Source organism: Chanodichthys erythropterus, chromosome 5, assembly GCF_024489055.1.
Source record: "Chanodichthys erythropterus isolate Z2021 chromosome 5, ASM2448905v1, whole genome shotgun sequence".
Taxonomy (NCBI): Eukaryota; Metazoa; Chordata; class Actinopteri; order Cypriniformes; family Xenocyprididae; genus Chanodichthys; species Chanodichthys erythropterus.
Window position 1 is genome coordinate 36,240,427 of NC_090225.1, and position 144,179 is coordinate 36,384,605.

The 144,179-nt window shown below is 37.1% G+C and overlaps 2 protein-coding genes across 13 annotated transcripts; one reads left to right on the forward strand and one right to left on the reverse strand.

Moving 5' to 3' along the window:
- The first annotated feature begins 18,783 nt into the window (after positions 1-18,783).
- cyp1b1 (cytochrome P450, family 1, subfamily B, polypeptide 1) lies at positions 18,784-23,075 on the forward strand. Its single transcript, XM_067386986.1, has 2 exons — positions 18,784-19,951; positions 21,005-23,075. The coding sequence occupies exons 1-2, from the start codon at positions 18,960-18,962 to the stop codon at positions 21,600-21,602; spliced, it is 1,590 nt and encodes a 529-aa protein (XP_067243087.1). The 5' UTR covers positions 18,784-18,959; the 3' UTR covers positions 21,603-23,075.
- Positions 23,076-23,417: 342 nt separating this feature from the next.
- LOC137020867 (regulator of microtubule dynamics protein 2) lies at positions 23,418-97,670 on the reverse strand. 12 transcript variants are annotated; one of them, XR_010895249.1, is made up of 15 exons: positions 97,614-97,670; positions 96,907-96,994; positions 95,055-95,482; positions 76,834-77,008; positions 76,167-76,269; positions 74,354-74,414; positions 51,402-51,477; positions 50,562-50,639; positions 49,506-49,604; positions 40,590-40,643; positions 38,468-38,548; positions 37,403-38,375; positions 37,273-37,299; positions 37,025-37,096; positions 23,418-23,591 (listed from the first exon to the last, which is right to left on the reverse strand). XR_010895249.1 is itself a non-coding variant. In XM_067386987.1 (12 exons), the coding sequence occupies exons 3-12, from the start codon at positions 95,474-95,476 to the stop codon at positions 38,328-38,330; spliced, it is 1,197 nt and encodes a 398-aa protein (XP_067243088.1). In that variant the 5' UTR covers positions 95,477-95,482; positions 96,907-96,994; positions 97,614-97,670; the 3' UTR covers positions 33,847-38,327. The 12 variants fall into 12 exon arrangements, 3 of the variants coding, with proteins under 3 accessions (XP_067243088.1, XP_067243091.1, XP_067243090.1); XR_010895247.1 differs by having other exon boundaries at positions 23,418-23,599; positions 37,273-38,375; XR_010895245.1 differs by adding an exon at positions 36,844-36,933 and having other exon boundaries at positions 37,025-38,375.
- Between the last annotated feature and the right edge of the window lie 46,509 nt (positions 97,671-144,179).

Genomic DNA, 144,179 nt, shown 5'->3' on the forward strand with positions numbered 1-144,179 from the left:
ATGTGCTGAACAAACAAGTCCTCTCCATGGATGTCCCACCTCCCAACTTACAGGACTTAAAGGATCTGCAGCTAACATCTTGGTGCCAGATACCACAGCACACCTTCAGGGGTCTAGTGGAGTCCATGCCTCGATGGGTCAGGGCTGTTTTGGCAGCAAAAGTGGGACCAACACCTTGTTTGTCCTGAGTAGTTAAACTGAGCTCTGTTCTTCAGAAAAATCCTCCAGTTTTCAAGGATTTTTTGCATATTTGAACCCTTTCCAGCAGTGACTGTATGATTTTGAGATCCGTCTTTTCACACTGAGGACAATTGAGGGACTCAAACTCAACTATTAAAAAAGGTTCAAACATTCACTGATGCTCCAGAAGAAAACAAGACACATTAAGAGCCGGGGGGTGAAAACTTTTGAAATTAAATATCAAGGTAAATTGTAATTAATGTTTCTTCCAGGAAACATGCAAGTATCTTCTGTTGCTTCCGAAGGGCAGTACTAAATGAAAAACTATATTTAAATATAATAAGAAAAATTGTGACATCTACATCCTGTTCAAAAGTTTTCACCCCCCAGCTCTTAATGCATCGTGTTTTCTTCTGGAGCATCAGTGAATGTTTGAACCTTTTTTAATAGTTGTGTTTGAGTCCCTCAATTGTCCTCAGTGTGAAAAGACGGATCTCAAAATCATTCAGTCACTGCTGGAAAGGGATAAAATATGCAAAAATGCTTTAAAACTGAAATTTCTGAAAGACCTGGAGGATTTTTTTCTGAAGAACAGAGCTCAGTTTAACTGCTCAGAACAAACAAGAGACTCATGAACAACCATCAAAAAAAAAAAAAAAAAAAAAAAAACAGTCATAGATTATCCAGGTTACCACACACAGTATTGAGAATCAATGGTTCACAAACTTTTGAATGGGGTTATTTTAATAAATTCAGCTATTGTTTTGTCTTTTATGTAAAATATCTTACTCAGGACAGTACTAAATAAAAAATAGCATGCATTTTGTATGATCTCACTTATTTTATTATTATTCACATTTTCACAGATTCTGCAAGTGGTTCACATACTTTTTCATGCCACTGTATCTTATACACTAGTCAACATCTGAAGTGGATCAAAACCTTTCATCAAAGTCCTAAAACCAAAATGTGTTTCTTTCACAATTCATGCAACAGTCTGTTATTAGTCAATGATGTCATTAATGAAATGTCATCCTTCATGGCTTTTGATGGTTACCAGACATGATTTTTGTCATTAGGTACCAACTGATCTGTCACATGTGTCCATAATTGGGAACTGGTCATCTTTTAAGGCTCAACAGAGACATTGGGATGCTGCAAGGAGGCATGACTCAACGAGAAGTTGCAGACACAGTGGGGACATCTCAAAGTGTCATTTCTAGAGCCTGGAACAGGTTCAGAAGTTCTGGTAGTGTGAGAAGAAGGCATAGTGGAGGCAGACAATGGGTCACAACACAAAATCAAGAACGATACTTGACCCTGCATGCCCTCAGAAACCATTTCACGCCTGCAGTCAGCCTGTGAAATGATCTTCAGGATGCAACAGGGGTGCGAGTGTTGGCTTGAGAGCCAGAAGACCAGCTGTGAGGGTGTCTCTTTCCAGAGCACACAAACTGACACATCTACAGTTGGCCACAGAACACTGCAGGTTGACACTGAATGAGTGGGGTACAGTGCTCTTCACAGATGAGTCCTGGTTCTGCATGAACTTCCTAGATAGGCATAGGAGGGTCTGGCATCACCATGGGGAGAGAAATTTGCCACAAAATGTTGTACAGCATGACAGTTTTGGCAAAACATTGGTCATGGTTTGGGGAAGCATCTCCATCGGTGGAAGGACAGAGCTTGTTTTTGACGAAAATGGCAGCCTGACAAGCAAAAGGTATAGGGATGAAATCCTGAGACCAGTTGTGTGACCGTATGCTGACGCAATGTTGCCAGATTTCATGCTTATTGATGACAACGCTCGCCCACATCGAGCAAGGCTGGTAAAATAATTCTTGGAGGAGGAGGGCATCTCAAGCATGCACAGGTGATGCAAGGCTGCAACGTCAGAGGTTGTAACACTGACTACTGACTGGTTATCTCAATGCTTAACGTTTGTTATTTCTTGTTCATGACTTGTTTGTCTCATTTGTTAAACCATGCAATTAATGTTTGTTTTACAGTACAAACTCAGATTTTTGACCTGCTGTAACATGCAATATCATCTTGTTTTGTTGAACTGAAAAAGTTTTCCTTCCTGTTTTAGGTCCTGCGTCAAGCTCTGACGCTCTGACACTCCACACAGATTGACTACAATACAGTACAATACAGTATCCAGTGCATCACCATTATGACCATTGTGCTGGATCCTTGAGGCACTCCAAAGGCACTACACTGCAGGCAATAATGTTTAAGAGGCATTTTTAGTCCATTGTGACTTCAGGTGTACCTTTAATTCAGAAATGTATGCACACCAAAGCAGCCATGAAAACAAACAAACAAACAAAAAAAAAAATTAAAAGACAAAACAAACAAAAATACCTAGACCTGACTGCATAGATCCATTCAGAATTAATAAACACAGCAACATACGGATGCCAAATCAAAACATTCTCCAGAATGTGTCTGGAAACAACCTGATGTACTGAAATGTGTCTTTGCATAAAAAGAATGTGTGAGTCGAGAGCACACAGGTTTGTTTGCTCAACAATATAACAGACTCATGCATACTTACTGTATGACTTGTGTAAGTCACCACAATCCTCTTTACCTTAATTGCAGTCCTCATCAATCAAAACTTTACTAGCGAGACGATGGTTTGCTTTTTCCAACCAAGAAACAAAGTTTTTATTTTTTATTCTGGCATGATTTTATAACGTAATATATCAACATAGTGGAAAATGGTATTAAAATTATGTGCAGAAGTCACTTTGTTATGATAAAGAATATAAGAGAGAATTTAATTGATGTCATACGGAGTAATCAATATAAAGGGACCGTTTTGTGGATCAAGTCATGCGTTCAATATCATGTGACAGGATGTGACATCATTCAGACACCTGCAAAGGACCACATGGTCATGAAGCAAAGTTACTAACTCTCTCTTAACTATTTAAAAAAAATCACACATCAGGTCATTCGATACAACCACTATATGGAAAATGTTGTACATTTTTTTAATTTTATACAAAATATAAAATGTTTGATTGTCTTTTTGCTAGCTAACTAGTTAGATCAGCCTGTTAGCGTTGTTTGAAAATATCGTTATTCAGGATAACCAAAAGTGTCATTTGGTAAAATCGAAATTTTGGCTAAACCAAATGACTTTTTTGGTGACAAATTTTGTCCACCTCGTAAAAAATTACAAAAACAGTTTAATTGATTATAAAAACCACAAAATCTCATTGTTAACACTTGATAAAACTTGACAAAACTTTACAAAATTAATTATATATCCATTAGGTTTTTTTTTTTTTTTTTACACTTTTAAAAACCTTATTCCTCAATGATCTATATATACACATACATATATACATACATACATATTATATATATATATATATATATATATATATATATATATATATATATATATATATATATATATAGTATATGATATCTTTGATCTAGTAACGTGCAAATCCACCAGTTACCATCCAAGAACACATCAGTATTTCACCTTTATCCCAATAAGACATCTGGCAGTTTATCACATACCTGCACGTCTGCAGCGGGTTTAGATGAAGGTCACTGTCCTTCTGTACATTTCTGCGAAATCATCTTTGACATCTACTGTAATATTCATATTCACCGATTTCAGCATTAGTGCTCATGACATTCCTGCCATGTTATGGCAACAGTGTGAGATGGTCTTGGTTGAGCAGTCTGGCTCCTGCTGTTAAAGGAGATTCATGTTTCCTTAACAGCTCAGTTGGACATGAGAAAGATTTTACAGCCAGTGAAGCCGAACGCTCATTAGTGCCTGTGTGCAGGTATATCAGTTCAGCTGCGGTGAATCTCATCAACAAACACAGGTCCAGATAGAATCAGTGAACTTTTTTCATATTTTCAGTTGTGATTTTGAAGGAAAACTTGTGGAATGGATAAGCAGAGGTGTAAAGTACCTGAAAACCATAAGTAAAAGTTGAGATACAGTGAAAATGAATCCATTACAAGTTTCAAGTCACCAGTCCTCTTTATTTCTCAGTTCTCTTTATTCTCTCAATCTCTTTATGAACGTTTTGAAGCGTCAAAGTGGTAGTTGCATAGCTGTCAACGGAGGGACAGAAATTACTCAGATTTTATTAAAAATATCTTAATTTGTGTTCCAAAGATGAATTAAAGTCTTACGGTTGTGGAATAACAGGGTGAGTAATTAATGACATAATTCCAGAAGCTGTTCCAAACCTGCATGAATTTCTTTCTCTGCTGAAAACAAAAGAAGATATTTTGGTAAATATGGGTAGCCAAACAGTTGACGGGCCCCACTGACTTCCACTGTATTTTTTTTTTTTTTTTTTCCCTCCATACTATGGAAGTCAGTTTGGCCCATCAACTGATTAGTTAACCATTTTCTTCAAAATATCTTCTTTTGTGTTCAGCAGAAGAAAAAAATTCATACAGGTTTGGAACAATTTGAGGGTGAGTAAATGATTTTCAAAAAAATATATATATATATTAATTTTTGGGTGAACTATCGCTTTACAATAACTAATTTAGTCAAATACTTTACTTTTCATAAAAAAAAAAAAAAAAAAAAAATAGAAAAAATTGACCTCATAATTCTAAATAAAAATTTCATAACTTGACTTTCCGGTGAAACTACAGACTTCTCTCTAATAATGCATGTGTATGTATATATATATATATATATATATATATATATATATATATATATATATATATATATATATATATATATATATATATATATTATATATATTTGCAATACAGAGGAAAAGATCTATTGTTATTTTCATTGTGTCTTTAAATGGAGCTGAAACAGCTGATAACATAATCTTATTTGCCAGAATATTTAATAAATGAATAAGGGACAGAACATCTATAGATTTTAATAGCTAAATAACATCAGTTCAGATTTCAATTCATATTCAATTAGTGAGCATATATTACATGCAAGGACTGTAAAACCTGCCTCGATCTACGTCATCAGATCTAAAAGTCTTTTAATCCACATCTCCTAAAATTTAAGATTCACATCAAAACATTTACACTATCAAAAGTTAAATGCTTCCAAAATGTTTCTTCTGCTCACCAGGGCTGCATTTATTTGATCAAAAATACAGTAAAAACGGTAATATTGTGAAATATTATTACAAATTAAATTAACTGTCTTCTATTTGAATATATCTTAAAATGTAATTTATTCATGTGATAGCAAAGTTGAATTTTCAGCATCATTACTCCAGTCTTCAGTGTCACATGATCCTTCAGAAATCATTCTAATATGCTGATTTGATGCTCAAGAAACATTTCTTATTATTGTTATCAATGTTGAAAATTGATAACAATAATAAGTTGTAATGTTTTTGTGAAAACTGTGATACATTTCCATTCAGTAGTTTGGGGTAAGTAATAATAATTAATAATAATTAGTAATAATAAAAGTAATAATATTACCCTTTTCAACATTGATAATGAAATGCAAGAAATGTTTGTCCTGTAAAATCATGGTTTCCACTAAAATATTAACTGATAATAACCGAGCAATTACATTTGAAATAGAAAATTGTATATATTAAAACAGAACTTTTAAATTATAATTACCTTTCACAATATTACTGTTTTATTACAATCTTGGTAACACTTTACAATAAGGTTCATTATTTAACATTAGTTAACTACATTAGTTACCATGAACTAATAATGAACTGCAGTTCCACAGCATTTATTAATCTTTGTTATTGTTAATTTCAACATTTACTAATACATTATTAAAATCTTGTTAACATTAGTTAATGCATTGTGAACTAACATGAACAAACTATGAACAACATTAACGAAGATTAGTAAATACAGTAACAAATGTATTGCTCATGGTTAGTTCATGTTAGTTAATAATGAACCTTATTGTAAAGTGTTACCAAAATCTTAATTATTCCAAATGTTTGACCAGTATATAGTGTACATAATTACGGAGGCATTTAGGGAATCTGTCACCAGCAGCATCATTTCAACTGAAGTTGGACAGTTTGCAGAATCTAGAAATACCAACAATGTGTTGGTACCTGTATATGGTTTTGTCTCTTCCGATCTCTACGGCTCGGTCCTCCTGCAAAACTCTGCATTCTTTATCTTGGAGCCAGATTTCCCATTGCGGCAAGACTCTGGATTTATCATCCCGGTGAAGGGGGGTATGGGTGGAGAGGAAGTAGCTTGTTTTCACTGGGAACTCTGGACGTTTGGGATGGCGTGGACTCGTGCCAACTGGTTGTAGCATGTGTACGTGCGATTTCAGCACTCACCTAGCATTGTTCTTACAGGCTGTTGGTGGGGTACCACACGCATGATTATACCATAAACCTGGAGATACAAACACAATAAACCCAGATCATCAACAACAACTGTAGCAACTCACAAAGGTCAGTGTAATTCTTAGCATGCATAACAAAGGTGATGAAACCTCTAAATCTTACCACATTATCTGGTGAAAAAAAGGATGATGTATTAATGACAACAAAAAAAGTCCAGAGGAAATGATACGAATTCCTCCCTGAAACAATACTGTGAGGGCAGGCAGAGCCTCAGATATTACTAGCTGCAGGGAAAATTCAGCATGTAGCCGTGTCTTGCCAAAAGGGGATTTTTCTTCCTCCTCCTCACTCTCTACAATCTCACGCAAGTTCCTTGAAACAAAAGCTAGGCAGAAATAACGAGAGAAGAAATGCTAGAAAAACAGAACTCATGCCAGTGCAGAAATAATTACCACGTTGAATAGTTACATCTCTGCCCTCTCTGCACGCAACGAACAATCTTCTCTGCATAATGCTCTGGTACCTTTCGAAGATGTGTTGAATTATTTTCCAAAAAAACAGTGTGGATGTGTGTTCTGTATACTTAATAAATAAAATAAAATAATAAAATAAAATAAAATAAAATAAAATAAAATAAAATAAAATAAAATAAAATAAAATAAAATAAAATAAAATAAAATAAAATAAAATAAAATAAAATAAAATAAAATAAAATAAAATAAAATAAAATAAAATAATAAAATAAAATAAAATAAAATAAAATAAAATAAAATAATAAAATAAAATAAAATAAAATAAAATAAAATAAAATAAAATAATAAAATAAAATAAAATAATCATGGAACATATTTTGTGTTCCATGGAAAGAATATCATAGGTTTGAAATACTGAATGAATAAATGAATAAATAAAAAGTAAATAAATAAAATATTAAAACATAATTAATAACATAAAATAAACTCTGATTATAACAACACTATAAATGGCAACACAGCAACAACAGGAAAATAAACCTGCATATATATATTTTTTAAAAACACAACCGTTTAATTTATTAATGCCACAGAGTGTATGGTGGAAACCTAAGTGCCAACATAGTACTGTGGGCTGTCTGATCTGTAATTTGTCAATTAAAATTAATAAACTCTAAAAAATACTACATTAAAAAAACCTTGTAAAAGTATGGCAATTAGTAGCCAGAAATAAACTTGAATGACAAGAATATGTGGAAGATAATGTTGGTCACTTCCTCATATCATGGCGACTTGATTTCCTAGAATTATGTTTTTAGAAGGTCTGTGCTATTCGTGACAAAAATAAAAAAAACACGTTCATGGTGTGTCTTCCGTCTTAGAGGGCTTGCGTGACTCTGCAGGCTTGTGTCACTCATGCATGACCGTCTATCATCATTAACAGCTAATGAAAACACTGCCGTCATGTCTCGTAGTGGGGAGACAGAACTTCTCTTTGAGCACTGGGTGAACTTTGACCTCTTCCAAGGGGGCTGGATAAAATAAAGGAGGTAAAGAGTTGAAGTCTACTGACACGTAAAAACCTTGTTCAGGCTGGATCACAATAGGATTAGCATTTGGCAACTCAACACAGCTTCATATGGATGGCAAAACAGGTGTAAGGAATTTTTTGTTAGGAAACAGAATTAAAGGGTAAGTTCACCTAAAAATGAAAATAATGTAATTTATTACTCACCCTCATGTCGTTCTACACACCGTAAGACCCGGAACAAAGATATTGTTGGTGAAATCCAATGGCTCAGTGAGGCCTCCATTGCCAGCAATGTTACTGCACCTCCCAAGATCCATAAAGGTACTAAAAACATACTTGAAACAGTTCATGTGAGTTCAGTGGTTCTATATTAATATTATAAAGCGATAAGAATACTTTTTGTGCGCCAAAAAAACAAAATAACGACTTTTCAACAATATCTATATGAGCCGATTTTATCATGACTCATGAAATCGGAGTGCCAAAGTCACATGATTTCAGTAGTTTGGCTGTTTGATAGGAGATCCAAATCACTGATTCGAAACAAAAGATTCATAAAACTCAGAAGCTTCATGAAGCAGTGTTTTGAAATCAGCCCATATAGAAATTGCTTTATAATATTAAGATAGAACCACTGAACTCACATGGACTGTTTCAAATATGTTTTTAGTACCTTTATGGACCTTTGAGAGGTGCAGTAACATTGCTGGCAATGGAGGCATCACTGAGCCTTCGGATTTCATCAAAAATATCTTAATTTGTGTTCCGAAGATGAACGAAGGTGTAGCTTAGAGGTGTAGAACGACATGAGGGTGAGTAATAAATTACATTATTTAAATTTTTGGGTGAACTAACCCTTTAAAGGGATGTTTCACCCACGAAAATGTTGTCATTACTTCCTCACCCTTATGTCATTCCAAAATTTGCGATTACACAAAACACAAAATGAGTAGTAATTTACACTGTATGGAAAAAGAACAATGAAACTTAATTGTGACTGAGGGGTAATTTACACAATAACGTTTTCAACTAAATCTGAAAACTTTATGCATTTTGGCCATTTATTTACATGACAATGGCATTTTAGGGGCCTGAAAATGCAAACTTTTAAAAATAGGTTTCAAAGTACACATTTTTGAAAATGATACCATTATCGTCTCTGTGTAAACCATAAATATGTGAATTTGTGAAAACAGTGATGCCATGCGCATGCATATTACATGTTCAGTCTATAGGCTTGAAGTGTTTCTTCACAAAAGTGACATCGCCAACTGCTGGCCTGGCAGCATAATACAGCATTTTTAGTCATTTTCATGGATCCATGTGAACAGGGATTGTATGGACAATGTTGACTGTAAATGTAAAAGAAAAAAAAGAAAATAAAATCCTTTGTTGCCGTACCCTGGGATAGCCTGTCTTTGCTACAATCTGCAAATATCTTTTGTGTTCCATGGAAAGAATATGCCAAGATAGTTTGGGCTGTCTGATCTGTAATTTGCAAATTAATAAAAAAACAAATCACTCATGCTGAAAATAAAATAATTAAGTGTTTGGCAAACACAGAAAATGTATTCAGGAACCAACACTGTACAGTCACAGGACCCTAGTTCTCATATTTGGTTTGGGGAACATATGTAGACAACATATAAACAGAGAAAAATACAAATAATTTTCAAAACAATAATAATTTTAAAAATTATTATTTTACATGCACATAAGATTACCACCAAATAATCAATATTGGTGAATACAAAAGATCATATTTTAGTGATCTGCAATTGAAATCTCCATAAAGATCAACCACTAACCTAAATGCTATAAATAGATCTATGGTGTTTACCAGCCCTGTATATAAAGTATTGGGATTTTTGGTCAATCACAACATCACAAACTCACCAGATTTACATGGTAAGTGTTAGTAGTATAGATTCAGACCCACTAAATCACTGTTTAACATAGTAAAAGATATTACACTTACTAATGTTTTCTCAAAAAAAGCAAATCTTGATTACTTTTCACACAACTTACTGTAATAATTTTTCAATGCATGCACTGCTTACTGTATATGCATTCTCAAATTAAAAAACAGCATTAGGCAATCACGCAGTAAGAGCCAGTGTGGGCTGACATTAAAGCGCAGTCATGCGGCTGATCACGTACCACCATGTGGCTTCCTGCATATTCTCCCCAAAGAGCCCATTTTTAGACGTCGGCTGCAAACGTTCCCTCCACAAAATGAGAAAGGAGAGAAAAGAAACAAAAAGAATGTAAATCTGACATGGGTTACGGTTCAAAATTCTGAGGGAAAAATGCCCTCCTAGTGTCAGGAAGAGGGAGACGCCTTCACGGACTAGTGACTCGCTTTGGCAAGGGCCTCCGCAACAGTTGGCTAGACAAAAAAAGCCGCGCAGCCTGATGGAAGCTGTACCTCAATTGGTTGTTAATTGTGGGGTCGTTAGGATACTTCGAAGACTCATTAGCATTGTTTGCCTTTTCAATCGTTTTAGTATGTTTTTGAGCTTTTGTAGGGGGAGGAAAGAAAGGGTTTTATCATTTTCCTGGGAAACTGAAGGTTGAGGAGAGTGTGGCGTCACGAGGGTCATTGTGCTGTAATGAGGGAAACAGGGCCGTAACACAGTGGCAGGGTGATGCTCTGGATTAAACTCTCTGACACCATCACACAGAGTGAAGCTGATAAATACAAATATCCTGCTTGCATGCATTTGCAGATGTGTCTGTGTGAGTGTAACAAGGACAGACAAAGAGGGGAAATCAGACGGTCTCACTACACAACTGTATCACAGGATGCAGAATGGGTAAATTCAGCAAATATTATTATAAAAAGTTGCGGTCACACACAGTTGGGGCTCAAAAGAGCACACTCAAAATGTGAATATTTTCTTTCCTTTAAAATTTGAAGTGGATTTCAAACAAACAGACACAAAAATAAAGCCGGAAAAAGTGACAGACAGAAAGAAAGAAACATTTAAAGGTGCAGAAAGCGCTAAATAGAGTAAGTGGATTGGATCGAGCGCCACAAAACACTTGTAGCCAATCAGCAGTAGGGGGCGTGTACACTCATGATGGGAGAGGAAAGAGAGTGAGCAAGAGCGAGATTCGAAGAAAGACTGTAGAAAGAGAGATGGCTGAGAGACATTACAAAAGAGAAAAGGTCAGAGGAATATCACTGGGGAAAAAAGGAGCTTTAGGACCCGCGTTAATATTAGAAAAGCTTCCAGCGCTTGAGAGAACGAAGCAGGAAGGCCTGAAAATGGGGTTGCGTTGTTTCTGCTTCATACGTGAGTAACATTGGTTTTGCAAAACCAATATATGCTGTTGTTGTAATGTTAGCTAATAACAAAACAGTTTTGAGTACTCTTGCTTGTATATACTGTTTTGTTCTTCCTTGTCGTTCATTTGACATCCACTCTTGCATTGTGTGTTCTTGCATTTTGGGGGCGGAGCAATGAAAGGAAGGGTGTGTTTGTTTGTTTGTTTGTTTGAGTTGATTTCAAATATCAACAGTCTTTCTCAGAAATCGCTTACTGCACCTTTAAGATTTTGCATTATTTTAGGTCATTAATCAAAGTAAAGCAGATTTCATTGCTTGAAGATTTTTGGAATATTCTCAAATCATCAGTGGTTCTGTCAATCAAGCCAAAAATGACATATTAAGTATTGGAAATGAATGCATATTTTTCACTCACACTGTGCAATGAAAATTAATTATGTATTAAGTATTTTCAAAAATGGTCTCAGGCTCATCAAGATCATCGATTGTTATTTTCTCCTGGTGCAAACCCACATGTAGTATTGTTTTTATAGGGGAGGAAGTACAATATTCTTTGCTAAATGAACTTATATGCCCTCCAATTCAACAACACAACTACAATATCACATTTCACACTGTTTACAGTTACACTGACAGCAACAGGGAAAACCCTTTTCACTTGTACAGGTAAAAATAATGAATTAGTATTTTAATATTTGTTTTGTTCTTACTGATTCATGTTAGCTTTATATATTTAGCTTCATTGCTGGATATCTTTTTATATATTGATTTAAGAAGAAATTTAGAAATTCACATGCATTTTTTTCCCTGATAACTTTGCATTTTTATTTATTTATGTATTTAAATTTTATGCACAACTTTTCACTCAGATTGTTTCACTGACAAAATGATTTGAAATAAGAAAGAAAAAAAAAATGGAAAATGTCCTCTTCCATTTCCACATTGCACTTCTCAGTCTCTTCCTGTGAAAAATGCTGGTTTTTTTCTACCCAAATTTTGATCAAATATGGACAAACTCAACCATTGGGTTTTTTTTTTTTTTTTTTTTACCCAAATGGTTGAACTCATCCATATTTGACACAAATTTTGGTTGAAACAACCCAGCATATTTTACAGTGTGTTCATTTACCCTGAAAATAACTCTCTTAAGAATCTACTTAATCAGCTAAGTCATCAGCAACACACAAAAAAAATGTTGTAAGCTTTAAGCAGGCAGCTCCAGTTGTGTCTGATGTCACCTCACATGATAAAGTGCCTGTGCGTGACTGCAGCACTCAACTCAACGCCCCATGGCGATTTCTCCTGTTAGTCTGTTTCCTCCAGAAGCTGACTGTTCTGACTGAGCAAAGAAGATAAGCCAGTCTCAAGCACACACCTTTTTTTCAATGTGCACATAGTCGTGACAAAACTTCTGCAGTCATTGCAATTACTGAGCATTGTATATTTTCCTGAACTTTTACTTTATGGATATTATAGTCAATGGCCTACCCTAGTCACACTACACAGCAGTTATTTAAATTTTTCCATATATCATTGGCCTACTATTTTTATCCAATCAGAAGGGAGCAGGAATTATAAATATTTCAAATAAAAAAAGATGTCAGGTTTTTCCAGTTCATAGTGTTTAGCGGATTAGGTCATCATTACTTCACCTAAACAACCATGAGAATGTATTCAATGACAAGGCACTGTCATGCTTAAATGTCTTAAATGCAAGTCATATCTATGACTTGAAAAATGGTACCACTTTACAATGAGGTAACATAGTTAATGCATTAACTAACATGAACTAACAATGAAAAATAAGTTCTTAGAGCATTTATTAACCTTTCTTATAGTTAATAAAATTGTTCATATTCATGTGAATTCACCATGCATTTACTAATGTTAACAGATGAATCTGTAGAATTTTCATGTATCGCATTTTTATTGCCGATCAGCTTGTCACAAAACGTTACGCGCGCTCCTGAAAGCCTCTCTTCGTTTCTAAGGCACGTGTAATGAACGCAATGTTCAGGATAATGCCGAAAGAGCTATTCTATAGGCTGTAATGTCAATGTCACAACAGACGGTGCAAAAGAATAGGGATTGGAGTCGGGAAGAACTCGTGTTCATGGATGAGATTATTAATGTTACTGTAGTATGAAGCAGAGCAGGACCGAGTGTTGTGGGAGCTGAACGAGGCCGCTGGAGCTATTGCGCAACATACGCCTCACGAGCAGCGGAACTTTTATTATGACACAGTCGCCGGCGCCGCTTCCGCTTTTCCGGTCATGAGTTTGAGGTAACACATTTATTATTAGATACAATTGAGTGTGTTGAAAATGGTATAACGTTACTCTGTGCGTTCACTCGGCGGCTGCTGTGAGACACTGTTACACACTGCAGTAAGATAGATCGATTTTAGAATATCATATTGTGACGTTTTGCACTGTCCCAGAATAATCAGACAGGAGACGAGATTCCAGTTTGAAAGCATCCAATGGGCTGTGTTTTATTTCCTGAACGTTTACAAACTAAAACGCGGGTATCAGGAGGTGTCTTACTTCCCCAAAAATAATAAAACGCAGAAGGAGAGCTTGACTAACGTTTTTTTTTTCCGCTTGACTAACGTTCCACTCCCTTCTTCTTTTTCTCCCCGCACGCTGTTAGCCCCTCCCTCCTAACTCTTTTTCCCCCCTGAACACCTCCTCCCAACAGCAGGTGAATAAAGTAAAACACATTTATTATAAAGAATAAACAGTGTCATCGCCACAATATTAAATGCTGGATGGCTTGTGTTGATAAATGGCATGCAATTAATTTTAAAATGTATTGTATGATGGAGAAAATTGTGTATTACTGTTAATAAAAATAAAGTTGCATCTGATTATGCTATGTTAGCTACTTGACAAAACAGTGTTTTTCTCTGAGGCATGGTAAAACATGGTACTCGCAAAAAATCAAGAACATTTATTTAAACAATAAGACTAAACATGTTGAGCTTAACAACAATTCGTTTTCTGTATATAAATATATCAACACAGTTGTTTCCTTGTCTGTTAAAACGTGTAATATTAAAGCGTCTTTGGTGTTTCCATGATTTCTACAAAATAAAACCGGAAACCGAGAGTAACGCGGGTATGACGCAATTGACAGGCGGCGACTCACACGTCCCGGAGCCTTGGTTAAAATTGCAATTTTCTCACGATTTACAAATAGTTGGAAACATTTGGTATATTGTAAGTGCTCAAGTGAACAAAATATTTAACTCTGGCCAAGTGTTTTTGGATATTTTACTGCAAAAATATTACATATTGCACATTTAACTGCTGCTTTCACACCGCTGTCATTTTTGTTGTGTTTATTTTGTTACTGAGAGGTAAGCGGGAAGCACATAGGCTACACATTCATCTAAACGTCACTCTAAACAGCATGGATGACGTCAGGATTTTTATTAACAGCATATCGCTTCTTTTCACCCCCAAGCAAAGACATTTTATGTGAGAATCACAGTCAGTTTCTTTTACATTACGTGCACAAAGTTGCTGGCTGCAGTTCACTTAGCGGCCACCAGTGGCGCTAATAACAATCTACATATAGCCTACAGTAGCCCCTTTAAAAATTGATAAGTAGCCTAACTGTTGAGATTAACATTAACGGAGAATCATAAATGCTGTAGAAGTATTGCTCATTCTTAATTCATGCTAATTAATATAGTTAAATAAAGTTAGGTTCTACATGGAACCCTATGGTTTTTGACTCAGTTTTAAAGAACCTTTATGCCAAAAAAGGTTCCATACGAGGAGAAATGTCTTAAATGATTGCATAATAATTTCACGTTTAATGGGTTATTTAATTTTCTTCTAGTAATAAAGTATGTTTACAAGCTGTTTCATTTATAAAACTTCATTAAAATGAAAAATGAATTAAAACAAAACGAATTAATTAAAACTAAATCCATAAAATTATCCCATGATGGGAACCCCTAAAAGGTTATGTAGCACCTGACAGAATCCTTTAAGGATTTTTCTTCTAAGAGTTCCACAGGACACAGTCTGTCAAACTTGCACCAGATCTATATAAAACATGCACATAAAATGACAACACACAGCTTTCAAATTAGCCTGGAAACACCTGGACTACAGTAAAGTGTTGTTTGTCAGGGCCTGCCTCAGCATGGTCTGGGCTTTTGATATAGTAAATAGGCCTGGGGGTCCGGAGTTTGTTCAGAGGGTGACCATAAGTGCAAATTTTTCCCCAAAAGGTAGACTGAGTAGAGACTATGATTAAAAGAAACAGAAGCATTGGATGTAATTAATAAAATAAAATTAATTTGCACCTGGAATTATGTTGTTCCATGAGAAAATTAACAGATGTGATACATCTCGATCACAACAATCAAAAACTATGAGTGTTTTCCCCAATTTTTTTTTTTTTTTTTAATAAAAGCAAAAATATTAAAAGTATAATTAAAAAGTGTATAAATATTTTAAATAGTAATAACTATTATAAATTACTAAATCAAATGAAAATCCCCAGAGAGAATTGTTGCTGAAACGGTGTTTTGGCACGAGGAAGTGCGTGTAGGCCTATTTGTTTTGACTCAAAACAAGTACACACTTCCTTGCGCCTAAACACTTTGTTGTGAGGACCAAATGTCCTCATTGTGAAATACTTTCACAACCCACAAGTGAGGACATTTGACTGGTCTTCACTAGTTAAGAAGGCTTATAAATCAACCAAAATAAGTTTTTATTTAAATCTATTGTTTTGCACATGTGATGGGTAGGTTTAGGAGTAGGGGATGGGTTAGGTGATAGAAAATATCATTGACCTGATAAATCAATGGAAGTCTATGCAATGTCCTCACCAAGATAGCAAACAAACCTGTGTGTGTGTGTGTGTGTGTGTGTGTGTGTGTGTGTGTGTGTGTGTGTGTGTGTGTGTGTGTGTGTGTGTGTGTGTGTGTGCTTTTGTTTATATTACATTGTGGGGACCAAATGTCCCCATGATGTAATATAAACCTGAGTTCACCTACATCGTGGGGACCAGCCAGCGGTCCCCACAATGTAAATGGGTTTATAAATCATATAGAATGAGTTTTTGTGAAAAAGTAAAAGTTTGCACAGTTTCCTGTGAGGGTTAGGTTTAGGGGTAGGGGCAGGGTAGGGGGATAGAATGTACAGTTTGTTCAGTGTAAAATGCATTGAAGTCTATGGAAAGTCCCCACAATTCACAAAAACAAACATGTGTGTGTGTGTGTGTGTGTGTGTGTGTGTGTGTGTGTGTGTGTGTGTGTGTGTGTTTGTGTGTGTGTGTGTGTGTGTGTGTGTCCGCGGGTGACTGATTCGAGGTTACAGTCCGAGCTTTGTCCATTAGCAGGGATGGTTTTCGATTCATTATTATTTTTTAATGACAGAGAATTAAGCATCCAAGAAATAACACTAGCCTAAAGTCCAATAAAAATGACCAAATGCAAAATGTTAATGATGACACTGCCGCACTGACAGATATTTGCTCAATATTTTAATAACAAAATAATAATATTTGCGTATCAATATACGGCAGCATATTTTTATCAATAGCATATTTATTTATTTATTTATTTGCTAAATTAAAACTTTTGATTTTACGATAACATTTTACAATAAGGTTCATTAGTTAAACATTAATTAACTAACCATGAGCAATACATTTGTTACTGTACTAATCTTCGTTAACGTTAGTTAATCAAAATACAGTTGTTCATTGTTTGTTCATGTTAGTTCACAGTACGTTAACTAATGTTAACAAGATTTTAATAATGTATTAGTAAATGTTGAAATTGACAATAAAAAAGATTAATAAATGCTGTATAAGTGCAGTTCATTATTAGTTCATGTTAACTAATGTACCTTATTGTAAACTGTTACCGGTTTTAGTGGAAAATAACAGAATGTATGAACGAATCCGTATGTGTGTATAAACGTTGTGCATAATGTCCTAATGTATAGGTCAACTATTTTATCTTATTTTATTCTTTATAATGAACTTGTCAAGTCTTGATTGCTGTAAAGAGTCAGTCAAGAGTAAATCCTGATAAGTGATTTGACGTGACATGATCTGTGCGCGCTGCACGCGCGCTGTCCGTGGTACTGAACGCTCGAGATGCCGCTGGTCTCATTCAACATAACTTTTTGATACAAAATTCACTTTTTATTAATGTATATGTATATGTAATGTGTCTCTATATATTATAATAATATTATTATAATGTATACAATTTTTATAACAATAGCCTATATTATAATAATATTTTATTTTTTATAAAAACCTCCAAATAGTCTAATGCAATTTGAACTGAGTTGAAAAAAAAAAAAAAAAATCGAATTTCAAAGATGATTCACTCGGAACACATTAATCGACCTGCTTACCTGTTTAAGCACACTTTGAAATTGTGTCTCTGCTTTGTGAAAACAGAGTGGATCGTGACCATCGTGATATTTTTTCATATTAAATATTGTGAAATTAGTTTGTCCTCCTAGGAAAAATAAATATGTACTTTATTTGGACAAAAAAAGCATGATTTTAAATTATAAATACATTAATTAAATTTATAATAATACGATTGGCTAAAGTTAGGATACTTGTTGAAGTAATGTTGCGGCATCCAAAAAAGACTTTAAATACAAAATACGAACGACAAAAACTGTACAATTAATACAAATAAATTCAGGTCTATATTTTAATTTCATTACTCAATTTAAGTGTCATATAATTTAGTGCTGTTGGGAATGTGGTCCTCCTAGTGGCAACAGGTGGAAACAGAGAAAGGGGAAAATACTATAAAAAATCTCCAGAATTGCATAATTTTCCATCACTTGTTAGCGTTTTTGTAGTATTTTCCACAGTGATGGAGGAAGTACATTATTGTCCTGTCAAACATAACATTTTTTTTTCGGCACACAGCATCATTCTTTGTACGATCTGGTCTGACATGCACATTTCTAAAGTTTCAAATGCGACAAAAACTAAGAGAAAGAAACACCCCCATTACCATGTTCAAAATATATGTTTTGAATTATTAAGCAAAGATATTAGTACCCTTTGAGTGAATAACTAGATTTAGACTAAAAATATCCTTTATTTTATTCTGTAAGTATAAGTTTTGCCTTGTTAAAAAAAAAAAAAAAAAAAAAATCACCGCTAATTTAGCCTAAAGTCTATTTTTCGATTTTCAGTCATTTAATTATTTTTTAGGTAAATTAAAATGATGATTACCGGGGTTTTACTGCTGCATAGTAACTTTTTAAAACAGCACACTGACATTTTTTCAAGTGAGATAGATACATACAAATATATAGCAGTTAAAGTCATGCATTCAGAGAGAGAGAGAGAGAGAGAGAAAGAAAGAAAGGGTGTGTGCGTGTGTGTGTGTGTGTGTGTGTGTGTGTAAAGGAGGAGACTCTCGTGATGTTATTTAGCAGTGGATCAATTCTTGAATAAACTCATTTCATGTTAGACCGACCATCACAACGCTTCTTTGTAACTTTATAGGCCTACACTCTATAATTTCATGAATCACTCAGACACGCCGCGAGCGCTGCAGATTTCAACAGTGATCTGATGCTCAACAGATAAATTGCGTTTGACCACTTCAGAGTGATTCTGCATTGATTTCAAGGCTTGCAAATATATCGACGATGGATTTCCTGGCAGCCGTGGGTGAATTCATTCAGCTGTCAGCGCGGAGTGCTTTGCTTTCGCTGCTGGTGTGTTTGATGCTCATGTTCTGGCGTCGATCCGGTCGGCGGAAGTTACCGGGTCCGTTCCCGTGGCCGGTCATCGGTAACGCCGCTCAGCTCGGGAACTGTCCTCACTTTTACTTCTCACGGATGGCTAAGAAATACGGCGACGTGTTTCAGATCAAACTAGGCAGCCGAAACGTGGTGGTTCTGAACGGAGACGCGATTAAAGAGGCGCTAATTAAAAAAGCCGTCGATTTTGCCGGCAGACCCGATTTCGCTTCATTTCGGTTCGTGTCCGGTGGGAAAAGTATGGCATTCGGTAACTACAGCCAGTGGTGGAAACTGCATCGAAAGATCGCACAAAGCACCGTGAGAACTTTCTCCACAGCCAACATCCACACCAAACAAACCTTTGAGAAGCACATCGTCTGCGAGATTGGAGAGCTTATCCGTTTGTTTCTGACTAAAACTCGCGAGCAGCAATACTTCGAACCGCATCGGTATTTGGTGGTGTCGGTGGCGAACACCATGAGCGCCGTGTGCTTCGGGAACCGGTACTCGTATGATGATGCTGAGTTTCAGCAGGTGGTGGGCAGAAATGATCAGTTCACCAAGACAGTCGGAGCTGGAAGCATCGTGGATGTGATGCCCTGGCTTCAGTACTTCCCAAACCCAATCAAAACTCTCTTTGGCCAGTTTAAAGAACTCAACGACGAGTTTTACGAGTTTATCCATTCCAAAGTGGTGGAGCACCGCAAGACTATTTTATTGAGCTTCGTCCGTGACATGACTGACGCGTTCATCGTAGCTCTGGATAAAGGAATGTCAGGGGGCCCGGGGGTCTTTCTGGATAAGGAGTTCGTGCCACCGACCATCTCAGATATTTTTGGAGCCAGTCAAGACACTCTGTCTACAGCTCTGCAGTGGATCATTCTGTTACTAGTCAGGTAAATGCTTTTTGTCTACCATAAATGTACATCTTAAAGAAATAAGTCACCCGAGATGAAAATTATGACTTTTTATATAGTAATGTATAAAATTAACACATCATATAATTAATTATTATAACGCAATAATAATAATAATAATAATAATAATAACAATAATAATAAAAACGACTTTTGTAGGAATACAAAATAAGAAATATTGCTGGACGTTCAAGCTGCTCAGTGGACAATGATTTATACTGTGAAGCTACAAAAAAAAAAAAAAAAAGCTTCATCATTTATTCAATATATTCTGAAAAGAAACACGTAAATGCCTCATGAAATCAAAAATGGGAATTTTAGCCAGGTCTATTGGCTTTGAGGAAATCTATACTCCTAAAAGTTAACAAAATTAACTGATTTAGTAGATTTAGGCATTGAAATTTTAAAGTCTTATTGACAGACCAAAATATTGATGACTTTTGGAATAAATATGCTTTTATGCTGTTTTTTGCTTGACACTATAAATCAACATTCATGTTCACTGCATGAAAAAGACTCGCTGCAATTCATCTCCTTTTATTTATTATTATTATTTTATTTATTAATGTTTTTTTGTTGAACAATGCAGCACTTTAAGTGCGCTGTGCGATAACTAACAGATTTACAGGTGTCCACAAGAGACAGACAGATCTCAGTTACACTAAACAGCTCTCATGGGTTATGTAACTCTTCCGTGCAGGTATTGGCAGCAAATAATGAGGGCAGGTTACAGCAACACAAAAATGAAATCTGACCCACTAACACTTTTAAGCATGTAGGCCACTCTGTGAAACTCAGAACACAATGCAGGTTACTAGCACAGATGAGATTGTAGGCAGTACAGATATATTGTTTTATATATAGACGGTTATGGCATACAAATTACATTTAAATCATCAATGAAACGGTTATTCTGTTTCACAATACAAGTGTTTTTAATATCCACATTCAATGACCATGTCCTTGGTGACTTGGTGAACTCAAGCAGTAGGGAGTTGAAAATACTGAAAGACGTCTTCACTTACATTACAGGTATCCAGAAGTCCAGAAACGTCTTCAGGAGGATGTCGACAGAGTGGTGGATCGCAGTCGCTTTCCAACCATTGCAGACCAGCCTCATCTTCCGTACTACATGGCCTTCATCTACGAAGTCATGCGATTCACCTCGTTCGTCCCCGTTACGATCCCCCACAGCACAACCACGGACACGTCCATCAACGGTTATCCCATCCCCAAAAACACTGTTATTTTCGTCAACCAATGGTCTTTGAACCATGACCCAACCAAATGGGATCAACCAGAGGTATTCAACCCGCAGCGCTTCCTGGACGAGGATGGAGCGCTCAACAAAGACTTAACCACCAACGTGCTGATCTTCTCTGTAGGGAAGCGCAGATGCATTGGAGAAGATCTGTCCAAGATACAGCTCTTCCTCTTCACGTCCTTGCTGCTCCATCAGTGTAGCTTTACAGCAGAAAGTATTCCCAGCATGGACTTTCAGTATGGGCTCACGCTTAAACCCAAAGCCTTTAAAGTGTCTGTCACACTCCGAGACAGCACAGAACTGCTGGACAGCTTGGTAGGAACGTCTCAGACTCCTACACAAACGAGACAAAGACCACAAGTTTGAAGTGAAATAAAAGCACACAACCTAAATACTCTGGCAAATGAAGGTGAATAAGAAAACAAACACTGAAGAATATCTCATATCTGCATGTGTGAGAAAAAATGTATGTATTTATAGACGTCATACACTCAGGCAAAACATTTTCCTGCTCAGAACGAGCGACAGGAATAAAAACACACCCATGTATTGCTGTAACTACATGATGCACTGATTTATGGTATATTCAGCAAGAGCAGCAAAGCAAAAGCTACACAACAGGACATTGCATGGTGGCTTCATTTTTATCAGACAAATGAAAGCTTCTATGTATGATTAGAGAATTGAGACATTTACATGCATAGCATTATTCAATCGAGAGATCTGTATGTTACTAATTCTAGTACTTCTGGTCAGTATATAGCATATAGACATACATTTAGTCTCAGGTATAGGAGATGTGCCCTCATCACGCTACAATCTTTTAATGCCAACACTAGGTGGTTTAAAGTCAATGTGAAACACTGTTCGCAACCTATTTTACTTCAATGATGTATTTCAAAGTGAAACACGATATACAATGAGAGAAAAAAAAAAATGGGGCATGAATTGCTTTTATCTATGTGTGTTGACTTAACACTGTCCTGTTAATATTTTACATGACTGCAATGAGCTTAAAGTAATTTTTCCTTGTTTAGTTGTTGCTTGGGATACTTTAGCTCAAACTAGCCCTGTGCTGCATTGTAAATGTCACTATATCATGTTCATAAAATGAGAAATTTGTACAGAATAATCTTATAGCACTTTATTGTTCTTCTTAATCACTGTGCACCTTGATACTATTTCCTGATTCTCACTACAGCATTGTTGAGGTATGTGCCTTGTTATTATTGACTTAGCATTAATCTATAATTACCAAATAAACATAGGTGGGTTTAACGCAGTCCACTTCCATTGTGTTCCCCTGCAGCCTCCTTCCCAGTCTGGAGAATCTGGCAGTGGGTCACAGGAAGTCTTCAATGAAACTATTCTGGATGTCTGTGTCTATAATAAGTTGAATGTGATCTGGCACATCATGTTGTGTGGGCAGAAAGGAAATACATTTTGTGTATTCCTTTGGGTCCCTCCTAGTTAGGGGAATCCTGAAGGGGAATTTCAGGGTTTGTTAACTAACTGTATAGTATATGTATAGTTTTTTTTTTTTTTTTTTCTTCTTCTTTTTTGCTCATTTCTAACTGCAGTGCTGCAATACATTTTTGAACTGTAATAGCGAAGTTTGATCTGCTGTAATACATTTTTGTACTGAATTGCATTAGATGTTAATAGGCTGCTGAACTGTATTATACTATATATTTTTTTGTGTGCAAAATATTGATATGTAAGTTATAACTAAGTTGCTAATATGTAGTTCCCATTATGTGATACCAGCACATAATATTATATTTTTCTACTTCATATAAGCTCTGACATTTGGGTGCTCTGTGAATTCTAAACTACATACAGTTTACAGTTTTTGTAAGTAAAATGTAGTGCAAATATATATATATATATATATATATATATATATATATATATATATATATATATATATATATATATATATATATATATATATATATGAATAAATGTATAAATAAAAATTTGATATCATTACTCAAGCTTTTATGGTAGTATATGCTTTATAAATGCAAATTAGTTAGACCTAGACACAATGCAATTCTGTAAAACAAAACTAGCCGATTTAATGTTGAATAAAAACAAGTGGCTGCCTACTAAAAATAGAAGTAAAAAAAAACAAAAAAACATTCTAACTTTATTATATCATATCTGCATGCAGCCACTCATTTGGGCATTTAAAATATAAGGAAAGTGTGTAGGATATACCCTTCCCTGTGAAGTGCTTTATCTTGCTTTCCCAGCACATCCTGTTCTGATCTGCGGTTTGTAGCCAGCCGAGCTCTGAGTGCGTGACAAGTCCAGATAAAGCCAGCTGATTACTGATACACCAACAGCCGCCTGCTCCCCTTCCAGAACAGAAAAGAAAATATGCTTCACTGTTGTAGAATCAACAGTATGACTGTGGCAGAAGTGCTTTCACCAAGGAGATACAAAACTAAAAAAAAAAAAAAAAAAAAAAAAAAGACGAAATGAAATCATGTATCTTTCTTAAAATGATAGTTCACCCAAAAATGAAAATTCTGTCATTAATTACTCTCCCTCGTTTCGTTCCAAACCCTTAAGACTTTTGTTCATCTTCGGAACACATAATGAAGATTTTCTTAATGAAATCTGTGATTTCTGTCCCTCTGTCGACAGCTACGCAACTACCACTTTGACGCTTCAAAAAGTTCATTAAGAGATCGTAAAACTAATCCATATGAAATGAGCTTTTTATGTCATTTTTAACTTTTTGTTGCTAAAACAAAACTTGTTACTTTAGGTTCTAATTCTTATTTGACTTATTTTAATTATTCTAATATGTTATCTCAGCTTTTTTTTTATTAACAAAAAATATTTTTAATAGTTGTAGTTAACATGCTTATCTTCGGTATGCTCTATTGCTTTCAATATGTCATATAATGATTACTTGAATTCTGAATGGCCATTTTTAAAATACCTCATTTTTAAAACATGCTGTAAATTTAATGCATTTTGTTAACAACCCATACACAATCTAAGTACAAGGAAAGCATCCAAACTGCATTTGAAATACAGCAATTATAGCAATGTAATTTATGCTCTAAATACAAGTGTTGCATCTGCAACAGATTTTGAAATACTTTTGGTAGTTCACAGCAACTAGTTGGCTTTTTTCTCCTCCAATTTGCATAAAGCTCAGCATTTACAGAGTTTTTTACAGCCTCATCATTTGCTCTGCTCTCAGTTCTAAAAGTCAAGTCAAGTCACCTTTATTTATATAGTGCTTTTTACAATGCAGATTGTTTCAAAGCGATAACAGGAAAGTAATACAACAGTTTGTTTTTTTGTATAGCAGCTCTTGAAGAAATCATCTATAAGTGTCATTGTCCAGTTTAAGTAAGTTCAGTGTTGATTAATTTCCATTGTAAAAATCATTAGTTATTAATTTAGTTCATTTATCTATACAGTAGCTCTGGAGAAAACAGTGATGTCATTGTCCAGCTCAGGTCAGTTCTCATATAATGGTGTCAATGCAGGCAGATCAGTAATATTGTTGTAAGTGTCCCCAAGTAAGCAATAAAGAGGCGATAGTGTCAAAGAAACTAAGTGTCATTTAGTGCTTTGTAAGTAACTACCAAGATTTAAAAATGTATACAATGTTTAATAGGGAGCCAATGCAGTGTTGACAGAACCGGGCTAATATGGTCACACTTCCTGGTTCTAGTAAGAACTCTAGTTGCTGAATTTTGGACTATAGCTGGAGTTTGTTTATTAAGCGTGCATGGCAACCACCCAGTAGTAATCTAGCCTTTAGGTCATGAACACATGAACTAACTGTTCTGTATTTGTGATTGAGAACATGTATGTCACAGACACACCAGGCTCTACACTCACCCAATCACAACGCACTCCCTATCCTGAGTATTAACTAGCCACACCTGACATGCATCAGCACTCATCACCACAGCAGCATTAAAGACACTCCAGAGCATTCAGTCACTGTCCAGTCTCGTTAATGCATACCTACCTGTTATGCTTACCTCAAGGACTCTGCTAACTTCTACTTACCGGTATCCAGCATTCCATGTGACTCCTAGTGTCTCCTCGTCTCCTGTGAGCGTCATCGTGCCTCGTCTGCTCCACGCCTGCCTGCTTCCACGATCCCTGGGAAAGATAAATATCAGATCCAATATGATCTTCAGTCACAAACTTAACCTGCTTCCACTCACCTGCACTCTGCCATCGATCTCTGGTTGTTCAATAAACTGTATATAAACTATACCTGTGTCTCCGTCCCCTTCTGTACGTAACAGAAGACCGGACCAACACCGTCAGAACAACCAGGAGTCATCCAGATCCATTTCAAGACCTCATTAATGCGCTTCGCCGCACACTCACCAGCACTTCCACGCCAGCACCTCCAGCACCTTCAGCGACTCCTTCTGCATTCACCGCTGCATCTCCTTCGCCATCGGCGATCACCAGTCCCATGGCCAAACCGGCACCCTTCACTGGCCTGGCGGAGGACTGCAACAGATTCATACTGCAGTGCTCATTGGTCCTGGAGATGCAACCGCACTTGTATCCCGATGACAGCGCAAAGGTGGCTTTCATAATCTCTCAACTGGAAGGAAGAGCTATCTGCTGGGCTGGACCACTTTGGACACAGAAAAATCCGGTCGTTAAATCACTATCAAGTTTCATTTCCCACTTCAAGGAAGTTTTTGGGAAACCAGCCTGGGATTCATCCATCAGTGAGAGATTATGCAAATTGAAACAAGGTCTCATGTCTGTGTCTGATTATGCCATTCAGTTCTGTACCCTGGCTGCAGCAAGTGGTTGGAATGAACAAGCCCTTATCACCACCTATCGTCAAGGCCTCGATCCACATGTGGATAAGATGAAACCACTCACTATTGTTGTAACCCTTACTGCTGCTGATTTCTGTCTTCCAGTCAATGCCCTCCTCGATTCTGGGTCAGCTGGAAACTTCATCTCCAGTGCCCTCTGTCGCCAGCTCCAGCTCAAAACAACTGCTACGCCGAAAGTTTACCAGATCCACGTGGTAACTGGAAAACCACTCCGTCAAGATCGTCACTGTGTTGGACCTCTTCACCTCCAAATCGGTATCCTCCACACGGAAGAGATTTATCTGCTGGTTCTGGAGGAATCAATGGCTGACATGACTCTAGGGTGCCCCTGGCTTGAGCAGCATGATCCCATCATCTCCTGGAGGACAGGAGAGATCCTGAAGTGGGGTAACCAATGCTTTCCTGACTGTTTCCCTGAGTACCCGATTCCAAGTTGTCCAAGTTCCAAATAAATCCAAGTCTCTGCTCCTGAGTTTCCTGCTCCAAGTCATCTAAGTTCCAGGAAGCCCAGAGTTTCTGTTCCTGAGTTTCCTGCTCCAAGTCGTCCAAGTTCCAAAGAAATTCAAGTCTCTGCTTCCGAGTTTCCTGTGTCAAGTCTTCTATGCTCTGAGAAACCAAGTTTACGCTACTTCTGTGGAAGGTCCACACGAGAAAAGTTCTACGGACATCCCTGCATGTTACTCCCACTTCAGCAGTGTCTTCTGTCCAAAAGAAGCCTCCAAGCTGCCTCCCAATCAGCCGTGGGACTGCGCAATCGACCCCATCCCCGGTGAGCCAGTGCCCAGAGGGAAATCTACTCCCTTTCCCTCCCGGGGGAGAAGGCCATGGAGGAGTACATAAATGAAGCTCTGTTACAAGGCTACATACGCCCGTCTACTTCCCCTGCTGCTTCAAGCTTTTTCTCCATGGTGAAGAAGGACAGAGGCTTCCGGCCCTGCATCGACTACAGAGCTTTGAACAAGATCACCATTAAATTCCGCTATCCACTTCCTCTCATCCCATCAGCGCTGGAACATCTAAATGGCGCCTCTGTGTTCACCAAGTTGGACCTCCGCAGCGCGTATAACCTCATCTGGATACGTGAGGGGGACGAGTGGAAGACAGCCTTCGCGACCCCTACCGGCCACTATGAGTACCTGGTAATGCTGTATGGACTTGTCAACTCCCCCTCCGTATTGCAGGACTTCATGTATGAGGTGCTCTGGGAGTTCCTGCACAAATCAGTCCTGGTCTACATAGACAATATTTTTATTTACTCCCGGAGCATGGCCGACCATCGGGAGCTGTTGGCCATCAAGCTCGCCCTGGAAGAGTAGAGGCATTGGCTCGAGGGAGCTAAACATCCATTCACAGTGCTGACAGACCATAAAAATCTGGAGTATTTATGGGACGCGAAACGACTGAACCCACGCCAAGCCAGATGGGCTCTGTTCTTCACCAGATTCCACTTTACCATCTCCTATCGTCCTGGGTCGAAGAATGTAAAGGCCGATGCTCTGTCCCATATTCATAGTCCTGAAGAAAGCACCAATGATCCAGAGCCCATCATCCCTGAGAAACTGTTTGCCAGTCTCATTATCTGGTCCGCTGTAATGCTCCCCGAGCCGAATGCCCCCGCTGGGTTGTCCCCAATGTTTGCAGTATGTTCCACGGACACGGCTCACTCCACTAATTCATTCCACGCACTCTTCACTGGGCACTGGCCACCCAGGGGTCAATAAGACCCTCTCGCTGTTGAAACAGCGCTTCTGGTGGCCCAACATGGCATCCGACGTCAGGAGGTACATACGGGGGTGCCAGGAATGTGCCATCTCCAAGAGTCCACGCCATCTTCCCTCTGGGAAACTCCAACCTCTGCCCGTTCCAAACCGCCCCTGGTCACACCTAGGATTAGATTTCATAACGGATCTCCCAGTCTCCAATGGTTGTACCTGTGTTCTGGTGGTAGTGGACCGATTCTCCAAGTCTTGTCGATTAATTCCCTTACCTGGGCTACCAACGGCAATGGAGACTGCAGAACTCATGTTTAACTATGTATTCCGATACTATGGACTGCCTGAGGATATCATGTCTGACTGTGGATCACAATTCACCTCCAGAGTATGGCGATCCTTCTTCAAGCTCCTAGGTGTGACCATCAGTCTCTCTTCTGGATACCATCCACAGACGAATGGGCAGAAGGAGAGGAATATTCAGGAGATCAGCTGTTTCTTATGTACCTTCTGTCACGGCCACCAGGACTCCTGGAACCAGTTTCTGGGTTGGGCCGAGTACGCCCAGAACTCTCTCTGTCAGTCCACCACCGGTCTCACTCCCTTCCAATGCGTACTCGGCTACCAACCCCCACTGTTCCCCTGGGATGGGGAACCATCGGACATCCCTGCAGTGGATTACTGGTTCCGGGAGAGTGAGATGGTCTGGGACTCAGCTCATCTGCAACTCCAGCGAGCTCTACGCAGGCGCAGAATGACAGCTGACCTTCAGCGCTTCCAAGCACCCAACTTCCAGCCAGGCGAGAAGGCTTGGCTGTCGACCCGGGACATCAGGATGTCCCTGCCCTGTAGGAAGCTGAGTCCCAGATTCATTGGCCCCTTCACCATCAACTGGCACATAAACCTTATCACAATGCCTTCCCTCTCCAGAGTATTAACTAGCCACACCTGACATGCATCAGCACTCATCACCACAGCAGCATAAAAGACACTCCAGAGCATTCAGTCACTGTCCGGTCTCATTAACGCATACCTACCTGTTATGCTTACCTCAAGGACTCTGCTAACTTCTACTTACCCATATCCAGCGTTCCATGTGACTCCTAGTGTCTCCTCGTCTCCTGTGAGTGTCATCGTGTCTCATCTGCTCCACGCCTGCCTGCTTCCACGATCCCTGGGAAAGATAAAGACAAGTATAAGATCCAGTATGATCTTCAGTCACAAACTTAACCTGCTTCCACTCACCTGCACTCAGCCATCAATCTCTGGTTGTTCAATAAACTGTATATTAACTATACCTGTGTCTCCGTCCCCTTCTGTACGTAGCAATGTCATAGTTTAGATATATTTTTAAGATGGAAGAATGCGGTTTTACAGATTCTAGAAATGTGGCTTTCAAATGAAAAATTGGTATCAAAGAGCACAGCCAGGTTCCTAACTGACGACAGAGACTTGACAGAGCAGCCATTAAGTATTAGACAGTATTCTAGGTTATTATGTGAGGAGTTCTTTTGCAGAATTAAGTACAAACCTGATTCCAAAAAAGTTGTGACACTGTACAAATTGTGAATAAAAACAGAATGCAATGATGTGGAAGTTTCAAATTTCAAAATTTTATTCAGAATACAATGTAGATGACATCAAAAAATGACATGTTTAAACTGAGAAAATGTATCATTTTAAGGGGAAAATAAGTTGATTTTAAATTTCATGGCATCAACACATCTCAAAAAAGTTGGGACAAGGCCATATTTACCACTGTGGGGCATCCCCTCTTCTTTTTATAACAGTCTGCAAGCGTCTGGGGACTGAGGAGACAAGTTGCTCAAGTTTAGGAATAGGAATGTTGTCCCATTCTTGTCTAATACAGGCTTCTAGTTGCTCAATTGTCTTAGGTCTTCTTTGTCGCATCTTCCTCTTTATGATGCGCTAAATGTTTTCTATGGGTGAAAAATCTGGACTGCAGGCTGGCCATTTCAGTACCTGGATCCTTCTTCTACGCAGCCGTGATGTTGCAATTGATGCAGTATGTGGTCTGGCATTGTCATGTTGGAAAATGCAAGGTCTTCCCTGAAAGAGACGACGTCTGGATGGGAGCATATGTTGTTCTAGAACATGGATATACCTTTCAGCATTGATGGTGCCTTTCCAGATGTGTAAGCTGCCCATGCCACACGCACTCATGCAACCCCAAACCATCAGAGATGCAGGCTCTGAACTGAGCGCTGATAACAACTTGGGTTGTCCTTGTCCTCTTTAGTCTAGATGACATGGCATCCCAGTTTTCCAAAAAGAACTTTTGATTTGTCTGACCAAAATTTTGATTTGTCTGACCACAGAACAGTTTTCCACTTTGCCACAGTCCATTTTAAACAAGCCTTGGCCCAGAGAAAACACCTGTGCTTCTGGATCATGTTTAGATATGGCTTCTTTTTTGACCTATAGAGCAACGGCGAATGGCACGGTGGATTGTGTTCACCGACAATGTTTTCTGGAAGTATTCCTGAGCCCATGTTGTGATTTCCATTACAGTAGCATTCCTGTATGTGATGCAGTGCCATCTAAGGGCCTGAAGATCACGGGCATCCAGTATGGTTTTCCGGCCTTGACCCTTACGCACAGAGATTGTTCCAGATTTTCTGAATCTTTGGATGATATTATGCACTGTAGATGATGATAACTTCAAACTCTTTGTAATTTTTCTCTGAGAAACTCCTTTCTGATATTGCTCCACTATTTTTCGCTGCAGCATTGGGGGCATTGGTGATCCTCTGCCCATCTTGACTTCTGAGAGACACTGCCACTCTGAGAGGCTCTTTTTATACCCAATCATGTTGCCAATTGACCTTATAAGTTGCAAATTGATCCTCCAGCTGTTCCTTATATTTAAATTTTCCAGCCTCTTATTGCTACCTGTCCCAACTTTTTTGGAATGTGTAGCTCTCATGAAATCCAAAATGAACCAATATTTGGCATGACATTTCAAAATGTCTCACTACAACATTTTATATGTTATCTATATTCTATTGTGAATAAAATATAAGTTTATGAGATTTGTAAATTATTGCATTCCTTTTTATGCACAATTTGTAGTGTCCCAACTTTTCTGGAATCTGGTTTGTAGTAGAAACATACTAGTTATCCAATTTTTTTTTTTTTTTTTATCAGCTATGCATTTAATTAATTTTGTGAATTGCTAAGTTTCATCAGTGCGCAAAAAAACTAAAAGCATGCTTCCGAATGATATCTCCCAAGGGTAGCATACACAGGGTGAAAAGCAACGGTCCTAGTACTGAGCCTTGTGGAACTCTATACTGAACTTGTGATCTGTAAGACATATCTTCTTTTACTGCTACAAACTGATAACGGTCAGATAAGTATGATTTACTTATCCTCACAGAAACCTCGCAGATACCATTTCTTTCTAAAAAGGAGCATAGTTGTGAGGATATCTCTAACTTACGAGTCTAACATACGTTGTTGATTTTGATGATTTAACGAGTTTAGACAATTCGTCCTCTCCTATAGAAATGAATTGATTCATTTGAATGGAATTTTTCCTCAGGGACACTACAGTGCACTGCCTGATTGCATGGTTATAATTTTTTCTCTAATATTATCAATCTTGCAAGTAAATAATTTCATAAAGTCATTACTGCTGTGCTGTTTGGAAAAGTAAAAAAAAAAAGTCTTTAAGGGATACTCCACCATTTTTTCATATTAAACTATGTTATTCCCTTAACTAAGATGAGTTGATACATACCTCTCTCGTCTCAGTGCGTGCACTAAATCGCTAAGTGCTAAACTTTGTTAGCACTTAGCTTAGCCCAGTTCATTCAAAAGGGGCCAAGCAGAGAAGCTACCAAACACCTCCACCACCGGCCCCCGCTCCCTCTCCCTCTCCTGTAAAAGTCACGTTTGACAGAAGGAGGAGAGAGAGCGGGGGCCGGTGAGAGGACTTTTCACGAGTGAAGATATTACTGCGCCAAGTCAAAGTGCTCCCGAGCACTTGCTATGGTATTCCGCCATACAATATAGTTATCGATTTTACACGCTTAGAAAAGCGCAACGTTTTGTTTTGTGTCACCGTCCTAGGTCGAGTTACACTACTCGAGTAACTGTATTTAAATAGGGAAAACGTGGAGGTGTTTGGTAGCTTCTCTGCTTGGCCCCTATTGAATGAACTGGGCTAAGCTAAGTGCTAACAAAGTTTCGCCGCAAGACAGAGTGATTTAGTGCACGCACTGATACGAGAGAGGTATGTATCAACTCATCTTAGTTAAGGGAATAACATAGTTTAATATGAAAAAAACGGTGGAGTATCCCTTTAAGATTTAGATGAGACCTCCAGGAATCCAGGTCATGGCCTTCAGGTATTATTTCTGTGCTGTATGTGAGAGAACAGACTTACAAACATCAGGTAATGAGAGACTACGAGATGGTTTTCAGTTCCTGAAGATGAACAGTTGTTCTGTTATATGATACTTCCACACACAGAGGTGTAAAATGTACAGAGAAATCACAATGAAGTTAAAGGGTTAGTTCACCTAAAAATCAAACTTCTGTCATTCATTACTTACCCTCATGCCGTTTCAGACATGTAAGACCTTCGTTAATCTTCGGAACACAAATTGAGATATTTTTGATGAAATCGGATGGCTCCATGAGGCCTGCATAAGGAGCAATGACATTTCCTTGCTCAAGATCCATAAAGGTACTAAAAACATATCTAAATCAGTTTATGTGAGTACAGTGGTTCAATATTAATATTATAAAGCGATGAGAATATTTTTGGTCGACCAAAAAACCCCCCAAAATAACGACTTATATAGTGATGGCCGATTTCAAAACACTGCTTCAGAGCATAATGAATCAGCGTGTCAAATCAGCTGTTCTTGATTTCAGTAGTATGGCGGTTTGACACGCGATCCGAATCATGATTCAATATGCTGATTCATTATGCTCCGAAGCTTCCTGAAGCAGTGTTTTGAAATTGGCCATCACTAAGTCATTATTTTGGGTTTTTTTTGGCGCACCAAAAACATTTTCGTCGCTTTATAATATTAATATTGAACCACTGTACTCACATGAACTGATTTAAATATGTTTTTAGTACATTAATGGATCTTGAGAGAGGAAATGTCATTGCTGGCTATGGAGGCCTCACTGAGTCATTGGATTTTAACAAAAATATCTTAATTTGTTATCTGAAGATTAACGAAGGACTTACGCGTGTGGAACAGCATGAAGGTGAGTAATAAATGACAGAATTTTCATTTTTGGGTGAATTAACTCTTTAAAGGATCCTATATGAAGGCTTTGCCCTCTTCATCTGTGTTGTGGTGACAAACAAGGCCTCTTCACTTGGATGAATGACCATTTCATTGAACAAGGATTTCATTGGCTGGTTTGGTTTATGTAGTCCACAATTGTCTTATTTAATGCATAGGGAGAGTTTGTTGCCCTGAGTGCAATCTGTTCATCAATTCATCAATGTCTCTGCTAAATATACACTACCATTCAAAAGTTTGGGATCAGTAAAATTTTTTAAAAATGCATGAAATTGATCAAAAGTGACAGAGTAAAGTCATTCTATTTCAAATAAATGCTGTTCTTTTAAACTCTCTATTCATCAAAGAATCCTGAAAAAAAATTCTACAAAAATATTAAGCAGCACAACTGCTTTTAACTTTCAATATAATTAGAAAAGTTTCTTGAGCAACAAATCAGCATATTAGAATGATTTCTGAAGGATCATGTGACTGAAGACTGCAGTAATGGCCATCACATTTATACATTACATTTAAAGATATATTCAAATAGAAAAAGTTATTTTCAATTGTAATGATATTTCACAATATTACTGTTTTTACTGTATTTAGACGCAAGCCTTGGTGAGCATACAATACTTCTTTCGAAAACATTATCAACCCCAAACTTTTGAATGGTAGTGTAGAAAAATACAATAGGCCTATGCAAAAATTAAAAATAAAACAGCTAATAATCAAAAGCATTATTAATAAATGGAGACTGACTCAGTTAGCTTTCATTACCATGATGTCAGTTCACATAAAACATGTCAGTACAGAAGAGTCTCTGATCAGAAGCTGTTTGCTGCTGAAGACATTCATTAACTCAGTGCTTGGTTCAGGTGTCCAGACATGAAAAGGTTTTTTTCTGTTTACAACTGATGGGTGAGTCAGTATGAGTGCCCTGTAATATCACCCTCAACACCTGAAAATCAGCCCTTTTTCTTCATGTCTTCCTGGCATTGGCTATGGATGGCTGCTTTCTGGACAAGAGTGTACAGGCATAATACTGACAGAAAACAACCTTACATAGACTTACATTACTTAAAAGTGAAGTGTAGAATTTCTGTGCCACTAAACAGAATTGTACAAATAAAAATAATGAGAATTATTAAGGTCCAAGCACATTGAGCACAATGTGAGCAACAGTTGTCATCAGAAGACATTTCTGAATTTTTTTATAGACGAAAGTGGAAGAGCACATGATCAATACATCAATACTCCTATTCAACACAATTTGATTCTAGCCCATGTGGTTCCCAAGCAAAAATGTAAATGTCACTGCACTTTCCTAAATAATGGTGAAATTTGTGCATCCCACCAAGTTTGGTGTCTCTGTGCTTTACAGCTTATTCTGTATAATATTAATATCAGCACCAATGTTATTATAGCTAACTAAAACTAAAATGGAAACTAAAATAATAACATTAATAACATTTTATTAATAAACAAAATTAAATTTACAAACCCGATTCCAAAAAAGTTGTGACACTATACAAATTGTGAATAAAAACAGAATGCAATGATGTGGAAGTTTCAAATTTCAATATTGTATTCAGTATACAACGTAGATGACATATCAAATGTTTAAACTGAGAAAATGTATCATTTTAAGGGAAAAATAAGTTGATTTTAAATTTCATGGCATCAACACATCTCAAAAAAGTTGGGACAAGGCCATGTTTACCACTGTGTGGCATCCCCTCTTCTTTTTATAACAGTCTGCAAACGTCTGGGGACTGAGGAGACAAGTTGCTCAAGTTTAGGAATAGGAATGTTGTCCCATTCTTGTCTAATACAGGCTTCTAGTTGCTCAACTGTCTTAGGTCTTCTTTGTCGCATCTTCCTCTTTATGATGCACTGAATGTTTTCTATGGGTGAAAGATCTGGACTGCAGGCTGGCCATTTCAGTACCTGGATCCTTCTTCTACGCAGCCCTGATGTTGTAAATGATGCAGTATGTGGTCTGGCATTGTCATGTTGGAAAATGCAAGGATCCCCGAAACAGACAACGTCTGGATGGGAGCATATGTTGTTCTAGAACTTGGATATACCTTTCAGCATTGATGGTGCCTTTCCAGATGTGTAAGCTGCCCATGCCACACGTACTCATGAAACCCCATACCATCAGAGATGCAGGCTTCTGAACTGAACGCTGATAACAACTTGGGTTGTCCTTGTCCTCTTTAGTCCGGATGACATGGCGTCCCAGTTTTCCAAAAAGAACTTTTGATTTGTCTGACCAAAATTTTGATTTGTCTGACCACAGAACAGTTTCCCACTTTGCCACAGTCCATTTTAAATGAGCCTTGGCCCAGAGAAAACGCCTGCGCTTCTGGATCATGTTTAGATATGGCTTCTTTTTTGACCTATAGAGTTTTAGCCGGCAACAGCACGGTGGATTGTGTTCACCGACAATGTTTTCTGGAAGTATTCCTGAGCCCATGTTGTGATTTCCATTACAGTAGCATTCCTGTATGTGATGCAGTGCCGTCTAAGGTCTAAGATCACAGGCATCCAGTATGGTTTTTTCCGGCCTTGACCCTTATGCACAGAGATTGTTCCAGATTCTCTGAATCTTTGGATGATATTATGCACTGTAGATGATGATAACTTCAAACTCTTTGCAATTTTTCTCTGAGAATCTCCTTTCTTATATTGCTCCACTATTTTTCGCCACAGCATTTTTGGAATCGGGTTTGTAGTTACCAAGGCAATATTTCTCATTTTAATTTAGCTTAACTTGATGCACTAAAATAACTAAATCTAAAACTATACAGACACACACAAAAAAAAAACAAAAAACATAAAAATGGCAAAAACAACAAAATAACTAAAACTTTAAAGTGCCCCTATTATGCTGTTTTAAAGGTTTCTAATTTTGGAGGTCCCCTACAATGCATCCAAGGTCAAAAGCACTAATGTTCTCATAATATCACCTCATTTCTCAGAGTCTGAAAACAATTCGTTCGAAGATTCAGTCTCTCTAAACCCCTCCTTTCTGAGAGCCTACCCTGCTCTGATGGGTCAAATGGCCTAGTCTGTTGTGATTTGTCTACCGTTTACAGTGTGTGTCAGAAACGAAACGCCCATTACCATATCTGAATTTCAGCTCTGGAGGCTTCCTCAGTGCTTGATTTCACAGTGATACGAACAGTAACAATGCCGTTAGTTTTTCCATCTTTTTGAAATGCATGCAAAGTGGATTTGCTGCGCTGAAAACAGAGTCTTCTCGACATAAACAACACAAACCAAACTCTTACAGGCCTCAGCTAGCGGGTCAAGGTAGACGTTGTTCGCGGGCAGCCAATGAAGCCCATAGGCTGTCATCATGCAAATTTGTTGTTATGTAGTAACAGAAAGTGAGACTGGAATTGCTGACAACTCATTTCAACAAGTTCAGAATCAATTCTTTCTTTTAGGAGACAATAACTTTGTCATGCACTTTGATCCTTAAAGCTTTCCAGACTATATTGCACACTACATGAAAGGTAATATTCGAAAAAAACATAATAGGGGCACATTAACTAAAATTTAGATGAAAACGAAAAATATAAAAACAAAAACTGATTCTAAATATTAATAAAAATTATAATAGCATCTTGATGATACTAAAACAACACTTCATCACAATGGAAATTAGTGCTTGAACCCCTAATGCCTGTGTTCAAACAAGTTTCAAACACATTTTATCTCTTATTGCTCAGGAAAACCAGCAGCCCCACCCCAAACTCACATCACTGGGTAATTCAGTGTTGTCTCCAACATAGTTAGCCTCAAGTAGACTGCAATTGTGTTTAGTGTCGCTGCAGAAATGACCAATTCACTTAAAACAGTAAATCAGATAAAACAGTTATCAATCATGCCACACTAATAACATACAAAAACATGATCAACATACAACAGTCTGAATTCACCTTATTGTATATTGTACTGAGAAGCAGCGATGAAGTGATGATCTTCCTATGCCCGGTTACAGTATCAATGTTCTGTACAGATAACCAAACAATGTAAAATGTACCATACAGAGCAAGTGCAATCATGTAAACATACAAACAATTATTACATTCTTAATGCTGGATCATATCAACACTACAAAATTAAATTAAATGGTATTAAAACAATATTAGCAATTACATAAGAGGAAAAATTATCTTCCACTTACATGGTCCCCATAATTTCTCAGATTCATCTTTGGTCAAAAAAAAAAAAAAAAAATGTATATAAATTCAAATGTACACAAGCCATCCAAGTTATCTGCTTACTATATCATACTGAAAAATAAAGAATAATACCAGATTCCACAAAGAGAACTCAGATAAGTGATTAAATCCAGATCAAACCGTTCGGGTATCCGTAACAAAAAAAAAAAAAGGATTGCATTTCTAGAGAGAGAAACATGCTATAAAAGTTTAATATATATAGTATGATGGAATTTCAGTTTTACATGCTCATAGTCTAATATCAGCAGCTTTTTGGACAAATTTTGAATGTGCCAAAATTCTTCGAAAGATATTCAAAGGTTTTGTTTCAGACACTTATTAGGAGGAAAACTGGATTTCCACAAATATAACTTTATAGCCATGCTGTTTTATGAAATAATCTGTAGCTACAATGTAATCATTTTGGATGGACAGAAATTCTGATTACAAAAACATGCCTCTAAAAGGCACATCAAAGCAAAAGTAACTGGACATTTGTAATTCTGGTCAGACAGATCTTTCCTGTGTTTTTTGGTCAGAATATGTTGCAAGCTGTAGCTGTCACTTCACCCAAATAATCCACAAAATACTGTAATTATAAACATTTTTATCTTAGCCTTTCTTTCTATTTTTTTTTTTTTTTTTTTTTTTTTTACAAAATATAAAAGATGACGTATTTCAAGATATCATTAATGTGAAATAACTAACAGCAGCCAATGATAGTCATGGCATTGTCAATAGGTGACATCTATGTTGTGTATTGCTATTATTACTGTTAATGTCTAAAATATTCCTGGGGGGAAAAAAGATAAAAAAAAAAAAAAAAAATTAAAAGAAATTATCCTGTAAAACACAGTATTTTGTGCACTTTAATGGAGGCACAATAAATCACGTGGCCTGGCCAACATTAGTAGTTCATATGTTGGTTTGTGGGTAAACAGCTACAGTCCAGTCACTGTCGAGTCCAAAGAGATGGAACATAAAGATAGAGCCTTTGTTCCCTTTTGTTTGAGACCTATTAAAGTGATGCCACGAGAGAGTCCAATTCCTTCTGTGCCTCCTCGTCCTTTACAGAAAGAGCAAAATTAATTCAGTTACTGACAAAGAAGTCCAATGACAAGAAATTATACACCTGATTCATTCAAATAAGAAAAACACCTCTTTAGTCACAATGCTCATTGCAGAGGCAGCGTCACACATCTGTCGGGCTTGACTCCTCTGACCCAAGTCTTTGTAACACTGACAAGAGAAAAGTGATATAGGTGCAAGTTACAGTAACCATTACAATTTTTTTAAGGCTTTACTGGCTCAGTTTTAAAACCTAGTGAGCTGCCTATGTGTAGACAGTATATGTGTGATGCCTATGTAAAAGCTGTTCTAAAAGAAAAAAAAAGAAAAAAGAAAAAGAAAATCCATCGAAGATGGTGGAAGAAATTGGAGAAATGTCAATTATCAACTATATTGTTCAAATGTTTGGAGTTGGTAAGATTTTTAAAATGTTTCTGACAGAAGTCTCATGCTTTTACTATTGCAGCATTTATTTATCATATATGGGTCAAAGACAAAAAAGGGTTTTCAAGCATCATAACAATAAGTGTAATACAGCTTTGAATTGTTGTTTTTCAATACATCAGAATGGGTCCTGTTTAATTTGATTGTTTGTTTTTCTGAGCAAAAATTAAATATATTACATTTTCGCCATGATTTACAAAAAACACCCACTAAAATGTCATTCAGTGTAACAATCTTGTAAGTGATATTTACAATCAAAAATCTATACTAAAGACTACTTTTACCCCAATAGCTAATTACTTGTAATTTTAAATTTTTAAACTTTGCCACTATCCTAGGTTTTGCCCATTTGTCAGCAAGAATTTTACTCATTTAAAATGCAATAAAATTTAGTTAATTTAGTACAGTATGCTCACTTATTCTTTTATATATATTAATATGTACAGGTCAGATAAGTATGTTGTTTTAATTTCTACATAAATATGTGTTACATTGAATGACAATGGAACATTATTTCACCCAAATTTTGACATTTTATTCTACACAAACTTATTTGAAACCTTAAAAGTATGTTTTACTTGCATTTAATGTGTTTTCTGTTTAAAATCACTTTTGTAAATTTCTGTTGATGTGGACATTTAAATGTCTTTGACCCATAAACAGTAAAAACAATAGGAATGTAAATTATAACTATTTAAATAACTGTATAATATCCATTTAAAGAGTTTTTTTTTAATTATTATTATCAATGTTGGAAAGCTGTGCTGCTTAATATTTTTTGTGTGGTCACATTTGAATAGAAAGTTCAAATGTGCCCTTAATGAGTCTTTTCTAAATAAAAATATCGAAAACCTTTGAACGATATTCATTACCAAATACTGAAGTGAAAATAAAAAATAATAATTAACACACGTTAGCTGAACATGCCTGAAAAATATATTATTTTAGAGTAACTGGGACTGATGAAGCAAAATTTTTGATCCCACTTCTGTCAGATTTAATCGTGGATTTGAGATATTCTTTTAAAATGTAACCATTACAGATAGTTTAGGAGATTTTAGTCTTTCTCTTCCTCTTTTTAAATACATAGCCGTTATATTTGTTTGACAAAAGTTTTTGCCCAAATAGGATATTATAATGTTTGGTTTGTTTCTGATTCATTTTCCTGGACTTTTATTTTGTAGTTTCCTGCATTTCCTTTTTGGTTTCCTTGGTTTCTAAAAAGTTTTCATTTGCTGACTTACAAAACAAAAACTTGCACTTTGAAACCCGCTTTCAAAAGTTTGCATTTTTAGGCCACCAAAACACCATTGTCGTGTAAATGAATGGCAAAAAGATATAAAAAGTTTTCCGTGTTTAGTTAAAAACGGTGTCGTGTAAACAGCCCCTTAGTTTACATCACTGTAGTTAGTTTGCTTACTCCTGCATTTCCTATTATTCAGTGCTCCTGTGAGTTTATTTTGTTTGAATTGTTAATAAACGTGACTGCTGCAAATCCAGCTTCAACTCTTCTTGCTGCAACCAACTGTGACAGATATTCCATACTGGTTAATACTTAATTCAGTGAGGATGAAGGTACACTAGATCTCTATGTAGGTGGTAGACAGCAAGACAGCTCACTAGGTTTGGAATAGAGCCTAATGTCATTAACTTAATATTGATCATAAAAAGACCTTAAAAAATAAATAAATAAATAAATAAATAAATAAATAAATAAATAAATAAATAAATAAATAAATAAATAAATAAAGTTATTAAAAGTCATTACCTTGGCTAAAAACACATAGTTGAATTTTGAGTACTTGGGAGTGATCTCTTCTGCCTGTAGAATCAAACATAGGACAAAGTAAGCAAACACAATCTGTCCTCCACAGTCAGACTGTATATATTTGACTACAGAGTGTTGAAATCTAAACCAGGCTGTTTATGTAACAGATTTTTTTTCTTTTTTTTTAGTTAATTAAATGAGATCATGAAAAACACATCTCTCTTCAAAGAAGGCTTGCACTGCTGCCAGGCATACGTCTAGGGTGAATTCTCCAACATTTTGCGTGTTAAATGAGATATTAAACAATTACCATTGCACGTTGTAAACTTCCACTATAATCCAAGCAATAAATAATAGCGTTGACATTTATGAGACTTACACAATCATGCAAAATATAAACACTGCACTAGCCAAATATATGAGCTTATGTTTTCTACTAAAGTAAACTCCAGGTTTCATACACTCTTTCTTTCTTTCTTTCTTTCTTTCTTTCTTTCTTTCTTTCTTTCTTTCTTTCTTTCTTTCTTTCTTTCTTTCTTTCATGATTATTAAAAAAACAAAAACAATAGTAAAAACAGTAATATAATTATTATTATTTTTTCAATTTAAAATAATCATTTTCTGTTTCAATGTTTTAAAATGTAATTTATTCCTGTGATGGCGAAGCTGAATTTTCATTAAGAAAAATATTATTATTATTATTATTATTATTATTATTATTATCATCATCATCATCATCATCAAATTGTTGAGAAAGACACGCTTAATATTTTGGTGAAAACTGATAAGTTTTATTTTCAGGATTCTTTGATGAATAGAAAGTAAAAAAAAAAAAAAAAAAAAAAAACAGCATTTATTTAAAATGGAAGTCTTTTGTAACATTATCAAAGTCTTTACTGTCACTTTTGATCAATTTAATGCATCCTTGCTGAATAAATGTATTAATTTAATAAAAATATTATAAAATAAAAATAAAGTATCTTACTGACCCAAACTTTTGAATAGTAATGCGTATACTTGCTGATCACTCGCTGGTATGTTACTTTCAACTAAATATATTTGTCTAAGGAAATGCATCGATGCTTGATTGTATTCACACACTGTACAAGTAATAGGGGGTTTCCACATACTTTTGGCATCAGTGATGGATCATTCAGTGTGTGGATGAAGAGACATCATGTTATTTGGACAAACACTGGTGCTTAAATTTTCCCACCCTATAATTATTGGATTATTAATGAGTAATGATGAAGAAAGACTGTATTTCTCTTCTTTAATCAGTCATGCTGTTGTATAACTCTCCAGAATGTTGTTGTCTTGGCAGGGAGCAACAAGTCTAAGCACAGACCCCTTAAATAAGAAGTGATGGGTGAGATACAAAGGACAGGAGAACATCAGAGGAGAGAGCAACTTATGTAAAAATGTAGGAACAAAGGTCACGCTCTTTCATAAATGAACATGGTTTATTTAAACTGGGACCCCTTTGCAGAACATACTAAGGCTATGTTTAGACTGCAGGCAAAAGTAGCCCAAATCTGATTTTTTTTGCTCCTATGTGACAGAATATGTGTCATATTCAGTGTGAACAGCACAAACCAGAATCAGATTTATTTTAGATTCTGATTTGGGCCACTTTCATATATGGTACTAAATATGTGAAAGTGTGTTTTGTCATTTCAAAACCTTTATAATGATCATGTTAGCTGATCTATAAAGCGCTATGGGCAACAGAAGCTTATCCAGCTCACCTCTCTCTTGTGTTGGCGCGAAAGCCGATTTGAATCTGGCAGTATGTGACATCACTGTACATTCTAAAATTCCGTATGTGGGAGCGTACTCCCTGGGGGGAAAAAAAATAACGATCCCACATGTGGGACTGTACCACTTAAGCGGTTATTATGGAAGACAGCCGAGATGGTCAAGTATGTATCACTGCAGCCTGGAGACCTCCAAGTGGGTGGGACTTATGCCGAACAGGTGGAAACCTCCAAGCGGTTCATCATGAAGACGCAGTAATAAAAAAGACATAACAATAGAGTGGTGCAGGTATGACATCACTTTGTAAGCCAAAATGCGAAAACGAGTTAGAATTTTAGCACTTCCAGGGTTTTTTTGAATGGGATTTTGGTTAAATGGCTGAAATAAGTTCAAGACTTTCATGTTTTATTCTACAACATAAAATACATTAGTATTACCCCACTCGTGATTTTTTTAAGCTGTTACGTGTTTTGAAAAAGGCGGTTGCTAACAAGTGATAAAATGGGACTGCAGAGGTTGTTGGGGACATTAAATGTCATCACAGTGAACAGGTAAGCTCAATCCACTTTTAAAGCCTTGTTATGCTTATAATTGTGCACTTATGAACTATTCTAACTCAAACTTTCTAGGAAAATATTTTAGATACAAATAAAAACTGAAAGAGTTGTCGGAAGCTTAGTGATGGTGATGTTGAAGTCGTGGAACCATGGTGTAGTTCGTTTACAGCATGCCTTTAGCGTTTTACTTCTGGCGACTGCATTTAGGCTTCAAAATTTGTGTTTGTGTTTCACAGACTGTGTTCATCTGAATTATCTTGATAGACAAAACGTTTAAGCATCATAAACTTTTGTTGATCACAGAGCTTGTTTTTTGTGATAATCCAACAGCCTGCCAGTTGGCCTACACAGCACACCCTTGAATCTTCCACGCACCCTTGAGTGTCCCTGACATGACTCGTGCGACTGCATTGGCCAGTTTCAGGAAATTCACTGCATGGTCCATAAAAATGGTACAATAAAAATGTTCAGAATTTTTATTTCGTTATACAGTTAGGCTGTGTATTACCTTCCGGTATTAGCGAGCCCTATTTAATTAGATAGGCCTATGTAGTATAGGTGGATGCCATTTGGGTGTGGTCACCTTGACTTGTGGGGTCCCCCAAGGCTCTATTTTAGCCCCTTTATTGTTTTACCTATATATATATATATATATATATATATATATATATATATATATATATATATATATATATATATATATATATATATATATATATATATATATATGAGCAATATCACACGCGTAGCCGTGCGATATGGCTGTATATCAGCAAGCTGTGATTCGTCCATAGGCACGAGGCCGCAGGCCGAGTGCCGTAGGTAATCACAGCGTGCTGATATACAGCCATATCGCAAGGCTACGAGTGTGATATTGCGTTTATACAACAGTTCGACGGCACGAGTGTGTAAATAAATAAGAACAACAACTGAGTTTCTTGAAAACCCTCTTTTGTGCAGCGTCTACTTCCTTCCGCCACGGATTCAAATCTCAATTTGACAGTTGGACCAAGCCTCCGTTACTAATTCTAAATAGTCACTTCAGAACTAGTAACGAAGGAACGTTTCAAAACTCAAGTTGTCAGTTGAACCAAGCCTCCGTTGCTAACTCTAAAATGTCACTTTAGAACTAGTAACGAAGGAACGTTGAGTCGCTTCATTGAAACACATTGAATTTTCTACAGTATTAGAGAGAGAGAGAGAGAGAGAGAGAGAGAGAAGCCTATTACCTGTGTCTGGTATATATCTGGCATTACATTCATTCATCAAGTCGATGTCCATAATATTACATACTTTATACAAGTCCGTTTGAATGTCCGCTGAGGTAAGCGATCTTTGTATTCTTTTTTCAGCTTTGGGAATTTTCCATCCATAACACCACAGCGCTAAAACAACTTCCTTTTGCAAAAGTTCCTTTCAATTTAAAAGTCTCTTGTGACTCACTGACTAATTCTCCTGTAAAGTGTTGCCGCCATCTAATGGCGTATTAATGTAATGTTCACTCAATCCATATTACTTAATGGACATATTTATATAAAATAATATTTACTGAACAACATATAAGCACAATTGTACAGTTCAGTCAAACATGAAGCACTAGTTATTAAAAAAAATATATATAGCTCACCATTTACGCTTGTATGTGGGTTTTACAAATATTTAACGAATGAAAAGGATTTTAAAGAGCTTGTGACAAAACCTCCCAACTCCATTGGATCCTCAAACTGTCAATCAAGCCTCATTAATCCGCCTCACCTCGTGAATGAAGTGCGCACGCAGTCTCCTCTGTGCAATGCAAAGGTCAATAAAGATCTGATGTTTGAAAAAAAAATAAATAAAGTGTTTTGTTTACTCAAAAAAACAAATGTTTATAAAGTTTAATGTTTTACGTATTTGAAGCGGAGAAGAGTCTGATATGTCCCGTCTAGTTGTAGCCAATGTGCTATATAAGGATGTAACGTAACGTTTATGATTATCAAATTTAATATAGCACAATTCGACTTGCTCTTGAACAAATAATAGATCAGTAAGACCAAAGACTGCCCATTCTATGTACTCAAATTGAATTATGTCTCATGTTTAACCACTATAAGAGCCAGCGGCAAATCCACGAGTCACTGGCCGAGATGAAGCTGATCTCGGCGGTTACAGAAGCACTGAACGGCCGCTGATGCACTCGAGCTCGCATCTCCGAAAACGTCAAAACAAATTGTAAAATAGGCGCTGTTATTAAATATGAGTCACATATTTCAGGTCTAAACAACTACATTCTCGCCTAAAAAACTATTAAAACTACAGTTCGTGGTACAAGGAGTAGTATTTGTAAAAATTACGGTTGATTTGATCGGCCGCCATGACGGTCACTTCAAGCGGAGTGATACAAACGGTGAAAAGGCAGTAGGAGTGCTGTTATCACTGAAATATCGCATGGCTATCAGCCAATCAGATTCGAGAACCAGACAGAACTGTTGTATAAATATTATATATGTATATATATATATATATATATATATATATATATATATATATATATATATATATATATATATATATATATATATATATATATATATATGTTTCTTTTAGGCTCTATTTTTGAAAAGCATGGCTTGCACTATCATTGCTATGCAGACGATACTCAACTTTATTTTCCCCTTAAGCACAAAAATGGCTTAGACTCCCTCTTTGCCTGTCTTTCCGATGTCAAAGCCTGGATGTCATTACATTTTTTAAATCTAAATCAGAGTAAAACAAAGATCATGTTTGGCTCTTCTGAAACCCTTTCTTTTTTAAATTTGGGTGTATTATCCTTTTCAATTAAGTCATGTTTAAAAAACGTAGGCGTCTTATTTGATAGGCAAATAAATATAGTTGTAAAATCAAGTTTTTACCAACTAAGAGTGCTAGCTAAAGTGAAGACTTTCCTTTCTTTTAAGCACTTTGAAACTGCAATTAATGCTTTTATTTCTTCTAGAATTGACTACTGTAGCTCCCTGTATCTGGCAATGAACAATTCTTCATTATCTAAATTACAAATGGTCCAAAACGGGGCTGTAAGACTTTTGACTGGTGTTTGTAAACGCAAACATATTACTCCTGTTTTAATATCTTTACATTAGGTCCCAGTGCACTTTAGAACTGATTCTGAAGTGCTTCTGCTTGTTTTTAAATGTTTAAATGACCTTGCCCCCTCATACCTTTCTGACTTGTTGTGTGAACACCATCCTGTGAGAACTCTCTCTCTGGTCTGCCAACCAGAATTTGTTATCTGCTCCAAAGTTCAAAATTTTGGAACAGTTTACTGATCCATATTAGAACGGCACCAACATTACATATTTTATATCTAAGTTAAAAATGTATCGCTTCACTTTAGCCTATGACTTGTGATGTCCTTTGTTGTCTGCTGTTGTTTTTTTTGTTTTTTTTGTATTTACATTTACATTTTTTATTGTTTTTTTTTGTTTGTTTTTTTCATTGGTTTTGGTGCTTCTATAAGTAAGCAATAAGGTACGAGAGGCTATGCTGTATCGTGAATAAGTCACAGCTGAAGGGAGTTGTTAGGCACGACTGTATCGAAGACTTTTACAATGAAAAGACTGAACAAGATGCAACTGACAAATGCTTTGACTGGCGCTGTCAGCCACGGGAAAACCACTTAACTGTTAAAAGGACAAGATATTGCAGCAGACATTTAAACAGATTTTTTATTATGAACATAGGACTGATCTGAAGGAAAATGCTAAATCTGAATGCAGGTAATAAACTCGCTCAATCGATCTCTTTCTCACAACACTCTTCAACATAATACAGTAAGCTTCAATGAACAATATCAATTGAGAACATACAGTTTACATTGCTAAGAGTGGCTACTAAGTGTGTTGTGTAGTGATACACAGAACCGTTGGGTGATGCAAATAAAATGCGAATATCATGAATAAAACACAGCTATTGACCAATCAGAATCAAGGACAGGAACTAACCATTTTATGTCTTTTTAGAACATTGTACAGCACATTGGTCAACTGTGGTTGTTTTTAATTTGTGCTTTATAAATAAATTGAGATTGAGATTAACAAGCCTTTGCACTTTAAATCTCGTTTTATGGGAATGAAGAAAGAAATCACTCACTGCTCTTGACTCAATGACTTTTATACAGTGAATACTATGCGGTGTTATTTTACATTAGACTTTATTCAAATTCTGTACCTGAAAACTACTGTTAGACCTACCTGAAAACATAAAAAACGCTGTTTATTTCATTTGTATCTTAGTTCTATTGATTTTTTTGTGCTATTTGTTATTTTATTACTTATTGTTTACTTGTCTGTAATAATGTTTTAAATGTACATTAATTAGGCTAGTAGTTTTTGCTGTAGTATCAAAATTGTTATAGAGAATTGTGATATTTCACTGGTATCTAAACATTTGAACCACTGACCCAACCAGGACAGTAGACATCCTTAGCATTGAGCCCTGCTGACGCAGCTCTAAATATGCGGTGTGCTATTAAATGAAAGATAAAATATGATGAATGAACAGTGAAAGTGACAGAAGCTTGTACAATACATTTAACAGGCATAATTAAGTATGAAAATAAATGAAGGAAATATATATTTGCTAAACAAATTAAACCAATGAATACGATTCATACATTTTAAAAATATGAATTCAATGAAAATACACTTATCGGAATCGGCAAGAACCAAAAATGGAAGCATCGGTATCAGCCCCATTCTGGAAAAAGTGGTATCGGTTCATCCCTACAATGCTACAATGAAAAGCACAAGTTTGCTGTTTATTCCTTAGAGTTACGCTACATATTGCTCTTGTCATCTCTTTCTATCACTGTAAATTAAGTCAGAGACCTTTAGAGGAATGGACAGCCCAATTGGAGTTTTAGACCCGTCTACTTGATGCTGCCCTGCTCATTTGGATCTGGCTCCGACCTCTGTTTAGACAGTAGTCAGTGGAGGGACAGTAAGGTCTAAGTATCATGGTGACAGCTCTATACAAGCAAAACTTAACTTTGAAAACTAGAAAATCTGTACTCTCTTTCTCCTCATCTTTGTCTTCCTTATTGCCTGCGCATAAATTGCAGACTTCCGCTGAACATTAGCTTGTAAATGATCTCGTAAATGCTGACTTCAGTAACCTCTGTGTTAACTTTTATCTTGTTATTGATCTTTTGTGCGTGCGGGTCAGTTTGAGACCGTGATCAGTTCACACTCAAATTTGACAATGGCCACATTTAAAATAATAATAATAATAATAATAATAATAATAATAATAATAATGCGAACAGCCAAAATACAAAAAACAACAAAAATCAGCAACAAATCAGAATTGAGCACTAAGGCTGCAAAAACTTAGTCTGAGTGAATCTCTGCAAAGTCTATGGTGGGAAAATCTGGAAATTGGAATGTTTGATTTCATTGTAGAGGTTTGCTAGAGCTACATAGGCAAAAGGTGAAAATCTGTCTACCTCAAAAACTTAATGATAAGTTGGTGAAAATATAAGACATAGGGCCCTATCTTGCACCCAGCGCAATTGACTTTGTACACCGACGCATGTGTCATTCCTATTTTGCACCCGCGCAAAGCGCGCTTTTCCCTCCACAGAAGCACGTCGCTAAACTAGTGAATGAACTTGCACTCCCTGGGCGGTTCAGCGCAAAAAAGGAGGCGTGTTCCGGCGCAAACAATCCCTGGTGCTATTTTGCTGTTCCATTAAACAATTGCGCCACTGACCAGAAAAAACCTAGTCTGAAGTCAGTGGCGCGTTGTGCGTTGTTCATTATGCTATTTTAAGGGCGCATGCTTGACCATAATGTATAGCGTGCACAATGCGCATACACTTTGCTCATGTAATCTACACAGATGCAACAGTTATTTTTGCAAATCATATGTTACACTAAAAAAATATTAACACATGAGATGACGGAAATCATTGTGGTGTGCCACGAAGATGTGAAAAAACCTGTTTAACCGACGCTATTTTGGGTGGGTTTCTCCCATCCCCATACAACACAACTTCTCTGTCTTTCACTGCTCTTACAAGAACATCAGTCTCCTCGGCTGCGAACCGCTCCTGGCGTGCGCCTGGTAAATACGCCATAATAATAGCAATCCATAATGGAACTTGCGCACCTGCTTTTAAAGGAAATGTTGGATGACGCTCTGATTGGTTTATTTCACGTTACGCCCAAACCACACCTATGAATAATGAAGCTACTTCAAACCAACCCATTTTAGATTTGCGCCGGGCGCAAGAGCCATTTATCCCGCCGGGAAAATAGCAACAGCGCCGAGACCCGCCCACAAAGTTACTTGCGCTTCGCGCTTTGACACTTGCGTTTCAGATCGTTAAAATAGGGCCAATAAATGGCTACAATGGCTTTAAAAAAATTCTGGCATCCAGAAAATGATAATTTAAGAAAAAACATAAATCTTTCTCTTATTTCTTTGAAGACAGTCCTATCAGCCATCTAAACATTCATGACATACCACTGCAAACATTTAATTGAATGTCTGGCCGCTAAATAGAGAAGCTCATTATACAGTCAATCACCAGTATGGCTAGGTAATCAGAGGTACGTCCCACCTTGAGGAAGTTCTGCAGGGCGTCCTGGACTGTGGCACTGGGTGGCTCTCCAAACAGAGTAGCAGCGATTTTCCTCTCAATCCACGTACATTGCGACACCTGCACACACAGCATGTTAAAACGAGAATAAGATAGAATTACATTAGAAATGTTCTTTGAAGAACAATCAATTTATTTGAAAAGCTAATATATATATATATATATATATATATATATATATATATATATATATATATATATATATATATATATATATATATATATATATATATATATATATATATAGAGAGAGAGAGAGAGAGAGAGAGAGAGAGAGAGAGAGAGAGAGAGAGAGAGAGAGAGAGAGATAGAATTAAAATTAAAATTTAGTCAGAATACAGTAGGGTTCACACATTTTTGATCAATCAACTTCCAAGACTTTTTTTTCTCTGCATACTTTCATTTCACTATAAAATTGTACACTACCACTCAAAAGTTTGAGGTCAGTATGATACTTTTATTCAAAAAAGTATTGCATTAAATTGATCAAAAATGAGCAAAGACATTTAGAATGTAACAAAAGATGTCTTTTTCAAATAAATACTGTTCTTTCTTTCTATTCAAAGAATCCTGACAAAATGTAACTTAATTTCCACAAAAATGCAAAGCAGCACAACTATTTTCAACATTGATGATAATAAGAAATGTTCCTTGAGAATCAAATCAGCATATTAAAATGATTTCTGAAGGATCACGTGACACTGAAGACTTCAGTAATGATGCTGAAAATTACATTTTAAAATATATTAAAATAGAAAAACTATAAAAACTGTTTTTACTGTACTTATGATCAAATAAATGCAGACTTGGTGAGCAAAAGAGACTTCTTTCAACAACATTTAAACAAATCTTGCCAATCCCAAACTTTTGAATTGTAGTGTTATATATTCACTACATTCATAAATTAGTTAAAGTTTTTATTTATTTATTTTTTATACAAGTTTTGGCCTTCCAGGTCTTGAAATGGATGGATGGATACCACAATGTCATGAATATACCAAATGTTCTGTCACTCACAGCATAACACCAGCGGCCCAGCAGGTAATACGACAAAGGATCTTCAGGTTTCAACTCAATCGCTTTATGCAGATGATCCTTGAGAGAGAGAGAGAGAGAGAGAGAGAGAGAGAGAGGTTTCTTTCATTGTGGCATGACTTGTCTTCTTTGCTGATCTCTTCATCTCAGATACCACAAATATTTCTCCTGAACTCTCTCGCACGAACATATAAAAACCCACCACACGCATCTGTCATTCAGCTCCTCTCCCTCTCACTGGTAGCTCACCTGCCAGTGCTCTGCAGGTGTGTGTTGTTTGGAAATCTAGCTGACAGCCAAGATAAAATGCTACGTGTATCAGAGACTGATCTGCTCTTATGAAATCTGTGTGTGTGAGTGTGTGGTACCCTCAGTCCATTTCCTCTCGTCTCAGATAAGATTATGAACACTAACTCTCACAGAATCTGATGTTATGCTGCCATCAACACATACAATCATTGAAATCAACTAAAATGACCTTATGCTGAAATCACTGTTCATCATTCACTGCTTTTTAAACTCTTCTCTACATTAAGCACAAGAATAAATGTGTAAAATTTGTAATTGGAACATCTGGAAGTAACTGAAAGTGGAAGTAACTACTTCCTATGTTGACATGAGCTCAGATGTAAACAGTCCATATGAAATGCTTCTACATTCTGCTGTCTGCGTTTAAGCTTTAAGCAAGCTCGACAGAATATAAACAAAAAATATTTTTAATTATCCATCCAATTACATCCAAATAAAACATAAGAACATCTAGAACACTGCATAAAAGAACAAATATTCACAAACCAGGGTGAAAAGGCTCTTTACACTCACCTTAAAAAGGTAGCCATTTTTAATTTTATTCTGAATAGATTCATATTCTGTCAGGAGTCCACAAAGTATAGCATACCTACACAGAGAAAGAAAAGAGAACAATTACTAAATATAGCTGGAAGCAGCGATGACGGACCCAAGCCCCGGAGCCACCGCCACCCTGGTGGCTTTAGGGAAACTGAGAAAGGTGGGCAATATGCATTTAAAGTGGGTAAATATAAAAGGACAATGTTACAGCAGCATACGGCACATTTACAGCAGCCAGCTGGAGCGGTCATTTTAATCACAATGACCGCAAAGCACAATAGCCACATTCATGAGATTAAATTTAGATGAATTTCATGACATAGGATGTTATAGGTCACTTTCAAATGAGTGTGAAGTTATCATTTGCAGCTCAAAATTAGGTAAGTCCATTAGTATATATCTTAGGGTTTTTTTCTTAAATATTTTAACCTTATTATTAAACTAATTATATAAAACTACTTTGCCAGTGCACTACAAATAAACTGGTTCTACACCTTTATTTTGTCATTAAAACTGATAGAAACAGATCCTAAGTCAGGGATAGGCAGCATCGGTCCTGGAGTGCCGCTGTCCTGCAGAGTTTAGCTCCAGCCCTAATCAAACACACTTGAACATGCAAATTAATGTCTTAAGTTTTTTTTTTTTTTTTCCTCAGGGTTGGAGCTAAACTCTGCAGGACAGCGGCACTCCAGGATGTTGCCTATCCCTGTCCTAAGTCCTAAGAGATTTCTTATCCTGTAATCCAGGCAAAACCACACAACAATAAAAGGGTTATACTCCAAACCATCAAGAGTGTAAAACAGACTGTGAGAAGTGTGCGATTGAAAGAGTGACAGCGTTTCTGAGTGAGTGTCTTAAACTTTTCTTTCCTTTGTATAATTTTGTTAGTAGTTTGTAGTAGGAATATTTACTGCCCAGTCATGTGTTGATTATGGGTCAAACTCAGACAGGTCAATCTTGACTGCCCGACATCATTGCAAATGCATATCAGATGATTTGGTGTCGATGGAAGATTGCTTGATAGCAATCGGAAATGAAATTGGTGCACAAAATATTTTGTCTGCGTCAAGGATGAATAAGGATATTGTTATCTTTCTGAAATAGCTAACTATGGTAGATCATTTAGTTGAGTGTGGTGTGAGAGATAAAAAAAGTTATTCTTTCTAACTGCACTTGAGATCAAGCTGTGGATAGGAATCATGAGGAACCTCATCCTTGTTCAGATGAAGCACTTAGATCTTTAATTAATTATGATAGTTTTACTGATTTATGGAGAAACATCATTGGCAAGACTTGATCGCTTTTATGTTGAAAGCTAATAATCGGTAAACAAACAAAAAATGGCACACTGCTGCTGCTGCTCTCAAAATTTATAAAAAAGACAACGTTTTGACCAAAGAGGTCTTCGTCAGGTCAGGCAAACAGTAAATAGTCAAAAAATGGCAATTTCTTATAATTTTCTCAACATGGTCAGTAACACCTGATACAATTCATTTCATCATCATGATCAGTCACACCTGATACAAGTCATCATACTCATCACCCAATAATCCAAACAACACCGGTAACAAATGGAATCAAATATAAACAAAAAAGGTTTCAAATCAAAATCCAAATTTAAACCCTTACGAGAAAGAGTATTCAATGTGTAAATATAAAAAGCTTCCCTCTGTAATAAGATTTTATTAATATCACCACCCCTTCTAGGTACACATTGTTCAATGCCTAAATAATGAAGAGTCTATAAATTATGTTTGAAAGCATCAAAATGCACAGCAATGGGATTTTTTTGGTCCTTCAATCATATATTACTTATATCGTATATAGTGTTCGGCTATATGCATTTTTAAACAACGTTTTGTTTTACCTATATAGGTCAAACCACAGGGGCATTTGATCACATAAATAACATTTTTGGTATTACACAAAATTATTCCCTTAATCTTAAACTTTTTCCCTGAGTGCGGATGACTAAAAGTGTGACATTTTGTTGTGAAATTACATTGTGCACATTGTCCACATCTATAATTGCCATCAGGGACTGAAAAAGGATTAGTGGATCGTTCCTTGGTCAGCTCTCACCACCATTTGCAGTATATCGGGGGCTCGTTTATGGACAATTCATGGAGGATCTTTATAACACTGACTCAGTGAAGGGTCAGAGCTTAGAATATGCCAGTGTTTACGTACTATGTTTGCAAACTCATTACTTAGAGCGGAATATTGGATAATACAGGACACTGTTCGAGCAAGGCAGTATTGCTGATCAGTATTTTCAAAATGTGCCACAGCCTCCTTTAATCCAAGTATTCTCATAACCTCTCTCGTAAATCCTCTGACATAGATCTTGAGTACCTTTCATTGTACGTACAAATCCTACGAATCCTCTTAAACTGACTAATCAGAAGACTCCTTTAAATTGGTAGGATGAAAACTCTGAACAAGTAGAATCATATTTTTATCTGTAGGTTTTCTATACAAATCTGTCACCAATTTATCATCATCTTTTATTATAAGTAGATCAAGAAAGCTAACCTGAGAAGCATTATAATCAATGGTAAATGTAAGATGTTCACTACTGTGATGTAAAAATTGTAAAAAAATCAAGTAATTCATTTTCCGAGCCACACCATATAAGAAAAATATCATCAATGTATCGACGGCACACAAAAAAAATGTTGGGTAAGAAAGAATTGACCATAGGATTAAATACACATTCATGTTCAAAGTGACCAACATACAAATTCGCATAAGTGGGAGCCATTATGCTACCCATTGCAGTTCCCTTAATTTGTAAAAAGAAATCATCTTTGTAGATAAAGTTTTTAGTCAACACCAATGTTGTCAGTGGCTTTAAACACTCAATGCTAGGACTCTTGTTACTAAAATGATCACATAGAAAAAATTCAATAGCTTGTATGCGGCCATCATGTGGAATATTAGTATATAATGATTCCACATCTAATGTAACAAGTAGTACTTGATTGTGAGGCAATGTAATGGACTGTAATATTTTAATCATATCCATAGAATCCTGTACAAAGGAAGGAATACTTTGAACATAGGGATTTAAAAAATAATCAATAACCACCGATATTTTTTTCTGTTAATGAACCCATACCAGCAATAATAGGTCTCCCTAGTGGATTAACAAGATCTTTATGAATTTTCGGTAAAATGTAAATTACAGGTGTAATTGGATATTCAACTTTTAGAAAATCAAATTACTGAGCACCTAGAAACCCTGATTTTCAAATTGAACCTCCCTTGTCAGCTGGCTTAACAACTACAGATTTATCAATTTTTAACTCTTGTAAAGCATTCCTTTGGGCTTTAGGTAATTTATTAAAATAAATATATTCCCATTTTTTACTTAAAACTTGTCCTACATCTCTTTCAGCTAATCGACAATATGTTTCCAATGAGTGATTTCGATTTTTTGGTGGAATAAATGTAGATTTTGAACGAAAAACTTGAGAATTAATTGATAAGCTTTCACTATTATCAGGAGGTAAGTTTGTATTATGCTGCTCCTGACTCACAGACATAACCTCAGCATTACTAGAGAAGAATTCTTTAAGTCGTAACATTCCGAAGAACTTTTGAAAATCAACAAAGACACCAAATTGATTACAGTATGTTGTAGGTACAAACGATAAAACTTTTTCAAGGGCTTGTATACAATCAGATGATAGAGACTTACCAGAAAGATTTACTACATTTTGACAATTCAATGATGTAGAGACTCGTGACGAGTCCCATATTGATGGTCTCTTCTTACCCCATCTGTAGGCTTTCTTTTTCCTTGTGCTCTTAGATTTTGAACTGGATGAGAGCTCCACCTAGTTAAACCGTCTTCCAAAAAAGATGATGAGGATGAACCGAAGCTGCGCTGTTCAGAGTTCGGAATGTGAGCTAATAACCGGGGCATATTTTTTGGTATCTCTATTTCACTAATCTTTCTGTTTGATCACCACTTTATTTCTATGACTGTTTATGCTCCTTTTATTAAATCTTATTTTTTGTAGTGGCATTTTAATAATAACTTACTACAGGATAATTCTTTTATTCATGCTTTTCGTTGATTTTGGAAAGCTTGTAGAGGAAAGAGATCATCGTTAGGTCATTGGTGGGATATAGGCAAGGTACAGATAAAAAATGTTTTGTCAATAGTATACTGCTCACAGTACTAGAGCCTAGTACTAGATTTCTTTTAAAGAATCTTTTGGAAGAAGGGGAGAAAGGAGCTTTGATTAGAGCAAGATATACTCATTTAAATGAAATGTGGGGGGACTTTTGGTAAGAGATTTGATATATATTGGCAAAAGATATGCTTTGGACATAGGGTTTCTTTCTCTCGACCAAGAAAAAGGTATAGGTATAGGTATGATAGGGTATATGTATGTATCTTTTTAAGACTTTAGAGGCTTTTGGTTTTCTGATAGAATTTTGTGTCTCTTATTAAGCTGCTGTATAATAATATTTACAGTATGCTTAGAATTAATAGTTCCTTGACCTGACCCTTTCCTGTAACTTGAAGTATAAGATAGGAGTGTCCTTTCTGTATTACTGTATGCCATTTCAATCAAACCATTGTTAGTTTCATTAAGGAATAGGTTACATGCTGTGAGCAGTTCTGGTTATCCAGATTTAACCCCTGTAAAACTTACAGCATATGCTGATGATGTCTGTAGTTGTACGTAATGTTGATGATATAGATAACTTGACAACCTGCTTAAATTGCTTCCAAAAAGCGACATCTGCAAGTATAAACTGGGAGAAATGTAAAATACTGATGGGAGAATGGAGGGAAATAGGACCTCCTCAATTACCTCAACAGTGTCAATGGACTCAAGGTGGTTTTAAAATCCTTAGGATTTACTTTGGGACTGATGACTATATGGAGGAAAAAAAAATGTGAAGGAATTTCTGACCTGGTGATAGGGAGAATCCAGAGGTAGTGATGGATTCTTCCACAGCTCTTGTATAGAGGAACAGTTTTGATTATTAACAATCTGGCAGCTTCAAGGCTGTGGCATAAACTCACAGTTTTGAACCCCCCTAAAGATTTCTTCTTGGAGTTCTTTATCTGCCTGTGTCAGAGGGGGGACAGGACTCATTCATGTGGAGTCAAAGATGAAGGCAATGAGATTGCAAACATTGAAAAAGATACTTTACTGGACAGATAGAGTGTCTTGGATACCATTCAGCTTTATTTTGCTTCAAAATATGACCAATGTAAAGCTGGACATGCAGTTGTTTTTAATTGAAAAGTCCTATGATCCAGAAACTCAACTGTCTTATGCTGATTTTTATGCACCAGTGCTGAAAATATGGGGACTGTTTAATACGATAAGAGATGACAATGAACACTGTGGTATTCTTGAACCTCTGTTTTTTAATCCATTGTTTAAAATACAATCAAATATACTGAATTAATTTAGTGCAATGTTTCTAAAGCAGGGATAATAAGAATTATTGATTTGATTGTTTTGCACAATAGTCAATGGAAAAGTGTGCAGACTCTTGCTGACCAAGTTGGTCTTAGATCAGTAAGGACTATGGATGGCTCATATGTGATGCTCATTGTAAACAATTAAACCTCTGGAGTCTGAGGCTGATTTGGGGCCCTGGAGAAGTTTTGACATGCCCTGACATTTGTGCTTTTTTCAGTTGTTCATAAACATATTAATGGAAAAAGTGTCATTACACTGTATTCAGCACAAACTAGGCTACAATAATATGTGAGGAACATGTATGTACATGTTTGTGTTTTTGAAGGAATAACATTTATGTGTGGTTATTGAAAAAACACAAAACTTAAGTCACTGAAATAAAGCCAAAAAATATACATTAAATCTGTGTTCACAAGACTTCTGGGTATTGGAGGTTGTAGACTAGAGTTTTTGCTTCAAAATTATGTAAAAAAAATTATCCTACCTACTGGTTTATATAAAACAATAGAGAGATTTAAATTTTGTAAGACACTTTTTGTCAAGAAACACAGTATGCATGGAGGCATGAATCATCATGAATAATGAATTACACCTGAGAAGACAAAAGAATCGCATAATGAGCTGTAATGACTTGCATAATAATGAGGCCTTTCAGTCAGGTAGGCTTTGAAAAAACCCTCTGTGATCATGTCTCAAGAGGGTTGATAGAAAATAGAGGGTTTATCTTTTTGCCCCTGAGGAAGTTACTCCTTCTGGAGACTTTTATATTAGCCTCCAATACCAAAGAGTCCTTCAGGATCATTCATGGTATTGTGGCCACTAATAATTTTGTTTCCAAGTTTAATCCATTGGTTTCATCAACATGTCCTTTTTGTAATGATACTGATAATGTTTTTCATTTATTTTGTGATTGTTTTTGTTTATTGCCTTTATTTGTGTTGCTTGATGGAATGATGTCTAAACTCGGGTTTTTGTTCAACAAGATATTGTTTATTTTTGGAAATAGGTATAGACATTCTTGGCAAAGGGAGTGTAAACTTGCTAATTTTTGCTGGGACACACTAAATTGGCTATTTTAAAATCCCATTAGTGCAAGAAAGAAAGAAAGAAAAAGAAAGAAAGAAAAAGTAGGTGAAAGGGCTGATGTGTGTGTACATGTGCTGTGTAGTTATAGTGTTTTGAGGGGCCAGTTGAGAGGTGATCAAAGCTTCTCCACCATAGCGATGTAAATCCTGCTGGTACTCACAGTCAGACAATGGAGCCAGGCACAAACACCTTTTATGTGCATGATCAAGGGGTGAAGAGGTCGAATGACTGTCACAGGAGGTGAGAGGGGCTCTGTTTAGGCTGAGTTTGATTGAGGGACAGAGCCTGTCTCTAAAAGGCTATGACCTTGAGCTCACCAAAGAGAAACTCAATACTAGCACAGAGGTAACATGATGGACAGACTTACTGTACTCGGCTGTACTGGGGTGTGTGTGAGTATATGTGTGTTGTGGGAACTGGCTGTTTAGACTGCAATTCCATGACAAAATAAAGGGAAATTAAATGCATGCAGGAAGGGATCCAAATAACAAAAAGACTGCATTAATATGAAGATAAATTCTCTCTCAAGCATTTTTATTCACTGATGAAGTCAAGATTGTGCCGTACTGAATAGTCTCAGCCGCAAGCGGCACGTCCATGGACCACCCACAGTCTGTTAACTGACCATCTGAACATCTCAATCTAGCAAGATTTAATCTGATTGGCTGAGTTTGTGCAACTTTCGAGAGTAAGGCCATGCAGTTTTTTTATGTATAACTAGAAAACAAAATCACATTTAGTAAGGCTGAACCAATGAGAACAGAAATTAAAGTTTGCCAAGTTATTTGTGTAGTTAACAGCAATTAAACTAGATGTGCACAAATAAAACGGCAAATCCTGCTTTGTTCTCCAAGTTATGTCTGTGTGATCAGAAATTGTCATCCAAATATAACAACTATTCATTAAAAAGTCTATTCAGTTTCTGCTAAACAGCATGTAAAAATGTAATAAACTCACTCTATGTGTTTATCTGTTTAGAAGAGAGAATGACTGAGAATGATCATTGCATCACCTTGTTAAGGAGCTGGTTCTTTGAGTTTGGCATCGCTGCAGGACAGACAGTTTAAGAACGTATTTCACCTACTTCCTCCCAAAGCAAACAACCACTTGGGCAAGTTTTGACAATTTCTCTGTCTGGCCAGTGGCTACTGTGACAACATAGTGCAAAGAAGATTGTTAAAGTTAAAGGATTCTAAAAAAATTAGTAGTAAATTTTGAGATTAACATTAACTAAGATTAATAAATGCTGTAGAAGTATTGTGCATTCTTAGTCCATGTTAACTAATGTAGCTCTGCATGTCACACACACACACACACACACACACACACACACACACACACACACACACACACACACACACCGTGAACATGGCATTTTTTTTTTAAGTAAATAGGCCTAGGCTACGCATTTATTTATATTATGATAAGAAAGTTGAACAAAGACTGCGTCATCTTAAACACTGCGTCATCTTAAACACTGATCATGAGTGAACACGATCATCCTTTCCTCTTTATAGAAAGAAATAAAAATGAATGAAAATCAGGAAATATGTTGAAAGACACTGTAACTAAATCGTCAGTTCAGTCAGTGTTGCAAACAATGTCATGTAACATTATACCTCAGAAAAGCCATTCGTTGACCATAAAGTTGATAGTCAGCAAGAGCAATAACAAAACGAACTGGATTAGAAACTTAATTATGTAAGTATAAATATTATAACTTTATTATTACGTTGACTTGGCTTGAGAAAGCCAACATATTGATATTGTACTTAAACATCTTATTATTATTTTTCTGTTCCTGAATTTCTGACTGCCACTGCTCCAACAGCTTTAATGCTACAAGCACCAAAATGGCCACAGACCTTGGCCCTGATGTCTAGTTAGTTGCTATATATTTCTAGACAGATCAGATGTACAGTTTTTTTTAATAATCATTTTTTAAAACTAAACATTTTTCCATAGACTTACATTGACAGAGCAAAAATGCACCCTCTAGAGGAGCAGTACAGTCCACTGGAGGAAGCCGTTTATGGGAAAGTTCATCACTGTTGTAAACTAATTTGATCATACATTGTGCAGACAAGCCCCGCATTATGTTAGACCAGATTACTTTTGATTTAGGCTTACAAGTTTGAACCATTCTAGCAACTGTACAATGTACAAGCACAGGAACATATTAAAGAGTTAAGTTTAGTAAATGGAAGCCGTTTTGATGACAGATAGAGCCGCAAGTGGCCATCTCTAAACACGAGTGCCCACAGCAACGCATCCTCACTATGTTCATCACTTGAATGTGTTTTTTAACGTTGCTAAATAAAACATTCAAGCGATTAGACAAGATTCGATCACAAGAACACATTAAAGGTGCTAAAGAGGATCTTTTCGTCGACTGAGAAACCATAGACTGTTACTGAGTTTTTGAAATGAGCGCATGTGTAAGAACAACCCCCCTCCTTCGAAGGAACGCCTCCCAAAACTCGTAAACACTCGCACTGGAACACGAGTGTTTACCACCGGCATTCGCTGTATCGTGTTAGTGGATTCATTATGTCGGACTCACCGCAGGTAACTCATAATCTGCAGTTGTTACTCCTGTCTCCTGACAAAAACATTACATGCGGCGCCTGTGGAGTGTGGAAAGTTACTGGAGCGCGCAGCCGCGCTCGTCTCTCACAAGGAACATCATGGAAGTGATCGACAAGCCAGAGGGCCAATCCGCGCATGTCTCTCACAAGGAACGTCATGGCAGTGATTGACAAGCCAGAGGACCAACTGTTTACGCGATGATCCCGTAAACGATCTGCTGATGTTTTTAAGGCCCTACCTCGTGCGCAGATGATGTATATTAATATTATTCCTTTCAGTGCACCTAATAAATAGTCTTTTATCAGTTAGTCAAGACAGTTTCAAGTAATATTGCAAAAATGTATAAAACAAAACATCCTCTTTAGCACCTTTAAAGAGTTTCAATATCAAATTTTGTTTACGAACTTTATCTTCTAGTTATAAAATGGACTTGAACAGTGTGCTTGCCTGTGTGTAATCAAACACATCATTTTATTCTGGAGACTGAACTCGTGCTCTGCAGACACACTGGAGCGCACTCACCACCAACTGGACAGGGGTGGGAATTACATTTACAAGCTACATCAGTCTCTGTAATCTGTCAAAATGACGGACGGGCTTTAGATTTTTTCCGTCAATGCTAAAAAATTTTCTGGTTAACGTGACCTCTGATTATATATATATATACACACACACCTCACACTACCGCTGGTGACACTCCGCAGTTATCATGCCGACCGTAACAGCCCTAGTGAACACACACCAGGAGCAAATGGACAGCCATTTTTGCTGCAGCACCCGAGGAGTGATTTGGGGTTAGGTGCCTTGCTCAAGGGCACCTCAGATGTGGGTAATGAGTGGAAGAGAGTGTTCATTCACTGAGACTCAAACCCCGACCTTCAGGTTACAAGTCTCTCTAACCATTAGGCCACAACTGCCCACAATGTTTGCCCCCTAATGTTAACAAATTATTTTGAATCCACTAACACGATACAGCGAATGCCGGTGGTAAACACTCGTGTTCCAATACGAGTGTTTACGAGTTTTGGGAGGCGTTCCTTCGAGGGAGGGGGGTTGTTCTTATTGTAAAGTGGTTTTACACTATTTACATGACACTGTTTTCAACTAAAAACGAAAAACTTTCGTAAACTACAAAAAAGCTAATTTGTGAAAACAATGACAGTGCGTAGTGTTTTTTTTTTTTTTTTCACAAACTGACATCGCCAACTATATGGATTGACAATGTTTTTGTCTGTACAAGAAAAAAGAGAGTGAATCTATATGGATCCATATAGGGTTCAGTGCAGGTCCCTTTGTACTGGACAACTGGCATTCTGCTTGAGACCAGCAGACGCTATGTCGTGACCCCAAAAGGTCATCCAGTACCTAAATCCAGGGTCCCCTCGTCAGCATCGTGACAAAGGAAGATATGCTTCTGACTATCTGTCCATGTGTGGAAGATTACCAAATTTGTCTATCTTTCTTAGCCAATCAGAATCATTCAACCTGAAGTAATGACATAGTTAGTTGACTCTGTTAGAGTATAATTGTTGTGGAAATGTGAATGTATGCGGAGCGGCCTACGAACTCCTTGTGAGACTTGAAGCTGGCTTCTGCTGATGAAACTGCAAACTATTCTTCATTAAATTTTTCTTCAATTTATAAATTTTTTAAAACTTTGACTCCGGGTCTTTATTAAACATGCCTGGTTTCAAGGGTCCTAAACACCTTATTCCTTATTAAATGTACAACCCAGGTGAAAAAATACTATAGTAAATACTATATATAAATATAGTGTTTTTGAACCATACTATAGTAAGTTGTAGAATACTGTATATATTATAGTATTTACAACACTTTGTAATGAATGCCACAGTATACTGCAGTATAGTGAAATAAATACTGTAAGAAATACTGTAGTATACTAAAAGTATACTAGTTTTTTACTACATTGTGATTCTGTTGACTGTCTATTATGTGTCAGCTCAGCTGATTTTTGGATTGATGGGGAAAGGGAAGTTTATAAGTTAATAAGTGAGATTTAAAAAAAAAAAACAACGCTTAAAAGCATGATTACTTATAAAAAAAATAAAAAATAAATAAAATAAATGGCACTGCATGGACAAAGTTACAGATCAACAAAAATAGTTTTTAATGTGTCTAATGTATGATGAACTGCAAATAAATTTGAACTGAAGCAACATGAAGACATACCAGAAGTGATTACTAATAACAACTGAGAGAGTACAGGTGGGTTGAAGGTTGCTCAATGTTCCTGGGGCTAATTCCTTCCTCCTCCTTTCACAGATTGGTTTGTGAAGTGTTTATATTAATTGCTGTCATGTTCTGGCAATGCCCAGAGGCTTGAACATTTATACACAGCTAAGCAATAGAAGCCAGTGGCAGAACTTCTGCCGTCACACACCTGACACATTTCCACAGTCTAGGAATCTGGGATTTCCCTCCACAGAGGCATTATAAAAAAACATCCCCCCCAAAAAAAGAAAAGGTGTTTACCATAAGCAGATACTTTGTGAACAAAAATGTATCAAATTACTCCATGAAAGAAATACCAGTAGAAATAAACCAGCAGCAGATATGCTTTCCAATTATTCAAATTATTTATTCTTCGTCCTGCAACGAATATAATTACATTTTTATAAATTTTATACTTTAAGAAATTCACATTTTACTTTAAATAAATAAATGACATGCTCCACAGCTAATGGAATATTAAATAATTTCCATAAATTTTTACAGCTGTCTGCACAGTATCTAAAAATACTCAAAATGCCACTTGGTAATACTGACCAAAATATGACAAAATTTTGATTTCTATTTTTCTACCTGCAAGTGCAGTCATTGTAATACACTGCAATATGTAATATACACTACCGTACAAAAGTTTGGGTTCAGTAAGATTTTTGTTTTTAAAAGAAATTAATACATCTATTCAGCAAGCATACATTAAATTGATCACAGTAAATACATTTATAATGTTACAAAAGACAAAGTCCTTTTTCAAATGAATGTTCTTTAAAACTTTCTATTTTGATATTTCACAATATTACTGTTTTACTGTATTTTTGATCTAATAAATGCAGCCTTGAGCATAAGAGACTTCAGCTTTTAAGTAGCTTTTATATACACATGGCTTAGAGAAGAAGAAAAAAGAAAAGAAAAAAAAAAAAAAACATTACTGGTGTGCATCTTGAGACAAACCAATGGCACTGACATACTTGCTTTCAGTTAAGACAGCTCAAACATGCATTTGAGTCTGGGACTAGGCTTAAGCCCTGTCTGTGAAACCGGGGTGAAAGTAACAAAATGCAAAACAATGCAGGGACATTTTGAAATGCTACTTTAACTACTAATCATCTTGTAATAAATGTGACTTCAGTTCTACTTTGAGTATAAATGCTATGCAGTAAAAGATAGAACAATATAATACAAGCACTGTAAAAGGTTTTGCCATAAACTCAACTCCGTCATGCTGATATCGCGAGACAACTTTTCACCTCAACGAGAAATATCGCAATGTTTTAATATTGCGAAAACTCGTGGCATAAGATCTTGTCACAACCCTACAATATGAATTTTTGAATGCACTCTTTCTAGCATTTATTTGCATACTAACTTGAGTGGTGCATTCATGCATCTATTTAATCTTCGATAACCTCCTTTAAAGTTCAAAGATGGTGTCACTGCGTTGGCTCTCAAGCACAGTCAACAAAAAACAAGTTGCATGCTCACTGTCAACAATGATGACGATCAAGCATGAGGTGGCTCTGATGCAGCATCTTGTCTAAATCCCAGTACCTACAACTGTATTCTTTTGCTGCCTCACAAGCACTGATATTTTCTTCAGGAAATGCAAATCTAGTTTCAGAATTAAAAAGACAATTTAAAGCAGATGGGGTTGAGTTCATCGAAGGACAAAATGTGTCCACGAAATCGTAGAGTGTTAAAGAAAACAAGCAGTTGTTTGTTACTCTATTAGTGTAGTTCTTCATGCTTAGAACAGGTTGGGGAGGTTTTTTGAGCTTCAGGCAGTTTCCAGTGTTCTGGAGTGAAACTTCTGTAAAGTTTATTCTATCTTGAAATGTGTGTGTTTGGGGGGGATAAAACAAAGAAAGAAAAAAAAAAAAACTAAAAGACTAGAAGAGGGAGAGAAAATATTTGTACAAGAAAAAGTGTGGTTTGGCCATAGGTTTTTTCTGACAGTTTTGAGTACTTTCAGTGAGTTGAAATATTATATAGCCTCATACACATGCATGCATACACAAACACGCACCACACAGAAAGAAAAGGAAAAAAAAGAAAAGAAAAGAAAAATCAGCAGAACACTAAGACTTGTGGCTGCCAGAAGATTATGTAAGTTTAACCAGTACTTTTCCTCATGGGCAGAGAAATCCCCTGAACAACTGGCCACAAACAAAGAGGTCTAAGAGTTAAACTGATTGACAGAAAGAACATATTCCTTTCACCTCTCGGCTCAGAACAGAAAGTTCTCTCTCATCACCTTGGGCTGAGTATTTAGTAAAGTCTCAATGACAAGAGCTGCCTTTGCCATTCAAGGTCAAACCGTCGCTCTGTGTGCAAGGAAAACTAGCTATGATGTGGGATAGAAGGATAAATGTCCAACCATGAGACACTGGCAGAAACGTTCAGCTCAGGGAATCTGACAAAATAAATGTCACACCCCATCAACAAAACTAATTACACAACAAGAAGAGCTGTCTGACATAAACTCATAGTATCTCATAAACTCATTGTCATCAACTGCATAAACTGCAGTTTTACATTTTCTGGCTGGTGCACGACCATTATGCTAAAATGTTGTGTGGGGTTGCCAGGGCATTTCTATGCAGTTGCTAAATCTCTATGATGCCACAAATAGTGTGCTATTACTGTTCAAAGAAATCATACTTATGAATTTCAACTAGTGCTTAATAAAAATTTTAAAAGAGGGACTTAAAGGGATGGTTCACCCCAAAATGAAAATTATCCCATGATTTACTCACCCTTAAGCCATCCTAGGTATATATGACTATTTTCTTTCAGACAAGCACAATCAGAGTTATATTAAAATATATCTTAGCTCTTCCAAGCTTTATAATGGTAGTGAAGGGGGCGTGAGAATTTGAAGCCCCAAAAAGTGCATCCATCCATAATAAAAGTACTCCATAAATTAACCTCCAGCTCCGGGGGGTTAATAAAGGCCTAATAACTTTTCTTTTATTTGCTAATAAAAGCAAAGTGATGGGTGTTTGTAAGAAAAATATCCATATTGAAAACTTTAGAAACTATAATAACTAGACTCCCAGTTCAAACAAATCTGGGAAAACTCAAGCTCCTCTTCTCTTACATCAAAATTTATCTTTAAAAATTCTCATTTTAGACTTCTAATTCATGACCGGTGTTTTGATTTGCTGTATCCTCTGCGCTTCCGTGTTCGTCAATACATCGATTTATAGCAAGAGTTTCCTCTGACCTGATTTGCGTAGGCCGTCTGCCAGAAGTTATTATTATAGTCAATAAAGTTTTTAATATGCTTTACAATACTTTATCATTAAAAGCTCTCTTATTATTATTATTATTATTTGTTATTATCATCGCTATTATAACCACTACTATTATCATTATTACTAATGACTGTATCAATATTACCATTATTATCATTATTGTTGTTATTATTATGATCATTATTACTTTTATTATTAGAGTTACTATTATCATTGCTATTCCAAGTACTATTATTTTTATTTGGTCCTCTTCCTGATCCTTTAACCTCCCCCTCACTCCCGATGAAATTAGTATATTGGTTAATATGTTTGTCATTACTGCTATTGCTATTACAATTTGAATTTATTATTATTATCATTGCTATTAATACTAATGTTTTTGTCACCCTCCTCATCTTCCATTCTCTAGTTTTCTTGTAATATTATTGTTATTATCATCATTATTGTCATTAAAATTATTATAATTATTTTTTTATTATTAATATTATTATTAGTAGTATCATTTTACTGATATTTTCCCTTTTTTTTTCCTTTTTTTTCTCTTCTCATTATAATGTTATGTCTGTTGTACTTCCCTACATGCTCCTTTATATATTTCCATTCCCTCACCCAGTTACAATTACTTATGCACACACACACACACACACACACACACACACACACCTACACACACACACATAAATCTGTCTGTTATGTATTGTTTTATTGTACATGTATTTGTATTTTGCATTTAATGTCTCAACTGTAAATATTGTAATTGTCTGTTGGCATAATAAAAAAAAAAAAAAGAAAAAAAAAGTTTTTAATATGGATATTTTTCTTACAAAAACCCACTGCCACTTCAGAAGGCCTTTATTAACCCCCTGGAGCCATATGGATTGCTTTTATGATGGATGGATGTACTTTTCTTTTGGGCTTCAAAATCTCACGGCCCCTTTACTACCATTATATAGCTGGGAAGAGCGAGAATATTATTTAATATAACTCCGATTGTGTTCGTCTGAAAGAAGACATATACATATACATTCATATACACATAGGATATGGCTTGAGGGTGAGTAAATCAGGGGATAATTTTCATTTTTGGGCGAACTATCCCTTTAAGCTATATCTAGCCACTATTAAAGCCACTATTTTATCATCCATAAATCAAAATAAAAAAAGAGAAGTAATGGCACACCTCTCCTCAAAAGTTGTCAGGATTTGAGGAATTATTTATTTCTGCTGAATAATGCATGAACATTTAATACTTAGTTATTTGTTAAAATGTCTAATATAAAATTGATTTCCTGTATAAATCATTCTAATTTCCAAAAGTTTAGGGTCAGTAAGGTTTTATTCAGCAAGAATACATTAAATTGGTCAAAAAATGACAGAAAAAAAAACATTTATAATAAACTTTCTATTCATTCTTTTAACATTTTTTTAGCAGGAATTCAGCATATTAGAATGATTTTTGAAGGAACATGTGACACTGAAGACTGGAGTAATGATGCGGAAAATTGTAATAATATTTCACAATACTACTGTTTTTACTGTATTTTGATAAATACAGCCTTGGTGAGCAGTGCTGGGGTAACACATTACAAGTAACTTAAGTTACATAATCAGATTACTTTTTTCAAGTAACTAGCAAACTAACAAAATAGCAAATTATTATTATTGTGCTACTTTTATTATTAAAAAAAAAAAAAAAAAAAAAATTCTCACTATGAAATATTAAGAAAATAAATTAGATTCATATCTCATTGTCTCTAAGAGAATTTGCGCCATTATTGCAGCGTCGGATGCCAAAAGCTCAGTCAGTTTTTACTTTCAGTTACTGTAGTGAATTATTGACTGGAGTTTGAGACTTCTTCACCTGCATAACTCTCACGCAAAGTTTGCACATTGTTTGAGTTATATCAACCGGCTCGCCTTCATGGTTTAATATGGAAATATTTTCAATATTGCGACGTGGCATTTTTCTTTATCACCAGTTGCTCACAAAATGATGGACACTGATTCACACATCGTCCACGTCATTTCCCGTCATAATAACTTTAAGTGAATTATTAAATAAATGAGTAAATAAACAACAAGAAAACCTAAACTTGTTTGCTTAAAAATTCAGCAAATAATTTGCTGATGGGAAAAAAGAAAAAAAAAAATCTTGCCCCCCCCACCTCGAGAGTCAAATGTCACCCATGGTTATTGTAGTTGTAGACTAAATGTGAACATGCATTTACTCATCTCACTTGCAAGAAAACATTCCATATTCCTCAAAAAGAATGAAAACAGTGAAATGCAATCTCAGAATTTTATGCAAACCTGCAATAATTAACTATATTAAATTACACAAATATACTTTATGTATTTAATCGCACTTTATTAACCAATGTCTTTGCTGTTTCAATGATCTAATTCAACCATACTAATAAACAAAAATTACTTTAGATTAGATTTAGAAATAAGAGTGTTAAACTTCCTTCTGCTGTATCCTACTCTTCTTTAATCCAGAATGGCAGCACAGCTGAAAGGTTTGTTTGTAGTACAGGCGTAAATATGCATTTCCTTCAGTCTGAAGCTTATTCATTTCACTTCTGGTGTAAAAGGGCCTTTACATTTGCCAAAAATATAACTTTTTTGTTGTTATTAAAAAACAAACAAGCAAGCCCAGCCCGGGTGAGAAAAAGTTTTGTAATGCATTACTTTTCATAAAAAGTAACTAAGTAACGCATTTACTGTAGATGCTTTAGGGAGTAACGCAATATTGAAATGCATTACTTTTAAAACTAACTTTCCACAACACTGTTGATGAGAATAAGAATCTTCAAAAGCATTTAAAAAAATCTTACAGTCTCCAAACCTTTGAACAGTGGTATAAATCTATTTGAATTTAAATTACTAAATGAAAAATGTTTTACATATGTTTTACACTGAAATTTGTTCTGCTCATGTTACTTAAATATGGCCAAAAACATCAACAACAAGCAGAGTCATGGCAGTGCACTTAGGACAGAATTCAAATGAGCTTGAAGGCTAGATCCTCAATGAAAACCAACTGTAATGCCAAGGACAGATAACAGCAGCAGTAATGGAGGTGTATGTGTGTAGGTCACAACGACCCTCCTCAGGCCTCTGTTTGATAATCCTGGCATCTGTGAGGGAACGGAAAGCATTGCACAGGGATTTACACAGGCAAAATACAGACACGGAGATCAGTGAACATACCTTCATTGAGACACCCTGTAACCAAACAAATGCAAACACACAAAAACCACAAAGAATATGACCACAGCAACATTGCATATTACAGTATTGATTGGCCACCATCAAAACAGTCAAACCATTACAGCTCACAAAGAATTAAACTAAAGGAAGCCAAAACTGACCTGATCTGTAGAAAGCTGTCTTATAGTCAGCTTGTTCTTAAATGATAGAAAAAAAAACAGGCAGCTTGCCCTGGACTTGAATAATGACTTCTGAAGATAAGAATATGACATGTTTTGATATATGATATTGATATGTTTTATAATATACACCATGAAAGCATAATTAATACAGACACGTCACATTTTTATGAGAAGTAATGCCTTGGGCTTGCTTGTTTGTTTTTTAATAACAACAACAACAAAAAAAAAAAGTTATATTTTTGGCAAATGAATAAGCCTCAGGCTGAAGGAAATGCATATTTACACCTGTACAGTAGAGGGCACAGCTCAAATAAATCTTTCAGCTGTGCTGCCATTCTGGATTAAAGAAGAATAGGATACAGGAGAAGAGAGTTCAACACCTATTTTTGCTTATTAGTAGAGTAGGTTGAAATGGATCACTGAAGGTCAGCAGCAAAGAGATTGGTTAATAAAGTTAGATTAAATACATAAAGTATATTCGTGTAATGTAATATAGTTAATTATTACTGGTTTTCATAAAATACAGGATTGCATTTCACTGTTTTCATTCATTTTAAGGAATACTGAATGTTTTTTTTGCAAGTGAGATGAGTAAATGCATGTTCACATTTAGTCTAGAACTACATCATGTTTACACAGCGCGTTACACACAACGCCTCTGTACTTTATTTCTTTCAACATGGCGATAGGAGAGCTGTCAGTCAATAAATGTGAAAACAAAGTAACTTGCTTTACTTATTTGAAAAAGTAACTTGTATTGTTGTAAATTGAAAAAGTAATGCTTTACTTTACTAGTTACTTGAAAAAAGTAATCTGATTACGTAACTCAAGTTACTTGTAATGCGTTATCCCCAACACTGGTTATTTGCAATACTGAAAACAGCTGTGCTGTTTAGTATTTTTGTGGAAACCCTGATACATTTTTCTTCAGGATTCTTTGATAAAAAGAAAGTTTGGAAAGAACAGCATTTCTTTGATGTATAACTTTTTTTCGTAGCACTGTAAAAGTCTATACTGTCTCTTTTGATCAACTGAATGGTTTCTAGATTTATAAAAGGAAAAAAACTTACCTCAAACCACTAATAATGCAACAAAAGCACAGAAATTTCATGCAACTGCAATTAATTCGGTGTGTGTGTTCGTATTTACATGTTAGCTTGGGGCTGTCTTTGCATGTGTTTACATTCCTGGGGTATGGTGATGCTATCAAGATTTGACAAATTTTGTAAGATGAGTACATACAGAGGGGCAGGCCTGAAAAACACCTCCGGTGCAGGACACCCACACACACCCACATTTACATTCAGACACACACAGGAGCCCAGGTGCTACAAACAAGTATGTAAATGTGTTTAACTTATGAGGGACAGATTTGCAAAACCTCTTGAAACAAACTCGAGGACACCGAAATTGTTGAATAAAAGTGTCACAGTAAAGTTTACGCTATGCAAAAAGTTGTCAGTAAGAGGTATGGGCAAGACAGAGAATTAAAGGTGCCTTAGAACTTTTTTTAAAAAGATGTAATATAAGTCTAAGGTGTCCCCTGAATGTGTCTGTGAAGTTTCAGCTTAAAATACCCCATAGATTTTTTTTAATTCATTTTTTTAACTGCCTATTTTGGGGCATCAATATAAACGAGCCGATTCAGGGCTACTGACCCTTTAATTCTCCTGCTCCAAACCCATGGAGCTCGCGCTTGCCTTGAACAGTGCATAAACAAAGTTTAGACAGCTAATATAACCCTCAAATTGATCTTTACAAAGCAGGGTTGCCAACTCTCACGCATCTGGCGTGACACTCACGCTTTCAGCATCAATCTCACGCTCTCACGCACACGCAAGAAATGTCACGCCAAAATCCATTCTTCTCCCCTGTCAATCCGTTACTTTCTGTTGATGACTAGACCACAGAGTATTAATGACAGGAGAAGAGTTTAAAGCCCACAGCTGTTACATCTCCCTACAACGTTCTCACTGCAGTATTCTCTGATCGTTGATTGGCTGAAAACCTTGCACCTGATACGTCAGTTGCGTGTGAGAAGTGAGAGAGAGCCCCGGCTGTGCGCGCGCACTCAATATACAGAGCGGCCAAAAGCGTCAAGACCAGAACGTCTTCAAAAGACAGTGATTAAGTATATATACAGTCTGTCTGTGCTGCGTGTTTTAAAGAGAAGTGAGCGCATTTGCGCACGCGATCAGCTGGTGATCAAAATAAAAGCTCAAGGATATATCTTTTAAAAAGAAATGAGTACAAAAGTATTGTAAAAAAATAAAAATGTTTGAACCCTTTTTAATGTCCAGGTACAAGTCAATGCTGTTTCTTTGTTCAATTTGCACACTGTACATGGGTTGAAGCTCTTAATTTTGAGTTTCCAGAGTGCACCAGATTGATGCATTTAACCTTAAAATGTACAAAATTTTCTTGCGGGGGGGCATACCCCCGGACCCCCCTAGCGGAGGTACATACAACAAAGTTTTGCAAATTACAGTGTCAAATAATGTACATTTTCATACGACAAAAAAGCTCCTTTCATGTAATTTAAAGCTATTAATACAAAATTGAAAAGTCTTTGGACAAATATAGATTTGGAATAAGCCCCTAATGTTTACAATGTCTGGCTCCGCCCCTGTCAGGTAACAAAACTGACAAAAAATAAAATTAATTATTTCACCCCAATGATACTAAGTAAACATGGACTGAAATTGATTTTTAAAATTAGGGTTACCAAACATTTTCTCAGCGCACACGCGCAAACTGAATTTTTTTACAAAATCTCACTCCAGCCAAAGTTCCAAATTTGGCAACCCTGACAAAGTGTTCGTCATGCATGCGTTGGATTATGTGAGTATTGTATACTGTCATATTGTTTACATTGATTCTGAATGAATTTGAGGCTGTGCTCCGTGGCTAATGGCTAATGCTACACTGTTGGAGAGATTTATAAAGAATGAAGTTGTGTTTATGCATTATACAGACTGCAAGTGTTTAATAATGAAAATAGCGACAGCTCTTGTCTCCGTGAATACAGTAAGAAACAATGGTAACTTTAACTACATTTAACAGTACATTAACAACATGCTAACGAAACATTTAGAAACAAATATCACTAAAAATATCATGATATCATGGATCATGTCAGTTATTATTGCTCCATCTGCCATTTTTCGCTATTGTTCTTGCTTGCTTACCTAGTCTGTAGATTCACCTGTGCAGATCCAGACGTTAATACTGGCTGCCCTTGTCTAATGCTTTTCATAATGTTGGGAACATGGGCTGGCATATGTAAATATTGGGGCGTACACCCCGACTATTACTTAACAGTCGGTGTTATGTTGAGATTCGCCTGTTCTTCGGAGGTCTTTTAAACAATGAGATTTATATAAGGAGGTGGAAACAATGGAGTTTGAGACTCACTGTATGTCATTTCCATGTACTGAACTCTTGTTATTTGAATATGCCAAGATAAATTAATTTTTTCATTCGAGGGCACCTTTAATTATTTTAAATGGGTTGGGTGAAAGTCAACAAAAAAGCCCCCCCCAAAAAAAAAAAAAAACATATCAAACCACACCACAGGCACAAGCAGATGGAAAAAAAAACTCATTTAAAGTTTAAATTGTTACAGAGTTATGAGGTACTATTCATTATGCAGCCTCTAGAAATGTCCTCAGAAAAATGTTTACCATATGTGCCAAACCTAACAATTTGAATGGTAAATGTACATGCTCAATTTTATGAGAATCAGACAAATAGCCAAAGGCAAAGGTAAGAAAAATCTTGCTTAGAAAAAAACAAAACAAAAGGCTTCTCACTGCAGAGCCAATGGGTGGAGCTGGACATCCAGCTTCCCCTTACTAGATGTAATGGGTGGAGCTAGACAGTCTAACCACACCCTAACCCTACCCATAACCCTATCATTAAATATAACTCCACCCATTAGGTCCACAGAGGTGGAGCTGGACTATGTCAGGCTCCACCCATTACATCTAGAGAGGGGGAGCTGGATGTCATTTGGCTCTGCTGTAAGCACCACTTGAAAAACAATGCAACTGAACAATGATGTCAATCTTGGCATGACATATCTAAAGGCAAACACGAAAGAATTTTGTGTTGAATAAAGATTAACAGTGATTGTTTCTAATACATACAGATAGGGGAGGGCGATATGGCAAAAATGTATCATGATTTTTTTCAGGCAAAATAACAATTCATGATTCATAATCTCCCAATAGCGATCCAAGATTTATTTAATTATTTGATTTCTCTTCACATCCAAACTCTTTACGATCACTAAATACATAACTTGAAGCATTTATGCAACCCTATTTATCTATGTATTTGACCATTAAAGCGCAATAAGACGCGAAAGCGAACTTAGTAGCCATGCAACATTTGAGAGGCTTTTAGTGTGTGTGCGCTTTGGGTGTATGCGCACAGAAAAAGTGCTTGTCAGAACAGTGTGCGAATAAAATGTTTACCTAGCAAGGCTTTAAAAATATACAAATAATAAACTTTAGTGACTGCAAAGAACTGCAATGTGATGTGCACGTAATGTGATGAATGTATGTCGTGCTGTACAGTATCTTTCTTCAAAAGCAGATCATAGAGACATTTTAATAGTTCACAATCTAAAATCATGAACAATTAAAATGTACTATTAAAACATACAATTAAAATGTACTGCTTCATATTGTTCACCTCTCTCATTTGTTCCAAAACTTTTTCCAAAAATTTTCCAGTTTGAGAACTGTAGATAAATTGTTGAAAAGTCTTGATCACTCATAATGCTATGAAACTTTTAAAAAATACTTATTTTAGTAATAAAGTATTAAATAAGTGTTTTTTTTATTTTTACTATTGGACAACAAATTAATTTAATATATACATGAACTCACCACTGATGACCTTCTGCACACAGTGGATTGATGGATATTGCCTCTTCACCAACTTTCTTTCCTAAAATGAAAAATTCAAACAAAATAAACAATACATGACACTCCAACAGCAATCTGTTATCACTCATATAGCCTAAATAAAACAACATTAAAAGGTAAAAAAAAGCTGAGGTGGATACCTTTTTTTTTATCCGATAAGAAGACATGCGTAGAAACTATGTTGGAAGCCGAATAAATCGAATTAACCGAATAAATCCCTCAATGCACAACAACAACAACAACAAAAACTCACGTGACTTTGTATCACTAGTGGATGCAGTGAATTTCATTGCACATCATCTCAAATGTTGGTTTGATCATTCTGAAATTCCTAAACCAAAGTCTGTCATCAGAATGAACATCAGTTGAGAACCACTTTTTTATGCAACCAAGCACAGGCATCCAATCGCAGGATAACATGACAGCGTTTATTGGGTTTCGTCTGCGCGCTCTGAGACGCAAGTTATTTATAATATAGGACAAACAAGCCACAGTGGCTTCCCCGATTACAGCAATTTCCATTTTAATTGCAGGTAGTTTGCGCCCGTTTCCCAGGAAGTGACCATATTGTTCTCTTGAACACATGGGATGCAAACGCTGCAAATGTTTTATGCGGTATTCCAATTTTAAGTTAAATTCCCAACTTTGGATGGAAACAGCTATTGAAGCTTTCATACAGAGAAGTGACTGCAGAACAGCAATTAAAGACAATAGAAAAGAAGGATCAGAAACAGAACTAGTTGATCCTGTCCCTCCATTCAAATATGGACTGAGATGCTATTGCGTTACATTTAATTAGCAGGGAGAGAAGGACAAAAAGGAAGAGAAAATGAAGGCAGAGGTGGAGTGTGCAGCCAAATTAAGAGCAAATACAGGACACACAGGATTCATAACCTAAAGACAGCCAACACTTTTCTTCTTCCTGATTCTAGGTAGGTGGTTGTGTTGTCATGATCAAGTCAAGATGGGTTATAAATTAATTAGTTATTTAACTACTTCAATCAGATTATATAGCAATTAATTACATTTAATAAATCACAATTCATTTAATGAATCAATATTTGTTTCGTTCCTAACACGTTACCGAGTCCATATCAGTATAGATATCCAGCATGTTATTTTATGATGATAATTTAATAATATTCCATGGTAACAAAGTCCCTTTAAGACAAGTCATTTCACTCGGCGGCCATCTTTGAAACGCCTCTCGGGCATCCATGCAGGTCCTATCTCTTTGAATGGGGAAACATCAAATTCTCTAAAGCTGTTTGCCAAGCTTTCGATTAAATTTCATATTTGAAACCACCAATGAAATCTGACAACAACTGTCTCATAATTTCTTTTCCAAACGCTCGAATCCTGACAAAAAAAACCCTGTATTTTTTAGGCTGGATAAAGCTAATGCGCATGCGCAGACCGTAAATGTGCGTCTCTTGTGCCTCATTTCGGAGGCGCGTGTCTGAGTGTTTCTATAGAAACCAGTGCTTCTAACGGCCGCTGCAGTGACACGATGACTTTACCAGTCGCGATTGGCTCTTATTTTAAAGGCGGGACTTATTCCACCATATTGCGCGTTACACTTTCTGCCATTCAAAACAATATGAGTGACATGTCTTGTGTTATTCTATAGTCTTTGATGGCAATCAAAAGCAAGGACTACATTTTTATGCTTACATTTATTTAAACGTTATGTCAAATGATTCAATTCTGGCACAAATATCTACAGTGTATACAAGCAATCATATCAACTCGTACTCATGAATGATGTGCTTACCGTTTTCAGCGTAGCTCTTCTTCTCTGCAAGGTCCATGGCAAAATCATGTGCATCTGCATAGGCTCTGGACAACCGCCAAAGGTACTGCCACTTCTGATCAAACTGTAAGCACATACATGATGTGTGTGTAACTTTTATTAATTAACTAGAAGCCATTGTAGACTACTATTCAAAAGTTTTTTTAATGTTTTTTTGAAAGACGTCTCTTATGGTCACCAAGACTGCATTTTTTAAATCAAAAATAAAGTAAAACAGTAATATTATTTTAATTTAAAATAACTCTTTTCTATTTGAATATATTTTAAAATGTAATTTATTCCTGTGATTGCAAATCTGAATTTTCCACATCATTACTCCAGTCTTTAGTGTCACATGATCCTTCAGAAATTAAACATTTCTTATTATCAGTGTTGGAAACAGTTATGATGCTTCATTTTTGTGGAAACCATGATAGGACTATATGTTTTGTTTTTTTTGTTTTTTCAAGATACTCTGATGAATAGAAAGATTAACATTTATTTGAATTAGAAATCTTTTGTAACATTATAAATGTCCTTACTGTCACTTGTGATCAATTTAATGCACCTTTGCAGAATAAAAGCATTAACTTCTTTCAAAAAAAAAAAAAAACTCTGACCCCAAACTTTTGAAAGGAAGTTTACATACCTCTTCTTTCCTCTCCAGCAAAGCATTCAGGCCTTGTGCTTTCTCTGCACCATTACAGCTGTGTAGTCGGTCTGCTTTCTGCAGCAGAGCCATGAGTTCATCCACTGGTTCCTGCAGTGGCTTTCGTTCATCATCACTTTCCTCTTCCTCAGAATCTGTCAGTGCAGTTATATACCTGTAGAACACAGTGAAGAGGACAGTGAGCATGCATTTGTTGTTGAGATGACATTAGCACTATGTTTTACAGGTATGTCAATTCTTGACAACAAGGATGTTATTCACATGGTATTTTGAAGCTGAAGTGAAACTGAAGTGACTATAAGTTAAAGAGAAATCAAAATTAACCCAAATAACTTGCTTACATTCACAACACAGAGGCAAAGTGGGGTTCGAACAGTTTCAAAAATGCTTTTAAGGTATCTTTAACCTAAAAGATACCCTTCAGGAAGCTCAGGCAAAAAAAGTTTAAGTTAAAGATTTTGCTTTTGACTATGCATTCAATCTGTTTTTTTTTGTTTTTTTTTCCCTCCTTTTCATGTGACAGAAGATGATGGAATTCCCTTTTGGAGGCCGAGCATAAATTTGGTAATAAACGTACAAACTTAAGGGCACTTTCACATGTGGGTCACTGATGCAGTCAGTAATGGATATGCATTCATAAAGTGTTCTGTGCGAAGCAAGGTAATTAACAGTTTATTGGGATTGCCAGTTCCAGTACTGACACCTAAAGGCTTTCATGTAAAAACACTGTGAGAGTTGTTTATTTTTCTTAAAACAAGGCATGCAGTACCTGCCTAACTTTTACAGCTTTCAAAAAATGTCCCTTTTCAGTGACTGTAGGCGTGCACTAACACTCTCAGCAACTAACATGAGTGTGTAAAAACATTAATTACAGGTTAAGGTACAAATGAAAGGCTTGAGAAAAAGTGAAAACATAAAAGGCTTCCATTAAGGGCTGGCACCTATGGCATTTGCGTCATTTGCTGTTCGTGAGAACATTTGAGACTTCGAGCAATAGTTCTGCAGGGATGTGTTGAATCTGGAACCACCTAGGGCACTTCAATGTTACATATACGAAGGTCGCTCATGACAGTCAAAGGAGATCACCTACAGCCCCAGGAATCAAAGAAACACTTAGCAATTGGAATGCCAGTGATTGAGCTTTCTTCTAATCTAGCTCGGTGGTAACTGCCAAGATGTTTTTGATTTCAGGGGCTATAGATAAACATTAACTGCCAGAGATCAGTCATTTTGGTCATTCTCATCTCTCTGTCTGAAGTGATGTCTTTCTCAGACCCTCATTACTGCTAAACGCATACTGGCAACTTTTCTTCTGCAATATCTTCTCTTCTTCTGCAGCGTCATACAGACATAATTGTGAGTGCCAAAACTAACTCAAATTGTGCAGCACAAGCAATAAACACCAAAATACACTGCTCAAAAAAATTAAAGGAACACTTTGAAAACATCCTACGGAAGAGGATTAAGGCCAAGCAATAATAAAAAAATAAAACCATCTTGAAATTAAAGTTGTTAAATTTAGAGAAAAAAGTCAAAATAAAATGTTGAGAATAAAGTCATTAAATTATGAGAAAAAACTCGTTAAATTTCAAGAAAAAAAGTCTAGATAAAATTTAGAGAATAAAGTCATTAAATTACGAGAAGAAACTCGTTAGAGGATAACAAATTCGTTAAATTATGAGAAAAAAAAGTTGTTAAATTTCAAGAAAAAAAGTCAAGATAAAATGCTGAGAATAAAGTCATTAAATTACGAGAAAAAAAAAATTAACAACTTTTTTTTCGTAATTTAATGACTTTATTCTCAACATTTTATCTCAACATTTTTCTCAAAATGTAACAAGTTTTTTTCTCATAATTTAATGAGTTGATTCTCAAAATTTTATTTTGACTTTTTTCTCGAAATTTAACGAGTTTTTTCTCGAAATTTAACAACTTTAATCTCGAGATGGTTTTATTTTTTTTTATTATTGCTTGGCCCTAATCCTCTTCCGTACACATTAGATCTCATTGGGGAAAAATAACATGCTGGATATCTATACTGATATGGACTGGGTAATGCATTAGGAACGAAAGGATGGGCAGAGGACTGAATTCAAAGACACCCGGAAAATCAAAGTGAAAAAATGATGCAGCAGGCTAGTCCATTTTGCTGAAATTTCATTGCAGTAACTCAAAATGGTACTCAGTAGTTTGTATGGCCCCCACGTGCTTGTATGCATGCCTGACAACATCGGGATATGCTCCTAATGAGACAACGAAAGGTGTCCTGGGGTATTTCCTCCCAGATCTGGACCAGGGCATCACTGAGCTCCTGGACAGTCTGAGGTGCAACCTGGAGGCGTCGGATGGACTGAAACATAATGTCCCAGAGGTGTCCTATTGGATTTATGTCAGGCGAGCATGGGGGCCATTCAATGGTATCAATTCCTTCTTCCTCCAGGAACTGCCTGCATACTCTCGCCACATGCTGGCCATTTTCGTGCACCAGCAGGAACCCAGGTCTGACAATGGGTCCAGGGATTTCATCCTGATACCTAATGGCAGTCAGGGTGCCATTGTCTAGCCTGTAGAGATCTGTGCATCCCTCCATGGATATGCCTCCCCAGACCATCACTGACCCACCACCAAATGGGTCATGCTGAACGATGTTACAGGCAGCATAACGTTCTCCACGGCTTCTCCAGGCCCTTTCACATCTGTCACGTGCTCAGGGTGAACTTGTTCCCATCTGTGAAAAGCACAGGTACCTGCCAATTCAACATTGATGATAGATTGATTTCTTAAGGATTGTGTGACACTGAGGACTGGAGTAATGATGCTGAAAATTCAGCTTTGCATCAAAAGACAGTACCAAAGACAGCCTTTGAGACTGCCTCTGTTTCCCACTGTCACAAACATGCAACCAATCCCATCAACGTGCGGGGTGGGGCGGGGCTTCAAAACACAGGAAATGTTTTCTTGCTCTGTAGGCATTTTAATAATCAGTAAAAGAACACTTTTAAAGAAGGGACACGAGAAGTCAGGTACATATAGTAATAGTAATGGGTAAATTATGCATCTGACATATATTACAATGTTATGATGAACTATATGGCATTCTCCACTGACTTTCTATGATGTTCAAAGCACCTGTCTGACTCTGAGATGGTGAACGGGAACATGGTTTGTGTAATATTAGCAATACATTATTAACTGTTTGATAACATATTCAAACCGAAGGCTAATCATATCAATTGCCGTCATTTATTTGACATTTTAGAGAGCGATACATAAAACATTGATACATCGACTTGTAGATGACCCTGCATAACTCACTCTTCCTCTTCTTCTGAATCAGTTTCCAGTTCAAACATATATGGCTGAATTAAACCAATATTTCCACTTGCCATTGTGTAGTGTTTTCCTACGGTTGACTGAGTGGATCATGTAGTTCGAGCTGTTGTGATTGAGTCAAGGTGGGAACTAATTTGCATATTCTTGGATTCACGTATACTAAATGAAGTAAGGGTGTAGAGTTACATTCAAGCTATTTTAAGGCATAAAGAATTTTTTTTCCACAAGAAAAAAAACTTTAAATACATCATTGTGATTGTCAAAGATGAATTTTAAGGGATAAAATTATTGACTGCAGGGCGTATGTCCTACGCCTTCCCTAGGTCATACAGCGTAAGCATTTGAGAATACGTAAAGCGGAAGCACGTGCAAGGAAATAATGTGTGTTTATAAAGCATATACAGTTGTATTTTTTCGAAAAATGACCGATAGTTTCGCTAGATAAGACCCTTATTCCTTGTCTGGTATCGTTTAAACCTGGTATCGGTTCAACCATCTGGAGGCCATTGAAGTCCACATATAATAATACTGGAATGTTTTTATCTAAAACCTTAATTTCTTTCCGACTGAAGAAAGAAAGACATGAACATCTTGGATGTCATGGGGGTGAGTAAATTATCAGTTAAATTTTATTTAAAAGTGGACTAATCCTTTAAGACTTTGATTAGTTCAACCAAAAAAGAAAACAAACTCATAATTTACTCACCCTCAAGCCATCCTAGGTGTATATGACTTTCTTCTTTCAGCTAAACACAATCAGAGTTATATTAAAACTATCCTGGCTTGGCCAAGCGACAATAATGGTAGTGATTGGAGGATGAGATTTTGAAGTCCAAAATCATAAATCATCAATCATAAAATGTACTCCACGTGGCTCTGGGGGGTTAATAAAGGCCTTCTGAAGTGAATCAATGCATTTGTGTAAAACAAATATCCTTATTTAAAACTGTTTACAGTAAAATAATGAGCTTCTGGAGCGATAGCCATATGCATTCAACTTATTTCTGAAAGGGGTTACATTCTTTGACGTAGTACACAACGCCATGACGCACTACGCTGTGTCCCATGTTGTAATGCTTAGTACGACATGTCATTGTACTACGTCATACTTACTACGTCGCAGAAGTTAACACTTCTTAGACGTATAGTCAAATGCCTGCTAGAAGCTTGTTATTTTACTTTATAAAGCTTTAAATAAGGATATTTGTCTTACACAAACATTTTTGGGTGAACTATCCCTTTAAGATCTTTTTAAGGCCTTACTTTGTGGAAGAGTAAATTAAGACTTGTTAAGACTCGCAAAAACATATCACCAAAATGTTGAGTTGAGTTAATTTGTTTGCTATATTGCCCGGCCAGAAGCTGAATGAAGTTGTGTTTCCTCTATCTGGATTGAAGGATGTAGCCACACCCAGGAAAAAAAAAAAAAGAATCTTCAACGAGGATTATTCCGATGCCAATCTCTCTTTGTGTGACAACCAAGAGCAGAACTGTTAGGGTTCAAGAGCACAATGTTTGTTTGAGAGCACATCTCACATCTGTCATTAGTAAAGATCAACAACTCTCAAGGATCTGGCTGTAAAATCAGATCATCAGGACAAACATTAACCAACATCATTAACGCAAAGGTTTGCCTTTGCATTACTTCTGTTTCTGATTTATCTTTGCAAAGCAATGAAAAACACATCCTATCATCACTTCTTTGATGAACAATAGTGTATATATGAATACCAGTAAATAGCGTATGTTTACCCTTTTGATTTGCACAAAAAGTATGAGTAATAAAACTCAAATAGTCCACTTCTCATTCCCATAGCCCTGATGAATATGAAATCAAAATAACCCTCCCAGATGATGACTGGCAAAAAATATATGAATGACTTTTAGTGTCCAACCTGCAGTTGAAGTGGATCCAACAAAGCTTTCAATTCAATTGTGAAAAGGCAACATGGGGGTTCCCTTTCTGTATGTTTTCATTCATTGATCCTCTCATTCATCAGCTAAAGTCTTCCTTTCTGTCTGCTGAGCATGTTCTCTCAGTGGAGGTGTTAATGAACGTTGCTGATCATGAGATAAATCAGCACATTCCAGCACTGAAGCTCATCTCTTGTTTCATTCCAGCATGATCCACACCTGTCCGCAGTCTACAATACTGTAGATCTATCACAATGAACCAGGGACATTTTTATTTTTATTTTTCACTGTCCAGCCATGGTAAAACATTTACATTTTCTTATATTTCTTTTCTTAGTTTGTCTTTTGAACAGTTAAAATATATTAAATATATGATCTTGAATTAATTACTGCTTAAATAACTTTAATTACTTGAATTATTATTATTATTTTTAAAATTGTGTTCCTTTTCCAATTGGCAAATTGTCTATTCTTGCTTTATTCTTGCTTTAGTAAGCATATTATAAGGAGTTATATTTTAGACTGTGCGGGATGGATTTCGCAGGAAATTGCGTACATATGCCACTCGAATGTGCATGCCATAAATAGAGAAAATTTGCTCCGGGCTTGGTAAGTTGTCACAGCGATCGAGAAAGTCTGAGCTTGCTAAATCTTGAACCTGCAGGGAATCACCCATTTAAAAAAAAAAAGAAAAAAAGAAGAAGAACAGAGGAGAGTCTGCTGGCAAAAAGAGAACCCGAAAGAGCACGTAATAAAACAAGAATCAACATTGGCTTGGCCTTTCAGAGATGGCGAGAACTGAGAGATCTGAAATGTTGTAAAAGTGATGCAAAGTTGGTGTTTTTTTTATTCAACAGGTGAGTAATGTATTTTATTGAATACATATTTTTACTGAGTCAGAACTCCACTCTGTAATGACAATTACAATTGTTCTTCCATAGTATAATTTAGATCATGATAACCATAGTCAAAAACCAAGCATAGCACCTCACTTTCATGGCAAAAAGTAACAATATGGTATCTGTAATTGCTTTAGACAGACCAAACAGTGAAAGAGTGAAGGTTTGTGTTGTTGTTATGCAGAACACTTCCACTGAACTGAATAAAACTCCAATCTCAAGCCTTTAAAATGCAAGACAAAGACAAACACTTTCAAAAGAAGAACTGTTCAGGGGGAACACAGTTACCATCCCAACACTCACTGGCTGTGCATATATTTGGATGACTTCATCAGCTGCAGCCCCCTGGAGTCTGAACCCACAAACAATCCTTTATTCCACTGGAATGGTACCAACACCAAAGGTGAAAAAGATTATGGTCGGTAAGATTATTATTTTTTTTTTCTTTGAAAGAAATTAATTATTTCGTTTAGCAAGGACTCATTAATTTGATCAAAAGTGACAGGAAAGAGATTTGTAATGTTACGAAACATTTCTATTTCAAATAAATGCTGTTCTTTTGAATTTTCTATTCATCAAAGAACCCTGAAAAAAAAGGATCACAGTATTAAGCAGCACAAATGCTTTCAACATTGATAAAAAGAAGAAATATTTCTTGAGCACCAAATCAGAATATTAGAATGACACTGAAGAATGGAGTAATGATGCTGACAATCCAGCTTTGCAATTACAGGAATAAATTACATTTTAAAATATATTCAAAAAGTTTTTTTAAATTGCAATCATTTTTCACAATATAATTGATTTTACCGTATTTTTGATTAAACAAATGCAGCCTTGGTGGGCATAAGAGACTTCTTTGATGTACACAATTATGTACTGTCTGCATCTTAAAAAACATTTCCTTTATAGCAATACAGATAAACAACGTCACAGTCCATTTAGCAGAACAGTTCATTAAAGAGCATTCATTCATTTCCATAGGAGCAAGAGTGATCTGACCTGTCTGTCTCTATGTAAACAATAACTTTTTCTAAATCTACAACAATCAAACTTAATAAATGGTATCATTTTAAATGTTCAAGTATTAAGATCCTTTAACAACTAAGGTGAGCTGTGACGTGATAGCACTCTAGCAATTTAGGAACGTTGACAGAATTACAAGTTCCTACATGAGACAGTAAAAATTGGGCTGTGATAACTCAGCAGTCACTCTTTTAGATTGATCGGCCAGTGCTTTAAAGAGAGACAGAAAGGAGGAAACTGTTTTGACAGATGAACAGTCCTTTGAAGCCCAAGTGGCCCTAGGACCAAACTACACACACACGCTCTTGAATCAATTTTCTGGCTGCACTGTGGTGTTAAAACACATCCTGACTGCTCAAAACCATGATAACCGAGCAACACAAAAGCCAGTCATGGTCTAGAAACGCTTAAAACAAACATATAAAAACAACTTATGAAAACAACATAAGTCAAATCAGAGAGAAGTTTCTTTAAACACCTCCAGGGTTTCCTTGCGGCTTAAAATAACAAATCATTTTTTTGGACATTTTAGGTGCTGAAGAACATAATGTGTTAAAAATAACAAGAACTAAAGTTTAATGCTATGATAAACAAAACAGATTATTTCTGAATGGCTTCAGGAGCAGAATTTAGCGAGACTGGAACAGACTTGTAAAGCGCTTAATGCTGAATTTAGTGAACAATCGTTCAAATGAATGACTGGAGGCAGTGAGCTCACCTCGTCTGTACAGACGACACATGATTTGGAACGCTCTCGTTCCTCGCCCTGAATCATGCCCCAGCTATGTGCACACTACTAAACCACCCAAAACTATTTATGTTAAATTTGTCCAGTGTAGGGATGTCAAAAACAAATACGTTATACGTAGTGTCCCGTGCACTGACAATTCTATAAGCATTCACGATGCTATCCAGATAGTCCGCTTGCTAACGATACTGTAATTTCAGTCAAATGCAGGCTATTTCGCTGTGTATAAAACATAATACGCTTCAAATAATTATTCATATATGTAAATATGCATTACATTGATGATAAGATAAGACAATGTAGTTGTTGAGGGGAAAAAACCTAATAAGGCCATGTCCACACTAATATGTTTTCGTTTGAAAACATATATATTTTCCTCTCCGTTTTGGCCTTCCGTCCACACTGAGACAGCGTTTTAAGTCAACGAAAACATAGCTTTTGGAAAACGCTCTCCAAAGCGGATAAATTTGAAAACGGCGTCGTTGCGTCGTAGTGTGGACTGTGAAAAGGCTTTTGAATACGATGATGCATTTTTAGTCATGTGATGCAGTAATATGACCAGTTCAGCCAAGACACGTCTCCCAGTCTACATTCTCGCTTGCTTTGGCCACTTTATACTTCTGTGTTACTCGCAGCAACAACTCCAGCACACTGTTGGTCCATTTAAAAAACTCAGTGCATTTCCTCAACATTGCCTCAAAGTTTCAGCCGGAAAGTAAATAAATGCCTAGCGGGAATGACGCAGGTCAAAGCTTTACTCATGCGCAGTAGGGTGATGTAAGCGTTTTCATACATTTCAGTGTGGATGAGCAACTTTTGGAAAATGTTTGAAAATGATAGTGTGGATGCAGAGCGTTTTTAGACGAAAACTCAGTTTTCAAATATATCCGGATTAGTGTAGACGTAGCCTAAATCATACCCGTCACAGCAGTAGTGGTCCCCTCCACCATGTTTAAAGCTTATGGCATGCCCATCTCGGGATTTTGGGTATATCAAAATTATTTATGAACTTGCCAGTGGAAAACGCAACATCAGAGGGCGTTCATGTGCAATTTTTCCCTATGGAAATGGGTATTTACGATAATTCCAATTGCATGTAAAGGCAGCATAAGTCCATACATTTAATTTAAATGCGGACGAGGCTTTGCTGATTCCTTTCTCTGATGACACAATCTTTATTTGATCAATTTCCTACAGCATGCTGCCAGTGACCCCTGCTGACCTCACCAGAAAAAAACTCAACACCACCATCTAGTGGACTGAAAAAGACACTGATTTTATTATTCGACCAAAAAGTTAAATTCTCATGTGCAATTTCAGCAGTAGAGGGCATATACACTCATGATGGAGGTGGAGAGAGTGAGCAAGTGCGCTGGAGAGACCTAAGCAGGAAGGCCTGAAAATGGATGCCAAGGCTGCTTTGTTTCTGCTCCATATGCAAGTAACATTGTTTTTTTAACAGAACCAAGATATGGTGTTGTTGTAATGTTAGCTATAGTAACAGGACTGTTTTGAGTATCATTTTTTTGTCTGGAGCTGGTGTGCTGCAGGCGACTAACATTGAACTCTTGCTTGTATTTACTTTTGTGTACTGCATGTTGATTTTTTGTTCTTCCTTGACGTTCATTCGTCATTTTCACTTAATTTTTCACTAAGCATTATTTTGCTTTGCTTCAGCTATGATAAAGAGACATCAACTCTTGCATAGAGGTCGACCGATATAACGGTCGGCCGATATATCGGGAAGATATGTCTTTTTTTATATATATCGGCATCGGCCGATATCAGTGTTTAGTAGCGCCGATTTAAAGCCAGGCACGTCCGCGGGCAGCCCTGTGTTATTGGTGCGGTGGAATGTGCTGCTGCCGCATGTGAATTTAAACTTTTGGAAGATACAACAACAGTCCTGGGAGATAGTGAAGGGCAGATCGAGGCTTTGCGAAACACTGAAGCAGTTGAAGCAAATGTGCCATAATGTGTCGAGGCTTTATGTAAATGATTGACAGATTTTTTTATTTTTTTTATTACCCATTTTATATATTTAATACTTGGTCAGTTTATTGATTCGTTTGGTTAACTTTGGATAAATATTTTATTTTAATACAGTGCAGTGCACAAAATTAAGATTCGAGAGATGGTTAAAGTCAGTGTTCAATAAATGATGTTAAGTTTAGAAATGTTGTGCATCCACTTATACATTTTAGCATGCAAATGAAGGGGAAAACTTCAAGATATCGGCCCTAAAAATCTGCAGCACATATCGGCCATCGGCTGACCCTGACCTCTAAACATCGGCATCGGCATCGGCTATAGAATAACCATTTTGGGGCTGGAGCAATGAAGGGAGGGGTGTGTTTGTTTGAGTTGATTTCAGTTATCAATGTTTCAAAAATAAATCGCTTACTGCCCCTATAATAATTAGCTGATAGCTATTAGTTAAAAATAGAATGTCAAAATGATATTTCATCAAAATAAAAATTATTATTTTGAGTTCAAATACTCACATATTAAAATTATGGAGTGCCGCAAGAATGTGTGTAAGGCCCTCTGCTATTTTCAATATACAGTGGGTACAGAAAGTATTCAGACCCCCTTAAATTTTTCACTCATTGTTATATTGCAGCCATTTGCTAAAATCATTTAAGTTAATTTTTTTTCCTCATTAATGTACACACAGCACCCCATATTGACAGAAAAACACAGAATTGTTGACATTTTTGCAGATTTATTAAAAAAGAAAAACAGAAATATCACATGGTCCTAAGTATTCAGACCCTTTGCTGTGACACTCGTATATTTAACTCAGGTGCTGACCATTTCTTCTGATCATCCTTGAGATGGTTCTACACCTTCATTTGAGTCCAGCTGTGTTTGATTATACTGATTGGACTTGATTAGGAAAGCCACACATCTGTCTATATAAGACCTTACAGCTCACAGTGCATGTCAGAGCAAATGAGAATCATGAGGTCAAAGGAACTGCCTGAAGTGCTCAGAGACAGAATTGTGGCAAGGCATAGATCTGGCCAAGGTTACAAAAAGATTTCTGCTGCACTTAAGGTTCCTAAGAGCACAGTGGCCTCCATAATCCTTAAATGGAAGACGTTTGGGACGACCAGAACCCTTCCTAGAGCTGGCCACCCGGCCAAACTGATCTATCGGGGGAGAAGAGCCTTGGTGAGAGAGGTAAAGAAGAACCCAAAGATCACTGTGGCTGAGCTCCAGAGATGCAGTCGGGAGATGGGAGAAAGTTGTAGAAAGTCAACCATCACTGCAGCCCTCCACCAGTTGGGGCTTTATGGCAGAGTGGCCCAACAGAAACCTCTCCTCAGTGCAAGACACATGAAAGCCCGCATGGAGTTTGCCAAGATGGTCAGAAATAAGATTCTCTGGTCTGATGAGCCCAAGATAGAACTTTTTGGCCTTAATTCTAAGTGGTATGTGTGGAGAAATCCAGGCACTGCTCATCACCTGTCCAATACAGTCCCAACAGTGAAGCATGGTGGTGGCAGCATCATGCTGTGGGGGTGTTTTTCAGCTGCAGGGACAAGACGACTGGTTGCAATCGAGGGAAAGATGAATGTGGCCAAGTACAGGAATATCCTGGACGAAAACCTTCTCCAGAGTGCTCAGGACCTTAGACTGGGCCGAAGGTTTACCTTCCAACAAGACAATGACCCTAAGCACACAGCTAAAATAACAAAGGAGTGGCTTTACAAAAACTCCATGACTGTTCTTGAATGGCCCAGCCAGAACCCTGACTTAAACCCAATTGAGCATCTCTGGAGAGACCTAAAAATGGCTATCCACCAACGTTTACCATCCAACCTGACAGAACTGGAGAGGTTCTGCAAGGAGGAATGGCAGAGGATCCCCAAATCCAGGTGTGAAAAACTTGTTGCATCTTTCCCAAAAAGACTCATGGCTGTATTAGATCAAAAAGGTGCTTCTACTAAATACTGAGCAAAGGGTCTGAATACTTAGGACCATGTGATATTTCAGTTTTTCTTTTTTAATAAATCTGCAAAAATGTCAACAATTCTGTGTTTTTCTGTCAATATGGGGTGCTGTGTGTACATTAATGAGGAAAAAATGAACTTAAATGATTTTAGCAAACGGTTGCAATAGAACAATGAGTGAAAAATTTAAGGGGGTCTGAATACTTTCTGTACCCACTGTACATGCTACCACTTGGTAATATCATAAGAAAACATGGGAATAGTTTCCACTACTTTGCTGATGATACTGCAGCTGCTAGAGTTCTTAAGAGGTCAAGAAAATATGATCATATAACACCAATACTAGGGGTGTCGCAATATACCAGTATTGACGATAATCATGATAATCAAAGCATGAAATATGGATATCGTGTTAATTTAGGGTGTGACAATTTACCGGTATTGGCGATAACCACAATATTTAAAATGAATAGGTTGCTTATGACATCATGACATGTAAATACTTTAGCGCCAGTACCTGGTTGACCTCTCAGGTGGCAGTATTGCACCTTAACGGTGACACCTGTCAAACAAGAAGAAGACGCAGCGCGTGCAGCTATAGAAGAAGAAGAACCATGTCATCCGAGCGGGAGAGTGAGAGGCTCTGTCCACACCCGAAAAAAGTAAGCTCGACAGTATGGGAGTTTTTCAGCTTCCAAGAAAACATCCCAAACTGCAGAATTTGCCTAGCTACAGTAGGGTGATAGGGTGGCAACACCACCAGCCTTTTTACCCACCTCTGTGTCCATCACCCTGCGGATTACGCCATTTTACAGAGATTATTTTACTAGTCATGAAATGGGAAATGTTATATTAACCTGTTAACAGCGATTTTCTGTGTTCATATATTTAAATAAAGGGTGCCCCGACGAGTTTTTGACATATCATATGATAAGAAGTAGTTGTATTAAAATATCACATGAGCAAGAGTGCCGTTTTCCCCATATCAGCACAAATGCAATGTTCATTTAACTTATAAATGAATAAAATTAACAATGTGAGTTACATTTTAGACACAGTTATATCGTTTGTTTTTTCTTTATTTCGCCAATGAAAATTTCAAATTATGAACAGCAGAACAGAGCCCCAGAGCAACAGACAGAAATGTTTTTGTTATACTGACTGAATCCGCATTTTGAACGAATCAGCTTAATTAATGATTGAATGACCCAGAATTTGAACAAATCGGTCGAATGAATGAATGAATGAATGAACTCATTAAGACAGTGACTTGTTGCCACCTATTGGCAGTTTAGTTTCATATTTAAAGTACAATGTAATTAAAAAGTTAAAATTAGAAAAAATTCCATGTGTAAATATATCAATGCCACTTCTGTGTCACCTCTGTATTGCAAAGATGGATTTTGTTGATAATGATTCCATTTGATTTGTAACAGCCACAATAACCGTAGTGTGAAAAATCTAAAATTGTGACAGCCCTAATCTCTACACTGGTTAACTATAAAATGTATCAATTATAAAGTGCTGCTACTGAACTATAAGGCCCTAAATAGTTTAGCTCCTGTGTGTTTAACCAATCTTCTACACCTTACAGTCCATCACGCTCTTTAAGATCACAAAACTCTGGACTTTTGGTAGTATCCAGGATATTTAAGTCCACTAAAGGAGGGAGAGCGTTTTCACATTTGGCTCCTAATCTCTGGAATAGCCATCCTGATAATGTTTAGGGCTCAGACTCAATCTCCCAGTTTAAATCTAGATTTAAATCATCTCTTTGGCCAAGCATTCACATAATGAATCTCATTTCCTTGTACTTCAGTTATATCAGATCAAATGCACATGATGAACAGCAGCTCCACTAATTATTCTCCATTTGCTTTTCTGTTTTATCTCGGGATGCCCATCCTGAGGTGACTAGAGAATATCAGCTCCAGTTGCTATATATCCTAATCATTGTTAACATGTATTCATTACTTCAATGAGCTCATTGTTTCTACCTTAAATACATTGCTTACATTAATACATTGTTAGCTAACTGTGTAATTTGTATATGTAAATTTCTGAAATTACATAAATTGTACACAGTCACCTCTGATAACAGATTACTCTGAACTGAAATGCTGACATGCATTTTCTGTAATGCTGCTTTGAAACGATATGTACTGTGAAAAGCTCTATACAAATAAATGTGCACTAAACTGAACATTGAAACTAGGCATAGAAATTATAAGAACTGTAACAATTCTGGCTGATTATGATCCCACCTAATAATTCCATTCATAATCTTATTATTTATACTATATGTGTAGGCTATATTGTAAAGTTGTGTAAAATAGACTAAGTTGTGGCCTAATGGTTAGAGAGTCGGACCGAAGGTCGCTGGTTTAAGGCTCAAAACCCACAGGAAATGTAGGTGTAGAAGTGAATGAACAGCACGCTCTTCCACTCTCATTACCCACAACTGAGGTGCCCTTGAGCAAGGCACGGACCTCCAATCACCACAGCAAAAATGGCTGCCTACTGCTCCGGGTGTGTGTTCAATACTCACTGCTGTGTATGTGCGCACTTGGATGGGTGAAATACAGAGCACAAAATCTGAGTATGGGATACCATACGTGGCTACACGTCATTCATTCAGTTACAAACAACTAAAATGTCTGTTCTCAACTACAGTGGCTTGCGAAAGTTTGGGAACCCCTTGCAGAATCTGTGAAAATGTGAATAATTTTATCAAAATAAGAGAGATCATACAAAATGCATGTTAGTTTTTATTTAGTATTGTCCTGAGTAAGATATTTTACAAAAAAATATGTTTATATATAGTCCACAGGACAAAAAAAATAGCTAAATTTATTAAAATGACCCCGTTCAAAAGTTTGGGAACCATTGGTTCTTAATACTGTGTGTGGTTACCTGATGATCTACGACTGCTTTTTTGTTTTGTGATGGTTGTTCATGAGTCTCTTGTTTGTTTTGAGCAGTTAAACTGAGCTCTGTTCTTCAGAAAAATCCTCCAGGTCCTGCAGATTCTTCAGTTTTCCAGCACCTTTTGCGTATTTGAACCCTTTCCAGCAGTGACTCTATGATTTTGAGAACTCAAACTCAACTATTAAAAAAGGTTTTTTTTTACACCACTATGTCCAACTGCGTTCAGCATTCACTTAGTAAGGTCTGATCGTGCTCTGACAACTGAAGTAATGCCTAGCACTCATTGAAGTATACACGCGAGACATCACTGCCGTTGTCAGAGCGCGATCAGACCTTACTAAGCGAATGCTGAACGTACATAGTGGTGTATTAGAGGTAAAAAATGATATAAATAATGTTCGGTTTCTTGCACAAACCAATCATTTCATGTCTTAGGACACCAATGTGCCGCCGGGTTTAATTTGGATTTGTCTATGCATATTTTTTGACTCTTATAAATTGTGTTACCATTGACACACATTATAAGACTGACAGATGGCAACAGTTGGAGTTAAAAATCATCATTTGTATTCTACTGAAGAAACAAAGTCACCTACTTCTTGGATGCCCTGGGGGTAAGCAGATAAACATCAAATTTTCATTTTTGGGTGAACTATCCATTTAATGCATTGTGTTTCCTTCTGGAGCATCAGTGAATGTTTGAACCTTTTTTAATAGTTGAGTCCCTCAGTTGTCCTCAGTGTGAAAAGATGGATCTCAAAATCACACAGTCACTGCTGGAAAGGTTTCAAATATGCAAAAGGTGCTGGAAATCTGACGAATCTGGTAAACCTGAAGGACGAATCTGGTTAACTCTGTCCTGAGCAGTTAAACTGAGCTCTGTTCTTCAAACAAGAGACTCATGAACAACCATCACAAAAAAAAAAAAAAAAAACAGTCATAGATCATCCAGGTAACCACACACAGTATTGAGAACCAATGGTTCCCAAACTTTTGAACGGGTCATTTTAATAAATTCAGCTATTTTTTTGTCTTGTGGACAATATATAAACATATTTTTTGTAAAATATCTTACTCAGGACAGTACTAAATAAAAAATAACATGCATTTGGAATGACCTCTCTTATTTTGATAAAATTATTCACATTTTCAAAGATTCTGCAAGCAAACTTTCGCATGCCACTGTATACTTTCTACACAATAATTTGCTGGTCAGTGAGTAAATCATAAGGGTCATGAAAGTCATAAGCTCATAGTAATTTCAGAGTCATTTGCCTAGTTCTCAAACTTAAATGTTCGCTGCTCTGGAATTTAGTCACTGAAGTCAACTATTTCTAAAACCCTGTCATACAAAAATATATCAGTAGGAGTATTAATAGAGTACCATCATAGCAGTAGGATGGTTGTGATCAGAGGAGAAAGACAGTACCAAAGTGGCCAAACTAACAACCGACAAACTGCTTATGAATGTGAATGTTTTGAATGACCCACTTAATATGCTCTCAGCTTCCTGCATCCACATTTGGGAAGCCCTGTTAATGAGTAAAATGACTGACAGACAGAAAGTCCATCTGTTAAACACAGAATCTGACTGTGAGTCTAGGGCTGTTACGGAAACAAATGTGATATATCATGACATATAATTAAAAGGTTAGTTCACCCCAAAATGAAAAATTCTGTCATTAATTACTCACCCTCTTGTTGTTCCAAACCCATAAGACTTTTGTTTATCTTTGGAATGCAAATGAAGATATTTTTATAGAAATCTGAGAGATGTCTGTCCCTCCATTTAAAAGTCTATTCACCCAAAACTCTGACGTTCTAAAACAATCATAAAGAAAAAAAAAATCGAGTGGTTTAATCCACATCATCTGAAGAAACATGATCACTTTATATGATCAACAGATTTCATTTAGGCTTCAATTCTCATATAAACATTGATCAGTGAGTGAATGTATTCATGCAAATGTACTCAATTGTACTCAATTCATATGGATTTATTTTACACTCACTTTATGAATGTTTTAAAAGTCAGTGATTTTGAATACCCTCAATGGAGGGCCAGAAATCTCTCAGATTTCATTAACAATGTTTTAATTTGTGTTTCGAAGATGAAAGCCTTATGGGTTTGGAGCGACAAACTGGGGTTTCTGGGGGATCGGGGAGTCGGAGTGCCGAATTTCTCTTTTAGTGTTTGATAGGGAGCAGGCCCCCCTCAGACCCCCTCTCTGACCAGGGCCCTTACAATGGTCTTAATCCTCCCCCCGTTACAGTGACCCTGCATGAGAGCGAGTAATTAAAGGGATAGTTCACCCAAAAATGAAAATTTTATGTTTATCTGCTTACCCCCAGCGCATCCAGGATGTAGGTGACTTTGTTTCTTCAGTAGAACACAAATGATGATTTTTAACTCCAACCGTTGCTGTCTGTCAGTCAAATAATGCGAGTGGATGGGAACTTCTACTATAAGAGTAAATAAAACTTGCATAGACAAATCCAAATTAAACCCTGCGGCTCGTGACGACACATTGATATCCTAAGACACAAAACGATCAGTTTGTGAGATAAACCGAACAGTATTTATATCATTTTTTAACTCTAATACACCACTATGTCCAACTGCATACAGCATACTTCGGTAAAGTTGGTTTTATATTCGCACATTCAGACTTCTGATAAATTCAGACTTTCCAATAAATGTGCAATAAATTAATGTTTGCGAATTTTAAACAGCGACATGATATTGTCAACCAACGATTGTCAACTTACAACATTTTTCACAGTCGATCAAAATAGGCAAGTATTGTTTTAATGGCATATTTACTTGTGAATGTCCACTGAAGGTCCAATGTAGTGTGATTAACAAGGCTATTGAATACTGTTATCTGAATGTGCGAACATAAAACCAACTTTACCCAAGTATTCAGCATTCGCTTAGTGAGGTCTGATCACGCTCTGACAACGGCAGTGATGTCTCGCGCTTATACTTCAATGAGAGCTAGACATCACTGCCGTTGTCAGAGCGCGATCAGACCTCACTAATGAGTCTTAGGACATCAATGTGTCGTCACGAGCCACAGGGTTTAATTTGGATTTGTCTATGCAAGTTTTATTTACTCTTATAGTAGAAGTTCCCATCCACTCGCATTATTTGACTGACAGACGGCTACGGTAGGAGTTAAAAATCATCATTTGTGTTCTACTGAAGAAACAAAGTCACCTACATCTTGGATGCGCTGGGGGTAAGCAGATAAACATCAAATTTTCATTTTTGGGTGAACTATCTCTTTAAGTAATATCTGCCAGGTAGAAGCATTTCCTGCCATTCTACAAAAGAAAAAAATAAAACGCACAATAGAAACACCTGCAAAGTTGGGATCTCAGTAAACTCACCCTCCCTCACTCTCTGCCTCTTCCGAGCTTTGTCCTTCACTTCTAGCTGGGACACCTGCTCTTTTTCTCCTGGCAGGAGTTCGATGAAGTGGACTTGCCTTGCAAGCAGCAATTTCTTCCCTGCTTCGGCCCCTCAGTTGATCTCTGACATTGTCCTGTAGGTGCGGAAGTGCATCCTTCAGTGCTTTTACCTCCTCTTTGAGTTCAGACACACAATGGATCAGAGCACCCAGCCGATCCAGCACTTCTGCCTGGCCCGTCTGCAGACCCAGACTGCCTCCCGTGTGATCTGCATTGCTGCTCAGGTGTAGGACTCTGCCACCACCTGCTCCAACTTTCCGGAAGCAGACGATCGCCAAGCTGATCCCAGCAGCCCCTGCCAGAACTCCCAAAGCCAGAGCCCTGCTGTCAGCTTGAGCCATCCTAAACTGCAGAGACAAGAAAAAAACAAAAAAAAACACACACACACACACACACACACACACACTGATTAAACACTTCAATGCACATTAAGCATTCTGCTAATATTTATGAAAACAAACAAACACAAAATCCTAAGGGACAGCTGATTACACAAGAAGATCCTTTCATGGCTATAGTTAAATAAATAATCAAAACTTTAGGTTAAAAATAATAGGAATCAATAAAGGAAAGTTTATATTTTATTTCAACATTTTATTTCTCCATAATTTAACTTTTTTTTTGCAGTTCAATTAAATAGCCCTGCACTGTCAAATAAAATTTTAACAATGTAAAGAGAGGAACAAAACTGTATTTGTATAGTTTTTTGACTAAATAAATATATATATATACTGGGTAAATTTAAAAAAATAAATACCTAAACAACTACTTAAAATACTTATAATTATATTCATACACACACACACACAGAGAGAGAGAGAGAGAGAGAGAGAGAGAGAGAGAGAGAGAGAGAGAGAGAGAGAGAGAGAGAGAGAGAGAGAGAGAGAGAGAGAGAGAGAAAGAGAAAAAAAATACACTGCCCAGCCAAAAATAAAAAGGCAAATACTTTAGGAGTCTATGACTATATGTCTATGTCTATCATTACTGCTGTGATTATTATATTTCTAGCATGTTAGTCCAGACCTTATATTCAATGAAAGTCTTTGAAAGACTACGAAATGTTGACATCATCCTACCAGAAGTGACAGCGTTTGGAGGGAAAACAACAGCACAAATATCAGTAAGTGGGAATGGATGTATTCTGTGATATTTTGAGGAATTAGAAGGTTTATTTCACTCTAAAACATTCAATCCTGTTTGATGAAATTGCAAAAAAAAAAAAATAATAATAATAAATATTAATATATCAAAATATCAATAGATGGTTAAATATATCAAAATTAACAAGATGAAACCCTTATGAAGCTGTCAGTCTGTCAATGAGCAGTGTCTTTTTTTTTTTTTTTTTTTTTTCTTCCTTTAAGTAACATTGAATAACGTTTAGTTTAGGCTTGACCAGAGCATAAGTTTATTAAACCTTTCCACAGAAAAGTTCCCAGACAAGTGGCACATTATTTTCACATGAGAGCAAAAAACGAGCAGCAATAAAAGCAGCAGTGATAATGAAAGCACATAATTATTCTGATACAGGCTCTTAATCCACCTTAAACATAAGTTTAATAGTTCAGAAAGAAAGGGGGGAAAACATTTTAAACAGCAGCAGTGGTCATATTAGTCAAGCTGTCAAGGTCTTTACGGGCAGTATGCGACCTGTCAAACGTTATATATATAAACACATATGTAGCAGAGGAAAAAAACTTCCTCAGAACAGAGCAAGCCCCATCAGTAAAAGCATACAACAGCTATATTCGAATTCAAATAGCAGCTTTACCTGTTTAACTTCTCCTGAGCTTAGCGGTGCGTCTGCAAAAACAATCCGTATCGCTTCAGTGCTCGATGCTGAAGGTTCCGTCCTGATACTGCAACCAAATACAGTACAGCTTTAGTTCAACCTAAATGTTTAAAAAAATCCTTTGCAATAACAACGATAGATGATACCATTGTATCATATTGTGTTGTTTATTTTTAAAATTACAATCTCAAAAAGTAATTTATGTAATATTTAGTTTTTACATGGGAACCTGACACATGGTAGTAACATGGTCTTGCTGTTATTCCTTTAAATAGCAGCTACTGTATACATCTTTTTACTTTGAATTATATTGCCTTTATAAAGTGGATCATTAATCATTAAGAAACCTGGACAATGTTAATGACCAGCCAAAAACAGATGAAGCAAAGAATCAAAGTTCATTAAAATCACTCATTAACAGTCACACTTGTACTCTGCATGCGCACTGTAAGTATACATACACTACTTTACAACAACAAAAACACTCCAAAACAGACAACTAGAAAATATACAACTAAATTAGCTTACAACTAATCTCAAAAACAAGCTCTTCCTGCCATTAAATAATTTGTACGACATATGTGCATAAAGAATCTCTTGAGCACAATCCTGTATACATATTCCAAAAAATAATACTAAAAAACCCTGACAAAAGCAGTCAAAACAATGTTAGTGATTGAACTTACTGTAATGAAGCAGATCTGTGGCCTTCACTGCTGTGGAGTTCAGTGCTATGGTGTGTTTCTCTAGTCATATAAACACATGTATCTGATCAACCTTGAACTGTGATTCAGCTGTTTCAGCTGCTCTGATTGGCTTTTCGCATCTTTGCACAGACATACTTTAACCCTTAAAAGGGCAAAACCATAAAGAGTCATCAGAAAATTAATTTATTGCTATTTTCCATCTTCTTTGGACACAAATAATACAATTTCATGATTTTTTAAAAAACACAACTTTTATTTTTGATTTTAATGTTTGTATCTCACAGGTCACGTTGCCCGTTTGGGGGTATAAATTAAGTGAAAACAGAATGCTTGTTTGGCCGTGCATATTACAACATTATAGCCACATTTTAAAACCATTAATTTAAAACCTGATGCACACAATCTACTTCATGCCTATTGTCCTCTGATTGATGATTCATACTTTATTTATTAAGTAAAGTCTTTTCTGCTCAGAAATCTTTAATGCTTGTACTGAAGTAAATGTAAGATAAACATTTATTGTACTGATGTAACTTGAGTTTACTTGATTATTCATACAGCATTTGTTAACTGACACCATTTTTGACTTTTTTCATGTTAATGTAAATGTCAAATATGACACAACAGACTTTTGGGGAACATTTATTTGTCCATCTCACAATAATTATTGATTTACAATGAATTGCATATATGAGCCATAAAAGCCTGATTTATAAATATGATACTCAATAGAGAATAAATGTTTAAATTAAAGCTGCAAGCAGCGATGAAAGGGCCCTCGCACCTGGGCTCACTGCCACCCGTTGGCATCAGGAAAACAGTGAATAGTGGGTGACATGCAAGCAAGTGAATACAGGAGAATTATTGGCCAAGTCATTTCAAAGTGCCACACTTCCTGCTGTCAACAGGTGGCACTTTACCTGACTTTAACTGAATATTGCCATATAGATGTCCTCAGGCCAGGACTATTATCAAACATGTGAAGTTTGGAGCAGATCGGACATTGTATGCCTGAGTTACAACAACTTCCTGTTTCGTGGAATTAATAGCATACATTAGCACTTAGCTAAGTGTTGCATGATTTAACATGTTTCTAGTATGTTTGGTACTTCGTGGCATATTGAAATGCGTTTCTGGGAGTGAGTTAAAGTGTAAAGCATGCCATTTCCTGTTGCCAGCAGGTGGCGCTATGACTGACTGAATATTGGCATACAGATGTCTTTATGCCAGGCCTAAATACATCTACATGACAATATTCAGTTACGGTCATAACGCCACCTGCAGGCAACAGGAAATTATGTTTTAAACTGTGATTAACTCCCCATAGACATTTAAACAGAACCACATCATATTAGTTCAGTCTAATCTTAAGGCTTTGGCCATGTTAAATTGCAAAGACCTTGAGTTTTCTTTGAACGGCGTGTCCGTGGTGGCCTGACAAAGTCTGATGTTTCGCCATGAAAGAGAAAGTTGTTGTAACTCAGGCATACAGTGTCTGATCTGCCCCAAACTTCACTTGTGTGATAAGAGTCCAGGGACTCTAATAAAACGCGAAGTTTGGGGCAGATCAGACATTGTTCGCCAGAGTTACAACAACTTCCTGTTTCGCCATGAAACATCGAACTTTGCTAGGCCGCCAAGGACAAGGCCTTCAGCGAAATCTCTAGATCTTCGCAGTTTAACGTCTCAAAGGCCTTTAGATTAGACTGACCAAATACGATGTTGATCTGATTAAAGCTCTGGGAGGAGTTTGTTAAAGTACAATGTCTGGGAATGGCAAAAACTCAAAATAAAAATTCAAAATATCTCACTTCCTGTTGGGTTTACATATTTTGCACACAGGGCTTTTTTGTAGGTATTGGGATGTTACATGTGTCTACCGAATTATATAACCGTACGTGAAACGTAGCATGAAGGGCGCTTAATAGGCCTTTTTCACAAGAATCAGAAATCACGTGACGCAGGGTAAAGTTAGTTCCGCTATGCGTCTACGGCTATTAGATTGATATGCTCTTTTCTCAAATATCGCTTCTTACCTTTTCTGTTTTGTCTGTTTTCCAAGTTGCTTTTGTATAATCTACAAAGAAATTATTTTCTACTTGTTTGTAGCTTATACGGCACTCAGACCGTTTACCGGCAGGTGGATTTATATTACCAGATGTCATACAGTAAAGGCTACGCAGCTACTCATTTAGCAATTTCCCCAATCGTATTACGTACGATGAACATTATTTATATAATTTATTCATAAAAAAAAAAAAAAAATTGCCAATATATACTTTAATGGGGGATATAAAGTCTTGAGATACATAATATTGTCGTGAGTTTAATACGTTTTAAAAAATATATATAGCATGTTAATCTCATATGGCATCACATCCCACATTCAAGCACATGTTATAACTAATCCTGATCGATTAAAATGATTAAACTAAGACAATTTCCAACACCACACTGTACACAACTATCAGTCTTTGCATTTATGTTGCACTAGCACAATAATACTGTGCATAATGCACACTTTAAGATGATGACGACATGAAAATATGAGTGACAGATGACTGAAGTGTTTATATCCAAAAAAAAAATCTGGGTGCGAGCGGTCCTGTTTCATGAATCAGGATCAGACTTGCGTGATGGGATCTGCCAGCCGATCATTTCCCCAGCACGTCGCTAAAACCACTCTATACATCCCAATATGTGCATACTATCCACCCTAAATGGTACTGAATATTACGAATGTCACATAGACTATTATTTAGGATGGATAGTATGCACGTTGAAACGCAGGTACTGTCTTTACAGCACATGGAGCGCGATAATGCACAGCCGCGCCAAACAGACACGAAGAATATAACCAGTTTAACTGCCATCACTTCGAATTATTTATTAAATGTAGCTCTTGAGAGCTCTGTAGTCTCACCAATAATTCACCAAGAACGTTCAAACATTTTCATGACATTTAATTCGTAAAACGACTTTGATTCCAGAACTGGTTCTGATCGAGGCTATCTATCACTGTAACCGGAAAAACCTTTACACTGCGTGGATCATTCCGGAAGCCAAAAACCCGGAAGTGTGAAAAAGGTCTATTGAAATATATATCAATTTTTACCACTTCTGACATGTGTGCAAAGTTTCATGAGATTTCAAGCATGTTTAGGCCCTCAGAAATGCGATTCATTTTGGAGAAGAAGACTAATTGGCCGAGCAATTACAATAGGGTCCTCACACCATCGGTGCTCAGGCCCTAAAAATCTGGCTATAATGTTGTAATACGCATTGCCAAACAAGCATTCGGTTTTCCGTGGATTTATACCCCCAAACAGGTAATGTGACCTGGGAAATACAAACATTTACAGACTAATTATGATAAATGTAAAAATTAAATTAATAAAATTTCAACATAAACGTAAGCTAACACTGAACAACAATGTTTTAAACACAAGTCCCCTCCAAATATTGTAAATATGTGAAATGTATTAACTTTTATCAGAAGGTTAGTATATTTCCCACTACAGGTGGTCATGTTGTTTTTAAATGCTGCCCGTAAGCTAAACAAAAATAATTCTGAACAAAGACAGCAGATCTAAATATTCACAACAAATACCCTTTCAACATGAAGCAACTGAGACCCAAACTTTCCCTGCCTCACCCCACAGCCTCTCAAATGTTTGTATCACCCAGGTCACATCACCCCTTTTAGGGTTAATGACACTTCACTCAGTTACAGCATAATACATATCTGTTAAATTGGGAATAATTATGATTTTTAAAGCTTTAGTAAGAAGTCTCTTGTGCTCACCTCGGCTCCATTTATTTAACTAAAAATACAATGAAAATTGTAATATTGTGAAATATTGTTACAATTTAAAATAACTGTTTCCGATTTGAATATATCATAAAACGAATTTATTCTTTTGATGGTGAAGCTTAATATTTTTGTGGAAATTGTGATTTGGGCTAAGTAAGATTAAAATGAATTTTAATTAATTTATTTAAAATTAATTAATTATATTTTATATATTTATTCAGCAAGGATACATTTAATTGATCAAAAGTAAAATTATTCTAGACTTCTGACTGGTAGAGTATGTTTTTGGCTATGTAAGCAGCCTTGAGTTTTGGAGACTTAAATGGGGAAAGATGCTTTTGGGTCCAGATGGTGTAGTTACAGCATCTACCAGAAGGGGTCTAATACTGTAATGTTAACTGATCAAACTTTTACCCCCTGCACAGATCATGTCATATTTCAATGTTTTCACATTCTTGAACTGTCCAGTTTTGTTACGTATGTGCCCACTATAGCATAGTTCTTTGCTGCAAGGTTTATTGTGTTCAGGGATGCTCTTCCTCATAGATTTGTTGTAATATTGTCAAATTTCAGTTGCTTTGAGACTGAATACTCTTGTCATTCTGACCTTTATGCCCACAGAACTGCAGCCAACTTTTGCACCATTATCTGTAAACTGTAGACACTGGGATACATGAAAATTCCAGGAGATCAGCAGTTTCTGAGATACTTAAACCAGCGCATCTGGCTCAAACACACATTCCATGTTATCCCATCGCTTCGCTTAAACAAGCATTTAATGTTAAATTAACAGGAGGTAACTATAAATACAATAAATGAAAATCATAAAAACAGCATATTAAATCATGTTCATTTAACAAACATATCTTAAACATATTTTAACACATCCTATTTAAAAACAGAGAGTTTCTTTACTCTCATACTGAAACGATCAGTCTATATCCAAAGGCAGCTTATTCCACTCCTTTCCACCTGAATATTTAAACAACCTTTGACCATACAGTTTCTTACAACATGGATTAAGATCTATAATACTCTGTCCAGTAAAAGGCCCATGTCTGACATTAACCCAAGAAAAATAAGTTACAGAGTTACAGGTTTTTTTTTTAATTGCTAACACTTTTGTCCAATCTGTAGTCACATTTTCAAAACACAATTAGCACAACATCCATCTTTTGTTGCAATTCATGTTGTTTACACACAAAATGCAGTCAATTAACACGTTTCTATAATGCTTAAATTTCCTTTTCATACAAGCTTACCCCAGAACAAAATCATGGATCTTTCTCAAGTTATTTACAAATCCTTAAACACACCATGCCATAAATTAAAACCTAATGTTCCAATCTTTAAATACAGTATAAACCTTTACTTCTGCAACAACAGCAGCTCAAAAGTATAGAATATATGTAACGGAGGCCAGCTAGTAGTCGCTGTGCTCGCATATTTTATATATATATATATATAAAACAGATACTGAAACAAGATCACAGAAATATTGAGAAATGGCAGATTCCAATCTCAGTTGGAGGCATTCAGGTGTTGAAGTTCTTTTCATTACATGGACACACAGAAAATAGGACTCTTTGAATGGGTTTTGTTCAGTGTGGATGAGAACAGAACAACTCAGAGAAGCAGAGACAGAGAGAAAAAAAATGTGTGGGTGAGAGAGAGGAATATTTGGATCAGGACAATGGAGAAGAAAAGAGGTATGGGAGAGGAGTAAGAATGTGTGCTGGATTGTGCATCTCTATGGTTTTACCCCTTACACATGTGGAACCTATGAAAGCTTATTTCTGCCAAGGAAAATAAAATAAAAAAGGTAACTGTGACTTTTTATCTCACAATTATGACTTTTTGGTTTTGATCAACATCATAGTGCATAGGGCACTAGCTACCAAGGGGACACCATCCCACCCTCTATGGGGGCAACATCAACACCACACCCCCACCCTCAGAAAGCAATTTCAACCAAGGGGCCAAGTGAAGTTCTGCAAAGAGGACTCATTCGACCAGTGGCTGCCCTGAGCAATTTGGTTACTTTCTTCTTCTTTTTTTTCTACTGTACATTCTATAATGTAATGACTCATTCACTTTTAGATAGTATGTTGCTGTTGCCAAGAATGCACACATTTAACACTCAACCAAAAATGTAGAATCAAATGTAAGCATTCTACTTTTACTGCAGTAAAAGGAAACTGAATTATAAAAACACTGGATTTCATATTCTACAGGTAGAACCGAAACATGACAAGTAATGTAGTTTTCGTAATGCCATCAACTGTTAGTATTTTGACAGTCATTGCGCTAGGATTGACTATGGCCCAGTTTCATAGGCAGGGCTTAGACTAAGCTAGGATTAGGCCTCAGTTCAATTAGGACATTTACAGTTTTTTTCAATCGATTTGAAACATTTCTCCAAACTCAGATCACTTTGTAATTGTCCTAAACAGTTTGTACGTTTTCATTAATTTCACACAAATTGCAAATCACATGAATTTTCTCAAAACACTACGCACAAAGTTCTAAAATGTTTTCATAATAGTTCATACATCCAACCAAAACTTTAATAAATCAGGAAAAAATTATCACAGGCTTTACACAATTCAGAATTGTGTCCAAACACAACAAACAAAACCCTGGAATATGTTATATTATAAAATGCACTTGGTATGTTTTCAGTTAGCCCCAAACTGATATGTGTTTGATTAATAATACACACAACACAGGAAATTCAGTTTTGCCAAATGTTTACACATTTATCACAATAGGGGAAATATAAAAGGAAAAGAACTGAGCAAGAAAATATGCAAGAGAAGAAGGAAACAAAGAAGTGTAAGCGTAAAGGTGGTGGTGTGGTTAGAGGAAGGGGTGTAATGAGAAGGAAAGGAAGAGTGGAACATATAGAAGGAGATCATACTTGAGGAGAGAGGGGGAAGTAAAAAAAGGATTGGAGAAGAGCTGAGTACAGTGGAGGGCAATGGTGTAGTGGAAAGAGCAAGTGGAGAAATTGTAAGAAGACATGGACATGGTGAAAGTGGACAGCAGGGTGGAAGGGGAGGGAGGAGAGGTGGTGTTTAAACATACATATAAACAAATTTTGGACCCACTTTATATTAAGTGGCCTTAAATACTATTAACTTTAATCAAAAAAATAAGTACAATGTACTTGTTGGGTTCATATTGAATTGCAAAACACATTTTCAGCTATTGAGGTGGGATACGGGTAAGGTTAGGGAACGCTTTGGTGGTATGGGTAGGTTTAAGGGTAGTGGTAAGGGTTAAGGGATGAGTCAACAGTGTAATTATGTAATGTAATTACAGAAATTCATTACAGATGTAATTACATGCAGGTGTTTTTAAAATATAAGTACAATGTAAAAACATGTATGTACACAGTGCATTGTGTATAATGATTAATTTAAATGTAAGTACATAGTAGTTAAGGCCACTTAATAGTGGGTCCCAAATTTTATAAATATAGTTGTTGAGATAATTGAAACTTTTGCCCAGCAATTTGTATATTCTCAAATGTCATTGTGGTACAACTGCAAATATTTTATTATCAACTGACAAGGTAATAACCTTAAGCCTGATACTGTAATGCAACATCCAGAGGACCCCAATAGATCATTGTGGCATAGATCATTGAACCCAGTGAAAAGGGTTGTAAATATCTATCAAATACTGATAAAAACAGCTAATTTCATGTATGAGTTGATATATATTTACAAATATTTGGTTGTACCACCTGACAAAAAAAATGTAACACTGAAATGTTATGAAAATTGTTTAAACAAATTGGTTATGACTCAAAAATATGCATTATATCAGTTTTTAAAGATTTTTTAAAAATAGCATTTTGAAGCTTTATTTGCTCAAAGACCCATATAACAAAACCTGTTGGAAAAACATTACAATAAATGTGTATTTTCGTTAGTGTATTTGTACATCTACAGCTGAAAATGTTCTAAAATCAACAGACAATACGCCTATAGTTTTGCTGTTAATATTTACTTTTAATAAATGCATTACTAGAAAAAAAATGCAGTGTTTTATTTTGCAGTAAAGTTGAAGTGTTTGGCAAATGTAAGAGTGTGTTTAGATTACTGTTAACTGTTTTGAGAGCAGGTACATTACAAAGAAATGAGAAATGTGTCAAATCAATGGAGAAAAACTGTAAGTAACTTTCATAAACATGTCCTAGAAAAAAAAATGTGTTCATCTTGAGACAAAACAATGGAAGTGATATAATTTAAGATATTGTCAGTGCAAGTTGCTTTCCATTACAAAAGCTATGATTTTTGTCTAGGAGCTTAAGCCTCGTCTGTGAAATCCGGGGTATATCTGTTCATGTTGGATAGAAAACTATTTGGCTAATAGTGAGATGTAGGTGTGTTGCTGTGTTAAGAGTTTAGAAAAAGTACTTGAAGTATTGCTAAATGCTTGTTAGCAATTGTAAAAAACTGTAAAATATACTGGAGCTCTATTATTAATTATTGTATGTATACCATTTTTATTTCTGGAATAGACTGCTAATCTTCTTTCAGTTGGTAACCAACCAAGCTGCTGAAAATTGACATTTTCCACAGGACTAAAACAATGTAATCCTAACACTAATCTCATCAATTTATTTTGTGATTTTTGTAACTTTGCCATCCACATACTGGATAAACCAGTCATCCATGAACAACACGCATACTCAAAATAACATTGAACTAGGCCTGTGGCGTATACCTTTTAGCTTTCTCTATCGAAAAACTATATATAGCAATAAATTAGAATAAGACAATATAGAACTGCAATTCTGTTGTAAGATATTAATAGGATTTCAGTTCACCTTACTGTCTAATCTAGAGCAGGGTTCCTAAAATCAGGTCCTGGTGGGCCACTGCCCTGCAGAATTCCATCCCTAATCAAACACACCTGAACAAGCTACAGTAATCAAGGTCTTCAGAGTTTCTAGAAACTTGCAGGTAAGTGAGTTTGAGCTAAACTGCACATCCAGGGTTGGATTTGAGGAACCCTGATCTAAAGTGTAATAAAAAATTTAACCATGTCAATAAAAGTTGAGAAATAAAACTGTTACAAACAATGTCACCAACTTTGTAACACCCATCATGTTTTAAGCAGAGGCCGAAGCTGAGGTCAAGGGAAAATGGACATCAGGTATGTTCTCCCTCTGCAACACTGCTGTGTGTCCCATACCCTCCTGAATTTTATATTAGGGACAATTAGATTGTACAAGCTTGCCATTGGAAACTATTCAGCCTTGCTGACTGACCAAATTCAGTTACCACCGGGAGAGCACTAGAAAGCTCAGAGAAAATGCTTTGCTGGGTCGCACGCCTTTAATAGACCTGAATCAACTTTGAACTTACAAACCCAACTGGGTTTGTCCATATTTGACCTAAACATAGGTTGAAACAACTGGGCAACTCAGCGTACCAATATCTCAAATGGACACTTTCTGGCACCTACCTTTGAAATCCTGATGGGCAAAACCTTGACACTGAAAAATGCCTCTCCTTGATTACGGCTGGTCTCCCAGACCAGTTGGAAATTAAATGAATCACTGCACATATAAAAGCTCTCTTATGTACAGTAGAGGCTCTTTCCATGTTCTGTATTGAAAAATCCTCTACTTGATCAGACTTGCTTCAGGTGAAAGGGACCCTTTGAATTTTCATTCAAAGATTGTTTGAATTTTTTGTAATATGAATAATCATCTAATCATTTAACTGGAATCATATTATCATATTCTGTTCTGTTTAGTTTCAGTTTTCATGATCTTCAGTTTGTTTTCATTTGTCATGTGCCTTTGTTCTGATTTCCGCCACTTGTTTGTCTCCTTGGTTACAGTGATTATTAGTTAATTCAGTTCAGCTGTGTTCACCACATCAGTATTTATGTCACTCTGTTTTAGTTCTTGTTTCATGTTATGTGTGTGAACCCTGCCGCCTGTTCTGATCTGTACCTGTTTGGATTATTATATTAAACTGTGTTGGAGCTTTATTCGTCTTCGTCCTCATCTGCCTGCCTATGCACACACCGTTACACATATAATAGAATACCAATTCTATGTTCAATTTAAAAAATATTTATACATGATTATTATTTAAAATCATAAATAATAATTTGTCAAAATAAATTTATATATAGGATTTGCATTATGAAATATTTTGTAATAGGTTTTCAGTTCACCATACCCATAATCTAGAGTGTAACAACAACATTTTAATGAAATTTTAAATTAACTTTTCATGGGTCCTTCTTGTCTGCATATACTGATGATGTTATTATTTAACCCTTGTGCGTGTTAAAAACCCTATCACACTCATAGTGTTCCCGGTCAAAAGTGACCGGCCTGCAAATAATAGCTTATAAATCACTTATGCTATTTTACCAAATATTGGATTCAATCTTTTTGTCAGCTTGTTTTCTTTCAATTAGGACAGGTATTGTGTTTATTTTTGGAATAGATCGATCGTAGGCCTCTTTGATCTGAGCCTCACTGATTTGAGGATAAAGTTCATCTCTGTGCAAAAGAGAGCCTGTAATACTCAAAATAGTTTGTTTGTGTACATGAACGTGTGTGTATGTGCACGAATGCACATATGCACAAATGCACATTTATCCACACATGCAGAGGTCCGAGGCCTTTATTTTTGCTCTCCCACATGTATATATGTGAACATGAACATGATTAACACGCTCCTGAACACTAATTGTTTCTCTGATTTTCGACTCTCCCATTCATTTTCAATACGTGGTCATTTTTTACCAATATAAGCTCAGATCAATGAGGCCTATGATCAATCAGCTTCAAAAATAAATACAAAACCTGTCCTAATTTAAAGGGGTGATGAACTGAGAAATCAAATTTTCCTTGAGCTTTTGACATATAAGAATACTATACTTATATGTCTACTATAAGAATACTATAAGAATATCCTGTAAGTTTCAGAACTGTAAATTTCCTTGTTAGTCCAATAAAAGCTTTAATTGACACCAGACCCAGCAAACGACAGGTTTTTCAAAGTGGGGATCTATGAAATCAAAGGGCAGCAAGCACAGCCTCCTCAGAAGAAGATCAACGCCTACTTCATCACTGCCTGTTTAGCCCCGCCCACTGATTCACGCATGACATGCAATAGAATAGGTAGCCTAAGTAACATAGGCTTATGTGGTGCTAAACCAGATCGAGCTACCAAGCAATAAACATGCTGTTGAGGATTACAAAATATAGTGCAGTGGACTCGACAGTAATGTGACAACATGTAAGTAACTGTATTAAAGGTGCCCTAGAATCAAAAATTGAATTTACCTTGGCATAGTTGAATAACAAGAGTTCAGTACATGGAAAAGACATACATTGAGTTTCAAACTCCATTGCTTCCTCCTTCTTATATAATACTCATTTGTTTAAAAGACCTCCGGAAAACAGGCGAATCTCAACATAACACCGACAATATTTGCATATGCCAGCTCATTTTCAAAGCATTACACAAAGGCAGGACATCTGGATCTGTGCACAGCTGAATCATCAGACTAGGTAAGCAAGCAAGAACAATAGAGAAAAATGGCAGATGGAGCAATAATAACTGACATGATCCATGATATTTTTAGTGATATTTGTGAATTGTCTTTCTAAATGTTTCATTAACATGTTGCTAATATACTGTTAAATGTGGTTAAAGTTACCATCGTTTCTTACTGTATTCACAGAGACAAGACTGTCGTTATTTTCAGAATTGCAGACTTGCAGTCTGTATAATTCATAAACACAACTTCATTCTTTATAAATCTCTCCAACAGTGTAGCATTAGCCGTTAGCCACGGAGCATAGCCTCAAACTCATTCAGAATCAATGTAAACATCCAAATAAATACTATACTTACGCGATTAGACATGCTGCATGACGAACACTTTGTAAAGATTCATTTTGAGGGTTATATTAGCTGTGTGATTTTTTTTTTTATGTTGTTTAAGGCAAGTGCGAGCTCTTGGGGCGTGAAGCACAAGAATTAAAGGGGCCACACACCCTGAATCGGCGCATTTATAATGGTGCCCCAAAATAGGCAGTTAAAAAAATTAATAAAAAAAAAAAAACTATGGGGTATATTGAACTGAAACTTCGCAGACACATTCAGGGGACACCTTAGACTTACAGTATATTACATCTTTTAAGAACATGTTCTTCGGCACCTTTAAAAGACCTCAGAAAAACAGGCGAATCTCAACATAACACTGACTGTTACGTAACAGTCGGGATCATTAATATGTACGCCCCCAATATTTGCATATGCCAGCCCATGTTCAAGGCATTAGACAAGGGCAGCCAGTATTAACGTCTGGATCTGTGCACAGCTGAATCATCAGTCTAGGTAAGCAAGCAAGAACAACAGCTAAAAATGGCAGATGGAGTGATAATAACTGACATGATCCATGATTACATGATATTTTTAGTGATATTTGTAGGGAGCACACGAGCAGCAGGGAGCGCGCGATTTAAAGGGGCTGCAGCCTGAATAGGTGCATAGTTAATGATGCCCCAAAATAGGCGGTTAAAAAATTAATTTAAAAAAATCTATATTTTGAGCTGAAACTTCAGACACATTCATGGGACACTTTAGACTTATATTACATCTTGTAAAAACTGGTTCTAGGGCACCTTTAAATTTCATTCTTCACTTGTTAATTACAGGCAGGTGGGTTGGATCTGAACCTTGCATGTAGGTAGATCTCCAGGAACAGGTTTGGGCACCCCTGCTTTAGTTGATATGATACTTTATGGATCTTCTGCATCCTTTTTTGAGGCTTAAAACTTAAGCTTGTAATTGAATTGAACAGTGAAAAGAAGTGTCTTCATAATTGTGTTGCAGGGACGAAAGGCACACTGTAAAAAATATCCTATAAAATTTACAGTAAAAATCTGGCAACCACAGTTCACTAAAAATTCACTGTAAAAATAGTGAGATAAATGTTCAGTTATTTCACTTTAATGGCAATGAAAATGACCTATTAATTGCCATTAAAGTGAAATTACTGAACCTAAACATACAAGCTTGATAAAAATGCTCATTTTAGAATAAAATTTCAGATGGCACTTAGAGGCTTTTGCATCTGAAGTCTTCATATATATATATATATATATATATATATATATATATATATATATATATATATATATATATATATATATGCCATTTGCTAAAATCATTTAAGTTCATTTCTTTCCTCATTAATGTACACACAGCACCCCATATTGACAGAAAAACACAGAATTGTTGACATTTTTGCAGATTTATTAAAAAAGAAAAACTGAAATATCACATGGTCCTAAGTATTCAGACCCTTTGCTCAGTATTTAGTAGAAGCACCCTTTTGATCTAATACAGCCATGAGTCTTTTTGGGAAAGATGCAACAAGTTTTTCACACCTGGATTTGGGGATCCTCTGACATTCCTCCTTGCAGATCCTCTCCAGTTCTGTCAGGTTGGATGGTAAACGTTGGTGGACAGCCATTTTTAGGTCTCTCCAGAGATGCTCAATTGGGTTTAAGTCAGAGCTCTGGCTGGGCCATTCAAGAACAGTCACGGAGTTGTTGTGAAGCCACTCCTTCGTTATTTTAACTGTGTGCTTAGGGTCATTGTCTTGTTGGAAGGTAAACCTTTGGCCCAGTTTGAGGTCCTGAGCACTCTGGAGAAGGTTTTCGTCCAGGATATCCCTGTACTTGGCCGCATTCATCTTTTCCTCAATTGCAACCAGTCGTCCTGTCCCTGCAGCTGAAAAACACCCCCACAGCATGATGCTGCCACCACCATACTTCACTGTTGGGACTGTATTGGACAGGTGATGAGCAGTGCCTGGTTTTCTCCACATATACCGCTTATAATTAAGGCCAAAAAGTTCTATCTTGGTCTCATCAGACCAGAGAACCTTATTTCTCACCATCTTGGAGTCCTTCAGGTGTTTTTTAGCAAACTCCATGCAGGCTTTCATGTGTCTTTCACTGAGGAGAGGCTTCTGTTGGGCCACTCTGCCATAAAGCCCCGACTGGTGGAGGGCTGCAGTGATGGTTGACTTTCTTCAACTTTCTCACATCTCCCGACTGCATCTCTGGAGCTCAGCCACAGTGATCTTTGGGTTCTTCTTTACCTCTCTCACCAAGCCTCTTCTTCCCCAATAGCTCAGTTTGGCCGGACGGCCAGCTCTAGGAAGGGTTCTGGTTGTCCCAAACGTCTTTCATTTAAGTATTATGGAGGCCACTGTGCTCTTAGGAACCTTAAGTGCAGCAGAATTTTTTTTGTAATCTTGGCCTGATCTGTGCCTTGCCACAATTCTGTCTCTGAGCTCTTTAGGCAGTTCCTTTGACCTCATGATTCTCATTTGCTCTGACATGCACTGTGAGCTTTAAGGTCTTATATAGACAGGTGTGTGGCTTCCTAATCAAGTCCAATCAGTATAATCAAACACAGCTGGACTCAAATGAAGGTATAGAACTATCTCAAGGATGATCAGAAGAAAGTGAGTTAAATATATGAGTGTCACAGCAAAGGGTCTGAATACTTAGGACCATGTGATATTTCAGTTTTTCTTTTTTAATAAATCTGCAAAAATGTCAACAATTCTGTGTTTTTCTGTCAATATGGGGTGCTGTGTGTACATTAATGAGGAAAAAAATGAACTTAAATGATTTTAGCAAATGGCTGCAATATAACAATGAGTGAAAAATTTTTAAGGGGGTCGTAAATACTTTCCGTACCCATATATAATATAATTATTAAGATTATACTGCTTATTTAATACTTCAGTAACTTTACTGTCTAATTTTAGGTTTCCGATATCTATCATAACATCTGCTTATCATTAGTACAATCTTATCTCTATGCTTCATGATCTGAAAGCACTCTCAAAGGCAGTCTTTTTAAAAGCATAATTAAGAACCATTGATGACCGTGTCTAAGCATGATTGATTTTAAACAGCCATTTCTCAGAAAGATTTCTTGCCCTTATCAAGAATGCTCTGTGATTTTCTTTCAGACAAGTAATAGTATCACTTTGAGGGATTGTTCACCCATAAACTAAAATTCAGTCATTTATTTACTCATAATCCAATAAAAATAGCACACAGACATGCATACTGAACATGTGGTGCAGAGGGAAGAATTCAGTCTCTTCCTCACACAAAGCAATCATATTCAATTCAGTTCAATTTACATTTATTTGTATAGCGCCTTTCAATACATATCGTTTCAAAGCAGATTTACAAGAAAATGCATGTCAACATTAAAATTTGGAGTGATCTGTTTTCAGAGGTGCTAGTTATGTAATTTCAGAAATGCAAATGTACAAATCATGCAGTTAGCTAACCATCTATTAATTTAAACAATGTATTAATTTAAGGCAGAAAAATGGGCTCATTGAAGTCATTTTGACAGAAGACGCAATATAGTGCAATAGAAGCTGTGGTCACTGAAGTGCAAACAATCTATTGTGTTTCAAAGAAAATATAGATAGATTAAATAGAGATAAAATCTTTATGGAAAAGCAAGAGCCTCAAATTCAAAAAGCTAAAGGACTTTGTGGTGAAGAACACCACTCTCATCTCACAATTCTAAGAAAAAAGTCAGAATTGTAGGATATAAACTCTCACAATTGCGAGTTTCAATTCTGACTTATAACTATTTTTCAGAATTCTGACTTTATTTTCTGAATTTTCTTAGAATTGTGAGATATAATCTCACAATTGTGAGTTATAAAGTCAGAATTGTGAGTTTATATCTTGCAATTCTGACTTCATTTCTCAGAATTGCAACTTTATATTCTGACTTTTCTCCGAATTCTGAGATATACATATGCAATTGTGAGGCATAAAGTTAAAATTGCAATATACAAACTCGCAGTTGTGAGAAAACATGTAGAATTGTGAGCTAAAAAGTTGCCTTATTCCCTGACAGAAATAATCTTCCATAATTGCGATAAATATTTTATGCAAATGAAAAATAATACAACATGAGGGTGGGTACAATAATGACAGAATTTTCATTTTTGGGTGAACTGTTCCTTAAAAGTGGTTCTTGGTTGCATCTTTGCGAGTGGCAATCAATGGAGGACGCAACACACAGTCCAATTTCTTTATGTAACATAGGTTATTGGTGGAAAAACGTGCAGTCACCCATGAGCCCAGCCTGTACCGCCCCATTTAAACACAGAATAGTGATGGTGAAGCCCACATAAAGGTGTGCGAGGTGGAGCCTGCATGCATGGCTTCGATTGCTACGTGCAGTTTCACGGACGTGCCTCTTTTCACAAAAACACTTCATTGTTCCAAACCAACCTGTATTTGCTCAGCCTATAAACACACAAACCAACCCAAAGCAGAAGGTGCTACTTCACGTGAGATTGAATGATAGCTGTCATCCACCAAAGAACTCATTCCGATCCACATTAATCACGATCCTCAATGTCACGGCATGTTATTCAAAGACACACATGCTGAAACTGTACTGAAGTTATATTTAAATTTCAATGGCTATCTAAGCATCAGACGCCTACGGTATGAATGGAGGACTGATCGATACAGTAGATAAGACTCTTACATAAAGTCATCCAAGATATTTATATAACTGGGATCTCTCATGGTGGTTTTGAAAGATGGTAGATATGCAACCACAGCATAAAAGTCAGCTTATGCAACTCCATATATAGATTAACTATTATGTCACTATTAGCAGTAAAATCATTATATTGTGTATTTGTATTTTATTGAGGTCATCAGAATTGTTTGCATGTTTGTAACAAGGTTTGTGTTCAGGGAATAGGAGGCGGGAACTGGCAAGCAGTAAACGCAAAGTTTAATTAAAATAAAATAAATGCACAACAAAACGAAAGTAAAGCAGGAACCAAGTGTGCTGCAGATAGCTTGAAATCTTAGATCATAAATTTTATGATCTTAAAATAAATATAAATTTTATTTTATTTCAATATTAAATAGGTTATGCACACATGGGTGGGAAACATGTTCAAACATATAATAGAAATTAAAATTGATAACAGTTTACTCTAAACTGTATGTTGACATGCTTTGAAACGATATGTATCATGAAAAGCGCTATACAAATAAATGTGAATTGAATAAACTAATTCATTTTCATGACCCAAGCTTTCACACTGGATTTGTACATTGGGGTCTTGTGCAGACATGATTGAAAGGCCATCATGGGATGTGATGATATGTTGGCTTTGAGGTTCACGTTCATCTCATCTGACAATTGCATGTTCACCCAGAAATCGTTGAAAAACTGAATACAGAGGTCTTGATGAAAGCATTCATCGGCTTTATTCCTGCGTGTCAAACTACATTTGTGTATCATAAATTCATAAAGCTATGAATTTACTTGCTATTAAGCTACTAACACAAGCTGCATGTAGAATGATCACATTTACAGTAGCCTCCGGTTTGTGTAACAGGTTTTGAAAGGTACATATAATCTGGTTTATCTGATGGTCTGTTCATGCATGTAAGGGTAGTTAAATGCTAATCAGAACCATCAGATTTTACTTGAACTTCACTACACTTCCTGAGGATATTTTATCAAAACAAAACAACAACAACAACAACACAAAATGCTGCTTAGATGTATCCAGATCCAGGAAAATTTTTCACATTCCAAAGCTGCACATTTTGAGATACAGTAAAATAACTGCTAGACATACGTGTGCATAAACTGATGCACTGATATAAAAAATTCCGAATGTTTTTAAAAAACAATACTATTGTCCTCACCATGACCCTGTTCCGTTACCGAGTGCCCCCATGAATTCGTAACTCACTATAGGCTATAAAAAGGATTCCCGTTGGCAGTGGGCCCATACGGGAGTGAGAGAGATTGATTCGATTGCTTCTTTTTCTCTTCTGCATCTAAAGTCTGTACGTGCTTCAGCTACATCTCAGTGGCTTCACATACCAGCAGCAGAAGATAAACATCAGTACAGTGTCTGTAAGCCTGGAACATGCTGTATGAAACAATTTAAGTTTGCTCTTTTAGTCAGGAAACTTAATGGTGTTCTCAGTTATGATTAAATTAATTTAACTTTTTTTTAAATATATTTTTCTTAACATTCATTGGGAGCAATAAAAAAGACATGAATAAGGCCATTTTTGATATAAAGTAAGAGCAGAACTTGGCAAATGAGCATTTAGATTAGTGTGATATTTTTCTCAAAAGATCTCTTTTTAATCTGTCTAAAAACTCATTGATGACAAAATTGTGTGGTTGAAACATCAGTTTCATAATAAAAAATAATCAGACAATAAGTTGCGATAAGTAAGGCATGTAAGCGTTTTTATAAAACTATATGATAAAAGATACCAGTTTTCTGTAGTAACAATATTATTAATAACATGTCTAATAATTAGTCTAGTGGAATATGAATATGATTTTTTTATGGTTGCTAAGCAACTTGCTACATTAATACAGAATTGATTTATTGTAACTCAAACAATCAGAATTCAGATTCGGAATTCTTCATTTTATATGCTTTCTTTGCATTTTAGCACTTCATCTGCCAACATCTGTTCATTTAAATTCAGTGATTTTTACCATCGATTCTATACGGTGTATATAACTGACAGTAAAAACTTTGAAATTTTTGATCACAGAATGTAAAAAGTCTGAAAATGTAAGATATACTGTGTGTGGATGTTTAGTAATGGAAGGTGTGTGTTAACTTGAAGTGAAGATGTGCACATGCAGACATGACCCAGCAGGGGGCACTTGCATTACTGTCACCGACTATCATCTCTGTTAAACCGTCTGCCAGTGGATGATACTGTGGTGTTTTTGTGGTGTGTGTTTTTTGTGACTTTTGACTGCATGCTCTTTCCTGTGGTCAGCTCAGTTTAGTATTAAACGCTTCAGCTGCCCGCAAACAAGACAGAGATTCATCCAGCGTGAGTGTGTATTTGTGTGAGAATGAGTACGACAGACTTATTCCGACTGGAATTTGGTTAAACGCATGCTGACATTTGTAGAGGGTGTTTGTTCATATTTTTTTTTAAGTTTGTCTACAGTCGTAGGAGGGATAGAGTATATTAATGGAGCTGTTATGACCAGCCCTGTGTTAGTTTTAAGGTAATTTGGATTTCCAAGTCTAAACAACTCCCAACTGTCAAGAAGAGCCAAGCTTTTGGTTCATCAGTGGGTGGTGTTTTCTCCTAAAATGACTCCTGAAGTGTACAATCATGTTTATTTAAAAAAGGACTAAACAGTTTTAAGCATTTGTTGCGTTTCCTGGTATATTTTTATTTATTTATTTTTTAAATTTAACGTTTTACTCACCAGCAGTAATAGTGCCAAATTAAATGCACAAATTTCAGTGCTGTATCCAAAATAAAGTAGCTTTTCCAGTAGGTTTATAAGCCACTTTTGCCACTTTTGTGTGTCTAAATTTGTTTATATTTTAAAAATACAATTAATTTGGTCAGTGAAAACATTAGAAATCTTTTCTTTGTCAGTTAAGAGAATTAACAAAACTCCAGATTCCTGAATTTACTGCATTTTACAAAATGTCCAAACTTCTGGCAGTGGGGTTATATATAGTACTGTAAAAGCATGAGGTTGCTGTCGCAGTTACACTGTTGCAACATGCTATCTGCAACTGTAAGTGACCGGAAGGTAGTTGACAACAGAAAAGACTTTTATGAATCTTATGAGTAATCACAACCATCTCTCTCTCTCTCAGGGAAGCAAACATATCATCCTGCTGGAGAGAGGCCTGTTTCCTGCTGCATGCCAGTGGTTAGACCTTGGCCTACACACCCTCAGATATTTCTGTCTCTCCCTCACTCTGCTCCTCTCCAGCCTCACACACAAAAGACAGAGAGAAGTAACAGTAAGAGCAGTGAGACACAAGATAACAAAGTCATGTTCGAAAGCCACATGATTTACTTCTGTGTAACACAGTCTTTTTATTTATTTATTTTTTTTTTAGTATCTGAACTTTCAGCTATGGTCAATACAGCAGTCATCTTCATTTACACGTGGGAGCATGAACTATTCATAGACAGCTATGATTACTTTTTAATAACCATGGGGTTACCAAAATAAAGATAAATGGTTTATAAAATAATTGAAACCTAGTAGTATTCGGTAGGCAGCGCAGGGTAGATTACTTGGGAATTGTAATCAGTTACTGTATGTCCTAAGCCTTCCCTATTCAACTTACGAAACGAACGCAGCGCCAGTTACGTTTTTTTCCATAAGTAGAATAGGGAAGGCGTAGGACATACAGTACGCTGTAAGCTTTTTGAAGAATACGGAGAGCAGAAGCACGTACAAGGCGATCATTTGTGTTTATGAAGCATATACAGTTGTATTTTTTTTTAAAAGACTGATCGTTTTACTAGATAAGACCCTTATTCCTCGTCTGGTATTGTTTAAAGCCCATTGAAGCTGCACTGAAACTGTAATTTTGACCTTCAACTGTTTGGAGGCCATTGAAGTCCACTATAAGGAGAATAATCCTGGAATGTTTTCATCAAAAACCTTAATTTCTTTTCGACTGAAGAAAGAAAGACATAAACATCTTGGATGACATGGGGGTGCGTAAATTATCAGGAAAATTTTATTTGAAAGTGGACTAATGCTTTAACTACACATGAAAATTTGTTGCTAGTAACATAATATCTTAGATTACACATTTTAGTAATGTAATCTGACTACTTGTTGATTACATTTATATTACTTCTGAACTATGTGTATTTGATGTCACATATAGGATAAGTAGGATAATCTACTAGAATCTATACTATTTTGACATACAAGGATGATGAAATGTGCATTTTACATTTAAAGATTAAAAGAAAGAAAAAAATAGGTATGTAACCGATAAAAATTGTACTTGGATTATGAGTATTTTAAAACAAAATTTAATTACAAGTATGTTTTTTTGGAATCTGATTATGTAATTCAGATTATAAAGTTATTGTAAAATAATTTTACAAAAATAAAATATTTTAATATATTTTAAAATGTAATTTATTCCTGTGATGGAAAAGCTAAATTTTCAGCATCATTACTCAAGTGTTCAGTGTCACATGAACTTTCAGAAATCATTCTAATATGCTAATTTGCTGCTCAAGAAACATTGTTTTTTATTATTATTAATGTTGAAAACAGTTGTGCTGCTTAATATTTTTGTGGAAACCAAGATGCATTTTGTCAGGATTCTTTGATAAATTTAAATTTCAAAAGAACAGCATTTATTTAAAATAGAAATCACTATGTCTTTAATGAAACTCATTCGAATCGAACGTGCCTGTGGTGAATAAAAACATTAATATAAATAGTATAATGTATTTATAATGTAGATATAATTAAAGCCATTTTCATGTTTTACAACCTTCAATCACATGATTTAATCCAAAGATTTATATCCAGGGTTTTGACAGAATTCCCAAGAGATCTGTGTTTTTGCAGTGCAAGTTGCTACAGCAACCTTTCCTTTATGAGGTTGCCCTGCTCTGAAAGAGCAGCATGGATTTGCACATATAAAGCATCTGTTTTCTTTTACATGGGCACTGAATGACGGATCAGACGGAATGTGTTCCACACACACCGAACAGCTGCGGACAAGACTCGACGCCATCTAGAATGCAGCTTCCTGATGATGTAACAGATGCAAAACAAAGCAAAAATGATGAAAAATCAAGGGTGAGCCATAGGAGGCTCAGACTGACCCTCTGGGGCTTTTGTGGTTAGATCACAAGATAACATGATAGGAGTTTTGAGACAGTACGTCACAAACATCTTCCCGTCCAATCATAAACAGCAGTTAAACTAAAGTCAAAACTAACAGGAAATTTTTTCTGAGGGGGCCACTATGGAGCCTCAGTTATGACCAAATGAAATTGCATTGGAATACAACATGGGTGTGAGTGATAGACTTTTCATTTTGGCCTGAGCTATGCCTTTATATCCCTGAACTATAAAGCACTGTTTTGTGAGTGCCCTTTTACAACGTCTTGATATAAATCTCTCTCTCTCTCATTCTCAAAAGGCCCTGGATATAAATCTATGGATAAAATTATGTGATTGAAGGTTATAAAAGATGGGAATTGCTTTAATTTTATCTACATTATAAATATGCTAGTTTATAATGTTTTTATTCAGCAAAGGCACGTTCAATTAATCAAAAGACTTTGTAAAATGGCACTCACAAAACTAGAAGGTTTTCATGCTTGAATGTTCAAAAAACATTACTTTTCACATATTTTACATTGGCTGCATCCAAATGCTTAGGTAGCCGACTTATTGCTTCACTGCCCTATCAAGATGTAAATATGCAGACAGTATTTGCGCACAAAATTACCTCATGAAACTGATTTTGACTTCTGAGGCAGCGTAACAGCTTACTGATCTACAGATCTAAGCTTTGGTGATAATAAAGTATAAATGTAATTACTACAATATTAATTTCTTGCTAGAAATGACATCAAAAGTGGAAAACGTCAGTCAAAAACAGACATTTACACACAAGCTGACCACCAACCACAACTTTCAGATGGCATCAAAGCCAGCAAAGGATACATCTTTGCTGCCTTCAAAAATCGATCAGATCAAAGGGTTAGTTCACCCAGAAATAAAAATAATAACGTAATTTATTACTTACCCTCATGCCGTTCCACACCCGTAAGACCTTCGCTCATCTTCGGAATGCAAATTAAGATATTTTTGTTGAAATCCGATGGATCAGTGTGGCCTGCATAGCCAGCAATGACATTTCCTCTCTCAAGACCCTAAAAATATATTTAAATCAGTTCATGTGAGTACAGTGGTTCAATATTAATATTATGAAGCGACAAGAATATTTTTTGTGCACCAAAAAAAAACAAAAAAAAACACAATAACGACTTATATGTGGCCAATTTCAAAACACTGCTTCATGAAGCTTCGGAGTGCTATGAATCTTTTGTGTCGAATCAGTGTCAAACTGTGTCAAATCAATTGTGTCAAAGTCATGTGATTTCAGCAGTTTGGCGGTTTCACACACGATCCGAATCATGATTCATTCGACACAAAAGATTCAAAATGCTCCGAAGCTTCCTGAAGCAGTGTTTTGAAATCAGCCATCACTATGCAAGTCGTTATTTGGTTTTTTTGGCACACAAAAAATATTCTTGTCACTTTATAATATTTATATTGAACCACTTGTAACGGTGACCGCCCCGATTTAACTTAAAGCATTAAAGTTTCAATTGTTCGGGCGCCAGACAAGTCAAAACTTGTCAAGAAAAAAAAATAATAATAATTTTAGTTTCCCGGTACAGCTCATAAACCACCGATACAAAAAAAAAAAAAAAAAACACGCCATTCAAAATGGCTTAAATGACAGTCACTGAATGAAGGCTTTCAGATCAAGATAAATGTTATTTAAAGGGGGGGGAAAAGAAAAAAACAAGACAGTTACTCAATTCATTTTTCAACAGAATTTGTATATTTCTTTTGTCAGTAACAACCAAAATACCAAAAAACATTCTGTGATTCACATTGCATAATTCACAATCGATTGTTCTTTCCTTTTAACCAGTTTTCACAGAAAATTACTAAATTTCAAACAACCACAATATAAAACAAAAAAAACAAAACAAAAACAGACCAGCGATCATCTCGTCCAGTGTCTTTGTAGTGAGGAAGCGAGCGTGTTTGCGTGCGTGTGTGTGTGTGTGTGTTGCTATGGTTGCTGGCTTGCGTAACGGCCACACTACTGGACGGAGAGCCCTGGAAGTAGTTTGGGGATTTCAATGCGAATACCTGGGCAGGCGAGACAAACTTGGGTTACGATGCACCATGCAGATGAACCATTCCGGAGATCAATTCCGCCGTCACTCTGCGATCGCGTCCGGTTGCCAAGGAACAGGTTAGGCGATTTCCCGTGAGGTTAGAAGATGTCGGAGTCAACCCATGCGAATACCTGTAGTAGGCGAGTCAAACTGGGAGGTAGCTGGAGGTATGTTGCACCAGGAAGGCAAACAGTGCAGAGCTCAGTTCCTGACGTCACTTTAGGATTGCACCCGGTCAGCGCACAGAAAATCCAGCAACAACAATGGCAGGCCTTCGGTTCAGGTAGCATGTGTCCCACTTCAATAACCAACACGTTTCTTTCTCTCTTTTTTTTTTTTTTCTTTTTACCTGTCTTCCTTCCGTTTCCCTTCCTTTTATACCATTTCCTCTTTACTTCCTGATTGATCATTTCCGCCCATTTTGGAAAAGTAATTTGTATGCATTTTTTTCCTGTTTTCTTTTCAGTTCGCCACACTCTCCCCCTGGAAAAGACAATCCCCGTTGGTTAAAAAGGGAGTATTGTCAGAAGCCAAGAAACTCCTCATCCTCGTCAGTAGATTCATGGAAAATTTCCAAAAGTTTGGATTTTTCCAGATGATTTAACTCCTCAGCGGTGGGAAAACATGGCTTCAGATTACACACATGAGCGGTACGCACATCCTCACCAGTGTCTTCCAATGCCACACGATAGTTCAGTGGTCCCAGCTGTTTTATAATTCGATAGGGACCTTTCCATTTATTAGCAAGTTTAGCACTAAAATGGTGAAGTGCACTTGACTGTGGAAAATGTCTCAGCCATACCCGATCTCTTTCCTTATAGGTCACATCTCTTCGAGCTTTGTTGTAGCTACGGAGCTGTCTTACAGAGGCTTTCTTGCTGCATTCTTTGGCTCTAGCTTGCAACTTAGCCAGATGTTCTGTGACATTGTAAGATGGAGCAGTAGGAGAGAGATTTTTCCCATGTAGCAGCTTGTCCATTGGCCCCTGTAATTTCCTGCCTAGGTGAAGCTCGGCTGGAGACATACCAATGGTTTCTTGTACCGCTGAATTTATGGCAAACCGTAGCTCAGGTAAGTGTTGGTCCCACCTTTTATGGTTATCATCCACGTATGCTGAAATCATCTGTTTTAACGTTCTGTTCACCCGTTCTGTTAAGTTTGTCTGTGGGTGGTACGCTGTAGTCATTTTCTGGGTGACTTTCCATTTGGCACAGATGTCCTGAAAGACGGCAGACATAAACTGAGTACCCCGATCAGACAGGATGAAGTCAGGTACCCCCAACGAGTGAGGATGTCTTCTCTGGAGATGGGCAGCAACAATTTGAGCAGTGGCCTTTCTCAAGGGGAATAACTCAACCCATCGGGAATAGTAATCCACGAACACTAGTAGATATTCATACCTTTGGGGGCTGCGAGGCAGAGGACCCATGATATCTACTCCCAACATCTCATTTGGGCGAGTGGTGGTGGTCTGTTGAATTTTGCCAGCAGGTTTGCGGTTTTCACTTTTCAAGGTTTGACATTTTATACACCTTTTCACATGCTGTTTGACAGATGTCCACATGGCTGGCCAGAAGGCGACCTGGTGTACTCTCTGGTAAGTTTTGTGAATTCCCAAATGACCACTTAAGGGATGAGCATGATAATGATGTAGAATGTGTGGGATAAGGGTGGCAGGAACATAGATTCTGTAGTGCACTTGTCCATTTGTCAAAGGAGTTCGGTGATATAATTTGTCTTCCACTACTTCATATTGGTCTTGCACAGAAGAATCATTTTCTGCTAGTGACTGGAATATCTTCGTAATTCCTGGATCTTTGTGTTGTTCTTCCCAGAGGTCTACTGCTGAAATTGGAAATCCAGGTTCCTCCTTCTGAGTGGAGTACAGGTGGCATCCAGGTGCAGAGTGCATTCGAGATAAAGCATCTGGGGCCTCATTGAGTTTTCCCTTTCGGTACTCAACTACAAAGTCGAATTTCTGCAGGCGGAGGGCCCAACGGATTAGTCGTGCCGTGGTTTTTGTGGAGTTCATGACCCACTGAAGAGCTGAATGATCTGTAACTATTGTGAAGAGTTTCGGTTCCAAGTAATGTTGCCATTTTTCTAGTGCCCACACTATTGCCAGACACTCTTTTTCGGTAGCTGAATAATTCATCTCCGCTTTCGTTAAAAGTGCGGCTGCCATAGGCCATGACTTCCTCCAAGCCTTGCATTTTCCGTTGTGTCAGCACCGCACCCAATCCTGAGTCACTGGCATCAGTGTAGACGACAAAAGGAAGCTGGAGATCAGGATGTCCCAGTATAGGAGGTGAGGTGAGACACGACTTCAATTTCTCAAAGGCCTGTTGACATTGTGGTGACCACTGGAAAGTACGTCCCTTTTTCTTCAAGGCATTTATAGGCTCTGCAATCCGAGAGAAATTGGGTACGAACCGATGGTACCACCCTGCCAGTCCGAGAAATCGCTGAACTTCTTTAAGGTTCTTTGGTACAGGATAAGAACGGATGGCCTCTACTTTGCTGGGGTCAGCAGAAATGCCTTGTGTGTTTACCACATGTCCTAGAAATGTCAGTTCCTGAAGGCAGAATTTACTCTTTTTCAGGTTGATGGTTAAACCAGCTTTGTGCAACCGGGAGAAGACAGTTTGCAGATCCTGGAAGTGTTGGGTGACAGAGGGTGAGTAAATGATAATATCATCAATATACACAAAACATATTCTTCCTCGTAGTTCACCTAGCACAGTCTCCATTAATCGCTGAAATGTTGCTGGAGCATTCTTCAGCCCGAAGGGCATCACATTGAACTGGTATAACCCAGATGGAGCGATGAAGGCAGTCTTGGACTTGCTCTCTTGTTCCATTGTTACCTGCCAGTACCCACTGTTGAGGTCAATGCTGGAGAAAATAACTGAGCCGGAGAGGGATTCCAAGATCTCAGTAATATTAGGTAGAGGATAGGCATCTCTCTCAGTGATAGCATTGACCCTCCTGTAATCCACACAGAATCTCAAGCTGCCATCCTTCTTTGGGACCAGGACAATGGGTGAAGCCCAAGCAGAGTGTGAAGGTTCGATGAGACCATTTTTTAACATTTCTTTAACTTGTTCTTGTACCACATCTTGTTTCTCTGGGGTTAATCGATATGGACGCTGTTTGATGGGTACAGGGTGGACAGTATAAAGACAATGCTGGAGTACAGTTGTTCTTCCGAGCTGGAGAGTACAGACTTGAGGATTGTTCTCTAGGAGATGAAGTAGTTGAAACTTTCTTTCAGAAGGTAAGTGTGCTTTGTCTACTAGAGTCCTTATTAAAGTTTGATCATCTAGATTATCTGGAGGCTGGGATACCCTTGTGATTTGCGGTGGAGGAATAGAGCTGAACAGTGAGAGAGTTTGGTCTGACCTTTTTCTGTGTGCTTTCTTTTCCAGATGCAGAATTCTTCTAGCAGGAATGCTAGCTTGTCCAGGCTGGAAAGGATATTCCTTGTTGGGAGTGGACTTGAAAGAATATTTCCCATCTGCAACATTGATCTGCAGCCCACTGGTGAATATAAAATCCAATCCTAAGACCACAGAGTACACTAGAGCTTTGGAGGAAAGGATGGCTACAGGTATGGAAAAGACTTGGTTGTGGAGGGTTATATCTGTTTTTGTCCACCCTACAGGTACTGCAGTCTCGCCATTTGCCAAGTAGAGGGGTCCAAGGGACCAAAGGCAGAGTGTGTGCGCGGAGGCGAGCTCGGTCCACAAGCTCTCATGTAAGAGAGTATAGCTTGCCCCTGTGTCAATGATAGCTTTCCCTGTCCAGTGGCCAATGGTTACAGGCACAACTAACTGCTGAGGTATGGACTCACGTTCAGAAGTTAAAGGTTCTGTTTTGGCAGATGGCTGGGATGGGGGTGTGACGGTCAGAGCGTGCTACTGGATGGCATTCCTCCCGTCTTCTGTGAGGGAAAAGTTCGCTTATTTCCTGCAGTTTGATGTGGATTTTGAGGTGATGGGGAAGGCAAAACGGAGTATTGTGGACAGTTGCCAGGTGGATGCTGACCTTTACATCTCCAGCACTGGACGACTGGTCTTTCAGCTTGCCGGTTGGAGGTAGGCTTAGGTGTAGTGACTGTCCGCCCATCATAATGAAACTGTTGAGCATAGTCTTTTTCCAGCTGATGACCAAGTTTTACCAGTTCATCCACTGTACTTACTCTACTGCGAAGTTGACTGGCGAGGTATGGTTTAATATTCTTTAGTATCATTTTAACCAACTCATTCTCTGTCAGTGAAGGTTTCCAGCGCTTGCATAGAGCTCTGTAAGTGAAAGCGAAATCTCTAATAGGCTCCTTTTCTCCTTGAATTCTGGTGCGTACACGCTCAGCTAACTCGTCTTCATAGTCTTCAGAGAGAAATGCTGAGAGAAATGCGGTCTCAAACTCATTCCAGGTGCTAACAGAGGACCTTGCCACTTCCCACCAGTCCCGTGCGGTTCCATAGAGGACAGTGCGAAAGGTTGCCAGAATGTCTGCATCATCCAAAGGGTGTAATGCCATAAAGTCTTGACACCTGGTTAAATATAACAGAGGGTCACTATCATCCGATGGTCTGCCAAATGTGGGGAAGGTAAGCTTCAAATGATCACTCTTGACCATAGATGTTGGGTGCGGAGGAAGTGGAAATATAGACGGGGTTGTGTGGGGGACTGTTTCACCTTCTGCAGCGGAGGTGTAAATGGGTGATTTAGGTAAGCTTTGAAAATCAGTCAGAGTTTTTCTAGGTGTCTTGAAATAACTAACCATTTCTTCTTTTAGCTCTTTCAGGGAGTCGCTGAAGGTATTCAGTTGGACATTACATTGACTAATCTCATGGGTAAGTTGGTCACAGTCCTTTTGAACACTTTGCTGCATGCTCTGAATGTCTTTTTGCACCTCTAGCTGCAATTGTTGTACCATGAACTGAACTTCAGAGACTATGGTGCGTTCACTTTTCTTTAGTTCTCCCGTTACCATCACTTTCAGGGCTTTTGTCAGTTGATCAGTGTCCTCTTCTTCATTTTGTCTCTGAGCAGTGATCGTGTTCTGAAGCTGTTGGTGGTTGGATTTAATTTTATCAGTCAAGGTTTCAATCTTGGCATCATGCTGTGAAGTTGCAGTTGCAAGTTCCTTGGTGAGTACTTTCAGAGCTTCGTCCTGCTGCTTGAGGTGAATAAACAGGATATCCCAGTTCCCTTGTACTTGCGCTGACAATTGAAAAATTCCTCTGCCAGGAGTTGGGAGATATCCAGGCAAGTCCTGCTGTATTCCTGAAGGAGGCGACGTTTGCGTAGTTTCTGTGGAGGTGCACAACTGCATAGCATCGGTTAGTGGAGGAGCATTTTCCCCTGATGGTGGAATAGCAAAGCACACCTGGGCTCTTGGAGGAGGACTAGGAAAGTGGGTGGGTGTGGAGTAGAAGGTGGGAACATGAAGTGGTTGTCGTGGTTGTTGTGGAGTTTGTTGCACCGGGGCCCAATTGGGTGTTGCAATATCTGGAGGATCAATTGCCACAAAAGTGGATGGTGATGGGGGGGTATGGGCCATGGTTGACGTGTGTGTAAAATGGCAATGTCAAATTTGTAAAATTTTAAAAAAAATAAAAATTAAAAGGAAATACTGATGGGCCTATGTAAATTCTTTGGGGGAAATGGGGCACCAAAATAAACTACAGAGGGATTACGCTTTCATAATCCAAAAAATATATACAGAATTTACCAATTCACAGAGGTTTACAATTTTTTTTTTTTAACACAAAATTGACCCAACAGTTCTTAAAGTGATACTTGTTATATTGGTAGTCACACCAGTCCCTTGACTTGAATGGCTTGACACAGTTTTCCAAAACAACAGTTCACCAAAGTTCATAAAGCAAAAAAATACTCAATATCCAATTCAATTAAATCACACACACAAAAATAATGTTCAATGTCCAACCAGATAATGCAAAAGAGTTCTCAGAGTTCCCTAGCAGCAAATATTCAGAGATCACAAATTCAAAATTCAAAAATCAAGTTCAAAGTCTTTGGTATTTACCCAAAGTTTGGGTTCAGTTCACACAATTTTTTTTTCAAAGAGTTCAAGTCCCTGTTCGGGCGCCACTTCTGTAACGGTGACCGCCCCGATTTAACTTAAAGCATTAAAGTTTCAATTGTTCGGGCGCCAGACAAGTCAAAACTTGTCAAGAAAAAAAAATAATAATAATTTTAGTTTCCCGGTACAGCTCATAAACCACCGATAAAAAAAAAAAAAAAAAAACACGCCATTCAAAATGGCTTAAATGACAGTCACTGAATGAAGGCTTTCAGATCAAGATAAATGTTATTTAAAGGGGGGAAAAGAAAAAAACAAGACAGTTACTCAATTCATTTTTCAACAGAATTTGTATATTTCTTTTGTCAGTAACAACCAAAATACCAAAAAACATTCTGTGATTCACATTGCATAATTCACAATCGATTGTTCTTTCCTTTAACCAGTTTTCACAGAAAATTACTAAATTTCAAACAACCACAATATAAAACAAAAAAAACAAAAACAAAAACAGACCAGCGATCATCTCGTTCAGTGTCTTTGTAGTGAGGAAGCGAGCGTGTTTGCGTGCGTGTGTGTGTGTGTGTGTTGCTATGGTTGCTGGCTGCGTAACGGCCACACTACTGGACGGAGAGCCCTGGAAGTAGTTTGGGGATTTCAATGCGAATACCTGGGCAGGCGAGACAAACTTGGGTTACGATGCACCATGCAGATGAACCATTCCGGAGATCAATTCCGCCGTCACTCTGCGATCGCGTCCGGTTGCCAAGGAACAGGTTAGGCGATTTCCCGTGAGGTTAGAAGATGTCGGAGTCAACCCATGCGAATACCTGTAGTAGGCGAGTCAAACTGGGAGGTAGCTGGAGGTATGTTGCACCAGGAAGGCAAACAGTGCAGAGCTCAGTTCCTGACGTCACTTTAGGATTGCACCCGGTCAGCGCACAGAAAATCCAGCAACAACAATGGCAGGCCTTCGGTTCAGGTAGCATGTGTCCCACTTCAATAACCAACACGTTTCTTTCTCTCTTTTTTTTTTTTTTCTTTTTACCTGTCTTCCTTCCGTTTCCCCTTCCTTTTATACCATTTCCTCTTTACTTCCTGATTGATCATTTCCGCCCATTTTGGAAAAGTAATTTGTATGCATTTTTTTCCTGTTTTCTTTTCAGTTCGCCACACACTGTACTCGCAAGAACTGATTTAAATATGTTTTTAGTACATTAATGGATCTTGAGAGAGGAAATGTTATTGCTGGCTATGATTTCAACAAAAATATCTTAATATCTTAAATATCCGAAGATGAACGAAGGTCTTACGGGTGTGGAACGACATGAGGGTGAGTAATAAATTACATTATTTTCATTTTTGGGTGAACTAACCCTTTAAGGTATTTCAGGAGACAGGAAGTGAAGCTAACATTAAATACGGACATGACTTTATGCCTTCCTACCTTGGAATGCATCCTTTGAAGGCAGCATTTTTAAGATTTTAGACACAGCAATTGTTGCAGCACCTCTCTTCCCTGTTCCTGTCTCTATGAAGCCCCTCTTTCTGAAAAGCACAACATGCTCTGATTGGTTAGCTGGACCAGTGTTGTGATTAGTCAAACTTTTTTTTTTTTTTTGTATGCCTTGGGTGGGAATTATTTAAATGAGGCATATTCCCCGAAGAAAACTCAAAACATCGAGGCTTTTCGGGGAGTTCAAAAACAGTGCTTTCTGATAATTTCCTTTGGAGTGGACTTTGTGCTTTGTAACTTTGCACACCTTTTTCATGCTCAAACAGCAACATAATACGCTAAAGAAAGTTGAAAATGTAAAAAAGCATAATACGTTTGCAATTATAATTATAGAATGAACCATATGTTGTATAGGTGTGGTCACAGAGAATTTTTTCTTGGACAAAAAAGGTCTATTTTCTATTGTCAATAGTGTAGCGATGAAGCACAGCTCACACAGAAGTCACTTTAAAACCAAGCAGCTTTCTTTTTGTCAAATATGACAGCACCTTATTGAGCATTTCTGTCCTCATTTATACATATTTATTGAGGCAAGAAGGACTTTTACATGTTAGTGGTGGTCAGATGTGTGAGATTGTAGTGGTTTCAAGATTTTGTTTAAGAGTCATCTTTAGATGAAAAGCAGTATAAACAGATTCAACAGCAAGATGCTGTGAGAAAGATCTGCTCAAATGGTTTTGGCTGCAGGTTGACAGAGATAAACAGTATGTCAGATTACAGGAATGCAATTTGTGTTAAACCATAAACATATGCTAGACTCTTTTGGATTTTCTTTGGTTCATTTCACATCGTCCAACAGATAAACACCTACTTTCTTTCACCATGCAAATGTAGTTTCTTAGCCATGATAGCTGTTTGGCAGTTCACAGGAAAACAAACCATCAAGTACAACTCTGTAAGTGCAGAAAGCAGAAAACTGTGTAATTAAATGAATTAAGTAATTATTGAATTCAGTTTATTTTTATTCATCGCCAAACTGTTTGTGTTATAAATAGAAATAGCAAGGTTTATGATTAAAACTGGAATGGGAAAAAAAAATTGCCAATGGAATAAGAAAAATAAACTTAATATAAGATTTTGATTTCAAGTAAAGTCCTTGTTTTAAGGATGTTTAGACATTTTTACTGGGAAACAGACAAAATACTGATTAATAAAATATTCAAATGTACACTTATGACTTCGACTGTGATGTCGACTGGTTAGTTTGTGGACTTACAGCTGTATGATAATCTCCCTTTTAAAACACATAACTTTTAAAAACAGTGAAGGAATGTTAATGATGTCCTGGCCAGGCATATTTATTTACTTTCCTTACTTGTTGGGGCAATATGCCAGATTATGTGCAATTTCAGTCAATGTGGAAACTCTTTCCAATCATTTTTCATTTAGACTTTTGGAGAATAATAAATCTGTTTGTCATGCTGAGGCTGGAAGTACTTTAAATGTTCTCACAATATCCCTATATGTAACAACAGAATTTAGCCATCGAAAGCTCTTAGCACTTGTCTAAAATACATTGTGTGATCCAAAAGTCTGTCAAAAGTCTTAGGGTTTTGAAATAGGTTAAACAATGAAGCTTTATGACGTACACTGAAGACTAAATATTTAAGATATTTCACTATTTCTAAGTCACTGAACAAATAAACATTTTTATGACACTGACCATGTGATTCCTTTGTATAGATGGTCAGATGTTCTTATTCTATTGACGCACAAAATACTTCAGTATCCAGTGGTTGTGTGCAGTCACATGGTCAGTGCAACTACACACGCTCCAGAGCAGCTGTCTTGCACGAGCTCCGTGGCTCTGCGTGTGCTCCTGACAATCGCTCAGTGACTGCTGATACAGTGAATGTTCAAGTATCTGTGGCATGTAGCTGGCCCTTGGCCCCTCAGGCATTCTCTCTCTCTCACACACACACACATTTTACAAGTTAAGGGAAGAGGGTCTTGATCAGACACAGACACACTGAATTCATGGCTTGATATTTGCGTAATAAGTGTCATAAGACTGCAGAGTGCAAGCATCTAGGTAACACGGTTTCATTTGTTAAAAGTCAACTACATTAGTTAACATGAACTACACCATAAAAAGTGATAACCTTTTTACTTCATTCAAAAAAAAAAATGTTGGTATAAATTTAAGTATTTTCAGGAATATTAAATATTATTGACTTAAAAACCATAATAAATGAATAAAACCAGTTAGTTTAGATGTTATCATTTTTAGGTTATGATTTTTTCCTGTTTAACAACAAAAATAGTATTACAATATTTATTAATCTTAATGTTCATTTCAATAACCCGTTTGTTAACATTAGTTAACTACATTAGTTAAAATTAACTATTGGGCGTAAAAAGTACTCAGAACTTATACTTAGGTGAAAGTACAGATACTCAGTTTTGATACAACTTTAAATTGTACTTAACTGTATCAACCACTTGTGTTGTTCAGTCAAAAGTGACTAAAAACCTGAAATGTAACTTTTTTTATTTTCATTAAAATCAATGTAATATATTTTTGTTCAGTAATATGTTTTCTTTTTTTCTTTTGTATTTTGAGAGATTTTTTTATGTTATTAATATGTATGCAATAATTATGATCAATTTTTATAATACTTTTTTAATTAAAAAAAATATTTTTCAATTAAAGCTATATTTCATGTTAAAATAGAGACAATGCCTTTAAAATCACATTTTTGAAAGCAGATTAGTGTCATCTGGTGGAAATAAAAAAAAGAAAAAAGAAAATGTAATGCCATGGTGGAACCACTAGATTCCTATATAGCTGTATATAAGGAGGCTTGTAAATTCTATAGTTGTTTTAAGAATTAAAAACTTACTTTTATTAGGTTGTGGATTTGGATATACATTTAGACATTCTCAGACTACTTTTTTTTAAGGTTTAGATATTTTTTGTTTGAAATGTTGATTTGAAGTGCCAGTTTTTCCATTAATTTTACTGTAGTCAAACCTGAACACAGAAAGACATTTTGTTACATATACACTATATTGCCAAAAGCTTTGGGATGCCTGCCTTTATGTGCACATGAACTTTAATGACATCCCATTCTTAATCCGTAGGGTTTAATATGGAGTTGGCCCACCCTTTGCAGCTATAACAGCTTCAACTCTTCTGGGAAGGCTTTCCACAAGGTTTAACCCTCTGGAGTCTGAGGCTGATTTGGGGCCTGGAGATGTTTTGACATTCCCTGAGATTTGTGTTTTTTTAATTTGTTCATAAACACATTAATGACACAAGTGTCATTACACTGTATTCAACACAAACTAGGCTACCATAATATGTGAGGAACATGTATGTACATGTTTGTGTTTTTGAAGGAATAACATTTATGCGTGGTTATTGAAAAAACAAAAAACTTAAGTCACTGAAATAAGGCCAAAAAAAAGTATATTAAATCTGTGTTCATAAGACTTCTGGGTATTGGAGGTTGTAGACTAGAGTTTTTGCTTCAGAATTATGTAAAAATTATGCTGCCTACTCCTTCATATAAAACAATATATTGATTTAGTTTTTGTAAGTCACATTTGTCAAGAAACACAGTATGCATGGAGGCGTGAATGATCATGAATTATGGGCCATTTACACCTGAGGCAGGCAAGGCAAGGCAATTTTATTTGTATAGCACATTTCATACACAATGGTAATTCAAAGTGCTTTACATAAAAAAGACTAATAAAAATAGAACATAAGGAATAGAAATAACAGTAAAAACAGAGAATTTTGCTATCTGGATGGAAGAGCTAGGAAGTCTCAGGGAGGTTGTTGTTGTTGTTGTTGTTGTTGTCGTCGTCGTCGTCGTCGTCGTCCATCAGAGTTGGATCTAAACAGATCCATTCATCAGAGCAGATCAGAATGGATCTTCCTCATCCAACAGGACTGCTACCTGTTAAGGCACTTCAAACTGATAAACATAGTTTCAATCTCCCCTTTTGCCAAGACACCTCAAACTGCACCACACAGCCCTAATCCCCCTTCCGGAGATATCTTACCTATGGAACGCAGTTCAAATTTCCCCTTTGGAAATTTCCCCCTTTGGAAAGTGTCCTGACTGTAATCCAGAGATATCTTAACCATGCACTACAGCTTAAATTTCCCCATGGTTTGTCAAATTTACCAAATTTTAACCTAATAAATTTCTTCCTAATTCTCCCAGCTCTTTCAACCAGACAGCAATAATGCATTAAAAGTCAGAATAACAAGATGATACATAAAAGATATAAAATACATTAAAAATGAAATAAAAACAGGAAAAGGAATTAAAAGAATAAAAAGATAATACGTATAAAATAAAGTGCAAACAGTTCGGACATAGCACGGTGCTCAATCAGCAAATAACTGAGAAGACAAAAGAATAAAATAATAATGACCTGAAATGACTTGCATCTCCTTGAAGGAAGGAAGGAAGGATGGATTCTTTTTTCATTATATTGAATCATCTTCTCAGTGCAAAGTGAATTTGCATAAAAATAAATTGCATAAAATGTTTTGTTAGGCAAAAAAACGCAATGGCACAGGTCAAAAACCTTTATCTACTGCATACAACAATCCCTGATGAAAGATATAACTAGATCATTGGATCTCACATGTTAATGCGCATATTTAATGTGCATAAGATAGAAGAAAATAAAATGCAAAAATGTAACTGTCAGACCCTGCGTTCCATTCAGAAGGGCTCATCCCTATGCCCTAATCCCTTCAAAGGGTTTATCCTCCAGAGTGAGAGCTTCGAAGGGATGAAGGGTTTAGGGATCAAAAAAACTCTTTTTGGAACGCACTTTTGCGTCATCTTAACGAGAATATCAAGGAAGAGTAGATTGTGCAAGCTGCTCTTTGTTTAACGTTAGTTTATATATTTATTTTTGGTTTTATCGCACCATATTGTATATGTATTTGAAACATTTGAATGGACTGATAAAGGGAGCTGTAAAGTATTTTTGTTGAAGTACAATGTCTTTTTGACCATCATAATGTACCAAATCTAATTTGTATAAATATTACATAGTATAGAAAAATACTATATATACATTTATAGGTAAAATCAAACTCCTACCCTCCTGTACCTATTCTGTGATGTCAAAGAACTTCCCTGTGCATAGGATCATGGGGGCCCGAAGTGTCCATCAGTTGTACCCTTTGAAATCCTTCATTCCGAAGGGCCCTTTGAAGTGGCCAGTTTTGAGCACTTCAGTTTGGAACGACCCTTCAATATGGCGGCCATGATTATTTTCACTCCGAAGTGCCCTTTGGAGGACGATATATCCAGTTTGAAATGCACCAAGAATCTCAGTTCACCATGCTTGGCACTACGTTTCCCATGATCCTCTCTGTTTACCACCTCCACACACTCCCCAATCAACACACCTGTCAGCTATAACATTCATCAGTACTGCTCTTCATAAGCCAGCACCAAAGACACATGTTGTCTGGTCTTGTCTATGCCTAGGTCTTGTAATTGGATGGCTTTCTTCTTGTGGTCTAGGTTTAAGACTTTCTGCATCAATTTGTACTACTTACCTGACTACTTACTTGCAACAGATTTACTTTCCTCAATTCAAGCTGCAATCCTCTTCAGTCTTCCGTCATCCTTATACCTTCTTCAGTAAGCCTGTACCAGTCGGCATCTGCAAATAAGAGACTGTGTTACTCAAAGCCAAGTGTTTGTTTTAAATTCATGAACTCAGTAACTTACCCGATTACATTGCTTGTTTCCTGCTCAATCCTGCCAATAAACACCTGTTTTGTCCTCTTCTGTGTGTTGACAGAAGATCAGACCCTAAACAAATGTACAACATGGGCATTCTCCTCACCTCATAGACCCTGCAGACCCTACTTCTCTCTCTCTTTCAAGATGGCTGCCTGATCGAGAACTACGTAGAAGAGTTCCTCGAGCTCTCACATCAAGTACCCTGGAATGATGACACATTAGAGAATTTTTTGGTGTGGTTTGGACGATCACCTTTATCAACAAATTCAGTCGGCTGCAACAACATGTTCTTTAAGACACTTCCCGTGTCCACTCCAGATTCTTCTCCAGCCCAAGAGCCTGCTCCAAAGCCCATTGCAGTATAAGGGTCCAGTCACCAGCGCGCTTCCTGACCAGAGCTCAACCCAGTGCCTGCTCCATCCCCTGACCAGAGCTCAACCCAGTGCCCGCTCCATCCCCTGACCAGAGCTTAACCCAGTGCCCACTATCCTCTCCGAGATCTGCACAGAGAACCCTCTCCTACTGATTGCTCTCCCGGTTACAGCAGTGGCTATAATGTGTGTTTGGGCAGCACACTGCTCTCAAACTCTTTTTGAAGCGCAGATTATTCCCAAGTCTTCTGTCTGTCTAGATACGACCACAGAGGTCATAAGTTTCCTGTTTGCCCAGAGACATCCAGGGAGGTCGTCCCTGAGTTTCCAGTCTTTTCAGATGTGATAATGAAGGTTGTTTCCTAGTCTTCTGTCTGTCTAGATGCAACCAAGGAGGTCATTCCTAAGTTTCCTGTTTTGCTAGAGACGACCATGGAGGTCGATCCTGAGTTTCCAGTCTGTTTAGATGCAACCAGTCAGGTAGTTTCCAAGTCTTCTGTTTGTCTAGATGCGACCACGGAGGTTGTTCCCGAGATCCCTGGTTTTCCAGATATGACCAAGAGGGTCATTCCTGAATTCCCTGTTTGCCCTGATGTAGCCTGATTCTTGCCCTCCCTGACTGGATTATGTTTGGCACAAGGTCGTGCCTTCTGGAAGTGGGGAGTATTGTCACAATCTCAGTTCACAATGCCTGGCACTACACTTCCCACGATCCTCTCCGTTTACCACGTGCACACACTCTCCAATCAACACACCTGTCAGCTATCACACTCCTCAGTACTGCTCTTCATAGGCCAGCACCAAACACACACACATTGTCTGATCTTGTCTATGCCTATTGGACCTAGGACTATTGTCTTGGAATAGGACTGCTTTCTTTTATGTGGTCTAGAATTAAGACTTCCTGCATCAATTTGTAGTACTTACCTGACTACTTGCCTGTAAGAGATTTTACAGCCTGTACCAGTCGGCACCTGCAAATAAGAGACTGTTACTCAAAGCTAAGTGTCTGTTTCAAATTCACAAACTCCGTGACTTACCTGCTTACATTGCTTGTTTCCTGCTCAATCCTGCCAATAAACACTCTGGTATTCGAAGTTAACTGCTTCATCTTCTGTGTGCTGACAGTAACGAGAACTATTCAAGTTGAAAAAAATTGCAAGGAGTAAAGTACTTTTTTTTTTTTTTTAATCTGAAATTTAATCAACTATAAGTACAAGTAGTCAGTTTAAATTTTACTTGAGTAAAGTGTAGATCCCCCAAAACAATACGTAAGTACATCTGCACTTAACAATGAAATTCGTCTAAAGCATTTAATAATCAAAAGTTGTATCTTTTAATATTATTGAATAGACTTGAGCTAGTGTGAGCTAACAATGAACAATGGTGTTTTTCTTAACTAACATAAAGATTAATAAATACTATATTTGTATAAATACAAATGTATTGCTCACTGTTAAGTTAATGCATTATCTAACAGGACCTTATTGTAAAGTTTTACCAGAATCTCTGTTATTCCTTAAGCTTAAGGTTAGTTCTTTGAACAAATTGTATTAAACTTTGAAAAGCATCTAGTTGTGCACTGTTTGTACTAGACATAAATGATACCTCAAACTGTGTTTTGCATGGGTAGTCACCATTTGCAAGTATTTTATTTAATTTGATTTTCTTTCCTTTTAGGTGTGGGAGTCATTTTCGTGTCTAATGAGTGTTGACATGGATTTGAATAATCACTTTGGAAATCCTAAGGGCTTTAATATAAGTTTGATATCAGTGGGATGGGAGTTTTCTGATTGTCATCTGTTCCTCTTTGGAATGTTATTTACTGACTATACTGATAAAGAGTGACTTTCCGGATATTCTGAAGGGAGTGACATGCAGTTTCCCTATAAGGGACTAGGAAAAAGACTTTTGGAATTTACAGATAAGGACTGCAAAATAATTATGGGAAACTAATTATCTTACTCACCATACAAAGACAAGAAGAACATCCCAAAATCAGCCTCATATCTGGTATCAGCACATGGATAGAATGCATGTAGAAATTCATATGATTTAATTTGAAATAAATTATGAATAGTAGATGTAAGCAAGGCATTATGAAATCTTTTATGTAAACATAGCTGGAATTCCATGGCCTCTGACCATAACCTGAACCCAGACCTGATCTAATGAAAACCAGACTATACCCAGAACCAGCAGGGCATTCATAGCTCATTCCTATGCAATACATTTTCATATATATTGGATAAAATATTAGATTCACTATTTGAAAGATTGAAATTATAATTTTTTTTATTGTATTTTTAATCACAGTATCTCAATTAAGTGAACATAATTGTGAATTTTAGGCTTACATAATTTGAATTGAGCTGATGTTGTAATTTTTGGGTGCTTCACTAACTTCAAAAATGAAAACTTGGCAATTTATTAGTGTTTCTTATTTTTTCGATTCTATTCTTTTTTTTCTTTTTCTTTTTTTTTTGAATATCGTTTTAATTATTGTAATTATATTGTTTTAATATTCTTGTGAGTAGTATAATACATTCCATTTTTTTCTCTCCTTAATTTCATCTTCCATTTTGTCTTTTTTTCTTTCTTTTCTTTTTTTGTGCAATGTCTTTAAAAAAATAGTTCCTTAATGACATCATCCTACCTACAGGAACTGACAATTTTGGAGGGAAAACAATATCGGTCACACTCTAGTTTGGGGAACACATATTCATTATTAACTGTGACTTTTGGCTCAATAAACTCCTAATATACTGCTTATCATTAGTAAGGTAGTTGTTGTAGTGGTTAAGTTTAGGTATCAGATCACATCGCTGTAATTATCAAGCTTCGGCAACCACAACGAGCACCGATTTGGTCATGATCTGAGGGTTTTGTCGCAGACCTTGGTAATCTGTCTGCAACAGCGAAATCTAGACAAATGTATAGTGAATGCTTGCCTAGTAATAGCAATGGATTTGAGTCTTAAAAAAAAAAATCTAGATTCACACCAATAGTAAGCTGCACTAAATCTCTCAATGAGCAATGATTCATTTGGCTCTTTACTTTCATCCAGTTAGTTTAGGCTTTAAATTACAGTTAGAAATACCTGCTTAAATTACAACTGAAGTTTTTTTTTTTTTTTTTACAGAGTTCAAAAGGCACGTCATTACAGGAATGACCACAAAGATACAGAAGAAAAATAAACCCACTCTGAAAGACATGTGTGGCCACTAAGGTTTAGGCAAAAATGCTCTTTAGAAACCTCAACTATACAATACGCCTTCTGTATTTATTATTCATCTAGCCAAGAATGTGACCTATGTAGATACTTTCTCAATCTATTTATTTATGTTGAACATATATTCCAACTCTTTATTCTAAAGTACAATGTTGAGTCCTCCTCTTGCAGAAGTGCACTCTGGGAACTGACAGCAGTCATAGCCTTTAATCAGTGCGACTCCCACTCTGTGACCGCACACGCCCTGTAATAAACTCTGTGTGTGCAGCCTATTCTCATGAAATAAATAGATGCGTTCTGGGGTTTTTCTTTCTGGCCAGTTCTTTTCACCATACCACAATCTGATTACAAGACGACATGCTCTTGGAAATGGCTACTGGAATTCTTTTGGGAATAGAGCACTGACTCCCTTCATTAGCCTCCATTATTTGAAGAGGAAGTGCCTAGTGTCCTCTGAAAAATTGAGAAACTAAGTGTTAATGAGTGAGTTTCATTCACATGTGAAAAAAGGCATTTAATTTCACAGTATTTTACAGTATAAGCAATTGTTTGTTAATGATGTTAATGTTCAGTTTAATTCAGAATGAATTGAATTGAAGTCTTTTGAACTGAATTCTGAGGCAACATCACAAGAACAGTATCATTTGAGAGGGCAATTTCAGAATGTACTGCAGTAAGCTGGATGAAGCAAGAGAAATCTTAATAATAAATATAATTATATTTCAATCAACACCATAAGGTATATTGATTTAAAAGTGTTTTACCCATTTTGTGTATGCAGTGTACTTTTTTGCTTATTACAGCATCACATTGTTAACATCAAACTCCATTGAAATAAATTTTGATTCTAGTCACGTATAATTTTTTATTATTTTTTTTTTTTTTTTTTTGTGTGTGTGTGTGTGTGTGTGTGATGCATGTGTGATGTTGTGTGGAAGAAAGAAATACAGGTTTTGAGTAAATGACATGACAGTGAGTAAATTATTTTTGGGTGGACTATCATTTTAAGGAAAAGTGTTTTGATTTGATCTGCCTTCATGAACTTTAACGTTCTCGGTTACTAACGTAACCTCGCGGCCTATGGCGACAAAGCCCGTGAATATTCCCGCCGAAATGGGCGGGGTAGCTATATAAGCAGGCGCTTCGCCATAGGATTTCAGGTCATTCGACTGAAGCGATGACACTGAAGCCGTAGCCTCGTGGCACGGCATGTAACGCAGTACTCGTTCCGTATCTCAGGGAACCGAGGTTACGTTAGTAACCGAGTACGTTCCCTTTCGATACTTCACTCATACTGCGTATGGGGAATGAATTCAGCCGCGCCGTGCCACGGCAGGGAACGACTGGACTTGTCTTGGACACCGCAAGGGAACCAGAGGACAAGTGAGAAGGCTGGAGCCATCGAACCCTTGTTACACTACCAACAGGGGAATTGACTCCCAGAGTGGCATGAAGCGGAGCTCAATAGAGGCCACTGGATCATACCGAGATGACCAGGCTTGTAAGGTCGGGACATCCAAATGATAAAATCTGACAAAAGTGGACGGTGAGGACCAGCCGGCTGCCTCACAGATGTCTTTAATCAAAACTCCACTAGACCAGGCCCAAGAGGAAGCCATTCCTCTAGTGGAGTGGGCTCTAACTCCTATGGGGCAGTTGAGGCCCATAGAGGAGTAACAAAGAGTAATAGCATCGACTATCCGATATGCAAGACGTTGCTTTGAGACCGAAGACCCTTTGGTGCGGCCACCAAAGTAGATAAAGAGCTGATCGGATTGCCGGAAAGGCTGTGATCGCTCAACGTAGGTCCTTAATGCCCTGACGGGGCAGAGCAATTCCAGCTCTCGCTCGTCCGACGAGGGAGGAAGCACTGAGAGGGAAATGATCTGTGCTCTGAATGGAGTCAAGAGCACCTTAGGGATGTAGCCTAGGTATCAAAACGACCTTGGAGTCGTTGGGCCCGAACTCAAGGCATGCAGGGCTCACGGAGAGGACCTGCCAGTCGCCAACACACTTAACCGATGCTAGTGCAAGTAGCAAAGTGGTTTTGAGCATCAGGGGCCTGAGGTCAGCTGAACACAGTGGCTCAAAGGGAGGCCCTTTGAGAGCTCTGAGGACCAAAGAGAGATCCCAGGTGGGAACTGTGAGAGGATGAGGTGGATTCAATCGCCTAGAACCTCTCAAGAAATGCACCACAAGGTTTCGTCCCACTGACTGGCCAGCGATATGAGCGTGAAACGCTGCGATGGCTGCTACGTAAACTTTGAGCGTTGAAGGGGTGCGAGTTCTAAACGCTCCTGGAGAAAAGGGTTTATGTTGCGTACAGAACACCAGCCATCAAAGTCTGACCATTTCTGGGCGTAGAAGCATCTCGTGGATGGAGCTCTCGCCTGTCATGCTGTCCGACTGGACTTAAGACGTTGCGTCCCGTCAGGTGTGTCTAAAACGCGTGAAGGGCTCGAATCACTGCCAACATCTCGAGGTAGTTGATGTGCAGATGGCTTCTTCGTGAGACCACGAGCCGAAGGCCGGTCTGCCCTGTGTTGGGTGCATCTGTTGAGAGCACCGTTCTTCTGAACACCGCCTATAGGGGTACACCTTGACTGAACCATACAGGGTTCATCCAGGGTTTCAGAGCTGTCAAACAGGCCTGATTGACCCCGAGATCCCTCCAGGTGTGAGGAGGGACCCGGAACTTCAACCAGTATTGCAGAGGCCGCATCCGAAGAAGGCCGAGCTGCAGAACCGGGAAAGCATCCTCTGGAAGTACTTCAGAGGGAGCTAGGCTCTGTTCCTGACCAATGCCGTGAGCTGCTGAATGGCCAGAGCGTGATGGCGATACTACAGACGTCATACGGGCTGAGTCGAAGACTGCACCCAGGATCATTATACGTTAGCTGGGGAGCAGTTAGCTCTTGGCAAAGTTGACCCTGTAACCCAGACACTCCATGTGGCTGAGTAGCATGGATCTGTGATGCTCCAGCTCGGCTCGTGACTGGGCTAGGATGAGCCAGTCGTTAAGAAAATTGAGAACCCGGATTCCCAACTGTCTCAGTGGGACAAGAGTGGGTAAGAATCGCCTGAGATGGGGAGCTATCTGGATGTGAAAGTATGCATTTTTCAGGTCCAGCAAGCAGAACCAGTCCCCGGGGCAAACCTGCGCGAGGATCTGCTTCAGCGTTAACATCTTGAACTTCCATCTCATGAGGGAAAGGTTCAGGAGTCTGAGGTCTAAGATGGGTCTGAGACCGCCATCAATCCAGGGAATGAGGAAGTAATGGCTGTAAATCGCTCTCTGAGGGGAGACCATTTCTATAGGCCCCTTCTTGAACAGAGACATCACTTCGGCTCGGAGGACGTGAGCGTCGTCCGTGTTTACTGAAGTGGGAAGCACCCCGCAAAAACACGGGGGTCTGCGAGCAAACTGGAGCGAGTAGCCTTGAGATATTATCCCCAGAACCCACGTGATACTCCGGGGATGGCCTGCCAGGCCCGCGTGACAAGGGGTTGAATGGTGCCAGTTGGCAGGCCGCTGGAAGGGGGGCCTGCACACTGGCTAGTTTTTAGAAATGCTCACGCATCCTCATGAACGTGTCTTGCGGGGTGAAACCGGCAAACGACACGCTGAGAAACTCAGTAAAAAGATATATGCTTCTTGGAAAAATATATATGTGTCCCACCTGAGTCAGGGGAGAGCATCAAGATATATTCCACCGAGCGGTGTCAGAAGTGAGACCGCTCTACCTCAATGAACATGGCTTGCAGGGCAGAGCCAGCAAGTCACATGAACAGAGGTCCAGCATAATGAGCATGTTAGTTCCACCGAGCATAAGTGAGCATTGAGCTCACTTTCAGTGAGCGCATACATCCTCATGAACGTGGCTTGCAGGGGCAGGGCCGGCAAACGACACGCAGAGAGACGAATAAATATGCTACATCAACTGATATGCTTAATATAATAACATATGTCTCACCCGAGACAGGGGGAGAGCAACATGTTATATTTCTCAATGAATGCGGCTTGCGGGGCGGAACCGGCAAGCAACGCATAGAGAAACTCAGCGCAAACAGCAGAATCAGCTCCATTAATACAGTATAAAAACATGTTTCTCGCCCAAGTCGGGGGAGAACGTCACATTATATTTCTCAATCGACGCGGCTTGCGGGGCGGAACCGGCGAGCGACGCGCATTGAGATAAGGAAAAATACACTCACACAAATAAAAAATGTATCATGAGTCTTGCCTAAGTCAAGAGCATCATGTCAAATTCAGCTGAGAGATTCAGTTAACTTCTGCAAAAATCTGCTATATAAACTGAATGTTTATAACATGGGTGTCACCCAAGAGGGGGGAGAGCGACATGTTATATTTCTCAATAAACGCGGCTCGCGGGCAGAACCGGCGAACAACGCATAGAGAAGACTCAGTGCAAACAGCAGAAAGATGCTCCATTAAATTAAGCATATAACATGTTTCTCACCCAAGCTAGGGAAGAAAGACATGTCATATTTCTGAATTAACGTGGCTCGCGGGGGAGGGACCGGCGAGCGACGCACATAGAGATAAGGAGAAATAAACTCAGATAGAAAATGTATCATGAGTCTCTCCTAAGTCAGGGGAGAGCATCATGTCAAATTCAGCTGAGAGAGCAAGCTCGCATCCTCAACGAACGCGGTTTGCGGGGGAGGACCCGGCAAATAACGCGTTCGGAGAAAGCATTTGAAGCAAACGCCAGCGAGAAAGTAGAAAAATAATCTGAGATCAGTGAAGAGCGATATGAAGTCATCGCTGAAGGAGAGAGAACTGAAATCCTATGGCACAGCGCCCGCCATTTCGGCGGGAATATTCGCAGGCTTTGTTGCCATAGGCCGCACAGCTATGCCGCGCCATCATTGGTTCAACAACTTGTCTATGAGTGAACCAATGACGATGCAGTTACACTGCGTTATTGAAAAAGGCTTCAGTAACGGGCAAAAAGGAGACCTTTCCCCATACGCAGTATGAGTGAAGTATCGAAAGGGAACTTGGTGAATAGGAAACAAATCAGTTTCAACATTGTGCAAGTCTGCCATGACATGTGTCTTCATGTTTTTTGTTTGTTTGCTTTTTGTTTGTGTCCACTCTCAGCATGCTCAAACAACAGATATAAAGATCATCTGAGATGTCAAATGTTAGTGGGACATGCAACTATGGTAAGATACGGTGCTGAAAAACAGCTTAGACCAGCCTAAGATCGGTTGCTGATTTTAGGTTTTAACTGGTATAGGTGGGATCTACCAAAACCCCTCTAAAACCAGCAAAACAGACCAGTCTGACTAGACTTGAAAACATTCTAAAACTTTTTTTTTCTTCAGTAGGAAAGTGTTGCACTGTGTGTGTGGCATTAAATTTGGGAGCACAGAAAACATCACCCATTTTATATTTTCATTTTTTTTTTTTTTTTAATGAGAGTTTCTCTCTCTCTCGCTCTTGTAGAGGAAGGTGGAAAAATCATGACCAAAACAGGACCTCAAACAGTCTCTTACTCACTTTCAAAGGCTTCAGGAAGTTTTGAAAGGTCAGGGGGAAAAAGAGCATGTGTGATGGGTTGGAAATGCAGAAATTCAAAATTAAAAGAAACAAAATGGAAAGTTCTGTAAATATTTGCCTCTTCTTACAAGAAAGAGATCAATGACCAGCGCTTTTACCCAGAATCACACAAATCAAAGCACAAGACAATGTCCATATGGTTTATTTGAAAGGTTTAGTCTCTCTAGCAACATTCATTTACACATTTACTTCAGACATTACATTTATTTCTAAATTCAACAACTCTCCAACAAGGAGAATTGTTCAGTGTTTGCAGTTAAGCTGCTGCTTGCGGACTCTGCATTTCCTGCCTGAAGATGAAGGCAGGGGCGTAGCCGACCCCCTGGGAGGTATGGACAGGGACCATCCTGGTAGTGGTGGGGAGGATGGAGGTGAAGGCTGGCGTCAGC

Excerpts from the sequence above, each read along its gene's own strand:
- LOC137020867 (XM_067386987.1), bottom strand. The coding sequence starts at position 95,476 with ATGGCTCAAGCTGACAGCAGGGCTCTGGCTTTGGGAGTTCTGGCAGGG. Across the intron at positions 76,270-76,833 it reads TGCTGGAGAGGAAAGAAGAG|TTTGATCAGAAGTGGCAGTA; the intron begins GTATGTAAACTT and ends ATGTGCTTACAG. Across the intron at positions 38,549-40,589 it reads ACTATGTGTTTTTAGCCAAG|TGTTACAAAGACTTGGGTCA; the intron begins GTAATGACTTTT and ends TTCTCTTGTCAG.
- cyp1b1 (XM_067386986.1), top strand. The coding sequence starts at position 18,960 with ATGGATTTCCTGGCAGCCGTGGGTGAATTCATTCAGCTGTCAGCGCGG. Across the intron at positions 19,952-21,004 it reads ATCATTCTGTTACTAGTCAG|GTATCCAGAAGTCCAGAAAC; the intron begins GTAAATGCTTTT and ends CTTACATTACAG.